Raw genomic sequence first — 144179 nt, forward strand, 5'->3', positions numbered from 1 at the left:
TCAGGGAACAGGGGAATCTCAGCAGATGACGGCGAGGTGAAGGGGGCCAGATAAATCTGAGAGACCTCGAACCAGGAAACATGGCGTCCCCTAATCTGGGAACAGAGGAACCTCAGGGGACAACCACGAAGGGAATAGGGGACGAGATTAATCTGTGGGGCCCCGGACCAGGAAACATGGCGCCCTCTAATCTGGGAACAGAGGAACCTCAGGAGACAACCGCGAGGTGAAGCAGGGGCCAAACTCATCTGAGGGATCCTGACCAGGAAACATGGCACCCAATAATCAGGGAACAGAGGAACCTCAGCAGATGACGGAAACATGGTGCCCCCTAATCTAAGAAGAGAGGAACCTCAGCAGATGACTGTGAGGGGAAGGGGGCCAGATTAATCTGAGGGACCCCAGATCAGGAAACATGGCGCCCAATAATCAGGGAACAGGGGAACCTCAGCAGATGACGGCGAGATGAAGGGGGCCACATAAATCTGAGGGACCCCGGACCAGGAAACATGGTGCCCCCTAATCTGGGTACAAAGGAACCTCAGCAGTTGACCGCGAGGTGAAGGGGGCCAGATAAATCTGAGGGACCCCAGGCCAGGAAACATGGCACCCCCTAATCTGGGAACAGAGGAACCTCAGGAGACAACCGTGAGGTGAAGCAAGGGCCAAACTCATATGAGGGACCCCTGACTAGGAAACATGGCACCCAATAAATCAGGGAACAGAGGAACCTCAGCAGATGACGGAAACAAGGCTCCCAATAATCAGAGAACAGAGGGACCTCAGCAGATGACGGCAAGGTGAAGTGGGCCAGATAAATCTGGGGGTCCCGGACCAGGAAACATGGTGCCCTCTAATCGGGGAACATGCGGGGAAACAGGGGCGAAGAGCGGGCCAAAACTCATCTGAGAGACCCCTAACCAGGAAACATGGCACCGAATAATCGGGAAACAGAGGAACCTCAGCAGATGACGAAAACATGGTGCCCCCTTTTCTGGCAACAGAGGAACCTCAGCAGATGACCGCGAGGTGAAAGGGACCAGATAACTCTGAGGGACCCCGGACCAGGAAACATGGTGCCTGATACTCGGGGAACAGAAGAACCTCAGCAGTCAACACTGAGGAAACGGGCAAAGTGGGTGCCAAACTCATTTGAGGGACCTCTGACCAGGAAACATGACGCCCCCTAATCAGGAAACTCAGGAACCTCTGTAGATGACCGTGAGGAAACAGGCTCCTTGTCCTGGCTCCTCTGTCCTCCTGTTTTCAAACTCCTTTGTGATCTTCCTCCTCTAGACTCCTCTGTATTCCACCATCTACATTCCTATGTTCTCCTCCTCCAGGATCTTCAGTCCTTCACTTCCTGTTTACAAGCTCTTCTGTCCTTCTCCTCCTCCAGCATCCTCTGTCCTCCTCCTTCCAGGCTCCTCTATTACCCTCCTCTTTTTTTTTAGGCTCCTTTCTTCTCCTCCTCATTCTTCATCCTTCCAGATTCCTCTGTCCTCCTCCAATACTTTCCAAGATCCTCTGTCCTTTTCCTTCTCCAGGCTCCTCTATCCTCCTCTTCCTGCAAGCTTCCTTGTCCTCCTCCTGTTGCCAAACTACTCTGTCATCCTCCTCCTCCAGGAAACTCTGTCTTACTGATTCCAGGTTCTTCTGTCCTCCTCCTTCTCTGCCAGGCTTCTCTGTCCTCCTCCTCTTTCAGGCTTCTCAGTCCTTCTCCTCCAAGGTCATCAGTCCTACTTCTCCAAGCTCCCATGTCATCCTCATCCCAAGCTCCTCTGTTTTCCTCTTCCTTTTCCCAGACTCCTTTTCCTCCTTCTCACCCTTTAGGCTGCTGTTTCCTCATCCTTCCAGACTCCTCAGTCTTTTTCCTTCTCCTCTAGGCTCCTTTGTCTTCCTCCTCCAGACTCCTCTCTCTGCTTCCTTCAAGCTAATCTGTTCTCCTTTTTCCAGGTTCCATTCTCCTCCAGGCTCCTCTGTCCTCCACCTCCAGGCTCCTCCGTCCTTCACCTCCAGGCTCCTCCGTCCTTCACCTCCAGGCTCCTCTGTCCTTCACCTCCAGGCTCCTCCGTCCTTCACCTCCAGGCTCCTCTGTCCTTCACCTCCAGGCTCCTCTGTCCTTCACCTCCAGGCTCCTCTGTCCTCCACCTCCAGGCTCCTCTTTCCAGGCTCTTCAGTCCTCCTCATTCCAGACAGCCCTGTCCTCCCTCCTCTTTCCATGAGCTCTGTCCTCCTCCTTCCAGATCTCTCAATTACAGACTCCTTCAGCTTCTGCTGACTCCTCTGTAGCCTTCTTAAGGTGAAAGCGGAAAGTCTGGATCAATGTGTTATCAGTCATTTAGGACAGCCTGGTCCCTGCCGCTCCACAGCTGTTATCAGTAATTTAGGACAGCCTGGTCCCTGCCGCTCCACAGCTGTTATCAGTAATTTAGGACAGCCTGGTCCCTGCTGCTCCACCAGCTGTTATCAGTAATTTAGGACAGCCTGGTCCCTGCTGCTCCACAGCTGTTATCAGTAATTTAGAGGAGCCTGGTCCCTGCCGCTCCACAGCTGTTATCAGTAATTTAGGACAGCCTGGTCCCTGCTGCTCCACAGCTGTTATCAGTAATTTAGGGGAGCCTGGTCCCTGCCGCTCCACAGCTGTTATCAGTAATTTAGGACAGCCTGGTCCCTGCTGCTCCACAGCTGTTATCAGTAATTTAGGACAGCCTGGTCCCTGCCGCTCCACAGCTGTTATCAGTAATTTAGGACAGCCTGGTCCCTGCTGCTCCACCAGCTGTTATCAGTAATTTAGGGGAGCCTGGTCCCTGCTGCTCCACAGCTGCTATCAGTAATTTAGGACAGCCTGGTCCCTGCTGCTCCACCAGCTGTTATCAGTAATTTAGGCGAGCCTGGTCCCTGCCGCTCCACAGCTGTTATCAGTAATTTAGGGGAGCCTGGTCCCTGCCGCTCCACAGTTGTTATCAGTAATTTAGGACAGCCTGGTCCCTGCCGCTCCACCAGCTGTTATCAGTAATTTAGGGGAGCCTGGTCCCTGCTGCTCCACCAGCTGTTATCAGTAATTTAGGACAGCCTGGTCCCTGCTGCTCCACCAGCTGTTATCAGTAATTTAGGACAGCCTGGTCCCTGCCGCTCCACCAGCTGTTATCAGTAATTTAGGACAGCCTGGTCCCTGCCGCTCCACAGCTGTTATCAGTAATTTAGGGGAGCCTGGTCCCTGCTGCTCCACCAGCTGTTATCAGTAATTTAGGACAGCCTGGTCCCTGCTGCTCCACAGCTGTTATCAGTAATTTAGGGGAGCCTGGTCCCTGCTGGTCCACAGTTGTTATCAGTAATTTAGGACAGCCTGGTCCCTGCTGCTCTACAGCTGTTATCAGTAATTTAGGGGAGCCTGGTCCCTGCTGCTCCACCAGCTGTTATCAGTAATTTAGGACAGCCTGGTCCCTGCTGCTCCACAGCTGTTATCAGTAATTTAGGACAGCCTGGTCCCTGCTGCTCCACCAGCTGCTATCAGTAATTTAGGGGAGCCTGGTCCCTGCTGCTCCACCAGCTGTTATCAGTAATTTAGGACAGCCTGGTCCCTGCCGCTCCACCAGCTGTTATCAGTAATTTAGGGGAGCCTGGTCCCTGCTGCTCCACCAGCTGTTATCAGTAATTTAGGGGAGCCTGGTCCCTGCTGCTCCACAGCTGTTATCAGTAATTTAGGACAGCCTGGTCCCTGCTGCTCCACCAGCTGTTATCAGTAATTTAGGGGAGCCTGGTCCCTGCTGCTCCACCAGCTGTTATCAGTAATTTAGGGGAGCCTGGGCCCTGCTGCTCCACCAGCTGTTATCAGTAATTTAGGACAGCCTGGTCCCTGCTGCTCCACCAGCTGTTATCAGTATTTTAGGACAGCCTGGTCCCTGCTGCTCCACCAGCTGTTATCAGTAATTTAGGGGAGCCTGGTCCCTGCTGCTCCACAGCTGTTATCAGTAATTTAGGGGAGCCTGGTCCCTGCTGCTCAACAGCTGTTATCAGTAATTTAGGGGAGCCTGGTCCCTGCTGCTCCACCAGCTGTTATCAGTAATTTAGGGGAGCCTGGTCCCTGCTGCTCCACCAGCTGTTATCAGTAATTTAGGGGAGCCTGGTCCCTGCTGCTCCACCAGCTGTTATCAGTAATTTAGGGGAGCCTGGTCCCTGCTGCTCCACCAGCTGTTATCAGTAATTTAGGGGAGCCTGGTCCCTGCTGCTCCACCAGCTGTTATCAGTAATTTAGGACAGCCTGGTCCCTGCTGCTCCACAGCTGTTATCAGTAATTTAGGGGAGCCTGGTCCCTGCTGCTCCACCAGCTGTTATCAGTAATTTAGGACAGCCTGGTCCCTGCTGCTCCACCAGCTGTTATCAGTAATTTAGGGGAGCCTGGTCCCTGCTGCTCCACCAGCTGTTATCAGTAATTTAGGGGAGCCTGGTCCCTGCTGCTCCACCAGCTGTTATCAGTAATTTAGGACAGCCTGGTCCCTGCTGCTCCACCAGCTGTTATCAGTGATTTAGGACAGCCTGGTCCCTGCTGCTCCACCAGCTGTTATCAGTAATTTAGGGGAGCCTGGTCCCTGCTGCTCCACAGCTGTTATCAGTAATTTAGGGGAGCCTGGTCCCTGCTGCTCCACAGCTGTTATCAGTAATTTAGGGGAGCCTGGTCCCTGCTGCTCCACAGCTGTTATCAGTAATTTAGGGGAGCCTGGTCCCTGCTGCTCCACCAGCTGTTATCAGTAATTTAGGACAGCCTGGTCCCTGCTGCTCCACCAGCTTTTATCAGTGATTTAGGGGAGCCTGGTTCCTGCTGCTCCACCAGCGGTTATCAGTAATTTAGGACAGCCTGGTCCCTGCTGCTCCACCAGCTGTTATCAGTAATTTAGGGGAGCCTGGTCCCTGCTGCTCCACAGCTGCTATCAGTAATTTAGGGGAGCCTGGTCCCTGCTGCTCCACAGCTGTTACCAGTAATTTAGGACAGCCTGGTCCCTGCTGCTCCACAGCTGTTATCAGTAATTTAGGACAGCCTGGTCCCTGCTGCTCCACAGCTGTTATCAGTAATTTAGGGGAGCCTGGTCCCTGCTGCTCCACCAGCTGTTATCAGTAATTTAGGACAGCCTGGTCCCTGCTGCTCCACAGCTGTTACCAGTAATTTAGGACAGCCTGGTCCCTGCTGCTCCACCAGCTGTTATCAGTAATTTAGGGTAGCCTGGTCCCTGCTGCTCCACCAGCTGTTATCAGTAATTTAGGACAGCCTGGTCCCTGCTGCTCCACAGCTGTTATCAGTAATTTAGGGGATCCTGGTCCCTGCTGCTCCACAGCTGTTATCAGTAATTTAGGGGAGCCTGGTCCCTGCTGCTCCACAGCTGTTATCAGTAATTTAGGGGAGCCTGGTCCCTGCTGCTCCACAGCTGTTATCAGTAATTTAGGGGAGCCTGGTCCCTGCTGCTCCACAGCTGTTATCAGTAATTTAGGACAGCCTGGTCCATGCCGCTCCACAGCTGTTATCAGTAATTTAGGGGAGCCTGGTCCCTGCTGCTCCACAGCTGCTATCAGTAATTTAGGGGAGCCTGGTCCCTGCTGCTCCACAGCTGTTATCAGTAATTTAGGACAGCCTGGTCCCTGCTGCTCCACAGCTGTTATCAGTAATTTAGGACAGCCTGGTCCCTGCTGCTCCACAGCTGTTATCAGTAATTTAGGGAAGCCTGGTCCCTGCTGCTCCCCAGCTGTTATCAGTAATTTAGGGGAGCCTGGTCCCTGCTGCTCCACAGCTGTTATCAGTAATTTAGGACAGCCTGGTCCCTGCTGCTCCACAGCTGTTATCAGTAATTTAGGACAGCCTGGTCCCTGCTGCTCCACAGCTGTTATCAGTAATTTAGGACAGCCTGGTCCCTGCTGCTCCACCAGCTGTTATCAGTAATTTAGGACAGCCTGGTCCCTGCTGCTCCACCAGCTGCTATCAGTAATTTAGGGGAGCCTGGTCCCTGCTGCTCCACAGCTGTTATCAGTAATTTAGGGGAGCCTGGTCCCTGCTGCTCCACAGCTGTTATCAGTAATTTAGGGGAGCCTGGTCCCTGCTGCTCCACAGCTGTTATCAGTAATTTAGGGGAGCCTGGTCCCTGCTGCTCCACAGCTGTTATCAGTAATTTAGGACAGCCTGGTCCATGCCGCTCCACAGCTGTTATCAGTAATTTAGGGGAGCCTGGTCCCTGCTGCTCCACAGCTGCTATCAGTAATTTAGGGGAGCCTGGTCCCTGCTGCTCCACAGCTGTTATCAGTAATTTAGGACAGCCTGGTCCCTGCTGCTCCACAGCTGTTATCAGTAATTTAGGACAGCCTGGTCCCTGCTGCTCCACAGCTGTTATCAGTAATTTAGGGAAGCCTGGTCCCTGCTGCTCCCCAGCTGTTATCAGTAATTTAGGGGAGCCTGGTCCCTGCTGCTCCACAGCTGTTATCAGTAATTTAGGACAGCCTGGTCCCTGCTGCTCCACAGCTGTTATCAGTAATTTAGGACAGCCTGGTCCCTGCTGCTCCACAGCTGTTATCAGTAATTTAGGACAGCCTGGTCCCTGCTGCTCCACCAGCTGTTATCAGTAATTTAGGACAGCCTGGTCCCTGCTGCTCCACCAGCTGCTATCAGTAATTTAGGGGAGCCTGGTCCCTGCTGCTCCACAGCTGTTATCAGTAATTTAGGACAGCCTGGTCCCTGCTGCTCCACAGCTGTTATCAGTAATTTAGGACAGCCTGGTCCCTGCTGCTCCACAGCTGTTATCAGTAATTTAGGGGAGCCTGGTCCCTGCTGCTCCACCAGCTGTTACCAGTAATTTAGGACAGCCTGGTCCCTGCTGCTCCACCAGCTGTTATCAGTAATTTAGGACAGCCTGGTCCCTGCTGCTCCACAGCTGTTATCAGTAATTTAGGGGAGCCTGGTCCCTGCTGCTCCACAGCTGTTATCAGTAATTTAGGGGAGCCTGGTCCCTGCTGCTCCACCAGCTGTTATCAGTAATTTAGGGGAGCCTGGTCCCTGCTGCTCCACAGCTGTTATCAGTAATTTAGGGGAGCCTGGTCCCTGCTGCTCCACAGCTGTTATCAGTAATTTAGGGGAGCCTGGTGCCTGCCGCTCCACAGCTGTTATCAGTAATTTAGGGGAGCCTGGTCCCTGCTGCTCCACAGCTGTTATCAGTAATTTAGGGGAGCCTGGTCCCTGCTGCTCCACCAGCTGTTATCAGTAATATAGGGGAGCCTGGTCCCTGCTGCTCCACCAGCTGTTATCAGTAATTTAGGGGAGCCTGGTCCCTGCTGCTCCACCAGCTGTTATCAGTAATTTAGGGGAGCCTGGTCCCTGCTGCTCCACCAGCTGTTATCAGTAATTTAGGACAGCCTGGTTCCTGCTGCTCCACAGCTGTTATCAGTAATTTAGGACAGCCTGGTCCCTGCTGCTCCACAGCTGTTATCAGTAATTTAGGGGAGCCTGGTCCCTGCTGGTCCACCAGCTGTTATCAGTAATTTAGGACAGCCTGGTCCCTGCTGCTCCACAGCTGTTATCAGTAATTTAGGGGAGCCTGGTCCCTGCCGCTCCACAGCTGTTATCAGTAATTTAGGGGAGCCTGGTCCCTGCCGCTCCACAGCTGTTATCAGTAATTTAGGACAGCCTGGTCCCTGCCGCTCCACAGCTGTTATCAGTAATTTAGGGGAGCCTGGTCCCTGCCGCTCCACAGCTGTTATCAGTAATTTAGGACAGCCTGGTCCCTGCCGCTCCACAGCTGTTATCAGTAATTTAGGGGAGCCTGGTCCCTGCTGCTCCACAGCTGTTATCAGTAATTTAGGGGAGCCTGGTCCCTGCCGCTCCACAGCTGTTATCAGTAATTTAGGGGAGCCTGGTCCCTGCTGCTCCACAGCTGTTATCAGTAATTTAGGGGAGCCTGGTCCCTGCTACTCCACAGCTGTTATCAGTAATTTAGGATAGCCTGGCCCCTGCCGCTCCACAGCTGTTATCAGTAATTTAGGACAGCCTGGTCCCTGCTGCTCCACCAGCTGTTATCAGTAATTTAGGACAGCCTGGTCCCTGCTGCTCCACAGCTGTTATCAGTAATTTAGGGGAGCCTGGTCCCTGCTGCTCCACCAGCTGTTATCAGTAATTTAGGGGAGCCTGGTCCCTGCTGCTCCACAGCTGTTATCAGTAATTTAGGGGAGCCTGGTCCCTGCCGCTCCACAGCTGTTATCAGTAATTTAGGACAGCCTGGTCCCTGCTGCTCCTCCAGTTGTTATCAGTAATTTAGGACAGCCTGGTCCCTGCCGCTCCACAGCTGTTATCAGTAATTTAGGGGAGCCTGGTCCCTGCTGCTCCACAGCTGTTATCAGTAATTTAGGGGAGCCTGGTCCCTGCTACTCCACCAGCTGTTATCAGTAATTTAGGGGAGCCTGGTCCCTGCTGCTCCACCAGCTGTTATCAGTAATTTAGGGGAGCCTGGTCCCTGCTGCTCCACAGCTGTTATCAGTAATTTAGGGGAGCCTGGTCCCTGCCGCTCCACAGCTGTTATCAGTAATTTAGGACAGCCTGGTCCCTGCTGCTCCACAGCTGTTATCAGTAATTTAGGACAGCCTGGTCCCTGCTGCTCCACCAGTTGTTATCAGTAATTTAGGACAGCCTGGTCCCTGCCGCTCCACAGCTGTTATCAGTAATTTAGGGGAGCCTGGTCCCTGCTGCTCCACAGCTGTTATCAGTAATTTAGGGGAGCCTGGTCCCTGCTGCTCCACCAGCTGTTATCAGTAATTTAGGGGAGCCTGGTCCCTGCTGCTCCACAGCTGTTATCAGTAATTTAGGGGAGCCTGGTCCCTGCCGCTCCACAGCTGTTATCAGTAATTTAGGACAGCCTGGTCCCTGCTGCTCCACCGCTGTTATCAGTAATTTAGGACAGCCTGGTCCCTGCTGCTCCACCAGTTGTTATCAGTAATTTAGGACAGCCTGGTCCATGCTGCTCCACCAGCTGTTATCAGTAATTTAGGGGAGCCTGGTCCCTGCTGCTCCACAGCTGTTATCAGTAATTTAGGGAAGCCTGGTCTCTGCTGCTCCACCAGCTGTTATCAGTAATTTAGGGGAGCCTGGTCCCTGCCGCTCCACAGCTGTTATCAGTAATTTAGGAGAGCCTGGTCCCTGCTGCTCCACCAGCTGTTATCAGTAATTTAGGGCAGCCTGGTCCCTGCTGCTCCACCAGCTGTTATCAGTAATTTAGGGGAGCCTGGTCCCTGCTGCTCCACAGCTGTTATCAGTAATTTAGGACAGCCTAATCCCTGCCGCTCCACAGCTGTTATCAGTAATTTAGGACAGCCTGGTCTCTGCTGCTCCAGCAGCTGTTATCAGTAATTTAGGGGAGCCTGGTCCCTGCCGCTCCACAGCTGTTATCAGTAATTTAGGGGAGCCTGGCCCCTGCCGCTCCACAGCTGTTATCAGTAATTTAGGGGAGCCTGGTCCCTGCCGCTCCACAGCTGTTATCAGTAATTTAGGGGAGCCTGGTCCCTGCTGCTCCACAGCTGTTATCAGTAATTTAGGGGAGCCTGGTCCCTGCCGCTCCACAGCTGTTATCAGTAATTTAGGGGAGCCTGGTCCCTGCTGCTCCACAGCTGTTATCAGTAATTTAGGGGAGCCTGGTCCCTGCTGCTCCACCAGTTGTTATCAGTAATTTAGGGGAGCCTGGCCCCTGCCGCTCCACAGCTGTTATCAGTAATTTAGGGGAGCCTGGTCCCTGCCGCTCCACAGCTGTTATCAGTAATTTAGGGGAGCCTGGTCCCTGCCGCTCCACAGCTGTTATCAGTAATTTAGGACAGCCTGGTCCCTGCTGCTCCACAGCTGTTATCAGTAATTTAGGGGAGCCTGATCCCTGCTGCTCCACAGCTGTTATCAGAAATTTAGGGGAGCCTGGTCCCTGCCACTCCACAGCTGTTATCAGTAATTTAGGGGAGCCTGGTCCCTGCTGCTCCACAGCTGTTATCAGTAATTTAGAACAGCCTGGTCCCTGCCGCTCCACAGCTGTTATCAGTAATTTAGGACAGCCTGGTCCCTGCCACTCCACAGCTGTTATCAGTAATTTAGGGGAGCCTGGTCCCTGCCGCTCCACAGCTGTTATCAGTAATTTAGGACAGCCTGGTCCCTGCTGCTCCACAGCTGTTATCAGTAATTTAGGGGAGCCTGGTCCCTGCTGCTCCACAGCTGTTATCAGTAATTTAGGGGAGCCTGGTCCCTGCCGCTCCACAGCTGTTATCAGTAATTTAGGGGAGCCTGGTCCCTGCTGCTCCACAGCTGTTATCAGTAATTTAGGGGAGGCTGGTCCCTGCTGCTCCACAGCTGTTATCAGTAATTTAGGGGAGCCTGGTCCCTGCTGCTCCACCAGCTGTTATCAGTGATTTAGGACAGCCTGGTCCCTGCTGCTCCACAGCTGTTATCAGTAATTTAGGGGAGCCTGGTCCCTGCTGCTCCACAGCTGTTATCAGTAATTTAGGGGAGCCTGGTCCCTGCTGCTCCACCAGCTGTTATCAGTAATTTAGGACAGCCTGGTCCCTGCCGCTCCACAGCTGTTATCAGTAATTTAGGGGAGCCTGGTCCCTGCCGCTCCACAGCTGTTATCAGTAATTTAGGACAGCCTGGTCCCTGCTGCTCCACCAGCTGTTATCAGTAATTTAGGACAGCCTGGTCCCTGCCGCTCCACAGCTGTTATCAGTAATTTAGGGGAGCCTGGTCCCTGCCGCTCCACAGCTGTTATCAGTAATTTAGGACAGCCTGGTCCCTGCCGCTCCACAGCTGTTATCAGTAATTTAGGGGAGCCTGGTCCCTGCCGCTCCACAGCTGTTATCAGTAATTTAGGGGAGCCTGGTCCCTGCTGCTCCACAGCTGTTATCAGTAATTTAGGGGAGGCTGGTCCCTGCTGCTCCACAGCTGTTATCAGTAATTTAGGGGAGCCTGGTCCCTGCTACTCCACAGCTGTTATCAGTAATTTAGGGGAGCCTGGTCCCTGCTGCTCCCCAGCTGTTATCAGTAATTTAGGACAGCCTGGTCCCTGCTGCTCCACAGCTGTTATCAGTAATTTAGGACAGCCTGGTCCCTGTTGCTCCACCAGCTGTTATCAGTAATTTAGGGGAGCCTGGTCCCTGCTGCTCCACCAGCTGCTATCAGTAATTTAGGGGAGCCTGGTCCCTGCCGCTCCACAGCTGTTATCAGTAATTTAGGACAGCCTGGTCCCTGCTACTCCACAGCTGTTATCAGTAATTTAGGACAGCCTGGTCCCTGCTGCTCCACAGCTGTTATCAGTAATTTAGGACAGCCTGGTCCCTGCTGCTCCACAGCTGTTATCAGTAATTTAGGACAGCCTGGTCCCTGCTGCTCCACAGCTGTTATCAGTAATTTAGGGGAGCCTGGTCCCTGCTGCTCCACAGCTGTTATCAGTAATTTAGGACAGCCTGGTCTCTGCTGCTCCACAGCTGTTATCAGTAATTTAGGACAGCCTGGTCCCTGCTGCTCCACAGCTGTTATCAGTAATTTAGGACAGCCTGGTCCCTGCCGCTCCACAGCTGTTATCAGTAATTTAGGGGAGCCTGGTCCCTGCTGCTCCACAGCTGTTATCAGTAATTTAGGACAGCCTGGTCTCTGCTGCTCCACAGCTGTTATCAGTAATTTAGGACAGCCTGGTCCCTGCTGCTCCACCAGCTGTTATCAGTAATTTAGGGGAGCCTGGTCCCTGCTGCTCCACAGCTGTTATCAGTAATTTAGGGGAGCCTGGTCCCTGCCGCTCCACAGCTGTTATCAGTAATTTAGTTGAGCCTGGTCCCTGCCGCTCCACAGCTGGGAATCTCTGCCTAGGACCTAGGACTTCATCTGTGAAAACCCCCAATCTCCGTCTGTTACTGATACCGAGCCTCAGATACAGCTCCAACTACAAAGAATCCTTTCCGTGGGACTATGGACTTAGCGCTGGCCGGCTCAGCGCAGAATCTTGGACCTGTCTTGATACAAGATGCTCTGCGTCCTTGGAGGATACAATCCATTCCATGGCAGATTCTTTACTGTAACAGCAGTAGGACTGGATTTGTCCTGTTAGGAATCCTGAGACTTGTAGTTCTACCCCTGCTGTACCCAGCGGCTCCTGCAGATCTACCTCCCCCGTCTGCCGCTCATCCTCGGTTCTTCCATCTCGTTAACTAATCAGGGACAGGAAGAAAATCGTTTCATCCGGGGATGAGAAGAGCGAGGTCCGAGAGCGCGGATGAAAGGAGCCTTCAAATCAGCGCCGAAAACCGCGGCTTTGATGGGGACCGTTAACGAGCGGTGGAGGCAGCGGATCGGGGGAGCGACAAAAGTGATGGGCAGCAGGCGGAGGACGCGGGATTAATTTACATAGAAAAGAAACCGCCGAGCGCAGCGAAACAACCCGCCATCAGTGCGCCCCCTCACAACTTTACTCGCAGTCGCCCCTCGGTGCTTTGCTCGCAGTCTCCCCTCAGTGGTTTGCTTACAGTCGCCCCCTCTGAGCTTTACTCGCAGTCGCCCCTCGGTGCTTTGCTCGCAGTCGTGCCATCAGAGCATTGCTCGCAGTCGCCCTCCATGGTAGTTTGCTCACAGTCGCCCCTCGGTGCTTTGCTCGCAGTCGTCCCATCAGAGCATTGCTTGCAGTCGCCCTCCATGGTACTTTGCTCACAGTCGCCCCTCGGTGCATTGCTCGCAGTCGTGCCATCAGAGCATTGCTTGCAGTCGCCCTCCATGGTACTTTGCTCACAGTCGCCCCTCGGTGCTTTGCTCGCAGTCGTCCCATCAGAGCATTGCTTGCAGTCGCCCTCCATGGTACTTTGCTCACAGTCGCCCCTCGGTGCTTTGCTCGCAGTCGTCCCATCAGAGCATTGCTTGCAGTCGCCCTCCATGGTACTTTGCTCACAGTCGCCCCTCGGTGCTTTGCTCGCAGTCGTCCCATCAGAGCATTGCTTACAGTCGCCCTCCATGGTACTTTGCTCACAGTCGCCCCTCGGTGCTTTGCTCGCAGTCGTCCCATCAGAGCATTGCTTGCAGTCGCCCTCCATGGTACTTTGCTCACAGTCGCCCCTCGGTGCTTTGCTCGCAGTCGTCCCATCAGAGCATTGCTTACAGTCGCCCTCCATGGTACTTTGCTCACAGTCGCCCCTCGGTGCTTTACTCGCAGTCGTCCCATCAGAGCATTGCTTGCAGTCGCCCTCCATGGTACTTTGCTCACAGTCGCCCCTCGGTGCTTTGCTCGCAGTCGTCCATCAGAGCATTGCTTGCAGTCGCCCTCCATGGTACTTTGCTCACAGTCGCCCCTCGGTGCTTTGCTCGCAGTCGTCCCATCAGAGCATTGCTTGCAGTCGCCCTCCATGGTACTTTGCTCACAGTCGCCCCTCGGTGCTTTGCTCGCAGTCGTCCCATCAGAACATTGCTTGCAGTCGCCCTCCATGGTACTTTGCTCACAGTCGCCCCTCGGTGCTTTGCTCGCAGTCGTCCCATCAGAGCATTGCTTACAGTCGCCCTCCATGGTACTTTGCTCACAGTCGCCCCTCGGTGCTTTGCTCGCAGTCGTCCCATCAGAGCATTGCTTGCAGTCGCCCTCCATGGTACTTTGCTCACAGTCGCCCCTCGGTGCTTTGCTCGCAGTCGTCCCATCAGAGCATTGCTTACAGTCGCCCTCCATGGTACTTTGCTCACAGTCGCCCCTCGGTGCTTTGCTCGCAGTCGTCCCATCAGAGCATTGCTTGCAGTCGCCCTCCATGGTACTTTGCTCGCAGTCGTCCCATCAGAGCATTGCTTACAGTCGCCCTCCATGGTACTTTGCTCACAGTCGCCCCTCGGTGCTTTGCTCGCAGTCGTCCCATCAGAGCATTGCTTGCAGTCGCCCTCCATGGTACTTTGCTCACAGTCGCCCCTCGGTGCTTTGCTCGCAGTCGTCCCATCAGAGCATTGCTTGCAGTCGCCCTCCATGGTACTTTGCTCACAGTCGCCCCTCGGTGCTTTGCTCGCAGTCGTCCCATCAGAGCATTGCTTGCAGTCGCCCTCCATGGTACTTTGCTCACAGTCGCCCCTCGGTGCTTTGCTCGCAGTCGTCCCATCAGAGCATTGCTTGCAGTCGCCCTCCATGGTACTTTGCTCACAGTCGCCCCTCGGTGCTTTGCTCGCAGTCGTCCCATCAGAGCATTGCTTGCAGTCGCCCTCCATGGTACTTTGCTCACAGTCGCCCCTCGGTGCTTTGCTCGCAGTCGTCCCATCAGAGCATTGCTTACAGTCGCCCTCCATGGTACTTTGCTCACAGTCGCCCCTCGGTGCTTTGCTCGCAGTCGTCCCATCAGAGCATTGCTTGCAGTCGCCCTCCATGGTACTTTGCTCACAGTCGCCCCTCGGTGCTTTGCTCGCAGTCGTCCCATCAGAGCATTGCTTACAGTCGCCCTCCATGGTACTTTGCTCACAGTCGCCCCTCGGTGCTTTACTCGCAGTCGTCCCATCAGAGCATTGCTTGCAGTCGCCCTCCATGGTACTTTGCTCACAGTCGCCCCTCGGTGCTTTGCTCGCAGTCGTCCATCAGAGCATTGCTTGCAGTCGCCCTCCATGGTACTTTGCTCACAGTCGCCCCTCGGTGCTTTGCTCGCAGTCGTCCCATCAGAGCATTGCTTGCAGTCGCCCTCCATGGTACTTTGCTCACAGTCGCCCCTCGGTGCTTTGCTCGCAGTCGTCCCATCAGAACATTGCTTGCAGTCGCCCTCCATGGTACTTTGCTCACAGTCGCCCCTCGGTGCTTTGCTCGCAGTCGTCCCATCAGAGCATTGCTTACAGTCGCCCTCCATGGTACTTTGCTCACAGTCGCCCCTCGGTGCTTTGCTCGCAGTCGTCCCATCAGAGCATTGCTTGCAGTCGCCCTCCATGGTACTTTGCTCACAGTCGCCCCTCGGTGCTTTGCTCGCAGTCGTCCCATCAGAGCATTGCTTGCAGTCGCCCTCCATGGTACTTTGCTCACAGTCGCCCCTCGGTGCTTTGCTCGCAGTCGTCCCATCAGAGCATTGCTTACAGTCGCCCTCCATGGTACTTTGCTCACAGTCGCCCCTCGGTGCTTTGCTCGCAGTCGTCCCATCAGAGCATTGCTTGCAGTCGCCCTCCATGGTACTTTGCTCGCAGTCGTCCCATCAGAGCATTGCTTACAGTCGCCCTCCATGGTACTTTGCTCACAGTCGCCCCTCGGTGCTTTGCTCGCAGTCGTCCCATCAGAGCATTGCTTGCAGTCGCCCTCCATGGTACTTTGCTCACAGTCGCCCCTCGGTGCTTTGCTCGCAGTCGTCCCATCAGAGCATTGCTTGCAGTCGCCCTCCATGGTACTTTGCTCACAGTCGCCCCTCGGTGCTTTGCTCGCAGTCGTCCCATCAGAGCATTGCTTGCAGTCGCCCTCCATGGTACTTTGCTCACAGTCGCCCCTCGGTGCTTTGCTCGCAGTCGTCCCATCAGAGCATTGCTTGCAGTCGCCCTCCATGGTTCTTTGCTCACAGTCGCCCCTTGGAGCTTTGCTCGCAGTCGTCCCATCAGAGCATTGCTTGCAGTCGCCCTCCATGGTACTTTGCTCACAGTCGCCCCTCGGTACTTTGCTCGCAGTCGTCCCATCAGAGCATTGCTTGCAGTCGCCCTCCATGGTACTTTGCTCACAGTCGTCCCTCGGTGCTTTGCTCGCAGTCGTCCCATCAGAGCATTGCTTGCAGTCGCCCTCCATGGTACTTTGCTCACAGTCGCCCCTCGGTGCTTTGCTCGCAGTCGTCCCATCAGAGCATTGCTTGCAGTCGCCCTCCATGGTACTTTGCTCACAGTCGCCCCTTGGAGCTTTGCTCGCAGTCGTCCCATCAGAGCATTGCTTGCAGTCGCCCTCCATGGTACTTTACTCACAGTCGCCCCTCGGTGCTTTGCTCGCAGTCGTCCCATCAGAGCATTGCTTACAGTCGCCCTCCATGGTACTTTGCTCACAGTCGCCCCTCGGTACTTTGCTCGCAGTCGTCCCATCAGAGCATTGCTTGCAGTCGCCCTCCATGGTACTTTGCTCACAGTCGCCCCTCGGTACTTTGCTCGCAGTCGTCCCATCAGAGCATTGCTTACAGTCGCCCTCCATGGTACTTTGCTCACAGTCGCCCCTCGGTACTTTGCTCGCAGTCGTGCCATCAGAGCATTGCTTGCAGTCGCCCTCCATGGTACTTTGCTCACAGTCGCCCCTCGGTACTTTGCTCGCAGTCGTCCCATCAGAGCATTGCTTACAGTCGCCCTCCATGGTACTTTGCTCACAGTCGCCCCTCGGTACTTTGCTCGCAGTCGTGCCATCAGAGCATTGCTTGCAGTCGCCCTCCATGGTACTTTGCTCACAGTCGCCCCTCGGTGCTTTGCTCGCAGTCGTCCCATCAGAGCATTGCTTGCAGTCGCCCTCCATGGTACTTTGCTCACAGTCGCCCCTCGGTACTTTGCTCGCAGTCGTCCCATCAGAGCATTGCTTGCAGTCGCCCTCCATGGTACTTTGCTCACAGTCGCCCCTCGGTACTTTGCTCGCAGTCGTCCCATCAGAGCATTGCTTGCAGTCGCCCTCCATGGTACTTTGCTCACAGTCGCCCCTCGGTACTTTGCTCGCAGTCGTCCCATCAGAGCATTGCTTGCAGTCGCCCTCCATGGTACTTTGCTCACAGTCGCCCCTCGGTGCTTTGCTCGCAGTCGTCCCATCAGAGCATTGCTTGCAGTCGCCCTCCATGGTACTTTGCTCACAGTCGCCCCTCGGTGCTTTGCTCGCAGTCGTCCCATCAGAGCATTGCTTGCAGTCGCCCTCCATGGTACTTTGCTCACAGTCGCCCCTCGGTGCTTTGCTCGCAGTCGTCCCATCAGAGCATTGCTTGCAGTCGCCCTCCATGGTACTTTGCTCACAGTCGCCCCTCGGTGCTTTGCTCGCAGTCGTCCCATCAGAGCATTGCTTGCAGTCGCCCTCCATGGTACTTTGCTCACAGTCGCCCCTCGGTGCTTTGCTCGCAGTCGTCCCATCAGAGCATTGCTTGCAGTCGCCCTCCATGGTACTTTGCTCACAGTCGCCCCTCGGTACTTTGCTCGCAGTCGTCCCATCAGAGCATTGCTTACAGTCGCCCTCCATGGTACTTTGCTCACAGTCGCCCCTCGGTGCTTTGCTCGCAGTCGTCCCATCAGAGCATTGCTTGCAGTCGCCCTCCATGGTACTTTGCTCACAGTCGCCCCTCGGTGCTTTGCTCGCAGTCGTCCCATCAGAGCATTGCTTGCAGTCGCCCTCCATGGTACTTTGCTCACAGTCGCCCCTCGGTGCTTTGCTCGCAGTCGTCCCATCAGAGCATTGCTTGCAGTCGCCCTCCATGGTACTTTGCTCACAGTCGCCCCTTGGAGCTTTGCTCGCAGTCGTCCCATCAGAGCATTGCTTACAGTCGCCCTCCATGGTACTTTGCTCACAGTCGCCCCTCGGTGCTTTGCTCGCAGTCGTCCCATCAGAGCATTGCTTGCAGTCGCCCTCCATGGTACTTTGCTCACAGTCGCCCCTTGGAGCTTTGCTCGCATTCACCCCTCGGAGCTTTTGTACCACCGCATGGGCTCAACTGCGACCGCCGAGCCGCTCGGATCCGTGCTCGTCGGTGGATGGATCGAGCTCCTCACGGACCCGGGGGTCACGTCGCTCTGCAAGGGGGTTGGCGCTACACGCAGGGACTTGACGGGGAGTTCCACGGCCGGGGCCGCGGTGGTTTGATTTGGGATGTAAGTTTGTGACGCCACCCACGGGTTGTGGTGAATGGATGGACACCACCGCTGCCGTCAACTAGGCCTCCCGGGGACGGTGTTGCGCAGCTTGGTGTTGACCCCTCCGTGGGTAGGGGAGTGATGGTCCTGGGGGCCCGAGGGAGGTGCTGAGGCGAGGGGAGATATGCGTGCGAGATGTTGGTGCGGTGCGGCGTGGTGCGCGGCCCGGAGGCACTGGTGTACTCACTATGACACAACACACTGGAGTCTCTGGTAAACCAAACTGGATGATGATCGGGGCCCGCAGGCGGCTGCAGCTTCTCCCGGTACAGGTTGGTGGTTTCCGCCTTTCTCCTGCACCTCTTTAGTGTAGACATTATGACTCCTATGCCTAGACACCGGTAGTCCGCTCCCCGGCTTGTATATGCCGTAGGAGCCGTTTGCCCGCAGACGCTGGACCTTTGGGTCTCTATGCCTTGGCGGTGGCTTTACCCTATATGGTTGGGCTGTTGTCTTATAACGGGTCTTGTGTGGGATAGGTCCTAAAGTCCAGTCCTCAATCAGTTGATTTGACTCGGCCCTGTCGGTTCTGGGCTTCGTACTGGGTCTGAGTACCCCTCCTGGTGCTCCGGTTTCCAATCGGTTCCCTGGTTTGGTACCGGCGGGCCACCGCCCGACCCCGGTCCCTACGGTTCCACTGGCTGTAATCCCAGCTCCTGCAGGCGGCCACCACCGTCTGCCTCCTTGCCAAAGGTGACTGGGCTCCAACCCAGCCACCGGAGTACTGTCGGCAGGCCTGAGCACAGGTCTGCCCTCGAACTCGACCTCTCTCCTTCACTGTCAAGACTAGACTACTACACACTGCACTTGTGTCATTCTCCCGCCTCCAGGCCTGTGAACTCCTCGGTGGGCGGAGCCAACCGCCTGGCTCCACCCCCCTGGTGTGGACATCAAACCCGGAGGGTGGTGACAAGGCTTTTAAGTTTGGCTGCTGTCACCTTTATAGGGAGGGGGTGTGTGTGCATGGGACTACCTGGGACGACCCGACTAGTCCAGGGCATCACACTTTACTCACAGTCATCCCCTCGGAGCTTTACTCTTGCAGTCGCCTCCTTGGTCCTTTGCTCACAGTCGTCCCCTCGATGCTTGTCTGGCAGTCGCCCCCTCTGAGCTTTGCTCACAGTCACCCCTTTGGGCATTTCTCGCAGTTGCCACCTTGGGGCATTGCTCACAGTTGCCCCCTAGGCGCTTTACTTGCAATTGCCCCGTCAGGGCATTGCTCGCAGTCACCCCCTCTGGGCATTGCTCACAGTAGCTCCCTCGGCGTTTTGCTCGCAGACGCCCGCTCGGGGCAATGCTCACAATCGCCCCTCTGTGGTTTGCTCACAGTTGTCCCTTGGTGCTTTGATCGCAGTCGCCCTCCCCCCCCTGGAGCAATGCTCACAATCGCCCCTCTGTGGTTTGCTCACAGTTGTCCCTTGGTGCTTTGATCGCAGTCGCCCCCTCGGATCCTTGCTCAAAGTCAACCCCTCGATGCTTTGTTCACAGTCGCCCCCTCAGAGCTTTGCTTGTAGTCGCCGCCTCGAAGCTTTGCTCGCAGTCACCCCCCGGAGCTATGCTCGCAGTTGCCCCCCCCCGGAGCTATGCTCGCAGTCGCCCCCCCCCCGGAGCTATGCTCGCAGTTGCCCCCCCCGGAGCTATGCTCGCAGTCGCCCCCCCCCCCCCCGGAGCTATGCTCGCAGTCGCCCCCCCCCCCGGAGCTATGCTCGCAGTCACCCCCGGAGCTATGCTCGCAGTCACCCCCGGAGCTATGCTCGCAGTCGCCCCCCCCGTAGCTATGCTCGCAGTCGCCCCCCCCTGGAGCTATGCTCGCAGTCGCCCCCCCCTGGAGCTATGCTCGCAGTCGCCCCCCCCAGAGCTATGCTCGCAGTCGCCCCCCCGGAGCTATGCTCGCAGTCGCCCCCTCGGAGCTATGCTCGCAGTCGCCCCCTCGGAGTTTTGCTCGCAGTCGCCCCCTGTGGCTGGATATAGATTATTCGGCTCTTGCTCTCCGCTGATGCTACAGACATCGGATATTACATATATGTCTGCACAGATCAAGGCTTTGTGGCAGAGGCGCGAGCACAGAGCGGTTTCCGCTGATTACATTACACCGCTCCCGCCACCGCCGCTCCACATTATACAACACATGGAAATGACAAGTAATATATTCCATTACCAAAGGAAAGATAGTGCGATGAAAGAGGCGCCGCAGCGCCCGGCCCGCAGAGACCCTCGCCGTCTGACAACGGCTGCCACGAGGCCGGAGGTAATACATGTGCAGACCCCAGGACCCTCGACAAGAAAGACCCCAACCAGGACTTCTCAGCAATGTGTCCACGGGGGGCACCGGACCCCAGAGCCCAGGAAGACCAAAGACTCCGAAACGTCCGATAGAGGACAATGGGCCTGAAGGACAACGGAGAAGACGGGGGAAACCGGACGACGGAGAAGACGGGGGGAAACCGGACAACGGAGAAGACGGGGGGAAACCGGACAACGGAGAAGACGGGGGGAAAACGGACAACGGAGAAGACGGGGGGAAAACGGACAACGGAGAAGACGGGGGGAAAACGGACAACGGAGAAGACGGGGGGAAAACGGACAACGGAGAAGACGGGGGGAAAACGGACAACGGAGAAGACGGGGGGAAAACGGACAACGGAGAAGACGGGGGGGGGAAACCGGACAACGGAGAAGACGGGGGGAAACCGGACAACGGAGAAGACGGGGGAAACCGGACAACGGAGAAGACGGGGGGAAACCGGACAACGGAGAAGACGGGGGGAAACCGGACAACGGAGAAGACGGGGGGAAACCGGACAACGGAGAAGACGGGGGGAAACCGGACAACGGAGAAGACGGGGGGAAACCGGACAACGGAGAAGACGGGGGGGGGGAACCGGACAACGGAGAAGACGAGGGGGGGGGGAAACTGGACAACAGAGAAGACGGGGGGAAACCGGACAACGGAGAAGACGGGGGAAACCGGACAACGGAGAAGACGGGGAGGAAACCGGACAACGGAGAAGATGGGGGGGGGGAACGGACAACGGAGAAGACGGGGTGGGAACGGACAACGGAGAAGACGGGGGGAAACCAGACAACGGAGAAGACGGGGGGAAACCGGACAACGGAGAAGACGGGGGAAACCGGACAACAGAGAAGACTGGGTGGGAACGGACAACGGAGAAGACGGGGGGGAAACCGGACAACGGAGAAGACGGGGGGGGGGGGAAACCGGACAACGGAGAAGACGGGGAGGAAACAGGACAATGGAGAAGACGGGGGGGGGAACGGACAACGGAGAAGACGGGATGGGAACGGACAACGGAGAAGACGGGATGGGAACGGACAACGGAGAAGACGGGGGGAAACCAGACAACGGAGAAGACGGGGGGGAAACCAGACAACGGAGAAGACGGGGGGGGACAACGGAGAAGACGGGGGGGACAACGGAGAAGACGGGGGGTACGAACAACGGAGAAGACGGGGGGTACGGACAACGGAGAAGACGGGGGGTACGGACAACGGAGAAGACGGGGGAACGGACAACGGAGAAGACGGGGGGAAACCGGACAATGGAGAAGACGGGGGGTAACCGGACAATGGAGAAGACGGGGGGTAAACCGGACAACGGAGAAGACGGGGGTAAACCGGACAACGGAGAAGACGGGGGGGAAACCGGACAACGGAGAAGACGGGGGGGAACCAGACAACGGAGAAGACGGGGGGAAACCGGACAACGGAGAAGATGGGGGGGAAACCCGGACAACGGAGAAGATGGGGGGGAACAGACAACGGAGAAGACGGGGGGAATGGACAACGGAGTAGACGGGGTGGGAACGGACAACGGAGAAGACGGGGGGGGGAACCAGACAACGGAGAAGACGGGGGGGAAACCAGACAACGGAGAAGACGGGGGGAAACCGGACAACGGAGAAGACGGGGGGAAACCAGACAACGGAGAAGACGGGGGGAAACCGGACAACGGAGAAGACGGGGGGGGGGGACAACGGAGAAGACGGGGGGGGGGGGACAACGGAGAAGACGGGGGGGAACGGACAACGGAGAAGACGGGGGGAACGGACAACGGAGAAGACGGGGGGGAAACCGAACAACGGAGAAGACGGGGGGTGGAGGGAAACCGGACGACAGAGAAGACGGGGAGAAACCGGACGACGGAGAAGACGGGGGGAAACCGGACGACGGAGAAGACGGGGGGAAAGCGGACAACAGAGAAGACGGGGGGAAAGCGGACAACGGAGAAGACGGGGGGGAAAGCGGACAACGGAGAAGACGGGGGGAAAGCGGACAACGGAGAAGACGGGGGGAAAGCGGACAACGGAGAAGACGGGGGGAAAGCGGACAACGGAGAAGACGGGGGGAAAGCGGACAACGGAGAAGACGGGGGGAAAGCGGACAACGGAGAAGACGGGGGGAAAGCGGACAACGGAGAAGACGGGGGGAAAGCGGACAACGGAGAAGACGGGGGGAAAGCGGACAACGGAGAAGACGGGGGAAACCGGACAACGGAGAAGACGGGGGGGGGGGGGGAAACGGACAACGGAGAAGACGAGGGGGGAAACCAGACAACGGAGAAGACGGGGGAAAACTCTGTGCACATAAGATTACAGGAAACAGGACTTTCCCCCTATTACCCAGATTCCTGTGCTTACAACAGCATAGCCTCACACTACCCAGAATCCTGTGCTTACAGCAGCATAGCCCCATATTACCCAGAATCCTGTGCTTACAGCAGCATAGCCTCACACTACCCAGAATCCTGTGCTTACAGCAGTATAGCCTCACATTACCCAGAATCCTGTGCTTACAGCAGCATAGCCTCACACTACCCAGAATCCTGTGCTTACAGCAGTATAGCCTCACATTACCCAGAATCCTGAGCCTACAGCAGTATAGCCTCACACTACCCAGAATCCTGTGCCTACAGCAGCATAGCCTCACACTACCCAGAATCCTGTGCTTACAGCAGCATAGACTCACATTACCCAGAATCCTGTGCTTACAGCAGCATAGCCTCACATTACCCAGAATCCTGTGCTTACAGCAGCATAGCCTCACATTACCCAGAATCCTGTGCTTACAGCAGCATAGCCCCATATTACCCAGAATCCTGTGCTTACAGCAGTATAGCCTCACATTACCCAGAATCCTGTGCCTACAGCAGCATAGCCTCACACTACCCAGAATCCTGTGCTTACAGCAGCATAGACTCACATTACCCAGAATCCTGTGCTTACAGCAGCATAGCCTCACATTACCCAGAATCCTGTGCTTTCAGCAGCATAGTCTCACATTACCCAGAATCCAGTGCTTACAGCAGCATAGGCTGACCAGTGTTGCAAATGTAGTGCCCCACGGGGTAGGTGTTTTAACCTACTCATTGCCGGGCCGGGGGTGCAGGTTCTTCTGTGCCATCACGGAGTGGCCTGGCCCGGTTCCATTACCCCGAGGCGTACAGGAAGGAGGATTGGAGGGTGGCAGGGAGGATGGAGGTAGTAGTTGGAGGTTAAGAAAGTCTTTTAAGGTTATCGTGACGCCACCTGTGGTCCGTGGCCAGGGATGGGCTGCTGTTGCAGGGTCTCTCACCAGGGCAGATGTCAGGTGCAGCCGGGATAGAGTCGCTCCCCACAGGCGGAGCAGGATTACCCCGGGGAGGATGATGGAGGTGGACGTGGGTGGTGGTAGTCCCCGTTGGTTCTGCAGTGTGATGGTGAAGTGTGATGGTTGCGCCTACTTCATACCCCATGTGGTGCCCGCCCCCAGTGGTTGTCCTAGTGACTGGGGAAGTCCCATGCTTTGTGATGGCTGGCTCCCCTGTCTGCCCTAGTCCAACCCCCTGTGGGAAGGTACCTTACTGTTGTATGTGTGTGTTTTGTAAAGGAACTGGCAGGTTAACCCCCTCCTGACCCGGGATGGATATCACCCCTGAAAAGTGGTGTAATACCCTGTGGCACCTGTAGCCCAGGGGTGCCACATTCCCCGGTGGCAAATGGCAGCACTCCCGGGCTGCAACATTTTACAAAGATTACCGCATTTTTGTTATACATTTAAACCCAAACATGATGTCTTCCCTTTCTGGGAGGCACAGCAAATAAACATCTCAAACATGTCAACTGTTTCTGACCCGGGATAGATATTACCCCTGAAAAGTGGTGCAATACCCTGTGGCACCTGAATCCCGGGGGCGCCACACATATATCCCCCCTCCTGTATCAGCAGCGTTTATCGCTCAGTTTAGTCCTCACACCGCGGAGGCGTCAGTCCGTGTTCAGACTGTGGAGTGATCCGCACTTCATCAGAGGCCGGGTTCTCTTAGTAGATAAACCTCTTTAGCTTCAGCCGCCAGCACTCAAAGCCCGGTGCGCCGGCGTCCCGCTCCGGAGGGCAGAGGCCGCGACTGCTGCTCTTACACACAAGTCTTTGTTCCTCTTCCAAATCAGCGGGGGAACTTTTTCCTCCGGTTCCTTAAGCGGCCGCCCGGCAGGAGAGATCACTTTCTCCATCGTTAACCTTCGCCGTCCCCGCGCATTATATCTGCGCATTGTATTCTCCTCGGCGGGCAACTCGGTGCAGGTGGATGGCGGCACAGCACGAGCGACTGAAGGCAGAGGACGGTGGCACAGCACGAGCGACTGAAGGCAGAGGACGGCGGCACAGCACGAGCGACTGAAGGCAGAAGACGGCGGCACAGCACGAGCGACTGAAGGCAGAAGACGCCGCCGCTTTCATCTCTTCTTCTGAATAGAGGAGATTGCCAAATGTTAAGGCAGAGATGGGGAGCGGCGGAGGTGGGGGGGGGCGGAAGAGCGGGAAAAGACGGCGGGGGGGGGGCGGCAGAACGGGGGGGCCAGCGGTGCAGCAGAGAGGGACAGTAGAAGGCAGAGAGGGACGGCAGGAGGCGGAGCGGTGGGGAGGCACGAAGAGCGCGGAGCGGCAGGAAGGAAGGCTCCTCCATATATACTGAGCCTTGATGCTGCCGGAGGACGGGGCCGGTAAATAAACTAACACATGCGCCCCACTGATCGCAGACGCAGAGGACGGATCTGTCGGCTGCTCCAGCTTTGTTCATTTGCCTTCAAAGAGCCGCGCTGCGAGGTTCTGAGATAGAGACCGGCGGGAGGGACCGAGAGAGACGGAGACCATTAACACTGGAACTACTGGACTCGTGACACCTATATAGAAATACATGGTGCAAAGTAGTCAAAATGACTGCCTCAGTAGTTCTAGTGTTAACCCCAGACACGTCTGCAGAGCAACACCAAGGGAGGAGAGATGCTCTGCAGAGGGGTCCAGGGTAATGATCTGCAAGATATATCACTGTCAGTAACTGGAGGAGCGATGCTCTGCAGAGGGGTCCAGGGTGATGATCTGCAGAATATATCACTGTCAGATAGAGGAGCGATGCTCTGCAGAGGGTCCAAGGTGATGATTTGCAGAATATATCACTATGTATGTGTCAGGAGGTGGAGGAGCGATGCTCTGCAGAGAGGTCAGAGGTGTAATATTCTGCAGGATATATCACTATGTATCTGTCAGGAGGTGGAGGAGCGATGCTCTGCAGAGAGGTCAGTGGTGTAATAATCTGCAGGATATATCACTATGTATCTGTCAGGAGGTGGAGGAGCGATGCTCTGCAGAGAGGTCAGGGGTGTAATACTCTGCAGGATATATCACTATGTATGTGTCAGGAGGTGGAGGAGCTATGCTCTGCAGAGAGGTCAGTGGTGTAATAATCTGCAGGATACATCACTATGTATCTCTCAGGAGGTGGAGGAGCGATGCTCTGCAGAGAGGTCAGTGGTGTAATAATCTGCAGGATATATCACTATGTATCTGTCAGGAGGTGGAGGAGCGATGCTCTGCAGAGAGGTCAGAGGTGTAATAATCTGCAAGATATATCACTATGTATCTGTCAGGAGGTGGAGGAGCGATGCTCTGCAGAGAGGTCAGTGGTGTAATACTCTGCAGGATATATCACTATGTGTCTGTCAGGAGGTGGAGGAGCGATGCTCTGCAGAGAGGTCAGAGGTGTAATACTCTGCAGGATATATCACTATGTATCTGTCAGGAGGTGGAGGAGCGATGCTCTGCAGAGAGGTCAGTGGTGTAATGCTCTGCAGGATATATCACTATGTATGTGTCAGGAGGTGGAGGAGCAATGCTCTGCAGAGAGGTCAGTGGTGTAATAATCTGCAGGATATATCACTATGTATCTGTCAGGAGGTGGAGGAGCGATGCTCTGCAGAGAGGTCAGTGGTGTAATACTCTGCAGGATATATCACTATGTATGTGTCAGGAGGTGGAGGAGCGATGCTCTGCAGAGAGGTCAGTGGTGTAATAATCTGCAGGATATATCACTATGTATGTGTCAGGAGGTGGAGGAGCGATGCTCTGCAGAAAGGTCAGTTGTGTAATAGTCTGCAGGATATATCACTATGTATGTGTCAGGAGGTAGAGGAGCGATGCTCTGCAGAGAGGTCAGTTGTGTAATAGTCTGCAGGATATATCACTATGTATGTGTCAGGAGGTAGAGGAGCGATGCTCTGCAGAGAGGTCAGTGGTGTAATAATCTGCAGGATATATCACTATATGTGTCAGGAGGTGGAGGAGCGATGCTCTGCAGAGAGGTCAGTGGTGTAATACTCTGCAGGATATGTCACTATGTATGTGTCAGGAGGTGGAGGAGCGATGCTCTGCAGAGAGGTCAGTGGTGTAATACTCTGCAGGATATATCACTATGTATCTGTCAGGAGGTGGAGGAGCGATGCTCTGCAGAGAGGTCAGTGGTGTAATACTCTGCAGGATATATCACTATGTATGTGTCAGGAGGTGGAGGAGCGATGCTCTGCAGAGAGGTCAGTGGTGTAATAGTCTGCAGGATATATCACTATGTATGTGTCAGGAGGTGGAGGAGCGATAGTCTGCAGAGAGGTCAGTGGTGTAATAGTCTGCAGGATATATCACTATGTATGTGTCAGGAGGTGGAGGAGCGATAGTCTGCAGAGAGGTCAGTGGTGTAATAATCTGCAGGATAGATCACTATGTATGTGTCAGGAGGTGGAGGAGTGATGCTCTGCAGAGAGGTCAGTGGTGTAATAATCTGCAGGATATATCACTATGTATGTGTCAGGAGGTGGAGGAGCGATGCTCTGCAGGGAGGTCAGTGGTGTAATACTCTGCAGGATATATCACTATGTATGTGTCAGGAGGTGGAGGAGCGATGCTCTGCAGAGAGGTCAATGGTGTAATAATCTGCAGGATATATCACTATGTATGTGTCAGGAGGTGGAGGAGCGATGCTCTGCAGAGAGGTCAGTGGTGTAATAATCTGCAGGATATATCACTATGTATGTGTCAGGAGGTGGAGGAGTGATGCTCTGCAGAGAGGTCAGTGGTGTAATAATCTGCAGGATATATCACTATGTATGTGTCAGGAGGTGGAGGAGCGATGCTCTGCAGAGAGGTCAGTGGTGTGATAATCCGCAGGATATATCACTATGTATGTTTCAGGAGGTGGAGGAGCGATGCTCTGCAGAGAGGTCAGTGGTATAATACTCTGCAGGATATATCACTATGTATCTGTCAGGAGGTGGAGGAGCGATGCTCTGCAGAGAGGTCAGTGGTGTAATAATCTGCAGATACATCACTATGTATTTGTCAGGAGGTGGGGGAGCGATGCTCTGCAGAGAGGTCAGTGGTGTAATACTCTGCAGGATATATCACTATGTATGTGTCAGGAGGTGGAGGAGCGATGCTCTGCAGAGAGGTCAGTGGTGTAATACTCTGCAGGATATATCACTATGTATCTATCAGGAGGTGGAGGAGCGATGCTCTGCAGAGAGGTCAGTGGTGTAATAATCTGCAGGATATATCACTATGTGTCTGTCAGGAGGTGGAGGAGCGATGCTCTGCAGAGAGGTCAGTGGTGTAATACTCTGCAGAATATATCACTATGTATTTGACAGGAGGTGGAGGAGCGATGCTCTGCAGAGAGGCCAGTGGTGTAATAATCTGCAGGATATATCACTATGTGTCTGTCAGGAGGTGGAGGAGCGATGCTCTGCAGAGAGGTCAGTGGTGTAATAATCTGCAGGATATATCACTATGTGTCTGTCAGGAGGTGGAGGAGCGATGCTCTGCAGAGAGGTCAGAGGTGTAATACTCTGCAGGATATATCACTATGTATCTGTCAGGAGGTGGAGGAGCGATGCTCTGCAGAGAGGTCAGTGGTGTAATGCTCTGCAGGATATATCACTATGTATGTGTCAGGAGGTGGAGGAGCAATGCTCTGCAGAGAGGTCAGTGGTGTAATGATCTGCAGGATATATCACTATGTATCTGTCAGGAGGTGGAGGAGCGATGCTCTGCAGAGAGGTCAGTGGTGTAATACTCTGCAGGATATATCACTATGTATGTGTCAGGAGGTGGAGGAGCGATGCTCTGCAGAGAGGTCAGTGGTGTAATAATCTGCAGGATATATCACTATGTATGTGTCAGGAGGTGGAGGAGCGATGCTCTGCAGAGAGGTCAGTTGTGTAATAGTCTGCAGGATATATCACTATGTATGTGTCAGGAGGTAGAGGAGCGATGCTCTGCAGAGAGGTCAGTGGTGTAATAATCTGCAGGATATATCACTATATGTGTCAGGAGGTGGAGGAGCGATGCTCTGCAGAGAGGTCAGTGGTGTAATACTCTGCAGGATATGTCACTATGTATGTGTCAGGAGGTGGAGGAGCGATGCTCTGCAGAGAGGTCAGTGGTGTAATACTCTGCAGGATATATCACTATGTATCTGTCAGGAGGTGGAGGAGCGATGCTCTGCAGAGAGGTCAGTGGTGTAATACTCTGCAGGATATATCACTATGTATGTGTCAGGAGGTGGAGGAGCGATGCTCTGCAGAGAGGTCAGTGGTGTAATAATCTGCAGGATAAATCACTATGTATGTGTCAGGAGGTGGAGGAGCGATGCTCTGCAGAGAGGTCAGTGGTGTAATAATCTGCAGGATATGTCACTATGTATGTGTCAGGAGGTGGAGGAGCGATACTCTGCGGAGAGGTCAGTTGTGTAATAATCTGCAGGATATGTCACTATGTATGTGTCAGGAGGTGGAGGAGCGATGCTCTGCAGAGAGGTCAGTGGTGTAATAATCTGCAGGATATGTCACTATGTATGTGTCAGGAGGTGGAGGAGCGATGCTCTGCAGAGAGGTCAGTGGTGTAATACTCTGCAGGATATATCACTATGTATGTGTCAGGAGGTGGAGGAGCGATGCTCTGCAGAGAGGTCAGTGGTGTAATAATCTGCAGGATAAATCACTATGTATGTGTCAGGAGGTGGAGGAGCGATGCTCTGCAGAGAGGTCAGTGGTGTAATAATCTGCAGGATATGTCACTATGTATGTGTCAGGAGGTGGAGGAGCGATACTCTGCGGAGAGGTCAGTTGTGTAATAATCTGCAGGATATGTCACTATGTATGTGTCAGGAGGTGGAGGAGCGATGCTCTGCAGAGAGGTCAGTGGTGTAATACTCTGCAGGATATATCACTATGTATCTGTCAGGAGGTGGAGGAGCGATGCTCTGCAGAGAGGTCAGTGGTGTAATACTCTGCAGGATATATCACTATGTATCTGTCAGGAGGTGGAGGAGCGATGCTCTGCAGAGAGGTCAGTGGTGTAATAATCTGCAGGATAAATCACTATGTATGTGTCAGGAGGTGGAGGAGCGATGCTCTGCAGAGAGGTCAGTGGTGTAATAATCTGCAGGATATGTCACTATGTATGTGTCAGGAGGTGGAGGAGCGATACTCTGTGGAGAGGTCAGTTGTGTAATAATCTGCAGGATATGTCACTATGTATGTGTCAGGAGGTGGAGGAGCGATGCTCTGCAGAGAGGTCAGTGGTGTAATAATCTGCAGGATATATCACTATGTATGTGTCAGGAGGTGGAGGAGCGATAGTCTGCAGAGAGGTCAGTGGTGTAATAGTCTGCAGGATATATCACTATGTATGTGTCAGGAGGTGGAGGAGCGATGCTCTGCAGAGAGGTCAGTGGTGTAATAATCTGCAGGATATATCACTATGTATCTGTCAGGAGGTGGAGGAGCGATGCTCTGCAGAGAGGTCAGGGGTGTAATAATCTGCAGGATATATCACTATGTATGTGTCAGGAGGTGGAGGAGCGATGCTCTGCAGAGAGGTCAGTTGTGTAATAATCTGCAGGATATATCACTATGTATGTGTCAGGAGGTGGAGGAGCAATGCTCTGCAGAGAGGTCAGGGGTGTAATAATCTGCAGGATCTATCACTATGTATGTGTCAGGAGGTGGAGGAGCGATAGTCTGCAGAGAGGTCAGTGGTGTAATAATCTGCAGGATAGATCACTATGTATGTGTCAGGAGGTAGAGGAGCGATAGTCTGCAGAGAGGTCAGGGGTGTAATAATCTGCAGGATCTATCACTATGTATGTGTCAGGAGGTGGAGGAGCGATAGTCTGCAGAGAGGTCAGTGGTGTAATAATCTGCAGGATAGATCACTATGTATGTGTCAGGAGGTGGAGGAGTGATGCTCTGCAGAGAGGTCAGTGGTGTAATAATCTGCAGGATATATCACTATGTATGTGTCAGGAGGTGGAGGAGCGATGCTCTGCAGAGAGGTCAGTGGTGTAATAATCTGCAGGATATATCAGTATCTGTCAGGAGGTGGAGGAGCGATGCTCTGCAGGGAGGTCAGTGGTGTAATACTCTGCAGGATATATCACTATGTATGTGTCAGGAGGTGGAGGAGCGATGCTCTGCAGAGAGGTCAATGGTGTAATAATCTGCAGGATATATCACTATGTATGTGTCAGGAGGTGGAGGAGCGATGCTCTGCAGAGAGGTCAGTGGTGTAATAATCTGCAGGATATATCACTATGTATGTGTCAGGAGGTGGAGGAGTGATGCTCTGCAGAGAGGTCAGTGGTGTAATAATCTGCAGGATATATCACTATGTATGTGTCAGGAGGTGGAGGAGCGATGCTCTGCAGAGAGGTCAGTGGTATAATACTCTGCAGGATATATCACTATGTATCTGTCAGGAGGTGGAGGAGCGATGCTCTGCAGAGAGGTCAGTGGTGTAATAATCTGCAGATACATCACTATGTATTTGTCAGGAGGTGGGGGAGCGATGCTCTGCAGAGAGGTCAGTGGTGTAATACTCTGCAGGATATATCACTATGTATGTGTCAGGAGGTGGAGGAGCGATGCTCTGCAGAGAGGTCAGTGGTGTAATACTCTGCAGGATATATCACTATGTATCTATCAGGAGGTGGAGGAGCGATGCTCTGCAGAGAGGTCAGTGGTGTAATAATCTGCAGGATATATCACTATGTGTCTGTCAGGAGGTGGAGGAGCGATGCTCTGCAGAGAGGTCAGTGGTGTAATACTCTGCAGAATATATCACTATGTATTTGACAGGAGGTGGAGGAGCGATGCTCTGCAGAGAGGTCAGTGGTGTAATAATCTGCAGATACATCACTATGTATTTGTCAGGAGGTGGGGGAGCGATGCTCTGCAGAGAGGTCAGTGGTGTAATACTCTGCAGGATATATCACTATGTGTCTGTCAGGAGGTGGAGGAGCGATGCTCTGCAGAGAGGTCAGTGGTGTAATAATCTGCAGGATATATCACTATGTATGTGTCAGGAGGTGGAGGAGCGATGCTCTGCAGAGAGGTCAGTGGTGTAATAATCTGCAGGATATATCACTATGTATCTGTCAGGAGGTGGAGGAGCGATGCTCTGCAGAGAGGTCAATGGTGTAATAATCTGCAGATACATCACTATGTATTTGTCAGGAGGTGGGGGAGCGATGCTCTGCAGAGAGGTCAGTGGTGTAATACTCTGCAGGATATATCACTATGTATCTGTCAGGAGGTGGAGGAGCGATGCTCTGCAGAGAGGTCAGTGGTGTAATAATCTGCAGGATATATCACTATGTGTCTGTCAGGAGGTGGAGTAGCGATGCTCTGCAGAGAGGTCAGTGGTGTAATACTCTGCAGGATATATCACTATGTATCTGTCAGGAGGTGGAGGAGCGATGCTCTGCAGAGAGGTCAGTGATGTAATAATCTGCAGGATATATCACTATGTATCTGTCAGGAGGTGGAGGAGCGATGCTCTGCAGAGAGGTCAGTGGTGTAATACTCTGCAGGTTATGTCACTATGTATGTGTCAGGAGGTGGAGGAGCGATGCTCTGCAGAGAGGTCAGTGGTGTAATAATCTGCAGGATATATCACTATGTATGTGTCAGGAGGTGGAGGAGCGATGCTCTGCAGAGAGGTCAGTGGTGTAATATTCTGCAGGATATATCACTATGTATGTGTCAGGAGGTGGAGGAGCGATAGTCTGCAGAGAGGTCAGTGGTGTAATACTCTGCAGGATATATCACTATGTATGTGTCAGAAGGTGGAGGAGCGATGCTCTGCAGAGAGGTCAGTGGTGTAATAATCTGCAGGATATATCACTATGTATGTGTCAGGAGGTGGAGGAGCGATAGTCTGCAGAGAGGTCAGTGGTGTAATAATCTGCAGGATATATCACTATGTATGTGTCAGGAGGTGGAGGAGCGATGCTCTGCAGAGAGGTCAGTGGTGTAATATTCTGCAGGATATATCACTATGTATGTGTCAGGAGGTGGAGGAGCGATGCTCTGCAGAGAGGTCAGTGGTGTAATAATCTGCAGGATATATCACTATGTATGTGTCAGGAGGTGGAGGAGCGATGCTCTGCAGAGAGGTCAGTGGTGTAATAATCTGCAGGATGTATCACTATGTATCTGTCAGGAGGTGGAGGAACGATGCTCTGCAGAGAGGTCAGAGGTGTAATAATCTGCAGGATATATCACTATGTATGTGTCAGGAGGTGGAGGAGCGATGCTCTGCAGAAAGGTCAGTGGTGTAATAATCTGCAGGATATATCACTATGTATGTGTCAGGAGGTGGAGGAGCAATGCTCTGCAGAGAGGTCAGTGGTGTAATAATCTGCAGGATATATCACTATGTATCTGTCAGGAGGTGGAGGAGCGATGCTCTGCAGAGAGGTCAGTGGTGTAATAATCTGCAGGATATATCTCTATGTATGTGTCAGGAGGTGGAGGAGCGATGCTCTGCAGAAAGGTCAGTGGTGTAATAATCTGCAGGATATATCACTATGTATGTGTCAGGAGGTGGAGGAGTGATGCTCTGCAGAGAGGTCAGTGGTGTAATACTCTGCAGGTTATGTCACTATGTATGTGTCAGGAGGTGGAGGAGCGATGCTCTGCAGAGAGGTCAGTGGTGTAATAATCTGCAGGATATATCACTATGTATGTGTCAGGAGGTGGAGGAGCGATGCTCTGCAGAGAGGTCAGGGGTGTAATACTCTGCAGGATATATCACTATGTATCTGTCAGGAGGTGGAGGAGCGATGCTCTGCAGAGAGGTCAGTGGTGTAATAATCTGCAGGATATATCACTATGTATCTGTCAGGAGGTGGAGGAGCGATGCTCTGCAGAGAGGTCAGTTGTGTAATAATCTGCAGGATATATCTCTGTATGTGTCAAGAGGTGGAGGAGCGATGCTCTGCAGAGAGGTCAGTGGTGTAATACTCTGCAGGATATATCACTATGTATCTGTCAGGAGGTGGAGGAGCGATGCTCTGCAGAGAGGTCAGAGGTGTAATAATCTGCAGGATATATCACTATGTATGTGTCAGGAGGTGGAGGAGCGATGCTCTGCAGAGAGGTCAGTTGTGTAATAATCTGCAGGATATATCACTATGTATCTGTCAGCAGGTGGAGGAGCGATGCTCTGCAGAGAGGTCAGTGGTGTAATAATCTGCAGGATATATCACTATATATCTGTCAGGAGGTGGAGGAGCGATGCTCTGCAGAGAGGTCAGTGGTGTAATAATCTGCAGGATATATCACTATGTATGTGTCAGGAGGTGGAGGAGCGATGCTCTGCAGAGAGGTCAGTGGTGTAATACTCTGCAGGTTATGTCACTATGTATGTGTCAGGAGGTGGAGGAGCGATGCTCTGCAGAGAGGTCAGTGGTGTAATAATCTGCAGGATATATCACTATGTATGTGTCAGGTGGAGGAGCGATGCTCTGCAGAGAGGTCAGGGGTGTAATAGTCTGCAGGATATATCACTATGGATCTGTCAGGAGGTGGAGGAGCGATGCTCTGCAGAGAGGTCAGGGGTGTAATAGTCTGCAGGATATATCACTATGTATGTGTCAGGAGGTGGAGGAGCGATGCTCTGCAGAGAGGTCAGGGGTGTAATAGTCTGCAGGATATATCACTATGTATGTGTCAGGAGGTGGAGGAGCGATGCTCTGCAGAGAGGTCAGGGGTGTAATAGTCTGCAGGATATATCACTATGTATGTGTCAGGAGGTGGAGGAGCGATGCTCTGCAGAGAGGTCAGTGGTGTAATACTCTGCAGGATATATCACTATGTATCTGTCAGGAGGTGGAGGAGCGATGCTCTGCAGAGAGGTCAGTGGTGTAATAATCTGCAGGATATATCACTATGTATGTGTCAGGAGGTGGAGGAGCGATAGTCTGCAGAGGTCAGTGGTGTAATAATCTGCAGGATATATCACTATGGATCTGTCAGGAGGTGGAGGAGCGATAGTCTGCAGAGAGGTCAGTGGTGTAATAATCTGCAGGATATATCACTATGTATGTGTCAGGAGGTGGAGGAGCGATAGTCTGCAGAGGTCAGTGGTGTAATAATCTGCAGGATATATCACTATGGATCTGTCAGGAGGTGGAGGAGCGATAGTCTGCACACATTTCTGAGGCATCCATTTTTATTGTAGACACATGACATAAGGCAGTAGACAGGAGCTCCAGCCGGCCCTGCTCGGGGGTCTCTGTATGTGCTCCTGCTGTAACAGCAGAGTAGTGAGTGCAGCTCTGGAGGTAACTGGAGGATTATACAAGATGTAACAGCAGAGTAGTGAGTGCAGCTCTGGAGGTGACTGGAGGATAAGACACAATGTAACAACTGAGTAGTGAGTGCAGCTCTGGAGGATAAGACCTGATGTAACAGCAGAGTAGTGAGTGCAGCTCTGGAGGTGACTGGAGGATAAGACACGATGTAACAGCAGAGTAGTGAGTGCAGCTCTGGAGGTGACTGGAGGATAAGACACAATGTAACAACTGAGTAGTGAGTGCAGCTCTGGAGGATAAGACCTGATGTAACAGCAGAGTAGTGAGTGCAGCTCTGGAGGTGACTGGAGGATAAGACACGATGTAACAGCAGAGTAGTGAGTGCAGCTCTGGTTGTGACTGGAGGATAAGACACGATGTAACAACTGAGTAGTGAGTGCAGCTCTGGAGGATAAGACCTGATGTAACAGCAGAGTAGTGAGTGCAGCTCTGGAGGTGACTGGAGGATAAGACACGATGTAACAGCAGTGAGTGCAGCTTTTGAGGTGACTGGAGGATTAGACACAATGTAACAGCTGAATAGTGAGTGCAGCTCTGGAGGATAAGACCTGATGTAACAGCAGAGTAGTGAGTGCAGCTGTGGAGGTGACTGGAGGATAAGACACGATGTAACAGCAGTGAGTGCAGCTTTGGAGGTGACTGGAGGATTAGACACAATGTAACAGCTGAATAGTGAGTGCAGCTCTGGAGGATAAGACCTGATGTAACAGCAGAGTAGTGAGTGCAGCTCTGGAGGTGACTGGAGGATAAGACACGATGTAACAGCAGAGTAGTGAGTGCAGCTCTGGAGGTGACTGGAGGATTAGACACGATGTAACAGCAGAGTAGTGAGTGCAGCTCTGGAGGTGACTGGAGGATTAGACACGATGTAACAGCAGAGTAGTGAGTGCAGCTCTGGAGGTGACTGGAGGATTAGACACGATGTAACAGCAGAGTAGTGAGTGCAGCTCTGGAGGTGACAGGAGGATTAGACACGATGAAACAGCAGAGTAGTGAGTGCAGCTCTGGAGGATAAGACATGATGTAACAGCAGAGTAGTGAGTGCAGCTCTGGAGGTGACTGGAGGATTAGACACAATGTAACAAACTGAGTAGTGAGTGCAGCTCTGGAGGATAAGACCTGATGTAACAGCAGAGTAGTGAGTGCAGCTCTGCAGGTGACTGGAGGATAAGACACGATGTAACAGCAGTGAGTGCAGCTTTGGAGGTGACTGGAGGATTAGACACAATGTAACAGCTGAATAGTGAGTGCAGCTCTGGAGGATAAGACATGATGTAACAGCAGAGTAGTGAGTGCAGCTCTGGAGGATAAGACATGATGTAACAGCAGAGTAGTGAGTGCAGCTCTGGAGGTGACTGGAGGATAAGACATGATGTAACAGCAGAGTAGTGAGTGCAGCTCTGGAGGATAAGACCTGATGTAACAGCAGAGTAGTGAGTGCAGCTGTGGAGCATAAGACATGATGTAACAGCAGAGTAGTGCGTGCAGCTCTGGAGGTGACTGGAGGATAAGACATGATGTAACAGCAGAGTAGTGAGTGCAGCTCTGGAGGATAAGACCTGATGTAACAGCAGAGTAGTGAGTGCAGCTCTGGAGGATAAGACATGATGTAACAGCAGAGTAGTGAGTGCAGCTCTGGAGGTGACTGGAGGATAAGACATGATGTAACAGCAGAGTAGTGAGTGCAGCTCTGGAGGTGACTGGAGGATAAGACACAATGTAACAGCAGAATAGTGACTGCAGCTGTGGAGGATAAGACCTAATGTAACAGCAGAGTAGTGAGTGCAGCTCTGGAGGTGACTGGAGGATAAGACCTGATGTAACAGCAGAGTAGTGAGTGCAGCTCTGGAGGTGACTGGAGGATAAGACCTGATGTAACAGCAGAGTAGTGAGTGCAGCTCTGGAGGATAAGACATGATGATACAGCAGAGTAGTGAGTGCAGCTCTGGAGGTGACTGGAGGATAAGACCTGATGTAACAGCAGAGTAGTGAGTGCAGCTCTGGAGGATAAGACATGATGATACAGCAGAGTAGTGAGTGCAGCTCTGGAGGTGACTGGAGGATAAGACATGATGATACAGCAGAGTAGTGAGTGCAGCTCTGGAGGTGAGCAGTGTACATGCTGTAGCTCCGGCCGGTTACCCCTGCACTGATAGTATACTGCTCCTTGTTGTCCTCCGGTCGGTGCAGTTGCCCCCTTCTTTGTCTCTGGGGGTCCCGGGTGACCACACACAGGAGGTAGATGATGACATGTGACATATTGAGGGTCCTGATAAACATCCATTATCCTTGTCTCCGTATTGTCCGGACCACCCTGAGGTGATTCCCCCCCCCCCCCCATTGTAACTCCAGTGACAGACCCTCAGGCCTGGACCCTAGTTGCCCCCGAGCAGCAGCCGGGCCGGTGTCAGGGTGAACGGTGGGGATTTTTGGCTGGTACCGCTGTGCGTCCGTGATGGGAGCTGGGCCCCCGCTGGCAGTGAACTGGTTAATGTGATCAGTGGATTGGGTGCGGACCCTCGGGTGCGGACCCCCGGGCTCTGTATTACCCGGCTTTCCCCTCTTCTGTGATGTTCTCCCAGGGGCAGATCACCTCCTGGATGGAGTCCTTACAGGGGCTGTCCTCCTCCTCCGGGTCCAGGGGGTAGATCCGGCACTCCGCCGGGAGGTCCACCTTGATCTGGAAGAAGCTGCAACCGGGGACAGAGGGGAAATCAGTGCGGGGGGCTCCACTGGGCGTCACATCCCCCCATACCATATACTTCTACATTCTCCCTCACCCTTGTGTCCTATGATGGATTCATGCAGCGACACGACGAGAGCTGGGAGCTCGATGGTTAATGTAGAGGCGGCCGCTGTGAGCATGCTCCGTACAGGACGTGGGCAACTCTCCGATGGGCACAGAGAATAAAGATGGACACTGATGGCGCGAAAGAGACAGAGAAGTGATACCATGCAGAGAGCAGGAGGGACTGATCACCAAGGGGGACCGATCACCAAGGGGGACCGACCACCAGAAAGGGCCAACTAACGGGAGGAACCAACCACCTGGGGGGGGCTGATCACCAAGGGGGACCGACCAAAAGGAGGAACCAACCACCAGAAAGGGCCAACCACCAAGGGGGACCTATCACCAAGGGGGGCTGATCACCAAGGGGGACCGACCAACAGGAGGAATCAACCACTAGAAAGGGCCAACCAACAGGAGGAAATAACCACAAAGGGGGACCTATCACCAAGGGGGGCTGATCACCAAGGGGGACCGACCACCAGAAAGGGCCAACTAACGGGAGGAACCAACCACCAGGGGGGACTGATCACCAAGGGGGACCGATCACCAGAAAGGGCCAACTAACGGGAGGAACCAACCACCAGGGGGGACTGATCACCAAGGGGGACCGACCAACAGGAGGAACCAACCACCAGAAAGGGCCAACCACCAAGGGGGACCTATCACCAAGGGGACCGACCAACAGGAGGAATCAACCACTAGAAAGGGCCAACCAACAGGAGGAAATAACCACAAAGGGGGACCTATCACCAAGGGGGGCTGATCACTAAGGGGGACCGATCACCAAGGGGGACCGACCACCAGAAAGGGCCAACTAACGGGAGGAACCAACCACCTGGGGGGGGGCTGATAACCAAGGGGGACCGACCAAAAGGAGGAACCAACCACCAGAAAGGGCCAACCACCAAGGGGGACCTATCACCAAGGGGGGCTGATCACCAAGGGGGACCGACCAACAGGAGGAACCAACCACCAGAAAGGGCCAACCACCAAGGGGGACCTATCACCAAGGGGACCGACCAACAGGAGGAATCAACCACTAGAAAGGGCCAACCAACAGGAGGAAATAACCACAAAGGGGGACCTATCATCAAGGGGGGCTGATCACTAAGGGGGACCGATCACCAAGGGGGACCGACCACCAGAAAGGGCCAACTAACGGGAGGAACCAACCACCAGGGGGGACTGATCACCAAGGGGGACCGACCAACAGGAGGAACCAACCACCAGAAAGGGCCAACCACTAAGGGGGATCTATCACCAAGGGGGGCTGATGACCAAGGGGGACCGACCAACAGGAGGAATCAACCACTAGAAAGGGCCAACCAACAGGAGGAAATAACCACCAAGGGGGGCCGATCACCAAGGGGGGCCGATCACCAAGAGGGGCTGATCACTAAGGGGGACCAACCAACAGGAGGAACCAACCACCAGGAGGAACCAACCAACAGGAGGGTTTGACCATCAGGAGGAACCAACCACCAGGAGTGTCTGACCATCAAGGAGGGGCCAAGCACCAGTAGAGACCAACCACCAAGGAGGACCGATCACCAAGGGGGAACCAACCACCAAGGGGGACCAACCACCAAGGGGGACCAACCATAATGAGGGGCCAACCAACAAGAGGAACCAACCTGAGGATCCGACCACCAAGGAGGGGCCAACAACCAGAAGACACCAACTACCAAGGGGTACCAACCACCAAGGGGGACCAACTATCAGGAGGGGCCAACCACCTTGAGGGTCTGACCACCGGGGGGGGGATATTGACCACCAGGAGAATCTGACCACCAAGGAGGACCAACCACCAAGGAGGATCAATCACCAAGGAGGGACCAACCACCAAGGGGGACCAAGGACCAGGAGGGGCAATCCAGCAGGAGGGACCAAGCATCAAGAGGATCCGACCACCAAGGAGGGGCCAACCACCAGAAGGGGACAGACTACCAAGAGGGGGAAGACTACCAGGAGGATCCAACCACCAGGAGGATACAACCACCAAGCAGGGGCCAACCACCAAGGAGGGGCCAACCACCAAGGAGGGGCCAAACACCAGGAGGGAACCAATTACCAGGAGGGTCCGACCTCCAAGGAGGGTTCAACCACCAAAGAGGATCAACCACCAAGAGGGACCAACAGCAAAGAAGGGACAACCGCCAAGGAGGGGCCAACCGCCAAGAAGGGCCAAACAACAGGGGGTCCAACTGTCAAGGAAGGAATTTTGGGTGAAGACTGCTAATGGAGTCTTCGTTTAGGATCCAGAGACGGTGCCCCATTAATGCTGTATACCAGTGCCGATATATTAATGTATGTATCAGACAGTGAATACACAGACACCCTTTCTGCTTGAGTCAGCGTCATCAACTAACTGTATCGAAAGAAACCTAATTATTACAGAAGGCACCTTCGGCCTTGAAAATGATACATAGAGTTTATGGGAGTGTCACTCCCTTATTTCTCCCAGCATATTGTACAATACATCTGTTCATTAAAACATTCTTTCTGTGTGGACACTACTGATAAGAGAATATAGCTTCACATTTTGGCTTCATTATCTTTGGTTAACTCCTTCATGACTTTACAACTTTGAATTATACTATAGGTCTGTGCAATGGCTACATAGACAGACAGATAATTTTGCATCTACATCCACATTTTGATTATTTACATACACAGATATTCTTATTACGTTTAAACAAACATACTACAGCTCAGGTGACCTCCACAGTAAAATATACAAATTAGGTTTTGTTTTTTTTGTTTTTATGGTTGTTTTTGTTTTCTATTATTTTTGCATACAGACTGCCAATATTGATTACTTTCCTTTTCTTTTGTAGATACAGAATATCTATGAACCCTGTTGTAAGGTTTCAAAATTTCCCAGTAGAATATAAGTTATATTTATTGGTTGGTTAATCATATTGTTTACTGTTATAAATCTATATATTTTGCCAAAGTAGTATATAAAAAGGGAGGAAGTAGATATCTATTACATTTTTCCAGCAGCAGATATATTGGATAGGCTTTAAAGCAGGCTTTAAAGTTGGCCTTTCTTTTGCAACAGTTATGTCATGTTTATTGGATTATTATGAATGTAGGAATATATGTCTGTTATAGGAATGATCTAATCTATATTTCTTTTAGTCTTTGTTTTTATAGATGGAATCAGATGGTGGTCGATTCTGCACTGGATATGCCACAGTTCACACAACATGAGGTAATCCTAAATTTAGGCCACTCCCTCCCCTCCTATCGGTACAGGAGGAAGTGACGTAAGTGCCTCTCTAGATGGGTGGAGCAGAGGTAGGTAAGATAGTCAAAATGTATGTAGGATGTAGATATTTCCTGTTGTCAAATAAGCTAGGTACGCCGAAAAGAAAGTCTAGATCTGAGCTGATGGAATCGGATGGAGATCCCTGCACAGGTGCAGTTGACCAAGAAGCAGTGAACGGGCCTAGAGTTGAGGAGTCCTTTAACATGCATAGAGACCATGCCTCGGTGACACCGGTCACGTCAGTGACTTCTGTCACTCCTTGTGTTCTTAAATCCCTACAGGAACAAGCGAATCAACAAGGAGTGGAGTGCGAGACGCAGGGAGCCGGCTGACTGAGGAAGGTCTGTGGATGAAGGGCGGTAAGCTTTCTCTTCCATGAGATCTCTTCTTAATGATGGCCCAAGTAACATGGACTAACATCTGTGAAAGTTGGATATCAGTGTGCGCTTTGGTGACGCCAGGGTTCAGTACCCAAGTGGGCAAACTCACCCGGTCTTGTGAAGCACGTTTTTAAAACAATGAGGGAAAACTGTAAAGAGTCTGTAGAAACACCCTGCACCTGCTCTACCCATTCTTAGAGACTGCAAACTGATTATAGATGTTTATCATGAGCACGTTGTATGCAAGTCTGTGCGTGTTGTGTAGATTTCTTTCCAGGTCTGGTCAGAGGCTTTCCAGTGCAGAAAACGACGTCATTGCTGAAAATCCACATAATGCAAGTGATATGTAAAAAAAAACCCAAACTAATAAGTTGTAAATCAATGCGTGTTGTATTTCTCTTTAGTGTGTGTTGTGTTTCTCTTTAGTGTGTGTTGTGTTTCTCTTTAGTGTGTGTTGTGTTTCTCTTTAGTGTGTGTTGTGTTTCTCTTTAGTGCGTGTTGTATTTCTCTTTAGTGTGTGTTGTGTTTCTCTTTAGTGTGTGTTGTGTTTCTCTTTAGTGTGTGTTGTGTTTCTCTTTAGTGTGTGTTGTGTTTCTCTTTAGTGTGTGTTGTGTTTCTCTTTAGTGCGTGTTGTGTTTCTCTTTAGTGTGTGTTGTGTTTCTCTTTAGTGTGTGTTGTGTTTCTCTTTAGTGTGTGTTGTGTTTCTCTTTAGTGCGTGTTGTGTTTCTCTTAAGTAATAAACAGGTTCCAATGTAAAATGGGTTTTTTTGTCTAGCATAAACCACGTATAATTGTCATATGATTGACTAATTAGAGAAATAAACAAGTGTATTTTCTAATTCCAGATCCTAAATCAGAGTTAGTAGTATATGGTTTTCGGTCAGGAGACTGATTAATCCTAAAAGGACACACATTTCAATAAAACTCAACGGCAGACAACATGGATTCACGCCCCGCATTGCAGAAGGGTCGATCCACCGGAGCTGCACTGAGCGTCCTGCTCATATTTATCCTTTACAAAAAACCTGTACAGTCCCAAACCATTATTGCCAAAACAGTTAGAAGAGAGGACTTAGAGAACCTTGAGACATGGGAAAGTCCAACTACAAAAGGTGAGGACTCGCCTAGGAGTCCTTGGTCTCAAACCAGTGAAGAAATCCCATTCCCCTCTCCACCCATGCCTCAACGTTCAGTCAGGCAGGATTTCCCAACAGATCTTTCTACCTCTCTTCCTAAGGGAACACAGTACCCTTAGTATTTGGAAATGGCAGAAGTAAGTCAAGGGGGGACTGTTGAGGGTACCAATTGAGTAACCTAAAATACTTAATTCAGCCATTTCATAGACCCAAAAATGTGGTTTGGTTAATGTAATCTAACCATTTACAAATGTTTTTGTCTCCCAGTAACTCATATGAATATATTCAGTGATTTTCCTTAATATAAAATGCTAGCTATAGATTCTCTCATCTCGGGAAACGTTTTGGAAGAGCCTATCCCATCAGGCTGATGTCTCTCCGGCCTAGTCTGCTGAGCACTGGCAGTGACACTCGAGTTGACGTCACATCTCAGAAACCAAATAGACCCGACACAACCGAAGCAGAGAGCGGCCGCTATTCTACCCATTATCCCAGAAGGTTTTTCCAAGTCTGTGCCACAAACTGTTCACATGAAGCCTCATCATGTTTTGTTGCTTTTTATTATCAAGAGCAGATTATCCAGGTTCACAAAGTGGCCCTAAGTGGACTAGCACTGACCAAGTATCTTTCTTTTGTTTTATATCCGGAAAGAAGAACCATGGACAATTTCCAAATGTCCTTTTGGTTTTTTTTGTTTTTTAATTATGTGCTAATTTTTAAATAAGGTCTAGATTCAATCTTTCTTAATTAGGATAATGTGCCCTAATGAGAGTAATTCTAATAGCCCCTATAAATCATAGTTATGTTTAATGAATAAAATAAGTATTTAAGGGGGGAGCTAAAGCCTATAGTGTTAAATTAAACAACAATCCCATAGAAAGCCCACATATATAGATATGGATATAATTAAAGTCCCAAATAATAAAACATATCTAAATGGCAAAAATTTTTAAATTTAAGGTTAATAATATTCACAGATATTTTATTAAGGGGGGACTGTGGAGGTCACCTGAGCTGTAGTATGTTTGTTTAAACGTAATAAGAATATCTGTGTATATAACTAAATCAAAATGTGGATGTAGATGCAAAATTATCTGTCTGTCTGTGTAGCAATTGCACAGATCTATGGTATAATTCAAAGTTGTAAAGTCATGAAGGAGTTAACCAAAGATAATGAAGCCAAAATGTGAAGCTGTATTCTCTTATCAGTAGTGTCCACACAGAATGTTTTAATGAACAGATGTATTGTATAATATGCTGGGAGAAATAAGGGAGTGACACTCCCATAAACTCTATGTATCATTTTCAAGGCCGAAGGTGCCTTCTGTAATAATTAAGTTTCTTTCAATACAGTTAGTTGATGACGCTGACTCAAGCAGAAAGGGTGTCTGTGTATTCACTGTCTGATACATACATTAATATATCGGCACTGGTATACAGCATTAATGGGGCACCGTCTCTGGATCCTAAACGAAGACTCCATTAGCAGTCTTCACCCAAAATTCCTTCCTTGACACAACCACAAATAGAGACCGACCCCAGGGAGCACAAACCACCAGAAGGGGTCAACCGCCATGAGGAGCCAACCATCAGGAGGAGCCAACCATCAGGACGAGCCAACCACTAGGAGGGAACCACCAGCAGGAAGGGCCAAACACCAGCAGGTCCGACCACAAGAAGAGACCGACCACCAGAGGGCACAAACTACCCGGAGGAGCCAACCATCAGGGGGCACAAACCACTTGGAGGGATCGACCACCAAGGGAGACCAACCGCCAGGGATGTCCGACCACCAAAAGAGGGCAACCAGGGGGGACCGACCACCAGAAAGGTCTGACCACCTGTAGGTACAGATGACCATGGGGACTTGCAGGAACTCGCCATGCACGGCAGCAGGAATATGTGGCGCCCTTATCACGGGACCACAAATCAGAAGCAGACAGCAGTGGCACATGCACCATGATGCATGACATAGGAGCTGTGGGGCAGTGAGGCGCTAAGACCCCGCCCATTTGTCACTTACTTGGTGACTTTCCGCGAGGTCTGCTGCAGCTGCTGCTCCAGCTCGTTCAGAGGCTGCACTTTGCCGTGATTCACCGCCGGGCACTTCGGGGAGAGGGTGGCGAAGACGGGCGAGTTGGAGCAGCCTCGCTTCAGGAGCTTGCTAAACGACAAGGCCACCTTGGATTTCGGAGCCGCCATCTTCACCTCCGCCGGGACGGACAGGTGGTTCCCACTGGACTCCGATCCAAATGACACCTCTGTGTTGTCGGTGGGGGAGGGGAAGTGGCTGTCGGACTCGCTGGCCCCGTTGGGCTCCCACTTCCGCTCCACGCCCGGCGTGCTTTCTATCGCTACACTGATCGGAGACGGGCAGGCGGTGCAGTTTGGCAGCGCGATGTGTCCGGGGGATGGGGTGGAGATCTCTAGTCGGGGCTGGCAGGACGGGGGCGGGCTGGAGGGGGAGGAGGGGGCGCAGGTACCGGTGTAGATGGTCAGGTGAGGAATCGGAGCGGTGTAATGGCACAGCTGTGGGAGAGATCAGAGGGAGGTTACAAGCAGGACGACCACGTATGGCACGTGTGCGGCGAGGACGGGGGGAAGCGGGCGCCAGGAGAAGACCAGGAACACCAAGGAACTACAGCCAAAGCCTAAAAGCCTAGGGTGCAGCACCGAAACCAGCCTGCAGGTGGCAGAAGAGCCCTCCATACAGAGGAAACATCACCACCCAGTGGCCGAGACGTGGTACTGCAAGTAACAGGAGGAGGAAAAAGGAGGCAGTACCCAACCCCAGCCTGCAGGTGGCAGAAGAGCCCTCCATACAGAGGAAACATCACCACCCAGTGGCCGAGACGTGGTACTCCAACTAACAGGAGGCCAAAAAGGAGGCAGCACCCAACCCCAGCCTGCAGGTGGCAGAAGAGCCCTCCGTACAGAGGAAACATCACCACCCAGTGGCCGAGACCTGGTACTACAACTAACAGGAGGAAGAAAAAGGAGGCAGTACCCAACCCCAGCCTGCAGGTGGCAGAAGAGCCCTCCATACAGAGGAAACATCACCACCCAGTGGCCGAGACGTGGTACTGCAACTAACAGGAGGCCAAAACGGAGGCAGTACCCAACCCCAGCCTGCAGGTGGCAGAAGAGCCCTCCATACAGAGGAAACATCACCACCCAGTGGCCGAGACCTGGTACTGCAACTAACAGGAGGCCAAAAAGGAGGCAGTACCCAACCCCAGCCTGCAGGTGGCAGAAGAGTCCTCCATACAGAGGAAACATCACCACCCAGTGGCCGAGACGTGGTACTGCAACTAACAGGAGGCCAAAAAGGAGGCAGTACCCAACCCCAGCCTGCAGGTGGCAGACGAGCCCTCCATACAGAGGAAACATCACCACCCAGTGGCCAAGACCTGGTACTGCAACTAACAGGAGGCCAAAAAGGAGGCAGTACCCAACCCCAGCCTGCAGGTGGCAGAAGAGCCCTCCGTACAGAGGAAACATCACCACCCAGAGGCCGAGACGTGGTACTCCAACTAACAGGAGGCCAAAAAGGAGGCAGCACCCAACCCCAGCCTGCAGGTGGCAGAAGAGCCCTCCATACAGAGGAAACATCACCACCCAGAGGCCGAGACGTGGTACTCCAACTAACAGGAGGCCAAAAAGGAGGCAGTACCCAACCCCAGCCTGCAGGTGGCAGAAGAGCCCTCCATACAGAGGAAACATCACCACCCAGAGGCCGAGACGTGGTACTCCAACTAACAGGAGGCCAAAAAGGAGGCAGCACCCAACCCCAGCCTGCAGGTGGCAGAAGAGCCCTCCGTACAGAGGAAACATCACCACCCAGTGGCCGAGACCTGGTACTACAACTAACAGGAGGAAGAAAAAGGAGGCAGTACCCAACCCCAGCCTGCAGGTGGCAGAAGAGCCCTCCATACAGAGGAAACATCACCACCCAGTGGCCGAGACGTGGTACTGCAACTAACAGGAGGCCAAAACGGAGGCAGTACCCAACCCCAGCCTGCAGGTGGCAGAAGAGCCCTCCATACAGAGGAAACATCACCACCCAGTGGCCGAGACCTGGTACTGCAACTAACAGGAGGCCAAAAAGGAGGCAGTACCCAACCCCAGCCTGCAGGTGGCAGAAGAGTCCTCCATACAGAGGAAACATCACCACCCAGTGGCCGAGACGTGGTACTGCAACTAACAGGAGGCCAAAAAGGAGGCAGTACCCAACCCCAGCCTGCAGGTGGCAGACGAGCCCTCCATACAGAGGAAACATCACCACCCAGTGGCCAAGACCTGGTACTGCAACTAACAGGAGGCCAAAAAGGAGGCAGTACCCAACCCCAGCCTGCAGGTGGCAGAAGAGCCCTCCGTACAGAGGAAACATCACCACCCAGAGGCCGAGACGTGGTACTCCAACTAACAGGAGGCCAAAAAGGAGGCAGCACCCAACCCCAGCCTGCAGGTGGCAGAAGAGCCCTCCGTACAGAGGAAACATCACCACCCAGTGGCCGAGACCTGGTACTACAACTAACAGGAGGAAGAAAAAGGAGGCAGTACCCAACCCCAGCCTGCAGGTGGCAGAAGAGCCCTCCATACAGAGGAAACATCACCACCCAGTGGCCGAGACGTGGTACTGCAACTAACAGGAGGCCAAAAAGGAGGCAGTACCCAACCCCAGCCTGCAGGTGGCAGAAGAGCCCTCCATACAGAGGAAACATCACCACCCAGTGACCGAGACCTGGTACTGCAACTAACAGGAGGCCAAAAAGGAGGCAGTACCCAACCCCAGCCTGCAGGTGGCAGAAGAGCCCTCCATACAGAGGAAACATCACCACCCAGTGGCCGAGACGTGGTACTGCAACTAACAGGAGGCCAAAAAGGAGGCAGCACCCAACCTCAGCCTGCAGGTGGCAGACGAGCCCTCCATACAGAGGAAACATCACCACCCAGTGGCCAAGACCTGGTACTGCAACTAACAGGAGGCCAAAAAGGAGGCAGTACCCAACCCCAGCCTGCAGGTGGCAGAAGAGCCCTCCGTACAGAGGAAACATCACCACCCAGAGGCCGAGACGTGGTACTCTAACTAACAGGAGGCCAAAAAGGAGGCAGCACCCAACCCCAGCCTGCAGGTGGCAGAAGAGCCCTCCGTACAGAGGAAACATCACCACCCAGTGGCCGAGACCTGGTACTACAACTAACAGGAGGAAGAAAAAGGAGGCAGTACCCAACCCCAGCCTGCAGGTGGCAAAAGAGCCCTCCATACAGAGGAAACATCACCACCCAGTGGCCGAGACGTGGTACTGCAACTAACAGGAGGCCAAAACGGAGGCAGTACCCAACCCCAGCCTGCAGGTGGCAGAAGAGCCCTCCATACAGAGGAAACATCACCACCCAGTGGCCGAGACCTGGTACTACAACTAACAGGAGGCCAAAAAGGAGGCAGTACCCAACCCCAGCCTGCAGGTGGCAGAAGAGTTCTCCATACAGAGGAAACATCACCACCCAGTGGCCGAGACCTGGTACTGCAACTAACAGGAGGCCAAAAAGGAGGCAGTACCCAACCCCAGCCTGCAGGTGGCAGAAGAGCCCTCCATACAGAGGGAACATCACCGCCCAGTGGCCATAATGTGGTACTGCAACTAACAGGAGGCCAAAAAGGAGGCAGTACCCAACCCCAGCCTGCAGGTGGCAGAAGAGTCCTCCATACAGAGGAAACATCACCACCCAGTGGCCGAGACGTGGTACTGCAACTAACAGGAGGCCAAAAAGGAGGCAGCACCCAACCCCAGCCTGCAGGTGGCAGACGAGCCCTCCATACAGAGGAAACATCACCACCCAGTGGCCAAGACCTGGTACTGCAACTAACAGGAGGCCAAAAAGGAGGCAGTACCCAACCCCAGCCTGCAGGTGGCAGAAGAGCCCTCCGTACAGAGGAAACATCACCACCCAGAGGCCGAGACCTGGTACTCCAACTAACAGGAGGCCAAAAAGGAGGCAGCACCCAACCCCAGCCTGCAGGTGGCAGAAGAGCCCTCCGTACAGAGGAAACATCACCACCCAGAGGCCGAGACCTGGTACTGCAACTAACAGGAGGCCAAAAAGGAGGCAGTACCCAACCCCAGCCTGCAGGTGGCAGAAGAGCCCTCCATACAGAGGAAACATCACCACCCAGTGGCCGAGACGTGGTACTGCAACTAACAGGAGGCCAAAAAGGAGGCAGTACCCAACCCCAGCCTGCAGGTGGCAGAAGAGCCCTCCATACAGAGGAAACATCACCACCCAGTTACCGAGACCTGGTACTGCAACTAACAGGAGGCCAAAAAGGAGGCAGTACCCAACCCCAGCCTGCAGGTGGCAGAAGAGCCCTCCATACAGAGGAAACATCACCACCCAGTGGCCGAGACCTGGTACTGCAACTAACAGGAGGAAGAAAAAGGAGGCAGTACCCAACCCCAGCCTGCAGGTGGCAGAAGAGCCCTCCATACAGAGGAAACATCACCACCCAGTGGCCGAGACCTGGTACTGCAACTAACAGGAGGCCAAAAAGGAGGCAGTACCCAACCCCAGCCTGCAGGTGGCAGAAGAGCCCTCCATACAGAGGAAACATCACCACCCAGTGGCCAAGACGTGGTACTGCAACTAACAGGAGGCCAAAAAGGAGGCAGTACCCAACCCCAGCCTGCAGGTGGCAGAAGAGCCCTCCATACAGAGGAAACATCACCACCCAGTGGCCGAGACTTGGTACTGCAACTAACAGGAGGAAGAAAAAGGAGGCAGTACCCAACCCCAGCCTGCAGGTGGCAGAAGAGCCCTCCGTACAGAGGAAACATCACCACCCAGTGGCCGAGACTTGGTACTGCAGCTAACAGGAGGCCAAAAATAAAGCAGTACCCAACCCCAGCCTGCAGGTGGCAGAAGAGCCCTCCATACAGAGGAAACATCACCACCCAGTGGCCGAGACCTGGTACTGCAACTAACAGGAGGAAGAAAAAGGAGGCAGTACCCAACCCCAGCCTGCAGGTGGCAGAAGAGCCCTCCGTACAGAGGAAACATCACCACCCAGTGGCCGAGACCTGGTACTGCAACTAACAGGAGGAAGAAAAAGGAGGCAGTACCCAACCCCAGCCTGCAGGTGGCAGAAGAGCCCTCCATACAGAGGAAACATCACCACCCAGTGGCCGAGACGTGGTACTGCAACTAACAGGAAGAAAAAGGAGGCAGTACCCAACCCCAGCCTGCAGGTGGCAGAAGAGCCCTCCGTACAGAGGAAACATCACCACCCAGTGGCCGAGACCTGGTACTGCAACTAACAGGAGGAAGAAAAAGGAGGCAGTACCTAACCCCAGCCTGCAGGTGGCAGAAGAGCCCTCCATACAGAGGAAACATCACCACCCAGTGGCCATAACGTGGTACTTCAACTAACAGGAGGCCTATGGCTTCCGTGTCTCATAGCATGCTGGGAGTTGTAGTTCCCGCTGCAGGAGGCAGCTCCTTGATTTCTCCTGGAGCTCGGGGGAGGGGGCGACGATGATGGATGAAATGGAGACGAGGATGAGATGTAACATTTATTGAGATGACAGAAATGGACTGAGACAGACAGGTGGGGGGTCCGGGGGTCCGGACAATGGAGCCGACCGTCCAGAACCAGGGTCCTCATCACACACCACGCAGGGGTCCGCAGCCTCATCACACACCACGCTGGACATCACATACTCCACATCTCTGCCTGCTGTCAGTGACTGAAATCCTCCCACACTGACACACGGTAACACAGGGGTGTGCTGAGGGTGTGACCCCTCAGATATCAGGACCCTCTCCAGAAGCCCCGGAATCACTCCATCATCCGCACTACTCCCAGCCGCCACTACACGGAGCAGTGGGGACATCTAGTGGCTGAGGAGGGAACAGACGCTCAGCAAGTATGATCCATAGGGGCCGATGCAGTCAGTTGCCCGGGGCATTAATGAGCAGGATACACTCAGGGGTTCCGTACACTCAGGAACCCAGAGCACTCAGGGGCCCGGTATACTAAGCAACCTTCTACACTAAGGATCCCGGTACACTCAGGGGCCCGGTATACTATGGAACCTGCTACACTCAGGGGCCCGGTACACTCAGGGGCCCGGTACACTCAGGGGCCCGGTATACTCAGGGGCCAGAGGCATTAATGAGCCCTCTACACTCATGGGCCTAGTACACTTGGGGCCCGATACACTAAGAAACCCGGAGCACTCATGGTCCCGGCACACTAAAGAGCCTGGTACACTCAGGGGCCCAGGAACACTCAGGGGCCCCGGGCTAGCTGGGTTTGGCCGGCTGCTGCTGTGGCTGGTTCCTGCGGTCCAGTTTGCTCATGACCTGTGTGATGTCCACGGTGGTGGCAGCTTCTCGGGCCTTGGCCTCCTCCTCCAGCTGCCGCAGGATCACCGGGCTGGGACTCGACCTCCGATGTCGCCTCATGAAAGGGAAGTTACTGCTGTAGAGCAAAAGAGGACAACGGTCAGCCGGAGGCACCGAGCCTCACCCACCGACAGCCGGAGGCACCGAGCCTCACCCACCGACAGCCGGAGGCACCGAGCCTCACCCTCCGACAGCCGGAGGCTCCGAGCCTCACCCACCGACAGCCGTAGGCACCGAGCCTCACCCACCGACAGCCGGAAGCACCGAGCCTCATCCTCCAACAGCCGGAGGCACCGAGCCTCACCCACCGCCAGCCGGAGGCTCCGAGCCTCACCCACCGACAGCCGGAGGCTCCGAGCCTCACCCACCGACAGCCGGAGGCTCCGAGCCTCACCCACCGACAGCCGGAAGCACCGAGCCTCACCCACCGACAGCCGGAGGCACCGAGCCTCACCCTCCGACAGCCGGAGGCACCGAGCCTCACCCACCGACAGCCGGAGGCACAGAGCCTCACCCACCGACAGCCGGAGGCACCGAGCCTCACCCACCGACAGCCGGAGGCACCGAGCCTCACCCACCGACAGCCGGAGGCACCGAGCCTCACCCACCGACAGCCGGAGGCACCGACAGCCGGAGGCACCGAGCCTCAGCCAACGACAGCCCGTTATCTCCGCCCCCCGTCAGCCCATCCCCCGTTATCTCCGCCCCCCGTCTTACCCTCTCCCATTATCTCCGCCCCCGTCTTACCCTCTCCCGTTATCTCCGCCCCCCGTCTTACCCTCTCCCGTTATCTCCGCCCCCCGTCTTACCCTCTCCCGTTATCTCCGCCCCCCGTCTTACCCTCTCCCGTTATCTCCGCCCCCCGTCTTACCCTCTCCCGTTATCTCCGCCCCCCGTCTTACCCTCTCCCGTTATCTCCGCCCCCGTCTTACCCTCCCCCGTTATCTCCGCCCCCCGTCTTACCCTCCCCCGTTATCTCTGCCCCCCCGTCTTCCCCTCCCCCGTTATCTCCGCCCCCCGTCTTCCCCTCCCCCGTTATCTCTGCCCCCCGTCTTCCCCTCCCTTGTTATCTCCGCCCCCCGTCTTCCCCTCCCCCGTTATCTCCGCCCCCCCGTCTTCCCCTCCCCTGTTATCTCCGCCCCCCGTCTTCCCCTCCCCCGTTATCTCCGCCCCCTGTCTTCCCCTCTGCGCTGCACTCGCCTTTTCTTGGTCTCCAGTGGGATGACAGCTTTGCTCAGAATCTCTTTGTAAATGGGCGACTTCAGGTACCTGGCGTAGGAATCCTACTAAGAGAAAGAAGGACATGGCAGCACCAAGCAATGGGCGGGGGGCAGAGCGTTGGCGGTGCGGGGGGGCAGAGCGTTGGTGGTGCGGGGGGGGGCAGAGCGTGGGTGGCGCGGGGGGGGGCAGAGCGTGGGTGGCGCGGGGGGAAGAGCGTGGGTGGCGCGGGGGGGGGGAAGAGCGTGGGGGGGGGAAGAGCGTGGGTGGCGTGGGGGGGGCAGAGCGTGGGTGGCGCGGGGGGGGGCAGAGCGTGGGTGGCGCAGGGGGGGGCAGAGCGTGGGTGGCGCGGGGGGGGGGCAGAGCGTGGGTGGCGCGGGGGGGGCAGAGCATGGGTGGCGCGGGGGGGGCAGAGCGTGGGTAGCGTAATGAGAGGAGCGGCAGCCACGCACCTTTTTCATCAGCATGTAGATGTGTGTCTGAGCGGCGTCCAGCACGTAGCGGTGCGGGTGCTTCAGCCCCTTCACGGTGATGTCCATCGTCTTCCCGTCAATATTGATCCAGCGCCGGGCGCCGGGGGCGAGGAACAGCCTGCAGAGGAGACCACGGTCAGCAGTGAGAGCAGCGCGCAGGGATCCTCATCCGGGGGTCGAGAGGTCAGTGAATGTCAGGAGGCCTCAGCTGGAGGTTGGCGGGTGTCAGGAGGTCAGTGGGTGTCAGGAGGCCTCAGCTGGAGGTTGGTGGGTGTCAGGAGGTCAGTGGATGTCAGGAGGCCTCAGCTGGAGGTTGGCGGGTGTCAGGAGGTCAGTGGATGTAAGGAGGCCTCAGCTGGAGGTTGGCGGGTGTCAGGAGGTCAGTGGGTGTCAGGAGGCCTCAGCTGGAGGTTGGCGGGTGTCAGGAGGTCAATGGAGGTCAGGAGGCCTCAGCAGGAGGTTGGCGGGTGTCAGGAGGTCAGTGGATGTCAGGAGGCCTCAGCAGGAGGTTGGCGGGTGTCAGGAGGTCAGTGGGCGTCAGGAGGCCTCAGCAGGAGGTTGGCGGGTGTCAGGAGGTCAGTGGGTGTCAGGAGGCCTCAGCTGGAGGTTGGCGGGTGTCAGGAGGTCAATGGAGGTCAAGAGGCCTCAGCTGGAGGTTGGCGGGTGTCAGGAGGTCAGTGGATGTCAGGAGGCCTCAGCTGGAGGTTGGCGGGTGTCAGGAGGTCAGTGGATGTCAGGAGGCCTCAGCTGGAGGTTGGCGGGTGTCAGGAGGTCAGTGGGTGTCAGGAGGCCTCAGCTGGAGGTTGGCGGGTGTCAGGAGGTCAGTGGATGTCAGGAGGCCTCAGCAGGAGGTTGGCGGGTGTCAGGAGGTCAGTGGGTGTCAGGAGGCCTCAGCTGGAGGTTGGCGGGTGTCAGGAGGTCAGTGGGTGTCAGGAGGCCTCAGCTGGAGGTTGGCGGGTGTCAGGAGGTCAATGGAGGTCAGGAGGCCTCAGCTGGAGGTTGGCGGGTGTCAGGAGGTCAGTGGATGTCAGGAGGCCTCAGCTGGAGGTTGGCGGGTGTCAGGAGGTCAGTGGATGTCAGGAGGCCTCAGCTGGAGGTTGGCGGGTGTCAGGAGGTCAGTGGGTGTCAGGAGGCCTCAGCTGGAGGTTGGCGGGTGTCAGGAGGTCAATGGAGGTCAGGAGGCCTCAGCTGGAGGTTGGCGGGTGTCAGGAGGTCAGAGGATGTCAGGAGGCCTCAGCAGGAGGTTGACGGGTGTCAGGAGGTCAGTGGATGTCAGGAGGCCTCAGCAGGAGGTTGGCGGGTGTCAGGAGGTCAGTGGATGTCAGGAGGCCTCAGCTGGAGGTTGGCGGGTGTCAGGAGGTCAGTGGGTGTCAGGAGGCCTCAGCTGGAGGTTGGCGGGTGTCAGGAGGTCAGTGGCTGTCAGGAGGCCTCAGCAGGAGGTTGGCGGGTGTCAGGAGGTCAGTGGATGTCAGGAGGCCTCAGCAGGAGGTTGGCAGGTGTCAGGAGGCCTCAGCTGGAGGTTGGCAGGTGTCAGGAGGGCGGGGGGTGTCAGGAGAGTAGAGAGTAAGGAGGTGGTCAGGAAGCCTCAGCCGGGAGCCGGTGGGTGTCAGGGGGACCCTCTGTCTCGTACATCTGACATGTGGGCACAGACCCTAACATTACTCACTTGTAAATCTCCTCCGCTTTCTCCTTCACCTTGGACTGGTCCCCGTATTTCAGGTCCTCGCAGGCCTCCCAGAAGCTCATGTTCTCCCCTGAGCAAGAAAGAGGAGATGAGAGCTGGCACTGTCACCTCAGGGAGGAGGCAGGAGGCCAGAGGAGGCTGGAGGGAGGACAGAGGAAGATGGAGGAGGATGGAGGAGGACGGAAGAGGCTGGAAGAGAACAGAGGAGGCTGGAAGAGAACAGAGGAGGCTGGAAGAGGAAAAAGGAGGCAAGAGAAGGACTGGAGGAGGACTGACCAGTACAAAAGGAGGACAGAGGAGCCTTCAAGAGGAGAAAGGAAGGTCGAGGAGGCTGGAAGAACAGAGCAGAGGAGGAAGACTGAGAAGGCTAGAGGAGGAAGACAGAGGAGGCTGGAAGAGTATAAAGGAAGATCAAGGAGACTGGAGGAGGAGGACAGAGATGGCTGGAGGAGAAGGACAGAGGAGGAGAGAGGAGGCTGGAGGACTAGGTAGGACAAAGAAGGATGGCAGAGGTTGGAAGAGGAGAAAGGAAGACCGAGGAGGACAGGAGAGGCTGTAGGACAGGAGAGGCAGGGATAGGCTGGGGGAGGCTAGAGGATAGGAGAGGCTGGGGGAGGCTAGAGGACAGGAGAGGCTGGGGGAGGCTAGAGGACAGGAGAGGCTAGGAGAGGCTGGAGGACAGGAGAGGCTGGAAGACAGGAGAGGCTGGAGGACAGGAGAGGCTGGAGGACAGGAGAGGCTGGAGGACAGGAGAGGCTGGAGGACAGGAGAGCCTGGAAGACAGGAGAGCCTGAAAGACAGGAGAGGCTGGAAGACAGGAGAGGCTGGAAGACAGGAGAGGCTGGAGGACAGGATAGGCTGGAAGACAGGAGAGGCTGGAAGACAGGAGAGGCTGGAGGACAGGAGAGGCTGGAAGACAGGAGAGGCTGGAGGACAGGAGAGGCTGGAAGACAGGAGAGGCTGGAAGACAGGAGAGGCTGGAAGACAGGAGAGGCTGGAGGACAGGAGAGGCTGGAGGACAGGAAAGGCTGGGGGAGGCTAGAGGACAGGAGAGGCTGGAAGACAGGAGAGGCTGGAGGACAGGAGAGGCTGGAAGACAGGAGAGGCTGGAGGACAGGAGAGGCTGGAGGACAGGAGAGGCTGGAAGACAGGAGAGGCTGGGGGACAGGAGAGGCTGGGGGACAGGAGAGGCTGGAGGACAGGAGAGGCTGGAGGACAGGAGAGGCTGGAGGACAGGAAAGGCTGCAGGACAGGAAAGGCTGGAGGAGGCTGGAGGACAGGAGAGGCTGGAGGACAGGAGAAGCTGGAAGAGGCTGGAGGACAGGAGAGGCTGAGAGAGGCTGAAGGACAGAAGAGGCTGGAGAACAGGAGAGGCTGGAGAACAGGGGAGGCTGGGTCAGGCTGGGGGACAGGAGAGGCTGGAAGACAGGAGAGGCTGGGAGAGGCTGGAGGACAGGAGAGGCTAGAGGACAGGAGAGGCTAGAGGACAGGAGAGGCTGGAGGAGGCCAGACGTGCATTATCGGAGGTGTGTGAGATTACCGCTGAACTCCTTCTTCAGGAATAGCTGGAAGCTTTGTCTTCCCTTCGGATCCCGGATCAGTTCACTGAAATTAAAGGTCCAGCGCTCGACCCGCAGCTTCGTGGGGGTCTCCACTCTGCAACAAGAGGAGGACATAAAGGTGTCCGCTGCTACTAAGCTCTGCACCCGCGGATCTGTCCCCGCCCGCAGATCTGACACCACCGCGCCCTCTACACCTACATTCACCAGGATACACTCCACAACTAGCGCAAATAGACTCTCAAGACGGTGCATTACATGATCTGTATCACAGCTGCTGACTGGCTGAGAGGGTTCATGTGATCCTCCAGGTGACTGCACAGACCCTGCAGGTGCTGTGTGACCTCCCCCATTGGAGGCTGCATCACCTTGTAGTACTGAGCCCCGAATCAAAGACCCGAGGTGTCACTTACAGCTTGGCATTCAGGTCCCAGAACATGGGGTCATCTGTGATCCAGGGGTTACTGGGGAGGCAGCCGGACATGATGGGGTCGTGAGAGTAAAACTGCTCGCAGTACTTCAGTATCCTGCAAAGAGGAAGTGGGAGGTAAGGAAGGGGAAGCAGTAGGTGAGGAAGCAGGAGGTAAGGAAGAGGAAGCAGGAGGTGAGGAAGCAAAAGAGGAAGCGGGAGGTGAGGAAGAGGAAGTGGGAGGTAAGGAAGCGGAAGCAGGAGGTGAGGAAGCAGGAGGTAAGGAAGCGGAGGTGAGGAAGAGGAAGGTGAGGAAGCGGAAGAAGAGGAAGCAGGTGAGGAAGTAAAAAAGGAAGCAGGAGGTGAGGAAGAGGAAGCGGGAGGTGAGGAAGCGGGAGGTGAGGAAGAGGAAGTGGGAGGTGAGGAAATGGGAGAAGAGGAAGCGGGAGGTGAGGAAGCGGAAGAGGAAGCGGGGGAAGAGGAAGTGGGAGGTGAGGAAGTGGGAGGTAAGGAAGTGGGAGGTTGCTTACCCCGCCATAGACACCGAGGACTTGACCGTGGATCTCATCAGTGACTGCTGATAGTACATGATCTACAAAATAGAAATAGCGCCCTGAGGACCTGGTGGTACCTTAACGCTTGCCCCTGCTTACTGCCCCATGCCGTCCTGTGCCCACATCTCTGATTTTGCACCCCTGTGCTTTGCTATGCCCTTGGTTCCAAGCTGCTATTTGCCCTGCGCTCCAGTCGTCTTCCCTGAGCGCCCGTCGTTTGCTCTGTGCTTCAGTGGTTTGCCATGTGTCCCTGCCCTCCGGTATTATACAATCTGAGCTCTAAAGGCACAGATTATTTTTCCTTTGATTGTGAATCTTTTTATAATCAGTTGTACAAAGTTTAATTACTCTCCAGGTACAGGCGGTGCTATGGGGGTAACCAGACAGGGCGAGGGCACTGGGGTGATTTTCGACTCTGGGTACAAGGCGCACCACGAAGGTAAGCACATAAATTAAGTTCCACATTTGTCAAGCAATTAGAGGGACAGCAGCATTTATCCAGAATGAAGTTATAGAACAATAATGTTGCAGGTCTGCAGCCGCAGATTGCAGAGGTGCACTGCTCCATAGCGCCTATGCCTCTGCCACTTTACGTCAATGTGGCTGCTAATACCTTTGATGCAATTTACTGCAATCCTTTAGCTTTTGATGTTAGTACAAAGTATAACTAATAACACAGGTGCATCCATGGTGCTGCACGATGCGGAGAGACAAATGACTCTGCAATCCTCCATCTACCGTGACGCTCTTCCACAGCGACCCTCTTTCCACCACATTCCTCCTTCCGCTACAACCCTCTTCCCATCATGGCCCTTCTTTCTCCACGACCTTCCTTCCATCACAACTTTTTCTCCTCAAACCTTCCTACTCGACCCGCCTTTCACTACGACCCTCCTTCCAAGAAGACTCTCTTCCTCCATAACATTCCTTCCTTTACTCTGAAGCATATCTGTTAACTGAAATAGGAAAATCTTGTCCTATATGTTTATATATTTATTTATTTATTTAGTATTTTCAGGTCATGTGAAGTATAGATGACCACTAACTGTATCATGGTCAGAGATAAAGTCATAAGAATGATCTAATGTATATTTTTTAGTTTTTGTTTTCATAGATGGAATAAGATGCTGGTCGATTCTACACTGAATATGCTACGGTTTACACAACATGAGGTAATCAAAATTTGAACCACTCCCTCCCCTCCTATCGGTACAGGAGGAAGTAACGTATTAATGTCCTCTCTAGATGGGTACGGCAGGAGTGGGTAAGATGGTTAGAGGTGTTTGTAGATCTTTCCTGTTGTCAAATGAGCTAGGTATGCTGAAGAGAAAGTCTAGATCTGAGCTAATGGAATCGGGTGGAGATCCCCGCACAGGTGCAGCTGACCAAGGAGCAGTGAACGGGCCTAGAGTTGAGTCCTTTACCAATGCAGACCAGTACTATACCTCGGTGGCACCTGTCACGTCAGTGACTTCTGTCACTCCTTGTGTTCTTAAATCCCTACAGGAACAAGTGAATCAACAAGGAATGGAATGTGAGACGCAGGGAGCCAGCTGACTGAAGAAGGTCTGTGGATAAAGGGTGGTAAGCTTTCTCTGCCATGAGAGCTCTTCTCAATGATGGCCCAGGTAACATTTGTTAAAGACAATTGTCAGTGTGTGCTTTGGTGACACCAGGGTTCAGGACTCAGGTGGACAGACTCACCCAGTCTTGTAAGACATGTGCCTAAAACAATGTGAGACAAAATTGTAAAGAATCCGCAGTAACACCCTGCACCTGCTCTACCCATTTTTAGAGACTGCAAACTGATTATAGATGTATATCATGAGCACGTTGTATGCAAGTCTGTGCGTGTTGTGTAGATTTCTCTCCAGGTTTGGTCAGAGGCATTCCAGTGCAGAAAATGACATTATTGCTGAGAAGCACAGGATGGTGGTATGTAAAAAAAATGGGTTTACAAAAAAGGTGTATATTTTATAGAAGAGTGAAAACTGGCAAATCGTGTACAAAATGTATGTTTTGTTTTCTTTTTGTAATAAACAGGTTTTTGTGTAAGATATTTTTTGGTTTAGCACAGGCATGTATATTTTTAGATAATTGACTAAATAGTGTGATAATCAGGTGTATTTTCCAATTCCAGATTTTAAATCAGAGCTAGTAGTATATGGTTTTTGGTCAGGAGACTGATTGATCCTAAAGGACAAGCGAGAAAGAGTCACGAGTCAACACTAGATGAGCCGATCCAAGCCTTGCATTGCAGAAGGGTCGACCAACCAGACCTGCACTGAGCGTCCTGCTCATATTTATCCTTTTCAAAAAGACCTGTACAGTCTCAGACCATCATTGCCAAAACAGTTAGAAGAGACAACTTAGAGAACCTTGAGACATGGGAAAGTCCAACTACAAAAGGTGAGGACTCGCCTAGGAATCCTTGGTCTCAAACCGGTGAAGAAAACCCCTTTCCCCTTTCCGCCCATGCCTCAACGTTCAGTTAGGCAGGTTTTCTCAACAGATTTTTTAGAATTCAGAAATGGCAGAAATAAGTCTTTAGGGAGACTGTTGAGGATAAGAATTGAGTAACCAGAAATATTTAATTCAGCCATTTCATAGACTCAAATATATAGTTTAGTTAATGTAACCTAACACACATATTTATGAATGCTTTTGTTTCTTACTAACACGTATATTTTTATATATATATATATATATATATATATATATATATATATATATATATATCATATTTAGTGATTTTCCTTAGTACAGTATATACCAGCATATGTAACTTGAAGATGGCTGCCACATCCTGTCTACACCCAAGATGATGAACAAAGGAGAATTCCTAAAGTTTTGACTGACCAATCCAGCAGAGATTATGCAAATTCCTATACGTCCTGAGTCCAGCCGGCGATACTTGTTTGGACTATACTTTGTCTACACCCCTTACTTCTCCTGAACTGTATAAAGTTTCAAACAATAAAGAGAGCCAGTAGCTCTAGCGTCTGTCATGGAGAAGGTTCATAATAACCGATTTAAGTCTGTTATTTCTTTCTCCTGTGCACACATGACAATATAATTTGGAACAGCAGTCAGATCCCGAGAGACCGCTTGAGTCTCCTCATCCTCAACACCTCCACAACCCTCCTTCTGCCTCATGAAACTCCCTCCTCCAAAATGCCCCGAAAAGAACCCCAAATCATGACCCTACCACCTCCATAGTGCCACCTTTTCCATTACACTCCCTCCTCCACAAAACTCCCTTCTACAAGAACCTCCCTCTTCCACAATGCCCCAAACCATGACCCTCCTTCCACAACTCTTTTCCTCCACGATCTTCCTTTCTCCTCAATCCTCTCTCCACCATGACCCTCCTTCCTCAATGAACCTCCTTCCACCACGACCCTCCTTGACCATGACTCTAGTTGACTCAACCTCTGTCCTGTGTCCTTGTGTGTACCACATTGAGCATGGAGAAAAGAAAGAAGACCAAAGAACTGTCTGAGGACTTGAGACTCCACATTGTGAGGAAGCATGAGCAATCTCAAGGCTACAAGTCCATCTCCACTCCAAAGACCTGAAAGTTCCTGTGTCTACGGTGCGCAGTGTCATCAAGAAGTGTAAAGCCCATGGCACTGTGGCTAACCTCACTAGATGTGGAAGGAAAAGAAAAATTGACGAGAGATTTCAACGCAAGATGGTGCGGATGGTGGATAAAGAACCTCGACTAACATCCAAACAAGTTCAAGCTGCCCTGCAGTCCGAGGGTACAACAGTGTCAACCCGTACTATCCGTCGGCGTCTGAATGAAAAGGGACTGTATGGTAGGATACCCAGGAAGACCCCACTTCTTACCCTGAGACATAAAAAAGCCAGGCTGGAGTTTGCCAAAACTTACCTGAGAAAGCCTAAAACGTTTTGAAAGAATGTTCTCTGGTCAGATGAGACAAAAGTAGAGCTTTTTGGGAAAAGCCATCAACATAGCGCTTACAGGAAAAAGAAAAGAGGCATACAAAGAACAGAACACGGTCCCTACAGTCAAACATGGCGGAGGTACCCTGATGTTTTGGGGTTGCTTTGCTGCCTCTGGCACTGGACTGCTTGACCGTGTGCATGGCATTATGAAGTCTGAAGACTACCAACAAATTTTGCAGCATAGTGTAGGGCCCAGTGTGAGAAAGCTGGGTCATCCTCAGTGGTCATGGGTCTTCCAGCAGGACAATGACCCAAAACACACTTCAAAAAGCATTAGAAAATCGTTTGATAGAAAGCACTGGAGACTACTAAAGTGGCCAGCAATGAGTCCAGACCTGAACCCCATAGAAAACCTGTGGAGAGATCTCAGAATGGCAGTTTGGAGAAGGCTCCCTTCACATCTCAGGGACCTGGAGCAGTTTACAAAGAATGGTCTAAAATTCCAGCAGAGCATTGTAAGAAGCTCATTGATGGAACCGGAAGCGGTTGTGCGCAGTTATTTTGGCTAAAGGTTGTGCAACCAAGTATTAGGCTAAGGGTGCCAATACTTTTGTCTGGCCCATTTTTGGAGTTTTGTGTGAAATGATCAATGATTTGATTTGTGTTTCATTCTTTTTTATGTTTTTTCATTGCAAGCAAAATAAATGAAGATAATAATAGCAAAGAATTTGTGATTGCAATCATTTTCAAGAAGAAACTGAGTATTATCTGACAGAACTGCAGGGGTGCCAATACTTTTGGCCAGCACTATACATGTGACCTGGGGCTGTGGTGTGGATCATACATGTGATTTGGGGCTGTGGCATGGGGCATACGTGTGATTTGGGGCCGTGGGTGATTGTGGTCTTCCTTTCGTGGTTCCATCCACCTTTCTTGCTCAGGTTTCATCTCCTGCTTTCTCCTCCTCTTTCGGAATGGCATGTTGTGCTTGGAGACATCTGAAGACGCGTCGTGCTCCCTGATAGAGGCGTCTGTACAGACTGCAGTGTGGAGCCTGCCCTGTGGCTCCGGAGCCTTTTATGACATTAGCCTCATGCTGCTCAGATCTGTCAGTAATCCGGCTTTGTGTGACTCAGGAGGTACCAGTGCGCCATATATTGGGTCCCAGAGAAAGGAGCAGGCTCAGGTGCTGAGCTGACACCATACCCGGAGGTACTGGCTGTGTTACACAGCCGGCATCTGCACTAACAGCAGCTCTAGTTGCTGCATGCCCTGTCAGACCTTGCCTGCACTTGGTCCCTTCAGCCCCCTGAGCTGTGCTGGGGGGCTGCTGAAGGTCTCCATGGCTGCCACGCCTGTACACAGGGGTTCACTTACTTTCCTTGCAGCTGTTATCCCGTGAGATGAGGCTTATCAGATGGTGGACCATCGGTGGTGGACAGGGAGGCGTTACTGATATAGTGTATACCCCCCCGATGCCCGTAAGTAGACATGTAGCAGTGCGCCGCACGTTCCCCACAACACCCAGAAGGCCGCGGTACTTACTTCTCTCCTGTAGAACTCCACCGTCGTCTTCTGCAGGAAGGAAACACGGAGAGATTATTACAGAAGAAAGCCGCGTGACCAGACCCCACCGCCCTGCAGAGGATCCCACCGCCCCGCAACCCCGCAGAGGATCCCACCGCCCCGCAACTCTGCAGAGGATCCCACCGCCCCGCAACCCCGCAGAGGATCCCACCGCCCTGCAACTCTGCAGAGGATCCCACCGCCCCGCAACCCCGCGGAGGATCCCACTGCCCCGCAAACACTCAGAGGATCCCACCGCCACTTTTGCCCCATACTTTGTGTTGGACATAGTTCACACGCTCAGTATTTAACGAGAATCAAATATGTCCCCACAATGTGAGCACCGGAAAAATCCGCAGGAAGGAGGAGAAGGTGGATTCCTCTCAGATCTCACACAAGAAGACGATGAGACCCGAGCAGAAAGCCACAGCGGAAAAAGGCCCGGACCCCCAGTAACTACAATACACAGACTATAGACGAAGTGTGAGCCTGAGGGGTCAGCGGGGACACAGCCAACACCTGCAGAAAGGGCATGCGCACACATGTGGTCTCAGCAGAATAGCAAGTGCACCTCTGGAGGTGACTGGAGAAGGCAGATTACTGCAGGGAGGTGATACGTTGGACATATGGCGTCTCTCGCGGGGGTCTCGGTGCAGCCCTGAGGACCCCACCACTAAGATTTGGTTTACAGCCAGATATTAGCCAGTCATGACCACTGACGCACTCATCGCTTAAAAGTGCTGCTATTAAGGAATCTGACTGCAATGGCCTCCCCTCCAGGGCTGCGCTCCACGCCTCCCCTCCGGGGCTGCGCTCCGCGCCTCCCCTCCGGGGCTGCGCTCCGCGCCTCCCCTCCGGGGCTGCGCTCCGCGCCTCCCCTCCGGGGCTGCGCTCCTCGCCTCCCCTCCGGGGCTGCGCTCCGCGCCTCCCCTCCGGGGCTGAGCCACCGACATCCCCTCCCGAGCTGCAGTCCACGCCTCCCCTCCGGAGCTGCGCTCCACGCCTCTCCTCCGGGGCTGCGCTCCACGCCTCCCCTCCGGGGCTGCGCTCCACGCCTCCCCTCCGGGGCTGCGCTCCACGCCTCCCCTCCGGGGCTGAGCCACCGACATCCCCTCCCGAGCTGCACTCCACGCCTCCCCTCCGGAGCTGCGCTCGCCATGTTGTGAGAGGGTTTAGCGGTATTGATAGCGATGGCGCCGGCTGCGGATTTTATCCTGTGACCGGCAGTCTTCGCCGACTCTCAGCAGATACCAGAGACACAGATTCTATAGAGAGAAGAGACAAGAGGGAGGAGACAAGAGAGAAGAGACTAAGTCAGCAGTGCAACTACAGACGACCTCCATAAGGAACAATGACCCCCCTAACACACCAATAACTACCCCACACCGATGACTTCCCCCTTGTACAAGGCAGTGGTCATCAGACACCCCTTATCCACAGTACATGCTACGCCTGGCCTCACCTGGTTACCTTGAGAACATTGGGGTCTGTGGCCCGGTCTATCCCGTAATCAAGGACGTCCAGCATCCCCGGCTGTAAGAGAATGGAGGCAAAAAGTGTAAAGGGGGTATATATAACACACCAACACCGCACCAAACCTGCAGACACAGCACACCAACACCGCACCAAACCTGCAGACACAGCACAGTTACCTATCATTACTGGGCGAGGAGACTATTTGACAGGTGAGTACAATATATTGCTCTCTGTTATCAGCCATTATTGGAGGCGGCCCTCTATAATCTTTAAACATGCCTCTATTGCACCCATCCTCAAAAAGTGCTCCCAGGACCGATCCTCTGTGTCAAACTATCGCCCCATATCCCTTCTCCCCTATGCCTCAAAACTACTGAAACAGCATGTCCATCTTGAGCTGTCCTCTTACCTCTCCTCCTGCTCCCTCTTTGACCGGCTACAATCTGGCTTCTGACCACATCACTCTACTGAAACTGCCCTAACCAAAGTCACTAATGACCTACTAACCGCCAAAGCCAAGCGACACTACTCTGTCCTCCTCCTCCTGGACCTGTCCTCTACATTACTCTGTCCTCCTCCTCCTGGACCTGTCCTCTGCCTTCGACACAGTAGACCATTCCCTCCTACTACAGGTTCTCTCATCTCTGGGCATCACAGACTTGGCCCTATCTTGGATCTCCTCATACCTAACCGACCGAACTTTCAGCGTCTCCCATTCTCACACCACCTCCTCATCTCGCCCCCTATCTGTCAGTGCCCCTCAAGGCTCAGTTCTTGGACCCCTGCTGTTCTCCATCTACACCTTCGGCCTGGGACAGCTCATAGAGTCCCACGGCTTCCAGTATCATCTCTATGCCGATGACACAGATCTACCTCTCTGGACCTGACATCACCTCCCTACTAACAATGTCTGTCTGCTATTTCATCCTTCTTCTCCGCACGATTCCTAAAACTGAACATGGACAAAACAGAGTTCATTGTCTTTCCTCCTCACCCAACCCCCCCACCTGACCTATCCATCAATGTCAATGGCTGCTCACTTTCCCCAGTGCCACGCGCACGCTGTCTGGGAGTAGTGCTAGACTCTGATCTCTCTTTCAAGCCACACATTCACGCCCTCTTCACCTCCTGCCGCCTCCAACTCAAAAATATTTCCCGGATCCGTACATTCCTTTCCCAAGAAGCTGCAAAAACCCTAGTACATGCCCTTATTATCTCCCGCCTAGATTATTGCAACCTCCTGCTCTGTGACCTCCCTTCTAACAGTTTTGCACCCCTACAATCTATTCTAAACTATGCTGCCCGGCTAATCCACCTGTCCCCTCGCTACTCCCCGACCTCTCCTCTCTGCCAATCCCTTCACTGGCTTCCCATTGCCCAACGACTCCAGTTCAAAACCCTAACCATGACCTACAAAGCCATCCACCTGTCTCCTCCCAACATCTGTGACCTAGTCTCCCGGTACGTACCTACACGTAACCTTCGATCCTCACAAGATCTCCTTCTCTACTCCCCTCTCATCTCCTCTTCCCACCATCGCATCCAGGATTTCTCCCGTGCCTCCCCCATACTCTGGAATGCTCTGCCACAACACATCAGACTCTCGCCTACCTTGACAAGCTTCAAAAGGAACCTGAAGACCCACCTCTTCCAACAAGCCTACAACCTGCCGTAACCCTCAGTCTGATACAGCGCCGCACAATCAGCTCTACCCTATCCTATTGTGTCCTCATCCATCCTTTGTAGACTGTGAGCCCTCGCGGGCAGGGTCCTCTCTCCTCCTGTAGACTGTTAGCCCTCGCGGGCAGCGTCCTCTCTCCTCCTGTAGACTGTGAGCCCTCGCGGGCAGCGTCCTCTCTCCTCCTGTAGACTGTTAGCCCTCGCGGGCAGCGTCCTCTCTCCTCCTGTAGACTGTGAGCCCTCGTGGGCAGGGTCCTCTCTCCTCCTGTACCAGTCTATGCTTTGTATGGTTTATGATTATTGTACTTGTCCCTATTATGTACACCCCTTTCACATGTAAAGTGCCATGGAATAAATGGTGCTATAATAATAATTAACAATAATAATAATAATCTATTACATCATCAGTAGAGGAGCATTCTGGGACGGGGGGCTGTCAGACCCCAGTGATCGGACATTGCTGTGCAGTGCCGCGTTATCTATAATGGTTGGTAGCTATCACAGTCTGGACTCACCGGGGGGCGATGTACCAGCCAGTACGCCTTCTCCTGACAGTCCAGAACCACCCGATCCGACTTCTTCCGTTCCTTTCCCGCCCTAAGACAAGAAATTATAGTGATGAAGCAGGAGGCCCTGGATGAGCAGAGGGTGATGAGGGGGCTGTCTGATCTCAGGGCCGGAGGGAGGTGATGGGAGGGGGGGATGTCTGATCTCGGGGCCGGCGGGGGGAGATGAGGGGCTGTCTGATCTCAGGGCCGGTGGGAGGTGATGGGGGGGCTGTCTGATCTCGGGGCCGGCGGGGGGAGATGGGGGGCTGTCTGATCTCAGGGCCGCTGGGAGGTGATGGGGGGGCTGTCTGATCTCGGGGCCAGCGGGGGGAGATGGGGAGGCTGTCTGATCTCGGGGCCAGGGAGGGGTGATGGGGGCTGTCTGATCTCGGGGCCGCTGGGAGGTGATGGGGGGGCTGTCTGATCTCGGGGCCAGCGGGGGGAGATGGGGGGGCTGTCTGATCTCGGGGCCAGCGGGGGGAGATGGGGGGCTGTCTGATCTCAGGGCCGGTGGGAGGTGATGGGAGGGCTGTCTGATCTCGGGGCCAGCGGGGGGAGATGGGGGCTGTCTGATCTCGGGGCCGGCGGGGGGTGATGGGGGGCACACACTTGTACTGCTCCTTCGCCTGCATGATGATGAAGTCCCATTTGTGGTTAATCTTCTTGTTCAGATTACTGTAATTCTCCTGGAACGGAAAAAAGAAAAAAGAAAAAAAATTTAAGGATCAAAAGAAAACAGTGACGGGAGCGCGGCGGATTATGTGCGGACACGGCGGGATTATCCAGAGAAATGCTGATCTGAGGGTGTTGGGGCGCAGCGTCGTGTCAGATTATGTGCGGACACGGCAGGATTATCCAGGGAAATACTGATCTGAGGGCGCAGCGTCGTACCGGATTATGTGCAGACACGGCGGGATTAGCCAAGAAAGAATTGATCTGGGGGTTTCAGGGCACAGCGGATTATGTGCAGACACGGCTGGATTATCCAGGGAAGTGCTGATCTGGGGGTGTCGGGGCGCAGACAGCCCAGTTATGCAGGGTGTGGGGGGCGCAGCGGCTCCTCACCTTCTCGTATTCCTCCAGGATGCCTTTCTTACGGATATTCTTCTTTGCCAGATAAATCGCTAATAATGAAAAATATATTATTGTATGTGCGGTAAATCTGACTCCTCCCCCTTATTTACATACATGCATATATTAGAGATAATGAATGCGCACCATAATCAGTGTCCTCCGCCGGCCACTGCTGCGTCGGCCAAAAGTACGGGGTCTGCGGAGGGAAGAGGAGAAGGTGACATTGACCGAACCCCAATACCAGCCCCAGAGGTGACAGAGCACACCCCAATATCAGCCCCAGAGGTGACAGAACGCACCCCAATACTAGCCCCAGAGGTGACAGAACGCACCCCAATACCAGCCCCAGAGGTGACAGAGCACACCCCAATACTAGCCCCAGAGGTGACAGAACGCACCCCAATACCAGCCCCAGAGGTGACAGAGCACACCCCAATACTAGCCCCAGAGGTGACCGACCGAACCCCAATACCAGCCCCAGAGGTGACAGAGTACACCCCAATACCAGCCCCAGAGGTGACAGAACGCACCCCAATACTAGCCCCAGAGGTGACCCACCGAACTCCAATCCCAGCCCCAGAGGTGACAGAGTACACCTCAATACCAGCCCCAGATGTGACAGAGCGCACCCCAATACTAGCCCCAGAGGTGGCCGACCGAACCCCAATACCAGCCCCAGAGGTGATAGAGCGCACCCCAATACTAGCCCCAGAGGTGACCCACCAAACCCCAATACCAGCCCCAGAGGTGACCGACTGAACCCCAATACCAGCCCCAGAGGTGACAGAGTACACCCCAATACCAGCCCCAGAGGTGACAGAACGCACCCCAATACTAGCCCCAGAGGTGACCCACCGAACTCCAATACCAGCCCCAGAGGTGACAGAGTACACCTCAATACCAGCCCCAGATGTGACAGAGCGCACCCCAATACTAGCCCCAGAGGTGACCCAACGAACCCCAATACCAGCCCCAGAGGTGACAGAGCGCACCCCAATACTAGCCCCAGAGGTGACCCACCAAACCCCAATACCAGCCCCAGAGGTGACCGACTGAACCCCAATACCAGCCCCAAAGGTGACCAACCGAACCCTAATACCAGCCCCAGAGGTGACCCACCGAACCCCAATATCAGCCCCAGAGGTGGCCGACCGAACCCCAATACCAGCCCCAGAGGTGACCCACCGAACCCCAATACCAGCCCCAGAGGTGACAGAGCGCATCCCAATACCAGCCCCAGAGGTGACAGAGCGCATCCCAATACCAGCCCTAGAGGTGACAAACAACACTATAGAGCGGCCCCTAATATCTGTACAGAGACCCTCACACCCCCTGTACAGAGACCCTCACACCCCCTGTACATAGACCCCCACACCCCCTGTACAGAGACCCTCACACCCCCTGTACAGAGACCCCCACACCCCCTGTACAGAGACCCTCACACCCCCTGTACAGAGACCCCCACACCCCCTGATATCTGTACAGAGACCCTCACACCCCCTGTACAGAAACCCTCACACCCCCTGTACAGAGACCCTCACACCCCCTGTACAGAGACCCCCACACCCCCTGTACAGAGACCCCCACACCCCCTGTACAGAGACCCCCACACCCCCTGTACAGAGACCCCCACACCCCCTGTACAGAGACCCTCACACCCCCTGTACAGAGACCCCCACACCCCCTGTACAGAGACCCCCACACCCCCTGTACAGAGACCCTCACACCCCCTGTACAGAGACCCTCACACCCCCTGTACAGAGACCCTCACACCCCCTGTACAGAGACCCCCACACCCCCTGTACAGAGACCCTCACACCCCCTGTACAGAGACCCTCACACCCCCTGTACAGAGACCCCCACACCCCCTGTACAGAGACCCTCACACCCCCTGTACAGAGACCCTCACACCCCCTGTACAGAGACCCCCACACCCCCTGTACAGAGACCCCCACACCCCCTGTACAGAGACCCTCACACCCCCTGTACAGAGACCCTCACACCCCCTGTACAGAGACCCCCACACCCCCTGTACAGAGACCCTCACACCCCCTGTACAGAGACCCTCACACCCCCTGTACAGAGACCCTCACACCCCCTGTACAGAGACCCTCACACCCCCTGTACAGAGACCCTCACACCCCCTGTACAGAGACCCTCACACCCCCTGTACAGAGACCCTCACACCCCGGTGACCATTGCCGGGGCCTGTGTTTCCGCCCGGTAACTGGCTTCATTACTTATAATAACAGCTCGGACTTCATCTTTGAGTCTAGCCAATCAGATCAGAGATTTCATTGACCTTAGCCACCAATCAGAGCTCAGCTTTCCTTTTACCTCAGTGAGGGATGAGTGTGGAGATCGGCCATCGTGTCTCAGCCTCCTACAATGACACTGGTGATGGCGGATTCCTCGGCATGGCGCGTGTGTACAGGTGAGGTGAGGTGAGGTGAGAGGTATGGTGAGGTGAGGTATGGTGAGGTGAGGTATGGTGAGGTGAGGTATGGTGAGGTGAGGTATGGTGAGGTGATGTAAGGTGAGGTGAGGTATGATGTGGTGAGAGGTATGGTGAGGTGAGAGGTATGGTGAGGTAAGGTATAATGAGGTGAGGTATGGTGAGGTATGGTGAGGTGAGGTATGGTGAGGTGATGTAAGGTGAGGTGAGGTATGATGTGGTGAGAGGTATGGTGAGGTGAGAGGTATGGTGAGGTGAGGTATGGTGAGGTGAGAGGTATGGTGAGGTGAGAGGTATGGTGAGGTGAGGTATGGTGAGGTGAGAGGTATGGTGAGGTGAGAGGTATGGTGAGGTGAGGTATGGTGAGGTGAGGTATGGTGAGGTGAGGTATGGTGAGGTGAGGTATGGTGAGGTGAGGTATGGTGAGGTGAGGTATGGTGAGGTGAGAGGTATGGTGAGGTGAGAGGTATGGTGAGGTGAGGTATGGTGAGGTGAGAGGTATGGTGAGGTGAGGTATGGTGAGGTGAGGTATGGTGAGGTGAGAGGTATGGTGAGGTGAGAGGTATGGTGAGGTGAGGTATGGTGAGGTGATGTATGGTGAGGTGAAGTATGGTGAGGTATGGTGAGGTGAGGTATGGTGAGGTGAGGTATGGTGAGGTGAGGTATGGTGAGGTGAGAGGTATGGTGAGGTGAGAGGTATGGTGAGGTGAGGTATGGTGAGGTGAAGTATGGTGAGGTGATGTATGGTGAGGTGATGTATGGTGAGGTGATGTATGGTGAGGTGAGGTATGGTGAGGTGAAGTATGGTGAGGTGAGGTATGGTGAGGTGATGTATGGTGAGGTGAAGTATGGTGAGGTGATGTATGGTGAGGTGATGTATGGTGAGGTGAGGTATAATGAGGTGAGGTATGATGAGGTGAGGTATGGTGAGGTGAGGTATGGTGAGGTGAGGTATGGTGAGGTGAGAGGTATGGTGAGGTGAGGTATGGTGAGGTGAGAGGTATGGTGAGGTGAGAGGTATGGTGAGGTGAGGTATGGTGAGGTGAGGTATGGTGAGGTGAGGTATGGTGAGGTGAGGTATGGTGAGGTATGGTGAGGTGAGAGGTATGGTGAGGTGAGAGGTATGGTGAGGTGAGGTATGGTGAGGTGAGGTATGGTGAGGTGAGAGGTATGGTGAGGTGAGAGGTATGGTGAGGTGAAGTATGGTGAGGTGATGTATGGTGAGGTGATGTATGGTGAGGTGAGGTATGGTGAGGTGATGTATGGTGAGGTGAGGTATGGTGAGGTGAAGTATGGTGAGGTGATGTATGGTGAGGTGATGTATGGTGAGGTGAGGTATAATGAGGTGAGGTATGATGAGGTGAGGTATGGTGAGGTGAGGTATGGTGAGGTATGGTGAGGTGAGGTATGGTGAGGTGATGTATGGTGAGGTGAGGTATGGTGAGGTGAAGTATGGTGAGGTGATGTATGGTGAGGTGATGTATGGTGAGGTGAGGTATGGTGAGGTATGGTGAGGTGATGTATGGTGAGGTGATGTATGGTGAGGTGAGGTATAATGTGGTGAGGTATGATGAGGTGAGGTATGGTGAGGTATGGTGAGGTGAGGTATGGTGAGGTGAGGTGAGGTATGGTGAGGTGAGGTATGGTGAGGTGAAGTATGGTGAGGTGAAGTATGGTGAGGTGAGGCATGGTGAGGTGAAGTATGGTGAGGTGAAGTATGGTGAGGTGAGGTATGGTGAGGTGAGAGGTATGGTGAGGTAAGGTATAATGAGGTGAGGTATGGTGAGGTATGGTGAGGTGAGGTATGGTGAGGTGAGGTATGGTGAGGTATGGTGAGGTGAGGTATGGTGAGGTGAGGTGATGTATGGTTAGGTGAGGTATGGTGAGGTGAGGTGATGTATGGTTAGGTGAGGTATGGTGAGGTGAGGTATGGTGAGGTGAGGTATGGTGAGGTGAGGTATGGTGAGGTGAGGTATGGTGAGGTGAAGTGTGCTGTGGGAGCACAAGGCTCTGCCCCGGCCACAGTGACAGAACGAGGAGAAGAGACGGGAACCGGAGAAAGGGCCCTCCAGGAAAGGTACTGTAGTGTGAGGCAGGCTATGGTGGGACTAGTAAGAACATACACAACACAACGCAAGTGGCAAGCCCGCGCGACACAAGGGGGCAAGCCCGCGCGACACAAGGGGGCAAGCCCGCGCGACACAAGGGGGCAAGCCCGCGCGACACGCTCACACGATACAAGCTCACATGACACCAAGAGGCAAGCCCATGAGGTGCAAGCCCACACACCGAGCCAGGACCGTGTCTTTCATGAAGTGTGTCGGGGCGTCCGGAGTCAACACCTCATCCACACTACAGGTACAGCAGGTCAGCGGCCATTATACTGTACAACCCACAAGAGGGAACATTCCCATACTGTGTAAGACTAATGTACACTCCAAATCACTGCTGCCCCCCACACAATCCATACGGTAATACACACCCCTCCTGTATCCCGCCCCCATATTACACCTATATCCCACCCCATATTAGACTCCTGGCACCTGGAACCTGTAGAGGCTGCTGTCCGGCTTCAGAATGAGGTTGTTGGGCTCCTGTAAGGGGTAGACGTGGCCACTCTTCACCATCAGGTTCCCAAGGTGCTGCCCCTCTGTGGAGAAGACAGCGAGAGGTCAGAGGCACAGCGGACCCCACCTCAAATATGGATGATGACCTGGAATCACTGGGAGAGTGACAGAGGAGCTTATTAATGGGATGTGCTGGTGCTGCTCTGCCGGCGTCAGTCCTCCTCGCTCTGACGGCGTCAGTCCTCCCCGCTCTGACGGCGTCAGTCCTCCCCGCTCTGACGGCGTCAGTCCTCCCCGCTCTGACGGCGTCAGTCCTCCCCGCTCTGACGGCGTCAGTCCTCCCCGCTCTGATGGCGTCAGTCCTCCCCGCTCTGACGGCATCAGTCCTCCCCGCTCTGACGGCGTCAGTCCTCCCCGCTCTGACGGCGTCAGTCCTCCCCGCTCTGACGGCGTCAGTCCTCCCCGCTCTGCCAGGGTCAGTCCTCCCCGCTCTGCCGGCGCCATTCCTACCCGCTCTGCCGGTGTCAGTCCTCCCCGCTCTGCCAGTGTCAGTCCTCCCCGCTCTGCCAGTGTCAGTCCTCCCCGCTCTGCCAGTGTCAGTCCTCCCCGCTCTGCCAGTGTCAGTCCTCCCCGCTCTGCCAGTGTCAGTCCTCCCCGCTCTGCCAGTGTCAGTCCTCCCCGCTCTGCCAGTGTCAGTCCTCCCCGCTCTGCCGGCGCCATTCCTACCCGCTCTGCCGGTGTCAGTCCTCCCCGCTCTGACGGCGTCAGTCCTCCCCGCTCTGATGGCGTCAGTCCTCCCCGCTCTGATGGCGTCAGTCCTCCCCGCTCTGCCAGCGTCAGTCCTCCCCGCTCTGCCGGCGCCATTCCTACCCGCTCTGCCAGTGTCAGTCCTCCCCGCTCTGCCAGTGTCAGTCCTACCCGCTCTGCCGGTGTCAGTCCTCCCCGCTCTGACGGCGTCAGTCCTCCCCGCTCTGACGGCGTCAGTCCTCCCCGCTCTGACGGCGTCAGTCCTCCCCGCTCTGACGGCGTCAGTCCTCCCCGCTCTGACGGCGTCAGTCCTCCCCGCTCTGACGGCGTCAGTCCTCCCCGCTCTGACGGCGTCAGTCCTCCCCGCTCTGACGGCGTCAGTCCTCCCCGCTCTGACGGCGTCAGTCCTCCCCGCTCTGACGGCGTCAGTCCTCCCCGCTCTGACGGCGCCAGTCCTCCCCGCTCTGACGGCGCCAGTCCTCCCCGCTCTGACGGCGCCAGTCCTCCCCGCTCTGACGGCGCCAGTCCTCCCCGCTCTGACGGCGTCAGTCCTCCCCGCTCTGACGGCGTCAGTCTACCCTGCACTGCTGCCATTCCTCTCATTCACCAGGAGGCTCAGGATGAGCACAGATCAATAAAAGGACATTTCTCTGTATTTGCACATTTCCGTGTCTTGCAAAGCCCAATTCTCCTGTTATAGCTGAAGTGCAGTGTTTGGTCCTGTGGGGGGCGCCGCCTAGCTGGACCCTTACCGATTGCCACCATCTTTCCACCTACCTTCATCCGTAATCTGCAGCCTCTGGATAATCCACTCCAGGATATCGTGTCCTGCAGACAAACACAACAAGGTCACCTCCAACTGCGGGGACGGAGCAGCGGACACAGTGCGACAAAGCCATGCTGCGCATTCGGCACTGGACACAGCGCAGGCGCGCTATTAAACATCCGCCATATATATAATACTACAGAGGCGGGGCACAGTGGCGGATACCTGTGATGGCGTGCGGGATGGTGGTGATCATCAGCCTCTGTGTGTGCATCTTAATGCCGGTCTCCACGTCCTGCATCTCCAGGAGCAGCGCCTCAATCTACAACATAAGAAGACAAAAGGATTACCGCCGGCCAATGCTAAACAGACAATGGGGCGGGGCTGACAACCTCTCCCACAGGTATGCAGGCTGGTTGTGTTCCCCTGGGACCCCTGTTAACCCTGCAGGCGCGGAGTAGATGGTGGGGGGATGACGCTGCGGCCCTGATGTATAATTTATGCCCCTCGCTCCCCCCTCATATCACCTGCATCTCACAAGTGCGGGAGCGGCAGCGCAACCAGTGCGGGGGCGAAATCCTGGAAAAGGGCACGACATCTGCAATTCTAATGTGAGGAGACGAACGGCGAGAACCTGAACCCGCCGTGTGACACTCACAGAAGCTGCGTGCCAGAATTAACGAACAACCTCGTTAGTGAAGATCCCAGCGAGATTACACAGTGCCTTATGAAAGTATTCACCCCCCATTGGCATTTTTTGTGTTTTGCTCCCTCAAAACCTGGAATTTCACTGCTTTTTTGAGAGTTTCCATCAGTTCATGTACAGAACATGACGACAATTGGGAACAGAAACAACAAATAGGACAAAATATCTGAACACTTCAGTGTGCATAAGTATTCACCCCCTCCTAAAGTCAGTACTCTGTGGAGCCTCCTTTTGCGGTAATTACAGCTGCCAGTCGCTTTGGATAAGTCTCTGAGATTTCAACGTCTTGCCTCTGGGATTTTTGCCCATTCCTCAAGGGGTAACTGCTCCAGCTCCTTCCAGTTAGATGAACGTTAGATGATGGTCTGGTGACCATCAATCTTCACGTCTGACCACAGATTCTCCATTCCTCTGGTAACCATCAATCTTCACGTCTGACCACAGATTCTCCATTCCTCTGGTGACCATCAATCTTCACGTCTGACCACAGATTCTCCATTCCTCTGGTGACCATCAATCTTCACGTCTGACCACAGATTCTCCACTCCTCTGGTGACCATCAATCTTCACGTCTGACCACAGATTCTCCATTCCTCTGGTGACCATCAATTTTCACATCTGACCACAGATTCTCCATTCTTCTGGTGACCATCAATTTTCACATCTGACTACAGATTCTCCATTCCTCTGGTGACCATCGATCTTCACGTCTGACCACAGATTCTCCATTCCTCTGGTGACCATCAATCTTCACGTCTGACCACAGATTCTCCATTCCTCTGGTGACCATCAATCTTCACGTCTGACCACAGATTCTCCATTCCTCTGGTGACCATCAATCTTCACATCTGACCACAGATTCTCCATTCCTCTGGTGACCATCAATCTTCACATCTGACCACAGATTCTCCATTCCTCTGGTGACCATCAATCTTCACATCTGACCACAGATTCTCCATTCCTCTGGTGACCATCAATCTTCACATCTGACCACAGATTCTCCATTCCTCTGGTGACCATCAATCTTCACGTATGACCACAGATTCTCCATTCCTCTGGTGACCATCAATCTTCACATCTGACCACAGATTCTCCATTCCTCTGGTGACCATCAATTTTCACATCTGACCACAGATTCTCCATTCCTCTGGTGACCATCAATTTTCACGTCTGACCACAGATGCTCCATTGGATGATGGTCTGGGCTGTGACTTGGCCACTCCAATACATTCACACATCTCCCCTTATAACCCTCCAGTGTTGCTTTACCAGTAGCTTTGGGTCATTGTCTTGATGGAAGGTGTAAAGTCCGTCCCCGCCTCAAATCACTGACAAACAGGTTTTGCCCAAGAATATCCCTGTATTTCCCACCATCTATCTTCCCCTCGACTTAGACCAATTTTCCCTTTTACTGCTGCTGAAAAACACTTCCAACATGATGCTGCCTCCACCATGCTTCAGTGTGGGGATGGTGTTCTTGGGGTGATGAGCTGTGCTGGATTGGCACCAGACATAGCGTTTACCTTGGTGTCGAAGAAGTTCAATTTTCGTCCCCTTTTTCCATACATTTGGGAAGTCTCCCACAGGTCTTTTTGTAAAATCAAAACAAGCCTTCCAATATTTGGTTCTAAGTAAAGGCTTTTTCTGGCCATTCTTCCATTAAGGCCGGCTCTATGGAGTCTACGGCTTATTGTGGTCATATGGACAGATACTCCAGTCTCTGCTTGGGAACTCTGCAGCTCCTGCAGGGTTCCTCTGGGTCTCTGTGCTGCCTCCTTTCTCTCCTTGCTCAGGTTTAGAGTTTTGGTGGGTGGCCCTCTCTTGGCAGGTTTGTTGTGGCAACGTGTTCTTTCCATTTGATAAAGAATTTGATGGTGCTCTGGGGTATCATCACAGATTGGGATGTTTTTTTTAGTACCCAACCCTGACTTGTATTTCTCACCACTTTGTCTCTGACTTGTTTGCAGACCTCCTTGGCCTTCATGGTGTCGTTTGCAGACCTCCTTGGCCTTCATGGTGACGTTTGCAGACCACCTTGGCCTTCATGGTGTCGTTTGCAGACCTCCTTGGCCTTCATGGTGTCGTTTGCAGACCTCCTTGGCCTTCATGGTGTCGTTTGCAGACCTCCTTGGCCTTCATGGTGTCGTTTGCAGACCTCCTTGGCCTTCATGGTGTCGTTTGCAGACCTCCTTGGCCTTCATGGTGTCATTTGCAGACCTCCTTGGCCTTCATGGTGTCGTTTGCAGACCTCTTTGGCCTTCATGGTGTCATTTGGAGACCTCTGTGGTCTTCATGATGTCATTTGGAGACCTCTGTGGTCTTCATGGTGTCGTTTGGAGACCTCTGTGGTCTTCATGGTGTTGTTTGTTAATGGTGCCTCTTGCTTAATGGTGATGCAGCCTCTGTGGCCTTTCAGATAAGGCATCTATACACTGACAGATTCCACACTTAAGCCCTGTGCGCATGCTGCTTTTTTGTGTGCAGTTTGTGGCACAAAACTGCATGCATTTCCTACCCCAGCAAAATCCATCTCCAGAGATCAGCGGTGACATCACTGAGAACACCTCCTATCCATCACCAGAGATCAGCGGTGATATCACTGAGAACACCTCATATCCATCACCAGAGATCAGAGGTGACATCACTGAGAACACCTCCTATCCATCACCAGAGATCAGCAGTGACATCACTGAGAACACCTCATATCCATCACCAGAGATCAACGGTGACATCACTGAGAACACCTCCTATCCATCACCAGAGATCAGCAGTGACATCACTGAGAACACCTCATATCCATCACCAGAGATCAGAGGTGACATCACTGAGAACACCTCCTATCCATCACCAGAGATCAGCAGTGACATCACTGAGAACACCTCCTATCCATCACCAGAGATCAGAGGTGACATCACTGAGAACACCGCCTATCCATCACCAGAGATCAGCAGTGACATCACTGAGAACACCTCCTATCCATCACCAGAGATCAGCAGTGACATCACTGAGAACACCTCCTATCCATCACCAGAGATCAGCAGTGACATCACTGAGAACACCTCCTATCCATCACCAGAGATCAGCAGTGACATCACTGAGAACACCTCCTATCCATCACCAGAGATCAGAGGTGACATCACTGAGAACACCTCCTATCCATCACCAGAGATCAGCAGTGACATCACTGAGAACTCCTCCTATCCGTCACCAGAGATCAGCGGTGACATCACTGAGAACACCTCCTATCCATCACCAGAGATCAGCAGTGACATCACTGAGAACACCTCCTATCCATCACCAGAGATCAGAGGTGACATCACTGAGAACACCTCCTATCCATCACCAGAGATCAGCAGTGACATCACTGAGAACTCCTCCTATCCGTCACCAGAGATCAGCGGTGACATCACTGAGAACACCTCCTATCCATCACCAGAGATCAGCAGTGACATCACTGAGAACACCTCCTATCCATCACCAGAGATCAGCAGTGACATCACTGAGAACACCTCCTATCCATCACCAGAGATCAGCGGTGACATCACTGAGAACACCTCCTATCCATCACCAGAGATCAGCAGTGACATCACTGAGGACACCGCCTATCCATCCCCAGAGATCAGCAGTGACATCACTGAGAACACCGCCTATCCATCACCAGAGATCAGCGGTGACATCACTGAGAACACCTCCTATCCATCACCAGAGATCAGCGGTGACATCACTGAGAACACCGCCTATCCATCACCAGAGATCAGCGGTGACATCACTGAGAACACCTCCTATCCATTACCAGAGATCAGCAGTGACATCACTGAGAACACCTCCTATCCATCACCAGAGATCAGCAGTGACATCACTGAGAACACCGCCTATTCATCACCAGAGATCAGCGGTGACATCACTGAGAACACCTCCTATCCATCACCAGAGATCAGCAGTGACATCACTGAGAACACCGCCTATCCATCACCAGAGATCAGCAGTGACATCACTGAGAACACCGCCTATCCATCACCAGAGATCAGCAGTGACATCACTGAGAACACCTCCTATCCATCACCAGAGATCAGCGGTGACATCACTGAGAACACCTCCTATCCATCACCAGAGATCAGCGGTGACATCACTGAGAACACCTCCTATCCATCACCAGAGATCAGCGGTGACATCACTGAGAACACCTCCTATCCATCACCAGAGATCAGCGGTGACATCACTGAGAACACCTCCTATCCATCACCAGAGATCAGCAGGGACATCACTGAGAACACCGCCTATCCATCACCAGAGATCAGCAGTGACATCACTGAGAACACCTCCTATCCATCACTAAAGATCAGCAGTGACATCACTGAGAACACCTCCTATCCATCACCAGAGATCAGCAGTGACATCACTGAGAACACCTCCTATCCATCACCAGAGATCAGCGGTGACATCACTGAGAACACCTCCTATCCATCACCAGAGATCAGCGGTGACATCACTGAGAACACCTCCTATCCATCACCAGAGATCAGCAGTGACATCACTGAGAACACCTCCTATCCATCACCAGAGATCAGCAGTGACATCACTGAGAACACCGCCTATCCATCACCAGAGATCAGCAGTGACATCACTAAGAACACCGCCTATCCATCACCAGAGATCAGCAGTGACATCACTGAGAACACCTCCTATCCATCACCAGAGATCAGCGGTGACATCACTGAGAACACCGCCTATCCATAACCAGAGATCAGCGGTGACATCACTGAGAACACCGCCTATCCATCACCAGAGATCAGCAGTGACATCACTGAGAACACCTCCTATCCATCACCAGAGATCAGCGGTGACATCACTGAGAACACCTCCTATCCATCACCAGAGATCAGCGGTGACATCACTGAGAACACCTCCTATCCATCACCAGAGATCAGCGGTGACATCACTGAGAACACCTCCTATCCATCACCAGAGATCAGCGGTGACATCACTGAGAACACCTCCTATCCATCACCAGAGATCATCAGTGACATCACTGAGAACACCGCCTATCCATCACCAGAGATCAGCAGTGACATCACTGAGAACACCGCCTATCCATCACCAGAGATCAGCAGTGACATCACTGAGAACACCTCCTATCCATCACCAGAGATCAGCGGTGACATCACTGAGAACACCGCCTATCCATCACCAGAGATCAGCGGTGACATCACTGAGAACACCTCCTATCCATCACCAGATATCAGCGGTGACATCACTGAGAACACCTCCTATCCATCACCAGAGATCAGCGGTGACATCACTGAGAACACCGCCTATCCATCACCAGAGATCAGCGGTGACATCACTGAGAACACCTCCTATCCATCACCAGAGATCAGCAGTGACATCACTGAGAACACCTCCTATCCATCACCAGAGATCAGCGGTGACATCACTGAGAACACCGCCTATCCATCACCAGAGATCAGCGGTGACATCACTGAGAACACCGCCTATCCATCACCAGAGATCAGCAGTGACATCACTGAGAACACCGCCTATCCATCACCAGAGATCAGCAGTGACATCACTAAGAACACCGCCTATCCATCACCAGAGATCAGCAGTGACATCACTGAGAACACCTCCTATCCATCACCAGAGATCAGCGGTGACATCACTGAGAACACCGCCTATCCATAACCAGAGATCAGCGGTGACATCACTGAGAACACCTCCTATCCATCACCAGAGATCAGCAGTCACATCACTGAGAACACCACCTATCCATCACCAGAGATCAGCGGTGACATCACTGAGAACACCTCCTATCCATCACCAGAGATCAGCGGTGACATCACTGAGAACATCTCCTATCCATCACCAGAGATCAGCAGTGACATCACTGAGAACACCTCCTATCCATCACCAGAGATCAGCTGTGACATCACTGAGAACACCTCCTATCCATCACCAGAGATCAGCAGTGACATCACTGAGAACACCGCCTTATCCATCACCAGAGATCAGCAGTGACATCACTGAGAACACCTCCTATCCATCACCAGAGATCAGCTGTGACATCACTGAGAACACCTCCTATCCATCACCAGAGATCAGCGGTGACATCACTGAGAACACCTCCTATCCATCACCAGAGATCAGCGGTGACATCACTGAGAACACCTCCTATCCATCACCAGAGATCAGCGGTGACATCACTGAGAACACCTCCTATCCATCACCAGAGATCAGCAGTGACATCACTGAGAACACCGCCTATCCATCACCAGAGATCAGCGGTGACATCACTGAGAACACCTCCTATCTATCACCAGAGATCAGCGGTGACATCACTGAGAACACCTCCTATCCATCACCAGAGATCAGCGGTGACATCACTGAGAACACCTCCTATCCATCACCAGAGATCAGCGGTGACATCACTGAGAACACCTCCTATCCATCACCAGAGATCAGCGGTGACATCACTGAGAACACCTCCTATCCATCACCAGAGATCAGCGGTGACATCACTGAGAACACCTCCTATCCATCACCAGAGATCAGCGGTGACATCACTGAGAACACCTCCTATCCATCACCAGAGATCAGCAGTGACATCACTGAGAACACCTCCTATCCATCACCAGAGATCAGCGGTGACATCACTGAGAACACCTCCTATCCATCACCAGAGATCAGCGGTGACATCACTGAGAACACCTCCTATCCATCACCAGAGATCAGCAGTGACATCACTGAGAACACCTCCTATCCATCACCAGAGATCAGCAGTGACATCACTGAGAACACCTCATATCCATCACCAGAGATCAGCGGTGACATCACTGAGAACACCTCCTATCCATCACCAGAGATCAGCGGTGACATCACTGAGAACACCTCCTATCCATCACCAGAGATCAGCAGTGACATCACTGAGAACACCTCCTATCCATCACCAGAGATCAGCAGTGACATCACTGAGAACACCTCCTATCCATCACCAGAGATCAGTGGTGACATCACTGAGAACACCTCCTATCCATCACCAGAGATCAGCGGTGACATCACTGAGAACACCTTCTATCCATCACCAGAGATCAGCAGTGACATCACTGAGAACACCTCCTATCCATCACCAGAGATCAGCAGTGACATCATTGAGAACACCTCCTATCCATCACCAGAGATCAGCAGTGACATCACTGAGAACACCTCCTATCCATCACCAGAGATCAGCGGTGACATCACTGAGAACACCTCCTATCCATCACCAGAGATCAGCAGTGACATCACTGAGAACACCTCCTATCCATCACCAGAGATCAGCGGTGACATCACTGAGAACACCTCCTATCCATCACCAGAGATCAGCAGTGACATCACTGAGAACACCTCCTATCCATCACCAGAGATCAGCGGTGACATCACTGAGAACACCGCCTATCCATCACCAGAGATCAGCAGTGACATCACTGAGAACACCTCCTATCCATTACCAGAGATCAGTGGTGACATCACTGAGAACACCTCCTATCCATCACCAGAGATCAGCAGTCACATCACTGAGAACACCGCCTATCCATCACCAGAGATCAGCGGTGACATCACTGAGAACACCTTCTATCCATCACCAGAGATCAGCAGTGACATCACTGAGAACACCTCCTATCCATCACCAGAGATCAGCAGTGACATCACTGAGAACACCTCCTATCCATCACCAGAGATCAGCAGTGACATCACTGAGAACACCTTCTATCCATCACCAGAGATCAGCGGTGACATCACTGAGAACACCTTCTATCCATCACCAGAGATCAGCGGTGACATCACTGAGCCCACCTCCTATCCATCACCAGAGATCAGCAGTGACATCACTGAGAACACCTCCTATCCATCACCAGAGATCAGCAGTGACATCACTGAGAACACCTCCTATCCATCACCAGAAATCAGCAGTGACATCACTGAGAACACCTCCTATCCATCACCAGAGATCAGCAGTGACATCACTGAGAACACCTCCTATCCATCACCAGAGATCATCAGTGACATCACTGAGAACACCGCCTATCCATCACCAGAGATCAGCGGTGACATCACTGAGAACACCTCCTATCCATCACCAGAGATCAGCGGTGACATCACTGAGAACACCTCCTATCCATCACCAGAGATCAGCGGTGACATCACTGAGAACACCTCCTATCCATCACCAGAGATCATCAGTGACATCACTGAGAACACCTCCTATCCATCACCAGAGATCATCAGTGACATCACTGAGAACACCTCCTATCCATCACCAGAGATCAGCAGTGACATCACTGAGAACACCGCCTTATCCATCACCAGAGATCAGCAGTGACATCACTGAGAACAGCTCCTATCCATCACCAGAGATCAGCGGTGACATCACTGAGAACGCCGCCTATCCATCACCAGAGATCAGCGGTGACATCACTGAGAACACCTCCTATCCATCACCAGAGATCAGCAGTGACATCACTGAGAACACCTCCTATCCATCACCAGAGATCAGAGGTGACATCACTGAGAACACCTCCTATCCATCACCAGAGATCAGCAGTGACATCACTGAGAACTCCTCCTATCCGTCACCAGAGATCAGCGGTGACATCACTGAGAACACCTCCTATCCATCACCAGAGATCAGCGGTGACATCACTGAGAACACCTCCTATCCATCACCAGAGATCAGCGGTGGCATCACTGAGAACACCTCCTATCCATCACCAGAGATCAGCAGTGACATCACTGAGAACACCTCCTATCCATCACCAGAGATCAGAAGTGACATCACTGAGAACACCGCCTATCTATCACCAGAGATCAGCAGTGACATCACTGAGAACACCTCCTATCCATCACCAGAGATCAGCAGTGACATCACTGAGAACACCTCCTATCCATCACCAGAGATCAGAAGTGACATCACTGAGAACACCGCCTATCTATCACCAGAGATCAGCAGTGACATCACTGAGAACACCTCCTATCCATCACCAGAGACCAGCAGTGACATCACTGAGAACACCGCCTATCCATCACCAGAGATCAGCAGTGACATCACTGAGAACACCTCCTATCCATCACCAGAGATCAGCAGTGACATCACTGAGAACACCTCCTATCCATCACCAGAGATCAGCGGTGACATCACTGAGAACACCTCCTATCCATCACCAGAGATCAGCAGTGACATCACTGAGAACACCTCCTATCCATCACCAGAGATCAGAAGTGACATCACTGAGAACACCGCCTATCTATCACCAGAGATCAGCAGTGACATCACTGAGAACACCTCCTATCCATCACCAGAGATCAGCGGTGACATCACTGAGAACACCTCCTATCCATCACCAGAGATCAGCAGTGACATCACTGAGAACACCGCCTATCCATCACCAGAGATCAGCAGTGACATCACTGAGAACACCTCCTATCCATCACCAGAGATCAGCGGTGACATCACTGAGAACACCGCCTATCCATCACCAGAGATCAGAGGTGACATCACTGAGAACACCTCCTATCCATCACCAGAGATCAGCGGTGACATCACTGAGAACACCTCCTATCCATCACCAGAGATCAGCAGTGACATCACTGAGAACACCGCCTATCTATCACCAGAGATCAGCGGTGACATCACTGAGAACACCTCCTATCCATCACCAGAGATCAGCGGTGACATCACTGAGAACACCTCCTATCCATCACCAGAGATCAGCGGTGACATCACTGAGAACACCGCCTATCCATCACCAGAGATCAGCAGTGACATCACTGAGAACACCTCCTATCCATCACCAGAGATCAGCAGTGACATCACTGAGAACACCTCCTATACATCACCAGAGATCAGCGGTGACATCACTGAGAACGCCTCCTATCCATCACCAGAGATCAGCGGTGACATCACTGAGAACACCGCCTATCCATCACCAGAGATCAGCGGTGACATCACTGAGAACACCGCCTATCCATCACCAGAGATCAGCAGTGACATCACTGAGAACACCTCCTATCCATCACCAGAGATCAGCAGTGACATCACTGAGAACACCGCCTATCCATCACCAGAGATCAGCGGTGACATCACTGACAGTGCTGCTTATCCTTTGCATGCAGATCTGTGGATTCAGGTCAGGCTGCTTCTTGTGTAACCTCCGCTCTCTCTCGGGGTCTCCGCTCCCCACATTCTCTGCAGGTGAAATCATTTCTGGGTTTGAGGTTCGGGAAGCGGAAGAAATGTCTCCAGACAGAACACGAGGCGGCTGAAATATACATGAGGCATTCAGAAGACACAGAGCGTGGAGCCTCGTCCCCGCCAAGTCCTGGCTGCAACCGAAAACACAACGCCGCCCGATCCAACACAGTGATGACAGTCACTACAGTGCCTAGAAAAAGTCTTCACACCCCATGAACTTCTCCACACTTACACATTACACCCACAAACTTCAAAACGTATTTTATTGGGATTTTCTGTGACACCAAAACTGAGTACAAGAAGCTGTAACGGAAATGGTTCCTGGATATCTGATGATTGTACACATATAAATCTTGTGAGGTGCGTTAGAATTCAGCCCCTGGGGTCAGCACCTTGTAGGACCACCTCTGTTCCTCTTTTGGGTTGTCTCCAGTTTTGCACATCTAGAGGTGACATTTTCCTCTTATGTCAGTGAGGTCGGGTGGCGACGTCTGGGATCGGTGAGGTCGGGTGGCGACGTCTGGGATCGGTGAGGTCGGGTGGCGACGTCTGGGATCGGTGAGGTCGGGTGGCGACGTCTGGGATCGGTGAGGTCGGGTGGCGACGTCTGGGATCGGTGAGGTCGGGTGGCGACGTCTGGGATCGGTGAGGTCGGGTGGCGACGTCTGGGATCGGTGAGGTCGGGTGGCGACGTCTGGGATCGGTGAGGTCGGGTGGCGACGTCTGGGATCGGTGAGGTCGGGTGGCGACGTCTGGGATCGGTGAGGTCGGGTGGCGACGTCTGGGATCGGTGAGGTCGGGTGGCGACGTCTGGGATCGGTGAGGTCGGGTGGCGACGTCTGGGATCGGTGAGGTCGGGGTGGCGACGTCTGGGATCGGTGAGGTCGGGTGGCGACGTCTGGGATCGGTGAGGTCGGGTGGCGACGTCTGGGATCGGTGAGGTCGGGTGGCGACGTCTGGGATCGGTGAGGTCGGGTGGCGACGTCTGGGATCGGTGAGGTCGGGGTGGCGACGTCTGGGATCGGTGAGGTCGGGTGGCGACGTCTGGGATCGGTGAGGTCGGGTGGCGACGTCTGGGATCGGTGAGGTCGGGTGGCGACGTCTGGGATCTCGGTGGATTTGGGTCTGGACTGTGACTCGGTCGCTCACACACAGGAACATGCTCTTTCATTATCTATGATCATTATAGATCTGCAGGATGTTGGGGGTCGTTGTCCTGCTACAAGGTGACCCCACACCCTGGTCTCACGTCTTCTGCAGTAATAGGTTTTCTCCAGGATTGTCCTGTATTTAGCTCCATCCATCTTCACTTATGAGCAGATTCCCTGCCCCTGCTGGAGACAAGACTCCTCACAGCAGAATGCGGCCTCCACCATGTGTCACAGTGGGGAGGGTGTTCACAGGGGCATGTGCAGGGTTCGTTTCCAGTGCACAGTTTTTTGTATTTAGCCCAGTTCTCCCTTATTCTCCTCTGACCGGAGCCCCTTTCTTCACTGCTCGTTTTTGCCCCTGAGCTATGACCTTTGCTCTTCCTGTGGATAGACTCTCCTCCTGAGCTGCGATCTCTGCTCGTCCTGTGGACAGATTCTCCCCCTGAGCTGTGATCTCTGCTCGTCCTGTGGACAGATTCTCCCCCTGAGCTGTGACCTCTGCTCGTCCTGTGGACAGATTCTCCTCCTGAGCTGTGATCTCTGCTCGTCCTGTGGACAGATTCTCCCCCTGAGCTGTGATCTCTGCTCGTCCTGTGGACAGATTCTCCCCCTGAGCTGTGATCTCTGCTCTTCCTGTGGACAGATTCTCCCCCTGAGCTGTGATCTCTGCTCGTCCTGTGGACAGATTCTCCCCCAGAGCTGTGATCTCTGCTCGTCCTGTGGACAGATTCTCCCCCTCAGCTGTGATCTCTGCTCGTCCCGTGGACAGATTCTCCTCCTGAGCTGTGACCTCTGCTCGTCCCGTGGACAGATTCTCCCCCTGAGCTGTGACCTCTGATCGTCCTGTGGACAGATTCTCCTCCTGAGCTGTGATCTCTGCTCGTCATGTGGACAGATTCTCCCCCTGAACTGTGATCTCTGCTCGTCCTGTGGACAGATTCTCCCCCTGAGCTGTGAGCTCTGCTCATCCTGTGGACAGATTCTCCTCCTGAGCTGTGATCTCGGCTCGTCCTGTGGACAGATTCTCCCCCTGTGCTGTGATCTCTGCTCGTCCTGTGGACAGATTCTCCCCCTGAGCTGTGATCTCTGCTTGTCCTGTGGACAGATTCTCCTCCTGAGCTGTGATCTCTGCTCGTCCTGTGGACAGATTCTCCCCCTGAGCTGTGATCTCTGCTCATCCTGTGGACAGATTCTCCTCCTGAGCTGTGACCTCTGCTCGTCCTGTGGACAGATTCTCCTCCTGAGCTGTGATTTCGGCTCGTCCTGTGGACAGATTCTCCCCCTGAGCTGTGATCTCTGCTCGTCCTGTGGACAGATTCTCCCCCTGAGCTGTGATCTCTGCTCGTCCTGTGGACAGATTTTCCTCCTGAGCTGTGATCTCGGCTCGTCCTGTGGACAGATTCTCCCCCTGAGCTGTGAGCTCTGCTAGTCCCGTGGACAGATTCTCCCCCTGAGCTGTGACCTCTGCTAGTCCCGTGGACAGATTCTCCTCCTGAGCTGTGACCTCTGCTAGTCCCGTGGACAGATTCTCCCCCTGAGCTGTGATCTCTGCTAGTCCCGTGGACAGATTCTCCTCCTGAGCTGTGACCTCTGATCGTCCTGTGGACAGATTCTCCTCCTGAGCTGTGATTTCGGCTCGTCCTGTGGACAGATTCTCCCCCTGAGCTGTGATCTCTGCTCGTCCTGTGGACAGATTCTCCCCCGGAGATGTGATCTCTGCTCGTCCTGTGGACAGATTCTCCCCCTGAGCTGTGACCTCTGCTCGTCCTGTGGACAGATTCTCCTCCTGAGCTGTGATCTCTGCTCGTCCTGTGGACAGATTCTCCCCCTGAGCTGTGATCTCTGCTCGTCCTGTGGACAGATTCTCCTCCTGAGCTGTGATCTCTGCTCGTCCTGTGGACAGATTCTCCTCCTGAGCTGTGATCTCTGCTCGTCCTGTGGACAGATTCTCCACCCTGTGCTGTGATCTCTGCTCGTCCTGTAGACAGATTCTCCACCCTGTGCTGTGATCTCTGCTCGTCCTGTAGACAGATTCTCCCACTGAGCTGTGATCTCTGCTCGTCCTGTAGACAGATTCTCCACCCTGTGCTGTGATCTCTGCTCGTCCTGTAGACAGATTCTCCCCTGTGCTGTGATCTCTGCTCGTCCTGTAGACAGATTCTCCCCCTGAGCTGTGATTTCTGCTCGTCCTGTGGACAGATTCTCCCCTGAGCTGTGATCTCTGCTTGTCCTGAGGACAGATTCTCCTCCTGAGCTGTGATCTCTGCTCGTCCTGTGGACAGATTCTCCTCCTGAGCTGTGATCCCTGCTCGTCATGTGGACAGATTCTCCTCCTGAGCTGTGATCTCTGCTCGTCCTGTGGACAGATTCTCCTCCTGAGCTGTGATCTCTGCTCGTCTTGTGGACAGATTCTCCCCCTGAGCTGTGACCTCTGCTCATCCTGTGGACAGATTCTCCTCCTGAGCTGTGATCTCTGCTCGTCCTGTGGACAGATTCTCCCCCTGAGCTGTGATCTCTGCTCGTCCTGTGGACAGATTCTCCTCCTGAGCTGTGATCTCTGCTCGTCCTGTGGACAGATTCTCCTCCTGAGCTGTGATCTCTGCTCGTCCTGTGGACAGATTCTCCTCCTGAGCTGTGATCTCTGCTCGTCCTGTGGACAGATTCTCCTCCTGAGCTGTGATCTCTGCTCGTCCTGTGGACAGATTCTCCTCCTGAGCTGTGATCTCTGCTCGTCCCGTGGACAGATTCTCCCCCTGAGCTGTGACCTCTGCTCGTCCTGTGGACAGATTCTCCTCCTGAGCTGTGATCTCTGCTCATCCTGTGGACAGATTCTCCTCCTGAGCTGTGACCTCTGCTCGTCCTGTGGACAGATTCTCCTCCTGAGCTGTGATTTCTGCTTGTCCTGTGGACAGATTCTCCCCCTGAGCTGTGATCTCTGCTCGTCCTGTGGACAGAGTCTCCTCCTGAGCTGTGATCTCTGCTCGTCCTGTGGACAGATTCTCCTCCTGAACTGTGATTTCTGCTTGTCCTGTGGACAGATTCTCCCCCTGAGCTGTGATTTCTGCTTGTCTTGTGGACAGATTCTTCTCCTGAGCTGTGATTTCTGCTTGTCCTGTGGACAGATTCTCCTCCTGAGCTGTGATCTCTGCTCGTCCCGTGGACAGATTCTCCCCCTGAGCTGTGACCTCTGCTCGTCCTGTGGACAGATTCTCCTCCTGAGCTGTGATTTCTGCTTGTCCTGTGGACAGATTCTCCCCCTGAGCTGTGACCTCTGCTCGTCCTGTGGACAGATTCTCCTCCTGAGCTGTGACCTCTGCTCGTCCTGTGGACAGATTCTCCTCCTGAGCTGTGATTTCTGCTTGTCCTGTGGACAGATTCTCCCCCTGAGCTGTGATCTCTGCTCGTCCTGTGGACAGAGTCTCCTCCTGAGCTGTGATCTCTGCTCGTCCTGTGGACAGATTCTCCTCCTGAGCTGTGATCTCTGCTCGTCCTGTGGACAGATTCTCCCCCTGAGCTGTGATCTCTGCTCGTCCTGTGGACAGATTCTCCCCCTGAGCTGTGATCTGTGCTCGTCCTGTGGACAGATTCTCCCCCTGAGCTGTGATCTCTGCTCGTCCTGTGGACAGATTCTCCTCCTGAGCTGTGACCTCTGCTCGTCCCGTGGACAGATTCTCCCCCTGAGCTGTGACCTCTGCTCGTCCTGTGGACAGATTCTCCTCCTGAGCTGTGATCTCTGCTCGTCATGTGGACAGATTCTCCCCCTGAGCTGTGAGCTCTGCTCATCCTGTGGACAGATTCTCCCCCTGAGCTGTGAGCTCTGCTCGTCCTGTGGACAGATTCTCCTCCTGAGCTGTGATCTCTGCTCGTCCTGTGGACAGATTCTCCTCCTGAGCTGTGATCTCTGCTCGTCCTGTGGACAGATTCTCCTCCTGAGCTGTGACCTCTGCTCGTCCCGTGGACAGATTCTCCCCCTGAGCTGTGACCTCTGCTCGTCCTGTGGACAGATTCTCCTCCTGAGCTGTGATCCCTGCTCGTCCTGTGGACAGATTCTCCCCCTGAGCTGTGATCTCTGCTCGTCCTGTGGACAGATTCTCCTCCTGAGCTGTGATCTCTGCTCGTCCTGTGGACAGATTCTCCCCCTGAGCTGTGATCTCTGCTCGTCCTGTGGACAGATTCTCCCTGAGCTGTGATCTCTGCTAGTCCTGTGGACAGATTCTCCCCCTGAGCTGTGACCTCTGCTCGTCCCGTGGACAGATTCTCCTCCTGAGCTGTGATCTCTGCTCGTCCTGTGGACAGATTCTCCCCCTGAGCTGTGACCTCTGCTCGTCCTGTGGACAGATTCTCCTCCTGAGCTGTGACCTCTGCTCGTCCTGTGGACAGATTCTCCTCCTGAGCTGTGATTTCTGCTTGTCCTGTGGACAGATTCTCCTCCTGAGCTGTGATTTCTGCTTGTCCTGTGGACAGATTCTCCTCCTGAGCTGTGATCTCTGCGGCTCTTTCAGTGACCAGGGACCTCTCGGCTCTTCTCTCATTAGTGGTCTCCTTGGGATGTCAGTTTCGGTGGACGGTCATGTCTCGATAGTTGCAGTTGTACCATACTCCTTTCATTTTTGGATGATGGATCGAGCAGTGCTCTTTGAGATGTTCAGAGTTTGAGCTATTTTCTATAACCTTTCCCTGTTTCCTCCTCTTTATTACTGACCTGTCTGGTGTGTTTCTTGGTTTTCATGATGCTGTTTTATCCCTGACCAGTCCAGTGGGTTCCTTGGTGTTCAAGATGCTGTTTGATCCCTGACCTGTCTGGTGTCTTCCTTGGTTTTTAAGATTCTGCTTGATTCCTGATGTCTGGTGGGTTCCTTGGTTTTCAAGATGCTGCTTGATCCCTGATGTCTGGTGGGTTCCTTGGTTTTCAGGATGCTGCTTAACTCCTGACCTGTCTGGTGGGTTCTTTGGTTCTCCTGATGTTGGTTGATCCCTGATCTTCTCACACACACGTCTGAGGTCTTCACAGAGTAGCTGTTGTTATACTGAGGGGAGAGCACCCAGGAGGAGGCCATGTACTGATTATGTGACTGCTGGGGGTGAGTGTCACTCAGGATTTTTATTTTTTATTTTTTTTTTAGGAGATCAGACTACAAGGGGCTGAATACTAATGCACCTCACAATTTTCAGATTTCTATGTATAAAATCATTAGAAAACCAGGACTCCTTTCCTCCGCACCTCACAGATACTTGTGCTCATTGTCCGTGTCGGACAAAATCCTAATAACAGACATTAACGTTTGTGGCTGTAAAGTGAAAAAGATGTGGGAAAGTTCACGGGGTGTGAATACTTTTATGTCTCTGGTGAGGGGCTGATATCAGTGTAGAGACATGATGTGCAGTGTGATGGCGGGGGTATTATCCCGATACTATGGGATCGCAGTCCGCAGCGCTGCCTTATAAGGACCAGCAGGGAGCGAGCGGCGGCCTCTGCTCAGTGTCTGCCGTCAGCGCATCCAGGAATCCGGGCCGAGACAGGATCCGAAGACAGCACCCGAGGCTGGAGCCCTGCAGGGCTGGGGGTGTAGAGCGCACTCCGCCGGCTCAGTGCATGCGGTGGCCAGGAGAGGGCAGCGCGGTGGCCAGGAGAGGGCAGCGCGGTGGCCAGGAGAGGGCAGCGCGGTGGCCAGGAGAGGGCAGCGCGGTGGCCAGGAGAGGGCAGCGCGGTGGCCAGGAGAAGGCAGCGCGGTGAGTAGGAGAAGGCAGCGCGGTGGCCAGGAGAAGGCAGCGCGGTGGCCAGGAGAGGGCAGCGCGGTGGCCAGGAGAAGGCAGCGCGGTGGCCAGGAGAGGGCAGCGCGGTGGCCAGGAGAGGGCAGCGCGGTGGCCAGGAGAGGGCAGCGCGGTGGCCAGGAGAAGGCAGCGCGGTGAGTAGGAGAGGGCAGCGCGGTGGCCAGGAGAGGGCAGCGCGGTGGCCAGGAGAGGGCAGCGCGGTGGCCAGGAGAGGGCAGCGCGGTGGCCAGGAGAGGGCAGCGTGGTGGCCAGGAGAGGGCAGCGCGGTGGCCAGGAGAGGGCAGCGCGGTGAGTAGGAGAGGGCAGCGCGGTGAGTAGGAGAGGGCAGCGCGGTGGCCAGGAGAGGGCAGCGCGGTGAGTAGGAGAGGGCAGCGCGGTGGCCAGGAGAGGGCAGCGCGGTGGCCAGGAGAGGGCAGCGCGGTGGCCAGGAGAAGGCAGCGCGGTGAGTAGGAGAGGGCAGCGCGGTGGCCAGGAGAGGGCAGTGAGGTGGGCAGGAGAGGGCAGCGCGGTGGCCAGGAGAGGGCAGCGCGGTGGCCAGGAGAGGGCAGCGTGGTGGCCAGGAGAGGGCAGCGCGGTGGCCAGGAGAAGGCAGCGCGGTGAGTAGGAGAGGGCAGCGCGGTGGCCAGGAGAGGGCAGCGCGGTGAGTAGGAGAGGGCAGCGCGGTGAGTAGGAGAGGGCAGCGCGGTGGCCAGGAGAGGGCAGCGCGGTGAGTAAGAGAGGGCAGCGCGGTGAGTAAGAGAGGGCAGCGCGGTGGCCAGGAGAGGGCAGCGCGGTGGCCAGGAGAGGGCAGCGCGGTGGCCAGGAGAGGGCAGCGCGGTGGCCAGGAGAGGGCAGCGCGGTGGCCAGGAGAGGGCAGCGCGGTGGCCAGGAGAGGGCAGCGCGGTGGCCAGGAGAGGGCAGCGCGGTGGCCAGGAGAGGGCAGCGCGGTGGCCAGGAGAGGGCAGCGCAGTGGCCAGGAGAGGGCAGCGCGGTGGCCAGGAGAGGGCAGCGCGGTGAGTAGGAGAGGGCAGCGCGGTGGCCAGGAGAGTGCAGCGCGGTGGCCAGGAGAGGGCAGTGAGGTGGGCAGGAGAGGGCAGCGCAGTGGCCAGGAGAGGGCAGCGCGGTGGCCAGGAGAGGGCAGCGTGGTGGCCAGGAGAGGGCAGCGCGGTGGCCAGGAGAAGGCAGCGCGGTGAGTAGGAGAGGGCAGCGCGGTGGCCAGGAGAGGGCAGCGCGGTGAGTAGGAGAGGGCAGCGCGGTGAGTAGGAGAGGGCAGCGTGGTGGCCAGGAGAGGGCAGCGCGGTGAGTAAGAGAGGGCAGCGCGGTGAGTAAGAGAGGGCAGCGCGGTGAGTAAGAGAGGGCAGCGCGGTGGCCAGGAGAGGGCAGCGCGGTGGCCAGGAGAGGGCAGCGCGGTGGCCAGGAGAGGGCAGCGCGGTGGCCAGGAGAGGGCAGCGCGGTGGCCAGGAGAGGGCAGCGCGGTGGCCAGGAGAGGGCAGCGCGGTGGCCAGGAGAGGGCAGCGCGGTGGCCAGGAGAGGGCAGCGCGGTGGCCAGGAGAGGGCAGCGCGGTGAGTAGGAGAGGGCAGCGCGGTGGCCAGGAGAAGGCAGCGCGGTGGCCAGGAGAGGGCAGCGTGGTGGCCAGGAGAGGGCAGCGCGGTGAGTAGGAGAGGGCAGCGCGGTGGCCAGGAGAAGGCAGCGCGGTGGCCAGGAGAGGGCAGCGTGGTGGCCAGGAGAGGGCAGCGCGGTGGCCAGGAGAGTGCAGCGCGGTGGCCAGGAGAGGGCAGTGCGGTGGGCAGGAGAGGGCAGCGCGGTGGCCAGGAGAGGGCAGCGCGGTGGCCAGGAGAGGGCAGCGCGGTGGCCAGGAGAGGGCAGCGCGGTGGCCAGGAGAGGGCAGCGCGGTGAGTAGGAGAGGGCAGCGCGGTGAGTAGGAGAGGGCAGCGCGGTGACCAGGAGAAGGCAGCGCGGTGGCCAGGAGAGGGCAGCGCGGTGGCCAGGAGAGGGCAGCGCGGTGAGTAGGAGAGGGCAGCGCGGTGAGTAGGAGAGGGCAGCGCGGTGAGTAGGAGAGGGCAGCGTGGTGGCCAGGAGAGGGCAGCGCGGTGGCCAGGAGAGTGCAGCGCGGTGGCCAGGAGAGGGCAGGGCGGTGAGTAGGAGAGTGCAGCGCGGTGGCCAGGAGAGGGCAGCGCGGTGGCCAGGAGAGGGCAGCGCGGTGAGTAGGAGAAGGCAGCGCGGTGGCCAGGAGAGGGCAGCGCGGTGGCCAGGAGAGGGCAGCGCGGTGGCCAGGAGAGGGCAGCGCGGTGGCCAGGAGAGGGCAGCGCGGTGGCCAGGAGAGGGCAGCGCGGTGGCAAGGAGAGGGCAGCGCGGTGGCCAGGAGAGGGCAGCGCGGTGAGTAGGAGAGGGCAGCGCGGTGAGTAGGAGAGGGCAGCGTGGTGGCCAGGAGAGGGCAGCGTGGTGGCCAGGAGAGGGCAGCGCGGTGGCCAGGAGAGGGCAGCGCGGTGGCCAGGAGAGGGCAGCGCGGTGGCCAGGAGAGGGCAGCGCGGTGGCCAGGAGAGGGCAGCGCGGTGGCCAGGAGAGGGCAGCGCGGTGGCCAGGAGAGGGCAGCGCGGTGGCCAGGAGAGGGCAGGGCGGTGAGTAGGAGAGTGCAGCGCGGTGGCCAGGAGAGGGCAGCGCGGTGGCCAGGAGAGGGCAGCGCGGTGAGTAGGAGAAGGCAGCGCGGTGGCCAGGAGAGGGCAGCGCGGTGGCCAGGAGAGGGCAGCGCGGTGGCCAGGAGAGGGCAGCGCGGTGGCCAGGAGAGGGCAGCGCGGTGGCCAGGAGAGGGCAGCGCGGTGGCCAGGAGAGGGCAGCGCGGTGAGTAGGAGAGGGCAGCGCGGTGGCCAGGAGAGGGCAGCGCGGTGAGTAGGAGAAGGCAGCGCGGTGGCCAGGAGAGGGCAGCGCGGTGGCCAGGAGAGGGCAGCGCGGTGGCCAGGAGAGGGCAGCGCGGTGGCCAGGAGAGGGCAGCGCGGTGGCCAGGAGAGGGCAGCGCGGTGGCCAGGAGAGGGCAGCGCGGTGAGTAGGAGAGGGCAGCGCGGTGAGTAGGAGAGGGCAGCGCGGTGAGTAGGAGAGGGCAGCGCGGTGAGTAGGAGAGGGCAGCGCGGTGACCAGGAGAAGGCAGCGCGGTGGCCAGGAGAGGGCAGCGCGGTGTGTAGGAGAGGGCAGCGCGGTGACCAGGAGAAGGCAGCGCGGTGGCCAGGAGAGGGCAGCGCGGTGAGTAGGAGAGGGCAGCGTGGTGGCCAGGAGAGGGCAGCGCGGTGGCCAGGAGAGGGCAGCGCGGTGAGTAGGAGAGGGCAGCGCGGTGAGTAGGAGAGGGCAGCGCGGTGAGTAGGAGAGGGCAGCGTGGTGGCCAGGAGAAGGCAGCGCGGTGGCCAGGAGAGGGCAGCGCGGTGGCCAGGAGAGGGCAGCGCGGTGGCCGGGAGAAGGCAGCGGATCCTTACAGAACATCAGATAAGATCCCTGTATGTCAGAGATCCCTATAATCCTCAGGGCTGGATTAACCCTTTGCAGTGGCTCCACCTTTGACCTCGGTGCCATAGTGGCCAGCTGGACATGTCACAGGGAATAACTATAACCCTCATCAGCTGATAATCTGCGGACGTGAGAAGGATCACACAGATTATCGCCCTAGAAGCAGCTATTTCCAGGCAGTGACATCATCAGCCGCACAACCATGACATCACACAGCACACACCACAACACAAGACGCAGGTGCAGCAGTGCTCAGTGATACATGGCTGGATACAAACACCACAATGGCTCCTGGTCCAGAGCAAGAGGACAAGCCCCGGCTCTGCACACACACAGCTCTGCTCACACTGCTCTGCACACACACAGCTCTGCTCACACTGCTCTGCACACACACAGCTCTGCTCACACTGCTCTGCACACACACAGCTCTGCTCACACTGCTCTGCACACACACAGCTCTGGACACACACAGCTCTGCTCACACGGCTCTGCACACACACAGCTCTGCTCACACTGCTCTGCACACACACAGCTCTGCTCACACTGCTCTGCACACACACAGCTCTGCTCACACTGCTCTGCACATACCGCTCTGCACACACACAGCTCTGCTCACACTGCTCTGCACACACACAGCTCTGCTCACACTGCTCTGCACACACACAGCTCTGCTCACACTGCTCTGCACACGCACTCTGCTCACACTGCTCTGCACACACACAGCTCTGCTCACACTGCTCTGCACACACACAGCTCTGCTCACACTGCTCTGCACACACTGCTCTGCACACACACAGCTCTGGACACACTGCTCTGCACACACACAGCTCTGCTCACACGGCTCTGCACACACACAGCTCTGCTCACACTGCTCTGCACACACACAGCTCTGCTCACACTGCTCTGCACACACACAGCTCTGGACACACTGCTCTGCACACACACAGCTCTGCTCACACGGCTCTGCACACACACAGCTCTGCTCACACGGCTCTGCACACACACAGCTCTGCTCACACGGCTCTGCACACACACAGCTCTGCTCACACTGCTCTGCACACACACAGCTCTGCTCACACTGCTCTGCACACACACAGCTCTGGACACACACAGCTCTGCTCACACTGCTCTGCACACACACAGCTCTGGACACACACAGCTCTGCACACACACAGCTCTGCTCACACTGCTCTGCACATACCGCTCTGCACACACACAGCTCTGCTCACACTGCTCTGCACACACACAGCTCTGCTCACACTGCTCTGCACACACACAGCTCTGCTCACACTGCTCTGCACACACACAGCTCTGGACACACACAGCTCTGCTCACACGGCTCTGCACACACACAGCTCTGCTCACACTGCTCTGCACACACACAGCTCTGCTCACACTGCTCTGCACACACACAGCTCTGCTCACACTGCTCTGCACACACACAGCTCTGCTCACACTGCTCTGCACACACACAGCTCTGCTCACACTGCTCTGCACACACACAGCTCTGCTCTACACACACACAGCTCTGCACACACTGCTCTGCACACACTGCTCTGCACACACAGCTCTGCTCTGCTCACACTGCTCTGCACACACAGCTCTGCTCTGCTCACACTGCTCTGCACACACACAGCTCTGCTCACACTGCTCTGCACACACACAGCTCTGCACACACACAGCTCTGCACATACCGCTCTGCACACACACAGCTCTGCTCTACACACACACAGCTCTGCTCTGCACACACTGCTCTGCACACACAGCTCTGCTCTGCACACACTGCTCTGCACACACAGCTCTGCTCTGCACACACAGCTCTGCTCTGCACACACTGCTCTGCACACACAGCTCTGCACACACTGCTCTGCACACACAGCTCTGCACACACAGCTCTGCACACACACAGCTCTGCTCTGCACACACTGCTCTGCACACACTGCTCTGCTCTGCACACACGGCTCTGCACACACGGCTCTGCACACACTGCTCGGCTCTGCACACACGGCTCTGCACACACTGCTCTGCTCTGCACACACGGCTCTGCACACACTGCTCTGCTCTGCACACACGGCTCTGCACACACACAGCTCTGCTCTGCACACACTGCTCTGCTCTGCACACACCGCTCTGCTCTGCACACACCGCTCTGCTCTGCTCTGCACACACCGCTCTGCACACACGGCTCTGCACACACGGCTCTGCACACACACAGCTCTGCTCTGCACACACTGCTCTGCTCTGCACACACGGCTCTGCACACACCGCTCTGCTCTGCACACACCGCTCTGCTCTGCTCTGCACACACACAGCTCTGCTCTGCACACACACAGCTCTGCTCTGCACACACACCGCTCTGCACACACACAGCTCTGCTCTGCACACACGGCTCTGCACAGTACCTTCTTGAGGAATGCCATCCTCGGCCTGTAGTGCTGGCCTTGGTCTAGGTGCTTGACAGTCATGTTTGCAGCTGATCAGACACAGACACCAGCAGCAGCAGGAGACACAGGTTGTGTAGCCTCCACAGGCTCCTCCCCCTCACAGCTGTCACTCAAAATCTGCAGCCAATCAGCAAGCTACCTGTGATTAGAAGCTCAGGAGCAGCAATACCGATCACAACCACAAGAGGGAGCGCCGCCTGCACAGAAATCTGCTGGAGTCTGATGTAAAGCAGTGAAGTGCTGCCGGAATACTGCCTGATGTGCCAGGAATAATAGTGCTACTACAGCTGCAGCTCAAGACACCAGAATATCATCACTAACTGAATTTATTTCACTAATTCAATACAAAAAGGGAAATGCATCTATTATATAGAGTCATTACACACAGAGGGATCTATTTCACATGTTTATAAATTATATAGAGTCATTACACACAGAGGGATCTATTTCACGTGTTTATTATATAGAGTCATTACACACAGAGGGATCTATTTCACATGTTTATAAATTATATAGAGTCATTACACACAGAGGGATCTATTTCACGTATTTATTACATAGAGTCATTACACACAGAGGGATCTATATCACGTGTTTATTATATATTATATAGAGTCATTACACACAGAGGGATCTATTTCACGTGTTTATTATATATTATATAGAGTCATTACACACAGAGGGATCTATTTCACATGTTTATATATTATATAGAGTCATTACACGCAGAGGGATCTATATCACGTGTTTATTATATATTATATAGAGTCATTACACACAGAGGGATCTATTTCACGTGTTTATTATATATTATATAGAGTCATTACACACAGAGGGATCTATTTCACGTGTTTATTATATATTATATAGAGTCATTACACACAGAGGGATCTATATCACGTGTTATTATATATTATATAGAGTCATTACACACAGAGGGATCTATTTCACATGTCTATTATATATTATATAGAGTCATTACACACAGAGGGATCTATTTCACGTGTTAATTATATATTATATAGAGTCATTACACACAGAGGGATCTATTTCACCTGTATTATATATCATATAGAGTCATTACACACAGAGGGATCTATTTCACGTGTTTATTATATATTATATAGAGTCATTACACACAGAGGGATCTATATCACGTGTTATTATATATTATATAGAGTCATTACACACAGAGGGATCTATTTCACATGTTTATTATATATTATATAGAGTCATTACACACAGAGGGATCTATTTCACGTGTTTATTATATATTATATAGAGTCATTACACACAGAGGGATCTATTTCACGTGTTTATTATATATTATATAGTCATTACACACAGAGGGATCTATTTCACATGTTTATTATATATTATATAGAGTCATTACACACAGAGGGATCTATTTCACCTGTATTATATATCATATAGAGTCATTACACACAGAGGGATCTATTTCACATGTTTATTATTTATTATATAGAGTCATTACACACAGAGGGATCTATTTCACCTGTATTATATATCATATAGAGTCATTACACACAGAGGGATCTATTTCACATGTTTATTATATATTATATAGAGTCATTACACACAGAGGGATCTATTTCACGTGTTTATTATATATTATAGTCATTACACACAGAGGGATCTATTTCACATGTTTATTATATATTATATAGAGTCATTACACACAGAGGGATCTATTTCACGTGTTTATTATATATTATATAGAGTCATTACACACAGAGGGATCTATTTCACCTGTATTATATATCATATAGAGTCATTACACACAGAGGGATCTATTTCACATGTTTATTATTTATTATATAGAGTCATTACACACAGAGGGATCTATTTCACCTGTATTATATATCATATAGAGTCATTACACACAGAGGGATCTATTTCACATGTTTATTATATATTATATAGAGTCATTACACACAGAGGGATCTATTTCACGTGTTTATTATATATTATAGTCATTACACACAGAGGGATCTATTTCACATGTTTATTATATATTATATAGAGTCATTACACACAGAGGGATCTATTTCACGTGTTTATTATATATTATATAGAGTCATTACACACAGAGGGATCTATTTCACGTGTTTATTATATATTATATAGAGTCATTACACACAGAGGGATCTATATCACGTTTATTATATATTATATAGAGTCATTACACACAGAGGGATCTATTTCACGTGTTTATTATGTATTATATAGAGTCATTACACACAGAGGGATCTATATCACGTGTGTATTATATATTATATAGAGTCATTACACACAGAGGGATCTATTTCACCTGTATTATATATCATATAGAGTCATTACACACAGAGGGATCTATATCACGTGTTTATTATATATTATATATAGTCATTACACACAGAGGGATCTATTTCACGTGTTTATTATATATTATAGAGTCATTACACACAGAGGGATCTATTTCACATGTTTATTATATATTATATAGAGTCATTACACACAGAGGGATCTATTTCACGTGTTTGTTATATATTATAGAGTCATTACACACAGAGGGATCTATTTCACATGTTTATTATATATTATATAGAGTCATTACACACAGAGGAATCTATTTCACGTGTTTATTATACATTATATAGAGCCATTACACACAGAGGGATCTATTTCACGTGTTTATTATATATTATAGAGTCATTACACACAGAGGGATCTATTTCACATGTTTATTATATATTATATAGAGTCATTACACACAGAGGGATCTATTTCACGTGTTTATTATATATTATATAGAGTCATTACACACAGAGGGATCTATTTCACATGTTTATTATACATTATATAGAGCCATTACACACAGAGGGATCTATTTCACGTGTTTATTATATATTATAGAGTCATTACACACAGAGGGATCTATTTCACATGTTTATTATATATTATATAGAGTCATTACACACAGAGGGATCTATTTCACGTGTTTATTATATATTATATAGAGTCATTACACACAGAGGGATCTATTTCACATGTTTATTATATATTATATAAAGTCATTACACACAGAGGAATCTATTTCACGTGTTTATTATACATTATATAGAGCCATTACACACAGAGGGATCTATTTCACGTGTTTATTATATATTATAGAGTCATTACACACAGAGGGATCTATTTCACATGTTTATTATATATTATATAGAGCCATTACACACAGAGGGATCTATTTCACGTGTTTATTATATATTATATAGAGTCATTACACACAGAGGGATCTATTTCACATGTTTATTATATATTATATAGAGCCATTACACACAGAGGGATCTATTTCACGTGTTTATTATATATTATATAGAGTCATTACACACAGAGGGATCTATTTCACATGTTTATATATTATATAGAGTCATTACACACAGACGGATCTATTTCTATATATTATATAGAGTCATTACACACAGAGGGATCTATTTCACGTGTTTATTATATATTATATAGAGCCATTACACACAGAGGGATCTATTTCACGTGTTTATTATATATTATAGAGTCATTACACACAGAGGGATCTATTTCACATGTTTATTATATATTATATAGAGTCATTACACGCAGAGGAATCTATATCACATGTTTATTATACATTATATAGAGCCATTACACACAGAGGGATCTATTTCACGTGTTTATTATATATTATATAGAGTCATTACACACAGAGGGATCTATTTCACATGTTTATTATATATTATATAGAGCCATTACACACAGAGGGATCTATTTCACGTGTTTATTATATATTATATAGAGTCATTACACACAGAGGGATCTATTTCACATGTTTATATATTATATAGAGTCATTACACACAGACGGATCTATTTCTATATATTATATAGAGTCATTACACACAGAGGGATCTATTTCACGTGTTTATTATATATTATATAGAGCCATTACACACAGAGGGATCTATTTCACGTGTTTATTATATATTATAGAGTCATTACACACAGAGGGATCTATTTCACATGTTTATTATATATTATATAGAGTCATTACACGCAGAGGAATCTATATCACATGTTTATTATACATTATATAGAGCCATTACACACAGAGGGATCTATATCACATGTTTATTATACATTATATAGAGTCATTACACACAGAGGAATCTATTTCACATGTTTATTATACATTATATAGAGCCATTACACACAGAGGGATCTATTTCACGTGTTTATTATATATTATAGAGTCATTACACACAGAGGGATCTACTTCACATGTTTATTATATATTATATAGAGTCATTACACACAGAGGGATCTATTTCACGTGTTTATTATATATTATATAGAGTCATTACACACAGAGGGATCTATTTCACGTGTTTATTATCTATTATATAGTGCCATTACACACAGAGGGATCTATTTCACATGTTTATATATTATATAGAGTCATTACACGCAGAGGGATCTATTTCACATGTTTATAAATTATATAGAGTCATTACACACAGAGGGATCTATTTCACATGTTATTATATATACAGATCAGTGCTCTCCTCTCCTGAAATACTCTGTGCTGCTGGGACCTGCTCCTTCCTCTATGTATCTCTGTGTCCTCCTATAAGATCATTGCTCTCCTCTCCTGAAATACTCTGTGCTGCTGGGACCTGCTCCTTCCTCTATGTATCTCTGTGTCCTCCTATAAGATCAGTGCTCTCCTCTCCTGAAATACTCTGTGCTGCTGGGTCCTGCTCCTTCCTCTGTATCACTGTGTCCTCCTATAAGATCAGTGCTCTCCTCTCCTGAAATACTCTGTGCTGCTGGGTCCTGCTCCTTCCTCTATGTATCTCTGTGTCCTCCTATAAGATCAGTGCTCTCCTCTCCTGAAATACTCTGTGCTGCTGGGACCTGCTCCTTCCTCTATGTATCTCTGTGTCCTCCTATAAGATCAGTGCTCTCCTCTCCTGAAATACTCTGTGCTGCTGGGACCTGCTCCTTCCTCTATGTATTTCTGTGTCCTCCTATAAGATCAGTGCTCTCCTCTCCTGAAATACTCTGTGCTGCTGGATCCTGCTCCTTCCTCTATGTATTTCTGTGTCCTCCTATAAGATCAGTGCTCTCCTCTCCTGAAATACTCTGTGCTGCTGGGACCTGCTCCTTCCTCTATGTATTTCTGTGTCCTCCTATAATATCAGTGCTCTCCTCTCCTGAAATACTCTGTGCTGCTGGGACCTGCTCCTTCCTCTATGTATTTCTGTGTCCTCCTATAAGATCAGTGCTCTCCTCTCCTGAAATACTCTGTGCTGCTAGGACCTGCTCCTTCCTCTATGTATTTCTGTGTCCTCCTATAAGATCAGTGCTCTCCTCTCCTGAAATACTCTGTGCTGCTGGGTCCTGCTCCTTCCTCTGTATCTCTGTGAATCCTCCTATAAGATCAGTTTTCTCCTCTCCTGAAATACTCTGTGCTGCTGGGACCTGCTCCTTCCTCTATGTATCTCTGTGTCCTCCTATAAGATCAGTGCTCCCTTCTCCTGAAATACTCTGTGCTGCTGGGTCCTGCTCCTTCCTCTGTATCTCTGTGTCCTCCTATAAGATCAGCACTCTCCTCTCCTGAAATACTCTGTGCTGCTGGGTCCTGCTCCTTCCTCTATGTATCTCTGTGACCTCCTATAAGATCAGTGCTCTCCTCTCCTGAAATACTCTGTGCTGCTGGGACCTGCTCCTTCCTCTATGTATCTCTGTGTCCTCCTATAAGATCAGTGCTCTCCTCTCCTGAAATACTCTGTGCTGCTGCGTCCTGCTCCTTCCTCTGTATCTCTGTGTCCTCCTATAAGATCAGTGTTCTCCTCTCCTGAAATACTCTGTGCTGCTGGGTCCTGCTCCTTCCTCTATGTATCTCTGTGTCCTCCTATAAGATCAGTGCTCTCCTCTCCTGAAATACTCTGTGCTGCTGCGTCCTGCTCCTTCCTCTGTATCTCTGTGTCCTCCTATAAGATCAGTGTTCTCCTCTCCTGAAATACTCTGTGCTGCTGGGTCCTGCTCCTTCCTCTGTATCTCTGTGTCCTCCTATAAGATCAGTGCTCTCCTCACCTGAAATACTCTGTGCTGCTGGGTCCTGCTCCTTCCTCTGTATCTCTGTGACCTCCTATAAGATCAGCGCTCTCCTCTCCTGAAATACTCTGTGCTGCTGGGACCTGCTCCTTCCTCTGTATCTCTGTGACCTCCTATAAGATCAGTGCTCTCCTCTCCTGAAATACTCTGTGCTGCTGGGACCCGCTCCTTTCTCTGTATCTCTGTGACCTCCTATAAGATCAGTGCTCTCCTCTCCTGAAATACTCTGTGCTGCTGGGACCTGCTCCTTCCTCTGTATCTCTGTGACCTCCTATAAGATCAGTGCTCTCCTCTCCTGAAATACTCTGTGCTGCTGGGACCTGCTCCTTCCTCTATGTATCTCTGTGTCCTCCTATAAGATCAGTGCTCTCCTCTCCTGAAATACTCTGTGCTGCTGCGTCCTGCTCCTTCCTCTGTATCTCTGTGTCCTCCTATAAGATCAGTGTTCTCCTCTCCTGAAATACTCTGTGCTGCTGGGTCCTGCTCCTTCCTCTATGTATCTCTGTGTCCTCCTATAAGATCAGTGCTCTCCTCTCCTGAAATACTCTGTGCTGCTGCGTCCTGCTCCTTCCTCTGTATCTCTGTGTCCTCCTATAAGATCAGTGTTCTCCTCTCCTGAAATACTCTGTGCTGCTGGGTCCTGCTCCTTCCTCTGTATCTCTGTGTCCTCCTATAAGATCAGTGCTCTCCTCACCTGAAATACTCTGTGCTGCTGGGTCCTGCTCCTTCCTCTGTATCTCTGTGACCTCCTATAAGATCAGCGCTCTCCTCTCCTGAAATACTCTGTGCTGCTGGGACCTGCTCCTTCCTCTGTATCTCTGTGACCTCCTATAAGATCAGTGCTCTCCTCTCCTGAAATACTCTGTGCTGCTGGGACCCGCTCCTTCCTCTGTATCTCTGTGACCTCCTATAAGATCAGTGCTCTCCTCTCCTGAAATACTCTGTGCTGCTGGGACCTGCTCCTTCCTCTGTATCTCTGTGACCTCCTATAAGATCAGTGCTCTCCTCTCCTGAAATACTCTGTGCTGCTGGGACCTGCTCCTTCCTCTATGTATCTCTGTGTCCTCCTATAAGATCAGTGCTCTCCTCTCCTGAAATACTCTGTGCTGCTGCGTCCTGCTCCTTCCTCTGTATCTCTGTGTCCTCCTATAAGATCAGTGTTCTCCTCTCCTGAAATACTCTGTGCTGCGGGGACCTGCTCCTTCCTCTATGTATCTCTGTGTCCTCCTATAAGATCAGTGTTCTCCTCTCCTGAAATACTCTGTGCTGCTGGGTCCTGCTCCTTCCTCTATGTATCTCTGTGTCCTCCTATAAGATCAGTGCTCTCCTCTCCTGAAATACTCTGTGCTGCTGCGTCCTGCTCCTTCCTCTGTATCTCTGTGTCCTCCTATAAGATCAGTGTTCTCCTCTCCTGAAATACTCTGTGCTGCTGGGTCCTGCTCCTTCCTCTGTATCTCTGTGTCCTCCTATAAGATCAGTGCTCTCCTCACCTGAAATACTCTGTGCTGCTGGGTCCTGCTCCTTCCTCTGTATCTCTGTGACCTCCTATAAGATAAGCGCTCTCCTCTCCTGAAATACTCTGTGCTGCTGGGACCTGCTCCTTCCTCTGTATCTCTGTGACCTCCTATAAGATCAGTGCTCTCCTCTCCTGAAATACTCTGTGCTGCTGGGTCCTGCTCCTTCCTCTATGTATCTCTGAGACCTCCTATAGGATCAGTGCTCTCCTCTCCTGAAATACTCTGTGCTGCTGGGTCCTGCTCCTTCCTCTATGTATCTCTGTGTCCTCCTATAAGATCAGTGCTGTCCACTCCTGAAATACTCTGTGCTGCTGGGACCTGCTCCTTCCTCTATGTATCTCTGTGACCTCCTATAAGATCAGTGCTCTCCTCTCCTGAAATACTCTGTGCTGCTGGGTCCTGGTCCTTCCTTTGTGTACCTCTGTGTCCTCCTATAAGATCAGCACTCTCCTCTCCTGAAATACTCTCTGCTGCTGGGTCCTGCTCCTTCCTCTGTATCTCTGTGTCCTCCTATAAGATCAGCGCTCTCCTCTCCTGAAATACTCTGTGCTGCTGGGACCTGCTCCTTCCTCTGTATCTCTGTGTCCTCCTATAAGATCAGTGCTCTCCTCTCCTGAAATCCTCTGTGCTGCTGGGACCCGCTCCTTCCTCTATGTATTTCTGTGTCCTCCTATAAGATCAGTGCTCTCCTCTCCTGAAATACTCTGTGCTGCTGGGTCCTGCTTCTTCCTCTATGTATCTCTGTGACCTCCTATAAGATCAGTGCTCTCCTCTCCTGAAATACTCTGTGCTGCTGGGTCCTGCTCCTTCCTCTATGTATCTCTGTGTCCTCCTATAAGATCAGTGCTATCCTCTCCTGAAATACTCTGTGCTGCTGGGACCTGCTCCTTCCTCTATGTATCTCTGTGTCCTCCTATAAGATCAGTGCTCTCCTCTCCTGAAATACTCTGTGCTGCTGGGACCTGCTCCTTCCTCTATGTATTTCTGTGTCCTCCTATAAGATCAGTGCTCTCCTCTCCTGAAATACTCTGTGCTGCTGGGACCTGCTCCTTCCTCTATGTATCTCTATGAACTCCTATAAGATCAGTGTTCTCCTCTCCTGAAATCCTCTGTGCTGCTGGGTCCTGCTGCTTCCTCTGTATCTCTGTGTCCTCCTATAAGATCAGTGCTCTCCTCTCCTGAAATACTCTGTGCTGCTGGGTCCTGCTCCTTCCTCTGTATCTCTGTGACCTCCTATAAGATCAGCGCTCTCCTCTCCTGAAATACTCTGTGCTGCTGGGACCTGCTCCTTCCTCTATGTATCTCTGTGTCCTCCTATAAGATCAGTGCTCTCCTCTCCTGAAATACTCTGTGCTGCTGGGACCTGCTCCTTCCTCTATGTATTTCTGTGACCTCCTATAAGATCAGTGCTCTCCTCTCCTGAAATACTCTGTGCTGCTGGGACCTGCTCCTTTCTCTGTATCTCTGTGTCCTCCTATAAGATCAGTGCTCTCCTCTCCTGAAATACTCTGTGCTGCTGGGACCCGCTCCTTCCTCTATGTATCTCTGTGTCCTCCTATAAGATCAGTGCTCTCCTCTCCTGAAATACTCTGTGCTGCTGGGTCCTGCTCCTTCCTCAATGTATCTCTGTGACCTCCTATAAGATCAGCGCTCTCTTCTCCTGAAATACTCTGTGCTGCTGGGACCTGCTCCTTCCTCTATGTATCTGTGACCTCCTATAAGATCAGCGCTCTCCTCTCCTGAAATACTCTGTGCTGCTGGGACCTGCTCCTTCCTCTATGTATTTCTGTGACCTCCTATAAGATCAGTGCTCTCCTCTCCTGAAATCCTCTGTGCTGCTGGGACCCGCTCCTTCCTCTATGTATTTCTGTGTCCTCCTATAAGATCAGTGCTCTCCTCTCCTGAAATACTCTGTGCTGCTGGGACCTGCTCCTTCCTCTATGTATCTCTGTGTCCTCCTATAAGATCAGTGCTCTCCTGAAATACTCTGTGCTGCTGGGACCTGCTCCTTCCTCTGTATCTCTGTGACCTCCTATAAGATCAGTGCTCTCCTCTCCTGAAATACTCTGTGCTGCTGGGTCCTGCTCCTTCCTCTATGTATCTCTGAGACCTCCTATAGGATCAGTGCTCTCCTCTCCTGAAATACTCTGTGCTGCTGGGTCCTGCTCCTTCCTCTATGTATCTCTGTGTCCTCCTATAAGATCAGTGCTGTCCACTCCTGAAATACTCTGTGCTGCTGGGACCTGCTCCTTCCTCTATGTATCTCTGTGACCTCCTATAAGATCAGTGCTCTCCTCTCCTGAAATACTCTGTGCTGCTGGGTCCTGCTCCTTCCTTTGTGTACCTCTGTGTCCTCCTATAAGATCAGCACTCTCCTCTCCTGAAATACTCTCTGCTGCTGGGTCCTGCTCCTTCCTCTGTATCTCTGTGTCCTCCTATAAGATCAGCGCTCTCCTCTCCTGAAATACTCTGTGCTGCTGGGACCTGCTCCTTCCTCTGTATCTCTGTGTCCTCCTATAAGATCAGTGCTCTCCTCTCCTGAAATACTCTGTGCTGCTGGGTCCTGCTTCTTCCTCTATGTATCTCTGTGACCTCCTATAAGATCAGTGCTCTCCTCTCCTGAAATACTCTGTGCTGCTGGGTCCTGCTCCTTCCTCTATGTATCTCTGTGTCCTCCTATAAGATCAGTGCTATCCTCTCCTGAAATACTCTGTGCTGCTGGGACCTGCTCCTTCCTCTATGTATCTCTGTGTCCTCCTATAAGATCAGTGCTCTCCTCTCCTGAAATACTCTGTGCTGCTGGGACCTGCTCCTTCCTCTATGTATTTCTGTGTCCTCCTATAAGATCAGTGCTCTCCTCTCCTGAAATACTCTGTGCTGCTGGGACCTGCTCCTTCCTCTATGTATCTCTATGAACTCCTATAAGATCAGTGTTCTCCTCTCCTGAAATCCTCTGTGCTGCTGGGTCCTGCTGCTTCCTCTGTATCTCTGTGTCCTCCTATAAGATCAGTGCTCTCCTCTCCTGAAATACTCTGTGCTGCTGGGACCTGCTCCTTCCTCTATGTATTTCTGTGACCTCCTATAAGATCAGTGCTCTCCTCTCCTGAAATACTCTGTGCTGCTGGGACCTGCTCCTTTCTCTGTATCTCTGTGTCCTCCTATAAGATCAGTGCTCTCCTCTCCTGAAATACTCTGTGCTGCTGGGACCCGCTCCTTCCTCTATGTATCTCTGTGTCCTCCTATAAGATCAGTGCTCTCCTCTCCTGAAATACTCTGTGCTGCTGGGTCCTGCTCCTTCCTCAATGTATCTCTGTGACCTCCTATAAGATCAGCGCTCTCTTCTCCTGAAATACTCTGTGCTGCTGGGACCTGCTCCTTCCTCTATGTATCTGTGACCTCCTATAAGATCAGCGCTCTCCTCTCCTGAAATACTCTGTGCTGCTGGGACCTGCTCCTTCCTCTATGTATTTCTGTGACCTCCTATAAGATCAGTGCTCTCCTCTCCTGAAATCCTCTGTGCTGCTGGGACCCGCTCCTTCCTCTATGTATTTCTGTGTCCTCCTATAAGATCAGTGCTCTCCTCTCCTGAAATACTCTGTGCTGCTGGGACCTGCTCCTTCCTCTATGTATCTCTGTGTCCTCCTATAAGATCAGTGCTCTCCTCTCCTGAAACACTCTGTGCTGCTGGGACCTGCTCCTTCCTCTATGTATTTCTGTGTCCTCCTATAAGATCAGTGCTCTCCTCTCCTGAAATACTCTGTGCTGCTGGGACCTGCTCCTTCCTCTATGTCTTTCTGTGACCTCCTATAAGATCAGTGCTCTCCTCTCCTGAAATACTCTGTGCTGCTGGGACCTGCTCCTTTCTCTGTGTCCTCCTATAAGATCAGTGCTCTCCTCTCCTGAAATACTCTGTGCTGCTGGGTCCTGCTCCTTCCTCTATATATCTCTGTGTCCTCCTATAAGATCAGTGCTCTCCTCTCCTGAAATACTCTGTGCTGCTGGGACCCGCTCCTTCCTCTATGTATCTCTGTGTCCTCCTATAAGATCAGTGCTCTCCTCTCCTGAAATACTCTGTGCTGCTGGGACCTGCTCCTTCCTCAATGTATCTCTGTGACCTCCTATAAGATCAGCGCTCTCTTCTCCTGAAATACTCTGTGCTGCTGGGACCTGCTCCTTCCTCTATGTATCTGTGACCTCCTATAAGATCAGCGCTCTCCTCTCCTGAAATACTCTGTGCTGCTGGGTCCTGCTCCTTCCTCTATGTATCTCTGTGTCCTCCTATAAGATCAGTGCTCTCCTCTCCTGAAATACTCTGTGCTGCTGGGTCCTGCTCCTTCCTCTGTATCTCTGTGTCCTCCTATAAGATCAGCGCTCTCCTCTCCTGAAATACTCTGTGCTGCTGGGTCCTGCTCCTTCCTCTGTATCTCTGTGTCCTCCTATAAGATCAGCGCTCTCCTCTCCTGAAATACTCTGTGCTGCTGGGTCCTGCTCCTTCCTCTATGTATCTCTGTGACCTCCTATAAGATCAGTGCTCTCCTCTCCTGAAATACTCTGTGCTGCTGGGTCCTGCTCCTTCCTCTATGTATCTCTGTGTCCTCCTATAAGATCAGTGCTCTCCTCTCCTGAAATACTCTGTGCTGCTGGGTCCCGCTCCTTCCTCTATGTATCTCTGTGTCCTCCTATAGGATCAGTGCTCTCCTCTCCTGAAATACTCTGTGCTGCTGGGACCTGCTCCTTCCTCTATGTATCTCTGTGTCCTCCTATAAGATCAGTGCTCTCCTCTCCTGAAATACTCTGTGCTGCTGGGACCTGCTCCTTCCTCTGTATCTCTGTGACCTCCTATAAGATCAGTGCTCTCCTCTCCTGAAATACTCTGTGCTGCTGGGTCCTGCTCCTTCCTCTATGTATCTCTGTGTCCTCCTATAAGATCAGCGCTCTCCTCTCCTGAAATACTCTGTGCTGCTGGGACCCGCTCCTTCCTCTATGTATCTCTGTGTCCTCCTATAAGATCAGTGCTCTCCTCTCCTGAAATACTCTGTGCTGCTGGGACCTGCTCCTTCCTCAATGTATCTCTGTGACCTCCTATAAGATCAGCGCTCTCTTCTCCTGAAATACTCTGTGCTGCTGGGACCTGTTCCTTCCTCTATGTATCTGTGACCTCCTATAAGATCAGCGCTCTCCTCTCCTGAAATACTCTGTGCTGCTGGGTCCTGCTCCTTCCTCTATGTATCTCTGTGTCCTCCTATAAGATCAGTGCTCTCCTCTCCTGAAATACTCTGTGCTGCTGGGACCTGCTCCTTCCTCAATGTATCTCTGTGACCTCCTATAAGATCAGCGCTCTCTTCTCCTGAAATACTCTGTGCTGCTGGGACCTGCTCCTTCCTCTATGTATCTGTGACCTCCTATAAGATCAGCGCTCTCCTCTCCTGAAATACTCTGTGCTGCTGGGTCCTGCTCCTTCCTCTATGTATCTCTGTGTCCTCCTATAAGATCAGTGCTCTCCTCTCCTGAAATACTCTGTGCTGCTGGGTCCTGCTCCTTCCTCTATGTATCTCTGTGTCCTCCTATAAGATCAGTGCTCTCCTCTCCTGAAATACTCTGTGCTGCTGGGACCTGCTCCTTCCTCTATGTATCTCTGTGTCCTCCTATAAGATCAGTGCTCTCCTCTCCTGAAATACTCTGTGCTGCTGGGACCTGCTCCTTCCTCTATGTATCTGTGACCTCCTATAAGATCAGCGCTCTCCTCTCCTGAAATACTCTGTGCTGCTGGGTCCTGCTCCTTCCTCTATGTATCTCTGTGTCCTCCTATAAGATCAGTGCTCTCCTCTCCTGAAATACTCTGTGCTGCTGGGACCTGCTTCTTCCTCTATGTATCTCTGTGTCCTATAAGATCAGTGCTCTCCTCTCCTGAAATACTCTGTGCTGCTGGGACCTGCTCCTTCCTCTATGTATCTCTGTGTCCTCCTATAGGATCAGTGCTCTCCTCTCCTGAAATACTCTGTGCTGCTGGGTCCTGCTCCTTCCTCTATGTATCTCTGTGTCCTCCTATAGGATCAGTGCTCTCCTCTCCTGAAATACTCTGTGCTGCTGGGACCCGCTCCTTCCTCTATGTATCTCTGTGTCCTCCTATAAGATCAGTGCTCTTCTCTCCTGAAATACTCTGTGCTGCTGGGACCTGCTCCTTCCTCTATGTATCTCTGTGTCCTCCTATAAGATCAGTGCTCTCCTCTCCTGAAATACTCTGTGCTGCTGGGTCCTGCTCCTTCCTCTATGTATCTCTATGTCCTCCTATAAGATCAGCGCTCTCCTCTCCTGAAATACTCTGTGCTGCTGGGTCCTGCTCCTTCCTCTATGTATCTCTGTGTCCTCCTATAAGATCAGTGCTCTCCTCTCCTGAAATACTCTGTGCTGCTGGGTCCTGCTCCTTCCTCTATGTATCTCTGTGTCCTCCTATAAGATCAGTGCTCTCCTCTCCTGAAATACTCTGTGCTGCTGGGTCCTGCTCCTTCCTCTATGTATCTCTGTGTCCTCCTATAAGATCAGTGCTCTCCTCTCCTGAAATACTCTGTGCTGATGGGTCCTGCTCCTTCCTCTATGTATCTCTGTGTCCTCCTATAAGATCAGTGCTCTCCTCTCCTGAAATCCTCTGTGCTGCTGGGTCCTGCTCCTTCCTCTGTATCTCTGTGACCTCCTATAAGATCAGTGCTCTCCTCTCCTGAAATACTCTGTGCTGCTAGGACCTGCTCCTTCCTCTATGTATCTCTGTGACCTCCTATAAGATCAGTGCTCTCCTCTCCTGAAATACTCTGTGCTGCTGGGACCTGCTCCTTCCTCTATGTATCTCTGTGTCCTCCTATAAGATCAGTGCTCTCCGCTCCTGAAATACTCTGTGCTGCTGGGACCTGCTCCTTCCTCTATGTATCCCTGTGACCTCCTATAAGATCAGTGCTCTCCTCTCCTGAAATACTCTGTGCTGCTGGGACCTGCTCCTTCCTCTATGTATCTCTGTGTCCTCCTATAAGATCAGCGCTCTCTTCTCCTGAAATACTCTGTGCTGCTGGGACCTGCTCCTTCCTCTATGTATCTCTGTGTCCTCCTATAAGATCAGTGCTCTCCTCTCCTGAAATACTCTGTGCTGCTGGGTCCTGCTCCTTCCTCTGTATCTCTGTGTCCTCCTATAAGATCAGCGCTCTCCTCTCCTGAAATACTCTGTGCTGCTGGGTCCTGCTCCTTCCTCAATGTATCTCTGTGACCTCCTATAAGATCAGCGCTCTCTTCTCCTGAAATACTCTGTGCTGCTGGGACCTGCTCCTTCATCTGTATCTCTGTGACCTCCTATAAGATCAGTGCTATCCACTCCTGAAATACTCTGTGCTGCTGGGTTCTGCTCCTTCCTCTATGTATCTCTGTGTCCTCCTATAAGATCAGTGTTCTCCTCTCCTGAAATACTCTGTGCTGCTGGGACCTGCTCCTTCCTCTATGTATCTCTGTGTCCTCCTATAAGATCAGCGCTCTCCTCTCCTGAAATACTCTGTGCTGTTGGGACCTGCTCCTTCCTCTATGTATCTCTGTGTCCTCCTATAAGATCAGTGCTCTCCTCTCCTGAAATACTCTGTGCTGCTGGGTCCTGCTCCTTCCTCTATGTATCTCTGTGATCTATAAGATCAGCGCTCTCCTCTCCTGAAATACTCTGTGCTGCTGGGACCTGCTTCTTCCTCTATGTATCTCTGTGACCTCCTATAAGATCAGTGCTCTCCTCTCCTGAAATACTCTGTGCTGCTGGGTCCTGCTCCTTCCTCTATGTATCTCTGTGTCCTCCTATAAGATCAGTGCTCTCCTCTCCTGAAATACTCTGTGCTGCTGGGACCTGCTCCTTCCTCTATGTATCTTTGTGATCTCCTATAAGATCAGTGCTCTCCTCTCCTGAAATACTCTGTGCTGCTGGGTCCTGCTCCTTCCTCTGTATCTCTGTGTCCTCCTATAAGATCAGTGCTCTCCTCTCCTGAAATACTCTGTGCTGCTGGGACCTGCTTCTTCCTCTATGTATCTCTGTATCCTCCTATAAGATCAGCGCTCTCCTCTCCTGAAATACTCTGTGCTGCTGGGTCCTGCTCCTTCCTCTATGTATCTCTGTGACCTCCTATAAGATCAGCGCTCTCCTCTCCTGAAATACTCTGTGCTGCTGGGACCTGCTCCTTCCTCTATGTATCTCTGTGATCTCCTATAAGATCAGCGCTCTCCTCTCCTGAAATACTCTGTGCTGCTGGGTCCTGCTCCTTCCTCTATGTATCTCTGTGTCCTCCTATAAGATCAGTGCTCTCCTCTTCTGAAATACTCTGTGCTGCTGGGACCTGCTCCTTCCTCTGTATCTCTGTGTCCTCCTATAAGATCAGTGCTCTCCTCTCCTGAAATACTCTGTGCTGCTGGGACCCGCTCCTTCCTCTATGTATCTCTGTGTCCTCCTATAAGATCAGTGCTCTTCTCTCCTGAAATACTCTGTGCTGCTGGGTCCTGCTCCTTCCTCTATGTATCTGTGACCTCCTATAAGATCAGCGCTCTCCTCTCCTGAAATACTCTGTGCTGCTGGGACCTGCTCCTTCCTCTATGTATCTCTGTGTCCTCCTATAAGATCAGTGCTCTCCTCTCCTGAAATACTCTGTGCTGCTGGGACCTGCTCCTTCCTCTATGTATCTCTGTGATCTCCTATAAGATCAGTGCTCTCCTCTCCTGAAATACTCTGTGCTGCTAGGACCTGCTCCTTCCTCTATGTATCTCTGTGTCCTCCTATAAGATCAGTGCTCTCCTCTCCTGAAATACTCTGTGCTGCTAGGACCTGCTCCTTCCTCTATGTATCTCTGTGTCCTCCTATAAGATCAGCGCTCTCCTCTCCTGAAATACTCTGTGCTGCTGGGACCTGCTCCTTCCTCTGTATCTCTGTGTCCTCCTATAAGATCAGTGCTCTCCTCTCCTGAAATACTCTGTGCTGCTGGGACCTGCTCCTTCCTCTATGTATCTCTGTGATCTCCTATAAGATCAGTGCTCTCCTCTCCTGAAATACTCTGTGCTGCTGGGTCCTGCTCCTTCCTCTGTATTTCTGTGTCCTCCTATAAGATCAGTGCTCTCCTCTCCTGAAATACTCTGTGCTGCTGGGACCTGCTCCTTCCTCTGTATCTCTGTGTCCTCCTATAAGATCAGTGCTCTCCTCTCCTGAAATACTCTGTGCTGCTGGGACCTGCTCCTTCCTCTATGTATCTCTGTGACCTCCTATAAGATCAGCGCTCTCCTCTCCTGAAATACTCTGTGCTGCTGGGACCTGCTCCTTCCTCTATGTATCTATCACGCTCCCCGGGTCCCGGCGGCGTCTGTCACTCACCGCTCCGGTTTCTGGTCCTTCTGCTCGCGGTTGCTCCTCTCTCTCTTCCTCCTCTGCGTCCTCCGTGCCTCCTGCCCGCCGGTCCCGGCGTCCCCCTGCGACCCAGGACACTCTGTCTGGTCCCCCTGCATCTCCTGCACTGCTTCCTGCTCTGGTCTCCGGCACACGAGCCTCGCGCATGCGCATTAGGGCGCGCGGTCACTCACCTCTTCTTAAAGGGCCAGCATCCCGGAAACAGGATATGGCCAATTACAGGTACAGGGTATATTAGGACTTCCTTTCCATGTGGGCGGGGCCTGATCATCGTGCTCCCATAGCTAGGTGTTCAGGTCCCTTTGTGCCTTGCCTTTGTTTAACCCTGTCTCTTCCGCAGAGTCCGCCTGCCACCCTAACCCGGTCCTGACGTCTGATTCCCCAGGAAGTCCCCCGGTGACTGTCTGCTGAGGATCCCACCATCTACCATCAGCCAGATCCCATCACCGATCCCCGACTTCACCTGGGAAACATCAGCCTGCGCGTCTCGTTGGACCCGGACCCCGTCTGCTGTTCTTTCCCGGTACCTGTAGCCGGTCCCTGTCATCCGTCCTGCCTACGGTGCCCGTTGGACTCAGAGACATTCCTGTTCGGATCCTTGAAGGACTCCCATCCCGTACCCCTAGTGTTCCGGCTACCGTGCATCTAGGCCCTCTGTTGGGGTGACCGGACAGTCCGTGTATAGGGGTTAGCTCCGGGTTTCCTCACTGGAGGAGTCCGGTGCTCGGTCCCGTGAATCCACCCCCAGGACGTTACAGATTGATCAGGCCATGGATTCCGCCGGAGCACTAGCGTCCCAGCTGGCCGGATTACAGCAAGAGCTGCTGCGACCACGCGAGACCCAATCCCGCATGCTGGCCTTCATGTCATCAGTGGACACCCGCCTGAATACTCCTCAAGGAACAGCCACATCCCTGTGGACTCAGACCACGGCAGCGGCTTCCGTAGGAGCTTCCTCTGTGACCTCGAGGCTTCGCTTAGCTTCTCCGCCCCGGTATGCCGAGCACCCCAACACCTGCAGAGGTTTCTCAATCATGCTCGCTGCACTTCAAGTTGCTTCCGCCTGGACCAAGCAAAGGTGGCCTTTCTGAGGTCCCATCCGGAGGGTGAAGCATTGGATAAATCCCTTGTGGGAGAAGGAGGATCCTGTGGATTCCTGGAGGCCTTCCGTAACACCTTTGATGAACCAGGACGCACCTCCACGTCCGCCTCTTCGCTTCTCCGGCTACGCCAAGGGACTTTAACGGTTGGCCAGTACGCCATCCGGTTCCGTATGCTTGCCTCTGAGCTAGGGTGGAACAACGAGGCACTGACCGCAACCTTCTGGGAGGGGCTCTCCGGTCGTATCAAGGATGAGTTGGCCGGTCGTGATGTTCCTCCTACCTTGGATGCCCTGGTCTCTCTTGCAACTCCTACTGATCTCCACTTCCAGCAACGGTCCAAGGAGGTGTCCCGGGAGAGGCGACCGACACGGCACACCTCCACTCCGCAGAAGTCCACCGCCCCTCAGTCGGTGCCGTCCGGCACCTCTACTCACGAACCTATGCAAATAGATCGACTGACACAAACCGAGCAATGCCGAGCAGAACGGCTCGCCAAGGGCCTGTGCTACCACCGTGGAAGCGGTACCCACCAGCTTCACTCCTGCCCCGAGAAGCCGGGAAACTCCAAATCCTAGGGATGGAAGGAGAGGCCACCCTAGGGACCGGAACCCTCTCAGACCCAGTTACATGGACCGTCCAAGTGACGACGGAGGAGACCCGGTTCACGGCAGAGGCGTATCTTGATTCAGGGGCAGCGGGCAACTTCATCCAACAGGCTACGGTGGACAACCAGACCTGTCATCCCGCTTGCAAGACCCCTTGTGATTGCTTCTGTGGATGGGAAACCCCTGACTCCGTGTTGTTTATCAGCAAACCCGTGGAACTCCGTACTGGTCCTCTGCAGACCGAAAAGATCGCTCTATATGTCCTCCCGAAACTGGCTCACTCGCCCCTGCTGGGCCTACCCTGGTTACGAGTACATGAACCGGTCCTCAGCTCTATATGTCCTCCCGAAACTGGCTCACTCGCCCCTGCTGGGCCTACCCTGGTTACGAGTACATGAACCGGTCCTCAGCTCTATATGTCCTCCCGAAACTCTCTCACTCGCCCCTGCTGGGCCTACCCTGGTTACGAGTACTTGAACCGGTCCTCAGCTCTATATGTCCTCCCGAAACTGGCTCACTCGCTCCTGCTGGGCCTACCCTGGTTATGAGTACATGAACCTGTCCTCAGCTCTATATGTCCTCCCGAAACTGTCTCACTCGCTCCTGCTGGGCCTACCCTGGTTACGAGTACATGAACCGGTCCTCAGCTCTATATGTCCTCCCGAAACTGTCTCACTCGCTCCTGCTGGGCCTACCCTGGTTACGAATACATGAACCGGTCCTCAGCTCTATATGTCCTCCCGAAACTAGCTCACTCGCTCCTGCTGGGCCTACCCTGGTTACGAGTACATGAACCGGTCCTCAGCTCTATATGTCCTCCCGAAACTAGCTCACTCGCCCCTGCTGGGCCTACCCTGGTTACGAGTACATGAACCGGTCCTCAGCTCTATATGTCCTCCCGAAACTGGCTCACTCGCTCCTGCTGGGCCTACCCTGGTTACGAGTACATGAACCGGTCCTCAGCTCTATATGTCCTCCCGAAACTAGCTCACTCGCCTCTGCTGGGCCTACCCTGGTTACGAGTACATGAACCGGTCCTCAGCTCTATATGTCCTCCCGAAACTGGCTCACTCGCTCCTGCTGGGCCTACCCTGGTTACGAGTACATGAACCGGTCCTCAGCTCTATATGTCCTCCCGAAACTGGCTCACTCGCCCCTGCTGGGCCTACCCTGGTTACGAGTACATGAACCGGTCCTCAGCTCTATATGTCCTCCCGAAACTGGCTCACTCGCTCCTGATGGGCCTACCCTGGTTACGAGTACATGAACCGGTCCTCAGCTTTATATGTCCTCCCGAAACTGGCTCACTCGCCCCTGCTGGGCCTACCCTGGTTACGAGTACATGAACCGGTCCTCAGCTCTATATGTCCTCCCGAAACTGGCTCACTCGCCCCTGCTGGGCCTACCCTGGTTACAAGTACATGAACCGGTCCTCAGCTCTATATGTCCTCCCGAAACTGTCTCACTCGCTCCTGCTGGGCCTACCCTGGTTACGAGTACTTGAACCGGTCCTCAGCTCTATATGTCCTCCCGAAACTGGCTCACTCGCTCCTGCTGGGCCTACCCTGGTTACGAGTACATGAACCTGTCCTCAGCTCTATATGTCCTCCCGAAACAGTCTCACTCGCCCCTGCTGGGCCTACCCTGGTTACGAGTACATGAACCGGTCCTCAGCTCTATATGTCCTCCCGAAACTGTCTCACTCGCTCCTGCTGGGCCTACCCTGGTTACGAATACATGAACCGGTCCTCAGCTCTATATGTCCTCCCGAAACTGTCTCACTCGCTCCTGCTGGGCCTACCCTGGTTACGAGTACATGAACCGGTCCTCAGCTCTATATGTCCTCCCGAAACTGTCTCACTCGCTCCTGCTGGGCCTACCCTGGTTACGAATACATGAACCGGTCCTCAGCTCTATATGTCCTCCCGAAACTGTCTCACTCGCTCCTGCTGGGCCTACCCTGGTTACGAGTACATGAACCGGTCCTCAGCTCTATATGTCCTCCCGAAACTGGCTCACTCGCTCCTGCTGGGCCTACCCTGGTTACGAGTACATGAACCGGTCCTCAGCTCTATATGTCCTCCCGAAACTGGCTCACTCGCCCCTGCTGGTCCTACCCTGGTTACGAGTACATGAACCGGTCCCCAGCTCTATATGTCCTCCCGAAACTGTCTCACTCGCTCCTGCTGGGCCTACCCTGGTTACGAGTACATGAATCGGTCCTCAGCTCTATATGTCCTCCCGAAACTGTCTCACTCGCTCCTGCTGGGCCTACCCTGGTTACGAGTACATGAACCGGTCCTCAGCTCTATATGTCCTCCCGAAACTGTCTCACTCGCTCCTGCTGGGCCTACCCTGGTTACGAGTACATGAACCGGTCCTCAGCTCTATATGTCCTCCCGAAACTGGCTCACTCGCCCCTGCTGGTCCTACCCTGGTTACGAGTACATGAACCGGTCCCCAGCTCTATATGTCCTCCCAAAACTGTCTCACTCGCTCCTGCTGGGCCTACCCTGGTTACGAGTACATGAACCTGTCCTCAGCTCTATATGTCCTCCCGAAACTGTCTCACTCGCTCCTGCTGGGCCTACCCTGGTTACGAGTACATAAACCGGTCCTCAGCTCTATATGTCCTCCCGAAACTGTCTCACTCGCTCCTGCTGGGCCTACCCTGGTTACGAGTACATGAACCGGTCCTCAGCTCTATATGTCCTCCCGAAACTGGCTCACTCGCTCCTGCTGGGCCTACCCTGGTTACGAGTACATGAACCGGTCCTCAGCTCTATATGTCCTCCCGAAACTGGCTCACTCGCCCCTGCTGGTCCTACCCTGGTTACGAGTACATGAACCGGTCCCCAGCTCTATATGTCCTCCCGAAACTGTCTCACTTGCTCCTGCTGGGCCTACCCTGGTTACGAGTACATGAACCTGTCCTCAGCTCTATATGTCCTCCCGAAACTGGCTCACTCGCCCCTGCTGGGCCTACCCTGGTTACGAGTACATGAACCTGTCCTCAGCTCTATATGTCCTCCCGAAACTGGCTCACTCGCTCCTGCTGGGCCTACCCTGGCTACGAGTACATGAACCGGTCCTCAGCTCTATATGTCCTCCCGAAACTGTCTCACTCGCTCCTGCTGGGCCTACCCTGGTTACGAGTACATGAACCGATCCTCAGCTCTATATGTCCTCCCGAAACTGTCTCACTCGCTCCTGCTGGGCCTACCCTGGTTACGAGTACATGAACCGGTCCTCAGCTCTATATGTCCTCCCGAAACTGTCTCACTCGCTCCAGCTGGGCCTACCCTGGTTACGAGTACATGAACCTGTCCTCAGCTCTATATGTCCTCCCGAAACTGGCTCACTCGCCCCTGCTGGGCCTACCCTGGTTACGAGTACATGAACCTGTCCTCAGCTCTATATGTCCTCCCGAAACTGTCTCACTCGCCCCTGCTGGGCCTACCCTGGTTACGAGTACATGAACCGGTCCTCAGCTCTATATGTCCTCCCGAAACTGTCTCACTCGCTCCTGCTGGGCCTGCCCTGGTTACGAGTACATGAACCTGTCCTCAGCTCTATATGTCCTCCCGAAACTGGCTCACTCGCCCCTGCTGGTCCTACCCTGGTTACGAGTACATGAACCTGTCCTCAGCTCTATATGTCCTCCCGAAACTGGCTCACTCGCTCCTGCTGGGCCTACCCTGGTTACGAGTACATGAACCAGTCCTCAGCTCTATATGTCCTCCCGAAACTGGCTCACTCGCCCCTGCTGGTCCTACCCTGGTTACGAGTACATGAACCTGTCATCAGCTCTATATGTCCTCCCGAAACTGGCTCACTCGCTCCTGCTGGGCCTACCCTGGTTACGAGTACATGAACCAGTCCTCAGCTCTATATGTCCTCCCGAAACTGGCTCACTCGCCCCTGCTGGTCCTACCCTGGTTACGAGTACATGAACCTGTCCTCAGCTCTATATGTCCTCCCGAAACTGGCTCACTCGCTCCTGCTGGACCTACCCTGGTTACGAGTACATGAACCTGTCCTCAGCTCTATATGTCCTCCCGAAACTGTCTCACTCGCTCCTGCTGGGCCTACCCTGGTTACGAGTACATGAACCGGTCCTCAGCTCTATATGTCCTCCCGAAACTGTCTCACTTGCCCCTGCTGGGCCTACCCTGGTTACGAGTACATGAACCGGTCCTCAGCTCTATATGTCCTCCCGAAACTGGCTCACTCGCCCCTGCTCGGCCTACCCTGGTTACGAATACATGAACCGGTCCTCAGCTCTATATGTCCTCCCGAAACTCTCTCACTCGCTCCTGCTGGGCCTACCCTGGTTACGAGTACATGAACCTGTCCTCAGCTCTATATGTCCTCCCGAAACTGGCTCACTCGCTCCTGCTGGGCCTACCCTGGTTAAGAGTACATGAACCGGTCCTCAGCTCTATATGTCCTCCCGAAACTGTCTCACTCGCCCCTGCTGGGCCTACCCTGGTTACGAGTACATGAACCTGTCCTCAGCACTATATGTCCTCCCGAAACTGGCTCACTCGCTCCTGCTGGGCCTACCCTGGTTACGAGTACATGAACCGGTCCTCAGCTCTATATGTCCTCCCGAAACAGGCTCACTCGCTCCTGCTGGGCCTACCCTGGTAACGAGTACATGAACCTGTCCTCAGCACTATATGTCCTCCCGAAACTGTCTCACTCGCTCCTGCTGGGCCTACCCTGGTTACGAGTACATGAACCGGTCCTCAGCTCTATATGTCCTCCCGAAACTGTCTCACTCGCTCCTGCTGGGCCTACCCTGGTTACGAGAACATGAACCGGTCCTCAGCTCTATATGTCCTCCCGAAACTGTCTCACTCGCTCCTGCTGGGCCTACCCTGGTTACGAGTACATGAACCGGTCCTCAGCTCTATATGTCCTCCCGAAACTGGCTCACTCGCCCCTGCTGGGCCTACCCTGGTTACGAGTACATGAACCGGTCCTCAGCTCTATATGTCCTCCCGAAACTGGCTCACTCGCTCCTGCTGGGCCTACCCTGGTTACGAGTACATGAACCGGTCCTCAGCTCTATATGTCCTCCCGAAACTGGCTCACTCGCCCCTGCTCGGCCTACCCTGGTTACGAATACATGAACCGGTCCTCAGCTCTATATGTCCTCCCGAAACTCTCTCACTCGCTCCTGCTGGGCCTACCCTGGTTACGAGTACATGAACCTGTCCTCAGCTCTATATGTCCTCCCGAAACTGGCTCACTCGCTCCTGCTGGGCCTACCCTGGTTAAGAGTACATGAACCGGTCCTCAGCTCTATATGTCCTCCCGAAACTGTCTCACTCGCCCCTGCTGGGCCTACCCTGGTTACGAGTACATGAACCTGTCCTCAGCACTATATGTCCTCCCGAAACTGGCTCACTCGCTCCTGCTGGGCCTACCCTGGTTACGAGTACATGAACCGGTCCTCAGCTCTATATGTCCTCCCGAAACAGGCTCACTCGCTCCTGCTGGGCCTACCCTGGTAACGAGTACATGAACCTGTCCTCAGCACTATATGTCCTCCCGAAACTGTCTCACTCGCTCCTGCTGGGCCTACCCTGGTTACGAGTACATGAACCGGTCCTCAGCTCTATATGTCCTCCCGAAACTGTCTCACTCGCTCCTGCTGGGCCTACCCTGGTTACGAGAACATGAACCGGTCCTCAGCTCTATATGTCCTCCCGAAACTGTCTCACTCGCTCCTGCTGGGCCTACCCTGGTTACGAGTACATGAACCGGTCCTCAGCTCTATATGTCCTCCCGAAACTGGCTCACTCGCCCCTGCTGGGCCTACCCTGGTTACGAGTACATGAACCGGTCCTCAGCTCTATATGTCCTCCCGAAACTGGCTCACTCGCTCCTGCTGGGCCTACCCTGGTTACGAGTACATGAACCGGTCCTCAGCTCTATATGTCCTCCCGAAACTGGCTCACTCGCTCCTGCTGCGCCTACCCTGGTTACGAGTACATGAACCTGTCCTCAGCTCTATATGTCCTCCCGAAACTGGCTCACTCGCCCCTGCTGGGCCTACCCTGGTTACGAGTACATGAACCGGTCCTCAGCTCTATATGTCCTCCCGAAACTGGCTCACTCGCACCTGCTGGGCCTACCCTGGTTACAAGTACATGAACCGGTCCTCAGCTCTATATGTCCTCCCGAAACTGTCTCACTCGCTCCTGCTGGGCCTACCCTGGTTACGAGTACTTGAACCGGTCCTCAGCTCTATATGTCCTCCCGAAACTGGCTCACTCGCTCCTGCTGGGCCTACCCTGGTTACGAGTACATGAACCTGTCCTCAGCTCTATATGTCCTCCCGAAACAGTCTCACTCGCCCCTGCTGGGCCTACCCTGGTTACGAGTACATGAACCGGTCCTCAGCTCTATATGTCCTCCCGAAACTGTCTCACTCGCTCCTGCTGGGCCTACCCTGGTTACGAATACATGAACCGGTCCTCAGCTCTATATGTCCTCCCGAAACTGTCTCACTCGCTCCTGCTGGGCCTACCCTGGTTACGAGTACATGAACCGGTCCTCAGCTCTATATGTCCTCCCGAAACTGTCTCACTCGCTCCTGCTGGGCCTACCCTGGTTACGAATACATGAACCGGTCCTCAGCTCTATATGTCCTCCCGAAACTGTCTCACTCGCTCCTGCTGGGCCTACCCTGGTTACGAGTACATGAACCGGTCCTCAGCTCTATATGTCCTCCCGAAACTGGCTCACTCGCTCCTGCTGGGCCTACCCTGGTTACGAGTACATGAACCGGTCCTCAGCTCTATATGTCCTCCCGAAACTGGCTCACTCGCCCCTGCTGGTCCTACCCTGGTTACGAGTACATGAACCGGTCCCCAGCTCTATATGTCCTCCCGAAACTGTCTCACTCGCTCCTGCTGGGCCTACCCTGGTTACGAGTACATGAACCGGTCCTCAGCTCTATATGTCCTCCCGAAACTGTCTCACTCGCTCCTGCTGGGCCTACCCTGGTTACGAGTACATGAACCGGTCCTCAGCTCTATATGTCCTCCCGAAACTGTCTCACTCGCCCCTGCTGGGCCTACCCTGGTTACGAGTACATGAACCTGTCCTCAGCACTATATGTCCTCCCGAAACTGGCTCACTCGCTCCTGCTGGGCCTACCCTGGTTACGAGTACATGAACCGGTCCTCAGCTCTATATGTCCTCCCGAAACAGGCTCACTCGCTCCTGCTGGGCCTACCCTGGTAACGAGTACATGAACCTGTCCTCAGCACTATATGTCCTCCCGAAACTGTCTCACTCGCTCCTGCTGGGCCTACCCTGGTTACGAGTACATGAACCGGTCCTCAGCTCTATATGTCCTCCCGAAACTGTCTCACTCGCTCCTGCTGGGCCTACCCTGGTTACGAGAACATGAACCGGTCCTCAGCTCTATATGTCCTCCCGAAACTGTCTCACTCGCTCCTGCTGGGCCTACCCTGGTTACGAGTACATGAACCGGTCCTCAGCTCTATATGTCCTCCCGAAACTGGCTCACTCGCCCCTGCTGGGCCTACCCTGGTTACGAGTACATGAACCGGTCCTCAGCTCTATATGTCCTCCCGAAACTGGCTCACTCGCTCCTGCTGGGCCTACCCTGGTTACGAGTACATGAACCGGTCCTCAGCTCTATATGTCCTCCCGAAACTGGCTCACTCGCTCCTGCTGCGCCTACCCTGGTTACGAGTACATGAACCTGTCCTCAGCTCTATATGTCCTCCCGAAACTGGCTCACTCGCCCCTGCTGGGCCTACCCTGGTTACGAGTACATGAACCGGTCCTCAGCTCTATATGTCCTCCCGAAACTGGCTCACTCGCACCTGCTGGGCCTACCCTGGTTACAAGTACATGAACCGGTCCTCAGCTCTATATGTCCTCCCGAAACTGTCTCACTCGCTCCTGCTGGGCCTACCCTGGTTACGAGTACTTGAACCGGTCCTCAGCTCTATATGTCCTCCCGAAACTGGCTCACTCGCTCCTGCTGGGCCTACCCTGGTTACGAGTACATGAACCTGTCCTCAGCTCTATATGTCCTCCCGAAACAGTCTCACTCGCCCCTGCTGGGCCTACCCTGGTTACGAGTACATGAACCGGTCCTCAGCTCTATATGTCCTCCCGAAACTGTCTCACTCGCTCCTGCTGGGCCTACCCTGGTTACGAATACATGAACCGGTCCTCAGCTCTATATGTCCTCCCGAAACTGTCTCACTCGCTCCTGCTGGGCCTACCCTGGTTACGAGTACATGAACCGGTCCTCAGCTCTATATGTCCTCCCGAAACTGTCTCACTCGCTCCTGCTGGGCCTACCCTGGTTACGAATACATGAACCGGTCCTCAGCTCTATATGTCCTCCCGAAACTGTCTCACTCGCTCCTGCTGGGCCTACCCTGGTTACGAGTACATGAACCGGTCCTCAGCTCTATATGTCCTCCCGAAACTGGCTCACTCGCTCCTGCTGGGCCTACCCTGGTTACGAGTACATGAACCGGTCCTCAGCTCTATATGTCCTCCCGAAACTGGCTCACTCGCCCCTGCTGGTCCTACCCTGGTTACGAGTACATGAACCGGTCCCCAGCTCTATATGCCCTCCCGAAACTGTCTCACTCGCTCCTGCTGGGCCTACCCTGGTTACGAGTACATGAACCTGTCCTCAGCTCTATATGTCCTCCCGAAACTGGCTCACTCGCCCCTGCTGGGCCTACCCTGGTTACGAGTACATGAACCTGTCCTCAGCTCTATATGTCCTCCCGAAACTGGCTCACTCGCTCCTGCTGGGCCTACCCTGGCTACGAGTACATGAACCGGTCCTCAGCTCTATATGTCCTCCCGAAACTGTCTCACTCGCTCCTGCTGGGCCTACCCTGGTTACGAGTACATGAACCGATCCTCAGCTCTATATGTCCTCCCGAAACTGTCTCACTCGCTCCTGCTGGGCCTACCCTGGTTACGAGTACATGAACCGGTCCTCAGCTCTATATGTCCTCCCGAAACTGTCTCACTCGCTCCTGCTGGGCCTACCCTGGTTACGAGTACATGAACCTGTCCTCAGCTCTATATGTCCTCCCGAAACTGGCTCACTCGCCCCTGCTGGGCCTACCCTGGTTACGAGTACATGAACCTGTCCTCAGCTCTATATGTCCTCCCGAAACTGTCTCACTCGCCCCTGCTGGGCCTACCCTGGTTACGAGTACATGAACCGGTCCTCAGCTCTATATGTCCTCCCGAAACTGTCTCACTCGCTCCTGCAGGGCCTACCCTGGTTACGAGTACATGAACCTGTCCTCAGCTCTATATGTCCTCCCGAAACAGGCTCACTCGCCCCTGCTGGTCCTACCCTGGTTACGAGTACATGAACCTGTCCTCAGCTCTATATGTCCTCCCGAAACTGGCTCACTCGCTCCTGCTGGGCCTACCCTGGTTACGAGTACATGAACCAGTCCTCAGCTCTATATGTCCTCCCGAAACTGGCTCACTCGCCCCTGCTGGTCCTACCCTGGTTACGAGTACATGAACCTGTCATCAGCTCTATATGTCCTCCCGAAACTGGCTCACTCGCTCCTGCTGGGCCTACCCTGGTTACGAGTACATGAACCAGTCCTCAGCTCTATATGTCCTCCCGAAACTGGCTCACTCGCCCCTGCTGGTCCTACCCTGGTTACGAGTACATGAACCTGTCCTCAGCTCTATATGTCCTCCCGAAACTGGCTCACTCGCTCCTGCTGGACCTACCCTGGTTACGAGTACATGAACCTGTCCTCAGCTCTATATGTCCTCCCGAAACTGTCTCACTCGCTCCTGCTGGGCCTACCCTGGTTACGAGTACATGAACCGGTCCTCAGCTCTATATGTCCTCCCGAAACTGTCTCACTTGCCCCTGCTGGGCCTACCCTGGTTACGAGTACATGAACCGGTCCTCAGCTCTATATGTCCTCCCGAAACTGGCTCACTCGCCCCTGCTCGGCCTACCCTGGTTACGAATACATGAACCGGTCCTCAGCTCTATATGTCCTCCCGAAACTCTCTCACTCGCTCCTGCTGGGCCTACCCTGGTTACGAGTACATGAACCTGTCCTCAGCTCTATATGTCCTCCCGAAACTGGCTCACTCGCTCCTGCTGGGCCTACCCTGGTTAAGAGTACATGAACCGGTCCTCAGCTCTATATGTCCTCCCGAAACTGTCTCACTCGCCCCTGCTGGGCCTACCCTGGTTACGAGTACATGAACCTGTCCTCAGCACTATATGTCCTCCCGAAACTGGCTCACTCGCTCCTGCTGGGCCTACCCTGGTTACGAGTACATGAACCGGTCCTCAGCTCTATATGTCCTCCCGAAACAGGCTCACTCGCTCCTGCTGGGCCTACCCTGGTAACGAGTACATGAACCTGTCCTCAGCACTATATGTCCTCCCGAAACTGTCTCACTCGCTCCTGCTGGGCCTACCCTGGTTACGAGTACATGAACCGGTTCTCAGCTCTATATGTCCTCCCGAAACTGTCTCACTCGCTCCTGCTGGGCCTACCCTGGTTACGAGAACATGAACCGGTCCTCAGCTCTATATGTCCTCCCGAAACTGTCTCACTCGCTCCTGCTGGGCCTACCCTGGTTACGAGTACATGAACCGGTCCTCAGCTCTATATGTCCTCCCGAAACTGGCTCACTCGCCCCTGCTGGGCCTACCCTGGTTACGAGTACATGAACCGGTCCTCAGCTCTATATGTCCTCCCGAAACTGGCTCACTCGCTCCTGCTGGGCCTACCCTGGTTACGAGTACATGAACCGGTCCTCAGCTCTATATGTCCTCCCGAAACTGGCTCACTCGCTCCTGCTGCGCCTACCCTGGTTACGAGTACATGAACCTGTCCTCAGCTCTATATGTCCTCCCGAAACTGGCTCACTCGCCCCTGCTGGGCCTACCCTGGTTACGAGTACATGAACCTGTCCTCAGCTCTATATGTCCTCCCGAAACTGGCTCACTCGCCCCTGCTGGGCCTACCCTGGTTACGAGTACATGAACCGGTCCTCAGCTCTATATGTCCTCCCGAAACTGGCTCACTCGCCCCTGCTGGGCCTACCCTGGTTACAAGTACATGAACCGGTCCTCAGCTCTATATGTCCTCCCGAAACTGTCTCACTCGCTCCTGCTGGGCCTACCCTGGTTACGAGTACTTGAACCGGTCCTAAGCTCTATATGTCCTCCCGAAACTGGCTCACTCGCTCCTGCTGGGCCTACCCTGGTTACGAGTACATGAACCTGTCCTCAGCTCTATATGTCCTCCCGAAACAGTCTCACTCGCCCCTGCTGGGCCTACCCTGGTTACGAGTACATGAACCGGTCCTCAGCTCTATATGTCCTCCCGAAACTGTCTCACTCGCTCCTGCTGGGCCTACCCTGGTTACGAATACATGAACCGGTCCTCAGCTCTATATGTCCTCCCGAAACTGTCTCACTCGCTCCTGCTGGGCCTACCCTGGTTACGAGTACATGAACCGGTCCTCAGCTCTATATGTCCTCCCGAAACTGTCTCACTCGCTCCTGCTGGGCCTACCCTGGTTACGAATACATGAACCGGTCCTCAGCTCTATATGTCCTCCCGAAACTGTCTCACTCGCTCCTGCTGGGCCTACCCTGGTTACGAGTACATGAACCGGTCCTCAGCTCTATATGTCCTCCCGAAACTGGCTCACTCGCTCCTGCTGGGCCTACCCTGGTTACGAGTACATGAACCGGTCCTCAGCTCTATATGTCCTCCCGAAACTGGCTCACTCGCCCCTGCTGGTCCTACCCTGGTTACGAGTACATGAACCGGTCCCCAGCTCTATATGTCCTCCCGAAACTGTCTCACTCGCTCCTGCTGGGCCTACCCTGGTTACGAGTACATGAACCGGTCCTCAGCTCTATATGTCCTCCCGAAACTGTCTCACTCGCTCCTGCTGGGCCTACCCTGGTTACGAGTACATGAACCGGTCCTCAGCTCTATATGTCCTCCCGAAACTGTCTCACTCGCTCCTGCTGGGCCTACCCTGGTTACGAATACATGAACCGGTCCTCAGCTCTATATGTCCTCCCGAAACTGTCTCACTCGCTCCTGCTGGGCCTACCCTGGTTACGAGTACATGAACCGGTCCTCAGCTCTATATGTCCTCCCGAAACTGTCTCACTCGCTCCTGCTGGGCCTACCCTGGTTACGAGTACATGAACCATTCCTCAGCTCTATATGTCCTCCCGAAACTGGCTCACTCGCTCCTGCTGGGCCTACCCTGGTTACGAGTACATGAACCATTCCTCAGCTCTATATGTCCTCCCGAAACTGGCTCACTCGCTCCTGCTGGGCCTACCCTGGTTACGAGTACATGAACCGGTCCTCAGCTCTATATGTCCTCCCGAAACTGTCTCACTCGCTCCTGCTGGGCCTACCCTGGTTACGAGTACATGAACCATTCCTCAGCTCTATATGTCCTCCCGAAACTGGCTCACTCGCTCCTGCTGGGCCTACCCTGGTTACGAGTACATGAACCGGTCCTCAGCTCTATATGTCCTCCCGAAACTGGCTCACTCGCCCCTGCTGGTCCTACCCTGGTTACGAGTACATGAACCGGTCCCCAGCTCTATATGTCCTCCCGAAACTGGCTCACTCGCCCCTGCTGGGCCTACCCTGGTTACGAGTACATGAAGCTGTCCTCAGCTCTATATGTCCTCCCGAAACTGGCTCACTCGCTCCTGCTGGGCCTACCCTGGCTACGAGTACATGAACCGGTCCTCAGCTCTATATGTCCTCCCGAAACTGTCTCACTCGCTCCTGCTGGGCCTACCCTGGTTACGAGTACATGAACCGATCCTCAGCTCTATATGTCCTCCCGAAACTGTCTCACTCGCTCCTGCTGGGCCTACCCTGGTTACGAGTACATGAACCGGTCCTCAGCTCTATATGTCCTCCCGAAACTGTCTCACTCGCTCCTGCTGGGCCTACCCTGGTTACGAGTACATGAACCTGTCCTCAGCTCTATATGTCCTCCCGAAACTGGCTCACTCGCCCCTGCTGTGCCTACCCTGGTTACGAGTACATGAACCTGTCCTCAGCTCTATATGTCCTCCCGAAACTGTCTCACTCGCCCCTGCTGGGCCTACCCTGGTTACGAGTACATGAACCGGTCCTCAGCTCTATATGTCCTCCCGAAACTGTCTCACTCGCTCCTGCTGGGCCTACCCTGGTTACGAGTACATGAACCTGTCCTCAGCTCTATATGTCCTCCCGAAACTGGCTCACTCGCCCCTGCTGGTCCTACCCTGGTTACGAGTACATGAACCTGTCCTCAGCCCTATATGTCCTCCCGAAACTGGCTCACTCGCTCCTGCTGGGCCTACCCTGGTTACGAGTACATGAACCAGTCCTCAGCTCTATATGTCCTCCCGAAACTGGCTCACTCGCCCCTGCTGGTCCTACCCTGGTTACGAGTACATGAACCTGTCATCAGCTCTATATGTCCTTCCGAAACTGGCTCACTCGCTCCTGCTGGGCCTACCCTGGTTACGAGTACATGAACCAGTCCTCAGCTCTATATGTCCTCCCGAAACTGGCTCACTCGCCCCTGCTGGTCCTACCCTGGTTACGAGTACATGAACCTGTCCTCAGCTCTATATGTCCTCCCGAAACTGTCTCACTCGCTCCTGCTGGGCCTACTCTGGTTACGAGTACATGAACCGGTCCTCAGCTCTATATGTCCTCCCGAAACTGTCTCACTTGCCCCTGCTGGGCCTACCCTGGTTACGAGTACATGAACCGGTCCTCAGCTCTATATGTCCTCCCGAAACTGGCTCACTCGCCCCTGCTCGGCCTACCCTGGTTACGAATACATGAACCGGTCCTCAGCTCTATATGTCCTCCCGAAACTCTCTCACTCGCTCCTGCTGGGCCTACCCTGGTTACGAGTACATGAACCTGTCCTCAGCTCTATATGTCCTCCCGAAACTGGCTCACTCGCTCCTGCTGGGCCTACCCTGGTTACAAGTACATGAACCTGTCCTCAGCTCTATATGTCCTCCCGAAACTGGCTCACTCGCTCCTGCTGGGCCTACCCTGGTTAAGAGTACATGAACCGGTCCTCAGCTCTATATGTCCTCCCGAAACTGTCTCACTCGCCCCTGCTGGGCCTACCCTGGTTACGAGTACATGAACCTGTCCTCAGCACTATATGTCCTCCCGAAACTGGCTCACTCGCTCCTGCTGGGCCTACCCTGGTTACGAGTACATGAACCGGTCCTCAGCTCTATATGTCCTCCCGAAACAGGCTCACTCGCTCCTGCTGGGCCTACCCTGGTAACGAGTACATGAACCTGTCCTCAGCACTATATGTCCTCCCGAAACTGTCTCACTCGCTCCTGCTGGGCCTACCCTGGTTACGAGTACATGAACCGGTCCTCAGCTCTATATGTCCTCCCGAAACTGTCTCACTCGCTCCTGCTGGGCCTACCCTGGTTACGAGAACATGAACCGGTCCTCAGCTCTATATGTCCTCCCGAAACTGTCTCACTCGCTCCTGCTGGGCCTACCCTGGTTACGAGTACATGAACCGGTCCTCAGCTCTATATGTCCTCCCGAAACTGGCTCACTCGCCCCTGCTGGGCCTACCCTGGTTACGAGTACATGAACCGGTCCTCAGCTCTATATGTCCTCCCGAAACTGGCTCACTCGCTCCTGCTGGGCCTACCCTGGTTACGAGTACATGAACCGGTCCTCAGCTCTATATGTCCTCCCGAAACTGGCTCACTCGCTCCTGCTGCGCCTACCCTGGTTACGAGTACATGAACCTGTCCTCAGCTCTATATGTCCTCCCGAAACTGGCTCACTCGCCCCTGCTGGGCCTACCCTGGTTACGAGTACATGAACCGGTCCTCAGCTCTATATGTCCTCCCGAAACTGTCTCACTCGCCCCTGCTGGGCCTACCCTGGTTACGAGTACATGAACCGGTCCTCAGCTCTATATGTCCTCCCGAAACTGTCTCACTCGCCCCTGCTGGGCCTACCCTGGTTACGAGTACATGAACCGGTCCTCAGCTCTATATGTCCTCCCGAAACTGTCTCACTCGCCCCTGCTGGGCCTACCGTGGTTACGAGTACATGAACCGGTCCTCAGCTCTATATGTCCTCCCGAAACTGGCTCACACGCTCCTGCTGGGCCTACCCTGGATACGAGTACATGAACCTGTCCTCAGCTCTATATGTCCTCCCGAAACTGGCTCACTCACTCCTGCTGGGCCTACCCTGGTTACGAGTACATGAACCGATCCTCAGCTCTATATGTCCTCCCGAAACTGTCTCACTCGCCCCTGCTGGGCCTACCCTGGTTACGAGTACATGAACCGGTCCTCAGCTCTATATGTCCTCCCGAAACTGGCTCACTTGCTCCTGCTGGGCCTACCCTGGTTACGAGTACTTGAACCAGTCCTCAGCTCTATATGTCCTCCCGAAACTGGCTCACTCGCTCCTGCTGGTCCTACCCTGGTTACGAGTACATGAACCGGTCCTCAGCTCTATATGTCCTCCCGAAACTGTCTCACTCGCTCCTGCTGGGCCTACCCTGGTTACGAGTACTTGAACCAGTCCTCAGCTCTATATGTCCTCCCGAAACTGGCTCACTCGCCCCTGCTGGGCCTACCCTGGTTACGAGTACATGAACCGGTCCTCAGCTCTATATGTCCTCCCGAAACTGTCTCACTCGCTCCTGCTGGGCCTACCCTGGTTACGAGTACATGAACCGGTCCTCAGCTCTATATGTCCTCCCGAAACTGTCTCACTCGCTCCTGCTGGGCCTACCCTGGTTACGAGTACATGAGCCGGTCCTCAGCTCTATATGTCCTCCCGAAACTGGCTAACTCGCTCCTGCTGGGCCTACCCTGGTTACGAGTACATGAACCTGTCCTCAGCTCTATATGTCCTCCCGAAACTGTCTCACTCGCTCCTGCTGGGCCTACCCTGGTTACGAGTACATGAACCGGTCCTCAGCTCTATATGTCCTCCCGAAACTGTCTCACTCGCTCCTGCTGGGCCTACCCTGGTTACGAGTACATGAACCGGTCCTCAGCTCTACATGTCCTCCCGAAACTGTCTCACTCGCTCCTGCTGGGCCTACCCTGGTTACGAGTACATGAACACGTCCTCAGCTCTATATGTCCTCCCGAAACTGGCTCACTCGCTCCTGCTGGGCCTACCCTGGTTACGAGTACATGAACCGGTCCTCAGCTCTATATGTCCTCCCGAAACTGGCTCACTCGCTCCTGCTGGGCCTACCCTGGCTACGAGTACATGAACCGGTCCTCAGCTCTATATGTCCTCCCGAAACTGTCTCACTCGCTCCTGCTGGGCCTACCCTGGTTACGAGTACATGAACCGATCCTCAGCTCTATATGTCCTCCCGAAACTGTCTCACTCGCTCCTGCTGGGCCTACCCTGGTTACGAGTACATGAACCTGTCCTCAGCTCTATATGTCCTCCCGAAACTAGCTCACTCGCTCCTGCTGGGCCTACCCTGGTTACGAGTACATGAACCTGTCCTCAGCTCTATATGTCCTCCCGAAACTGGCTCACTCGCCCCTGCTGGGCCTACCCTGGTTACGAGTACATGAACCGGTCCTCAGCTCTATATGTCCTCCCGAAACTGGCTCACTCGCTCCTGCTGGGCCTACCCTGGTTACGAGTATATGAACCGGTCCTCAGCTCTATATGTCCTCCCGAAACTGTCTCACTCACTCCTGCTGGGCCTACCCTGGTTACGAGTACTTGAACCGGTCCTCAGCTCTATATGTCCTCCCGAAACTGGCTCACTCGCTCCTGCTGGGCCTACCCTGGTTACGAGTACATGAACCTGTCCTCAGCTCTATATGTCCTCCCGAAACTGTCTCACTCGCTCCTGCTGGGCCTACCCTGGTTACGAATACATGAACCTGTCCTCAGCTCTATAAGTCCTCCCGAAACTGGCTCACTCGCCCCTGCTGGGCCTACCCTGGTTACGAGTACATGAACCGGTCCTCAGCTCTATATGTCCTCCCGAAACTGTCTCACTCGCTCCTGCTGGGCCTACCCTGGTTACGAATACATGAACCGGTCCTCAGCTCTATATGTCCTCCCGAAACTGTCTCACTCGCTCCTGCTGGGCCTACCCTGGTTACGAGTACATGAACCGGTCCTCAGCTCTATATGTCCTCCCGAAACTGGCTGACTCGCTCCTGCTGGGCCTACCCTGGTTACGAGTACATGAACCGGTCCTCAGCTCTATATGTCCTCCCGAAACTGGCTCACTCGCCCCTGCTGGGCCTACCCTGGTTACGAGTACATGAACCGGTCCTCAGCTCTATATGTCCTCCCGAAACTGGCTCACTCGCCCCTGCTGGTCCTACCCTGGTTACGAGTACATGAACCGGTCCCCAGCTCTATATGTCCTCCCAAAACTGTCTCACTCGCTCCTGCTGGGCCTACCCTGGTTACGAGTACATGAACCTGTCCTCAGCTCTATATGTCCTCCCGAAACTGTCTCACTCGCTCCTGCTGGGCCTACCCTGGTTACGAGTACATGAACCTGTCCTCAGCTCTATATGTCCTCCCGAAACTGGCTCACTCGCTCCTGCTGGGCCTACCCTGGTTACGAGTACATGAACCGGTCCTCAGCTCTATATGTCCTCCCGAAACTGGCTCACTCGCTCCTGCTGGGCCTACCCTGGCTACGAGTACATGAACCGGTCCTCAGCTCTATATGTCCTCCCGAAACTGTCTCACTCGCTCCTGCTGGGCCTACCCTGGTTACGAGTACATGAACCGATCCTCAGCTCTATATGTCCTCCCGAAACTGTCTCACTCGCTCCTGCTGGGCCTACCCTGGTTACGAGTACATGAACCGGTCCTCAGCTCTATATGTCCTCCCGAAACTGGCTCACTCGCTCCTGCTGGGCCTACCCTGGTTACGAGTACATGAACCTGTCCTCAGCTCTATATGTCCTCCCGAAACTGTCTCACTCGCTCCTGCTGGGCCTACCCTGGTTACGAGTACATGAACCTGTCCTCAGCTCTATATGTCCTCCCGAAACTGGCTCACTCGCTCCTGCTGGGCCTACCCTGGTTACGAGAACATGAACCTGTCCTCAGCTCTACATGTCCTCCCGAAACTGGCTCACTCGCCCCTGCTGGGCCTACCCTGGTTACGAGTACATGAACCTGTCCTCAGCTCTATATGTCCTCTCGAAACTGGCACACCCGACCCTGCTGGGCCTACCCTGGTTACGAGTACATGAACCGGTCCTCAGCTCTATATGTCCTCCAAAACTATCTCACTCGCCCCTGCTGGGCCTACCCTGGTTACGAGTACATGAACCGGTCCTCAGCTCTATATGTCCTCCCGAAACTGGCTCACTCGCCCCTGCTGGGCCTACCCTGGTTACGAGTACATGAACCTGTCCTCAGCTCTATATGTCCTCCCGAAACTGTCTCACTCGCCCCTGCTGGGCCTACCCTGGTTACGAGTACATGAACCTGTCCTCAGCTCTATATGTCCTCCCGAAACTGGCTCACTCGCTCCTGCTGGGCCTACCCTGGTTACGAGTACATGAACCTGTCCTCAGCTCTATATGTCCTCCCGAAATTGGCTCACTCGCCCCTGCTGGGCCTACCCTGGTTACGAGTACATGAACCGGTCCTCAGCTCTATATGTCCTCCCGAAACTGTCTCACTCGCTCCTGCTGGGCCTACCCTGGTTACGAGTACATGAACCGGTCCTCAGCTCTATATGTCCTCCCGAAACTGGCTCACTCGCTCCTGCTGGGCCTACCCTGGTTACGAGTACATGAACCGATCCTCAGCTCTATATGTCCTCCCGAAACTGTCTCACTCGCTCCTGCTGGGCCTACCCTGGTTACGAGTACATGAACCTGTCCTCAGCTCTATATGTCCTCCCGAAACTGTCTCACTCGCTCCTGCTGGGCCTACCCTGGTTACGAGTACATGAACCTGTCCTCAGCTCTATATGTCCTCTCGAAACTGGCACACCCGACCCTGCTGGGCCTACCCTGGTTACGAGTACATGAACCGGTCCTCAGCTCTATATGTCCTCCAAAACTGTCTCACTCGCCCCTCCTGGGCCTACCCTGGTTACGAGTACATGAACCGGTCCTCAGCTCTATATGTCCTCCCAAAACTGGCTCACTCGCCCCTGCTGGGCCTACCCTGGTTACGAGTACATGAACCTGTCCTCAGCTCTATATGTCCTCCCGAAACTGTCTCACTCGCCCCTGCTGGGCCTACCCTGGTTACGAGTACATGAACCTGTCCTCAGCTCTATATGTCCTCCCGAAATTGGCTCACTCGCTCCTGCTGGGCCTACCCTGGTTACGAGTACATGAACCTGTCCTCAGCTCTATATGTCCTCCCGAAACTGGCTCACTCGCCCCTGCTGGGCCTACCCTGGTTACGAGTACATGAACCGGTCCTCAGCTCTATATGTCCTCCCGAAACTGTCTCACTCGCTCCTGCTGGGCCTACCCTGGTTACGAGTACATGAACCGGTCCTCAGCTCTATATGTCCTCCCGAAACTGTCTCACTCGCCCCTGCTGGGCCTACCCTGGTTACGAGTACATGAACCGGTCCTCAGCTCTATATGTCCTCCCGAAACTGGCTCACTCGCCCCTGCTCGGCCTACCCTGGTTACGAATACATGAACCGGTCCTCAGCTCTATATGTCCTCCCGAAACTCTCTCACTCGCTCCTGCTGGGCCTACCCTGGTTACGAGTACATGAACCTGTCCTCAGCTCTATATGTCCTCCCGAAACTGGCTCACTCGCTCCTGCTGGGCCTACCCTGGTTAAGAGTACATGAACCGGTCCTCAGCTCTATATGTCCTCCCGAAACTGTCTCACTCGCCCCTGCTGGGCCTACCCTGGTTACGAGTACATGAACCTGTCCTCAGCACTATATGTCCTCCCGAAACTGGCTCACTCGCTCCTGCTGGGCCTACCCTGGTTACGAGTACATGAACCGGTCCTCAGCTCTATATGTCCTCCCGAAACTAGCTCACTCGCTCCTGCTGGTCCTACCCTGGTTACGAGTACATGAACCTGTCATCAGCTCTATATGTCCTCCCGAAACTGTCTCACTCGCTCCTGCTGGGCCTACCCTGGTTACGAGTACATGAACCTGTCATCAGCTCTATATGTCCTCCCGAAACTGTCTCACTCGCTCCTGCTGGGCCTACCCTGGTAACGAGTACATGAACCTGTCCTCAGCACTATATGTCCTCCCGAAACTGTCTCACTCGCTCCTGCTGGGCCTACCCTGGATACGAGTACATGAACCGGTCCTCAGCTCTATATGTCCTCCCGAAACTGGCTCACTCGCCCCTGCTGGGCCTACCCTGGTTACGAGTACATGAACCGGTCCTCAGCTCTATATGTCCTCCCGAAACTGGCTCACTTGCTCCTGCTGGGCCTACCCTGGTTACGAGTACATGAACCGGTCCTCAGCTCTATATGTCCTCCCGAAACTGGCTCACTCGCTCCTGCTGGGCCTACCCTGGTTACGAGTACATGAACCTGTCCTCAGCTCTATATGTCCTCCCGAAACTGGCTCACTCGCTCCTGCTGGGCCTACCCTGGTTACGAATACATGAACCGGTCCTCAGCTCTATATGTCCTCCCGAAACTCTCTCACTCGCTCCTGCTGGGCCTACCCTGGTTACGAGTACATGAACCGGTCCTCAGCTCTATATGTCCTCCCGAAACTGGCTCACTCGCCCCTGCTGGGCCTACCCTGGTTACGAGTACATGAACCGGTCCTCAGCTCTATATGTCCTCCCGAAACTGTCTCACTCGCCCCTGCTGGGCCTACCGTAGTTACGAGTACATGAACCGGTCCTCAGCTCTATATGTCCTCCCGAAACTGGCTCACACGCTCCTGCTGGGCCTACCCTGGTTACGAGTACTTGAACCAGTCCTCAGCTCTATATGTCCTCCCGAAACTGGCTCACTCGCTCCTGCTGGGCCTACCCTGGTTACGAGTACATGAACCGGTCCTCAGCTCTATATGTCCTCCCGAAACTGGCTCACTCGCCCCTGCTGGGCCTACCCTGGTTACGAGTACATGAACCGGTCCTCAGCTCTATATGTCCTCCCGAAACTGGCTCACTCGCCCCTGCTGGGCCTACCCTGGTTACGAGTACATGAACCGGTCCTCAGCTCTATATGTCCTCCCGAAACTGTCTCACTCGCCCCTGCTGGGCCTACCGTAGTTACGAGTACATGAACCGGTCCTCAGCTCTATATGTCCTCCCGAAACTGGCTCACACGCTCCTGCTGGGCCTACCCTGGTTACGAGTACTTGAACCAGTCCTCAGCTCTATATGTCCTCCCGAAACTGGCTCACTCGCTCCTGCTGGGCCTACCCTGGTTACGAGTACATGAACCGGTCCTCAGCTCTATATGTCCTCCCGAAACTGGCTCACTCGCCCCTGCTGGGCCTACCCTGGTTACGAGTACATGAACCGGTCCTCAGCTCTATATGTCCTCCCGAAACTGTCTCACTCGCTCCTGCTGGGCCTACCCTGGTTATGAGTACATGAACCGGTCCTCAGCTCTATATGTCCTCCCGAAACTGTCTCACTCGCTCCTGCTGGGCCTACCCTGGTTACGAGTACATGAACCTGTCCTCAGCTCTATATGTCCTCCCGAAACTGGCTCACTCGCTCCTGCTGGGCCTACCCTGGTTACGAGTATATGAACCGGTCCTCAGCTCTATATGTCCTCCCGAAACTGTCTCACTCACTCCTGCTGGGCCTACCCTGGTTACGAGTACATGAACCTGTCCTCAGCTCTATATGTCCTCCCGAAACTGGCTCACTCGCTCCTGCTGGGCCTACCCTGGTTACGAGTACATGAACCGGTCCTCAGCTCTATATGTCCTCCCGAAACTGTCTCACTCGCTCCTGCTGGGCCTACCCTGGTTACGAGTACATGAACCTGTCCTCAGCTCTATATGTCCTCCCGAAACTGGCTCACTCGCCCCTGCTGGGCCTACCCTGGTTACGAGTACATGAACCGGTCCTCAGCTCTATATGTCCTCCCGAAACTGGCTCACTGGCTCCTGCTGGGCCTACCCTGGTTACGAGTATATGAACCGGTCCTCAGCTCTATATGTCCTCCCGAAACTGTCTCACTCACTCCTGCTGGGCCTACCCTGGTTACGAGTACATGAACCTGTCCTCAGCTCTATATGTCCTCCCGAAACTGGCTCACTCGCTCCTGCTGGGCCTACCCTGGTTACGAGTACATGAACCGGTCCTCAGCTCTATATGTCCTCCCGAAACTGGCTCACTCGCCCCTGCTGGGCCTACCCTGGTTACGAGTACATGAACCTGTCCTCAGCTCTATATGTCCTCCCGAAACTGTCTCACTCGCTCCTGCTGGGCCTACCCTGGTTACGAGTACATGAACCGATCCTCAGCGCTATATGTCCTCCCGAAACTGTCTCACTCGCTCCTGCTGGGCCTACCCTGGTTACGAGTACATGAACCGGTCCTCAGCTCTATATGTCCTCCCGAAACTGGCTCACTCGCTCCTGCTGGGCCTACCCTGGTTACGAGTACATGAACCGGTCCTCAGCTCTATATGTCCTCCCGAAACTGTCTCACTCGCTCCTGCTGGGCCTACCCTGGTTACGAGAACATGAACCGGTCCTCAGCTCTATATGTCCTCCCGAAACTGGCTCACTCGCTCCTGCTGGGCCTACCCTGGTTACGAGTACATGAACCGATCCTCAGCTCTATATGTCCTCCGCAAACTGTCTCACTCGCTCCTGCTGGGCCTACCCTGGTTACGAGTACATGAACCGGTCCTCAGCTCTATATGTCCTCCCGAAACTGTCTCACTCGCCCCTGCTGGGCCTACCCTGGTTACGAGTACATGAACCGGTCCTCAGCTCTATATGTCCTCCCGAAACTGTCTCACTCGCCCCTGCTGGGCCTACCCTGGTTACGAGTACATGAACCGGTCCTCAGCTCTATATGTCCTCCCGAAACTGGCTCACTCGCCCCTGCTCGGCCTACCCTGGTTACGAATACATGAACCGGTCCTCAGCTCTATATGTCCTCCCGAAACTGGCTCACTCGCCCCTGCTGGGCCTACCCTGGTTACGAGTACATGAACCGGTCCTCAGCTCTATATGTCCTCCCGAAACTCTCTCACTCGCTCCTGCTGGGCCTACCCTGGTTACGAGTACATGAACCTGTCCTCAGCTCTATATGTCCTCCCGAAACTGGCTCACTCGCTCCTGCTGGGCCTACCCTGGTTAAGAGTACATGAACCGGTCCTCAGCTCTATATGTCCTCCCGAAACTGGCTCACTCGCTCCTGCTGGGCCTACCCTGGTAACGAGTACATGAACCTGTCCTCAGCACTATATGTCCTCCCGAAACTGTCTCACTCGCTCCTGCTGGGCCTACCCTGGATACGAGTACATGAACCTGTCCTCAGCTCTATATGTCCTCCCGAAACTGTCTCACTCGCTCCTGCTGGGCCTACCCTGGTTACGAGTACATGAACCGGTCCTCAGCTCTATATGTCCTCCCGAAACTGGCTCACTCGCCCCTGCTGGGCCTACCCTGGTTACGAGTACATGAACCGGTCCTCAGCTCTATATGTCCTCCCGAAACTGGCTCACTTGCTCCTGCTGGGCCTACCCTGGTTACGAGTACATGAACCGGTCCTCAGCTCTATATGTCCTCCCGAAACTGGCTCACTCGCCCCTGCTGGGCCTACCCTGGTTACGAGTACATGAACCGGTCCTCAGCTCTATATGTCCTCCCGAAACTGGCTCACTCGCCCCTGCTGGGCCTACCCTGGTTACGAGTACATGAACCGGTCCTCAGCTCTATATGTCCTCCCGAAACTGTCTCACTCGCCCCTGCTGGGCCTACCGTGGTTACGAGTACATGAACCGGTCCTCAGCTCTATATGTCCTCCCGAAACTGGCTCACACGCTCCTGCTGGGCCTACCCTGGTTACGAGTACTTGAACCAGTCCTCAGCTCTATATGTCCTCCCGAAACTGTCTCACTCGCTCCTGCTGGGCCTACCCTGGTTACGAGTACATGAACCTGTCCTCAGCTCTATATGTCCTCCCGAAACTAGCTCACTCGCTCCTGCTGGGCCTACCCTGGTTACGAGTACATGAACCTGTCCTCAGCTCTATATGTCCTCCCGAAACTGGCTCACTCGCCCCTGCTGGGCCTACCCTGGTTACGAGTACATGAACCGGTCCTCAGCTCTATATGTCCTCCCGAAACTGTCTCACTCACTCCTGCTGGGCCTACCCTGGTTACGAGTATATGAACCGGTCCTCAGCTCTATATGTCCTCCCGAAACTGTCTCACTCACTCCTGCTGGGCCTACCCTGGTTACGAGTACTTGAACCGGTCCTCAGCTCTATATGTCCTCCCGAAACTGGCTCACTCGCTCCTGCTGGGCCTACCCTGGTTACGAGTACATGAACCTGTCCTCAGCTCTATATGTCCTCCCGAAACTGTCTCACTCGCTCCTGCTGGGCCTACCCTGGTTACGAGTACATGAACCGGTCCTCAGCTCTATATGTCCTCCCGAAACTGTCTCACTCGCTCCTGCTGGGCCTACCCTGGTTACGAATACATGAACCGGTCCTCAGCTCTATATGTCCTCCCGAAACTGTCTCACTCGCTCCTGCTGGGCCTACCCTGGTTACGAGTACATGAACCGGTCCTCAGCTCTATATGTCCTCCCGAAACTGGCTCACTCGCTCCTGCTGGGCCTACCCTGGTTACGAGTACATGAACCGGTCCTCAGCTCTATATGTCCTCCCGAAACTGGCTCACTCGCCCCTGCTGGGCCTACCCTGGTTACGAGTACATGAACCGGTCCTCAGCTCTATATGTCCTCCCGAAACTGGCTCACTCGCCCCTGCTGGTCCTACCCTGGTTACGAGTACATGAACCGGTCCCCAGCTCTATATGTCCTCCCAAAACTGTCTCACTCGCTCCTGCTGGGCCTACCCTGGTTACGAGTACATGAACCTGTCCTCAGCTCTATATGTCCTCCCGAAACTGGCTCACTCGCTCCTGCTGGGCCTACCCTGGTTACGAGTACATGAACCGGTCCTCAGCTCTATATGTCCTCCCGAAACTGGCTCACTCGCTCCTGCTGGGCCTACCCTGGCTACGAGTACATGAACCGGTCCTCAGCTCTATATGTCCTCCCGAAACTGTCTCACTCGCTCCTGCTGGGCCTACCCTGGTTACGAGTACATGAACCGATCCTCAGCTCTATATGTCCTCCCGAAACTGTCTCACTCGCTCCTGCTGGGCCTACCCTGGTTACGAGTACATGAACCGGTCCTCAGCTCTATATGTCCTCCCGAAACTGGCTCACTCGCTCCTGCTGGGCCTACCCTGGTTACGAGTACATGAACCGATCCTCAGCTCTATATGTCCTCCCGAAACTGTCTCACTCGCTCCTGCTGGGCCTACCCTGGTTACGAGTACATGAACCTGTCCTCAGCTCTATATGTCCTCCCGAAACTGGCTCACTCGCTCCTGCTGGGCCTACCCTGGTTACGAGAACATGAACCTGTCCTCAGCTCTACATGTCCTCCCGAAACTGGCTCACTCGCCCCTGCTGGGCCTACCCTGGTTACGAGTACATGAACCTGTCCTCAGCTCTATATGTCCTCTCGAAACTGGCACACCCGACCCTGCTGGGCCTACCCTGGTTACGAGTACATGAACCGGTCCTCAGCTCTATATGTCCTCCAAAACTATCTCACTCGCCCCTGCTGGGCCTACCCTGGTTACGAGTACATGAACCGGTCCTCAGCTCTATATGTCCTCCCGAAACTGGCTCACTCGCCCCTGCTGGGCCTACCCTGGTTACGAGTACATGAACCTGTCCTCAGCTCTATATGTCCTCCCGAAACTGTCTCACTCGCCCCTGCTGGGCCTACCCTGGTTACGAGTACATGAACCTGTCCTCAGCTCTATATGTCCTCCCGAAACTGGCTCACTCGCTCCTGCTGGGCCTACCCTGGTTACGAGTACATGAACCTGTCCTCAGCTCTATATGTCCTCCCGAAACTGGCTCACTCGCCCCTGCTGGGCCTACCCTGGTTACGAGTACATGAACCGGTCCTCAGCTCTATATGTCCTCCCGAAACTGTCTCACTCGCTCCTGCTGGGCCTACCCTGGTTACGAGTACATGAACCGGTCCTCAGCTCTATATGTCCTCCCGAAACTGGCTCACTCGCTCCTGCTGGGCCTACCCTGGTTACGAGTACATGAACCGATCCTCAGCTCTATATGTCCTCCCGAAACTGTCTCACTCGCTCCTGCTGGGCCTACCCTGGTTACGAGTACATGAACCTGTCCTCAGCTCTATATGTCCTCCCGAAACTGGCTCACTCGCTCCTGCTGGGCCTACCCTGGTTACGAGAACATGAACCTGTCCTCAGCTCTATATGTCCTCCCGAAACTGGCTCACTCGCCCCTGCTGGGCCTACCCTGGTTACGAGTACATGAACCTGTCCTCAGCTCTATATGTCCTCTCGAAACTGGCACACCCGACCCTGCTGGGCCTACCCTGGTTACGAGTACATGAACCGGTCCTCAGCTCTATATGTCCTCCAAAACTGTCTCACTCGCCCCTGCTGGGCCTACCCTGGTTACGAGTACATGAACCGGTCCTCAGCTCTATATGTCCTCCCAAAACTGGCTCACTCGCCCCTGCTGGGCCTACCCTGGTTACGAGTACATGAACCTGTCCTCAGCTCTATATGTCCTCCCGAAACTGTCTCACTCGCCCCTGCTGGGCCTACCCTGGTTACGAGTACATGAACCTGTCCTCAGCTCTATATGTCCTCCCGAAATTGGCTCACTCGCTCCTGCTGGGCCTACCCTGGTTACGAGTACATGAACCTGTCCTCAGCTCTATATGTCCTCCCGAAACTGGCTCACTCGCTCCTGCTGGGCCTACCCTGGTTACGAGTACATGAACCGGTCCTCAGCTCTATATGTCCTCCCGAAACTGTCTCACTCGCTCCTGCTGGGCCTACCCTGGTTACGAGTACATGAACCGGTCCTCAGCTCTATATGTCCTCCCGAAACTGTCTCACTCGCCCCTGCTGGGCCTACCCTGGTTACGAGTACATGAACCGGTCCTCAGCTCTATATGTCCTCCCGAAACTGGCTCACTCGCCCCTGCTCGGCCTACCCTGGTTACGAATACATGAACCGGTCCTCAGCTCTATATGTCCTCCCGAAACTCTCTCACTCGCTCCTGCTGGGCCTACCCTGGTTACGAGTACATGAACCTGTCCTCAGCTCTATATGTCCTCCCGAAACTGGCTCACTCGCTCCTGCTGGGCCTACCCTGGTTAAGAGTACATGAACCGGTCCTCAGCTCTATATGTCCTCCCGAAACTGTCTCACTCGCCCCTGCTGGGCCTACCCTGGTTACGAGTACATGAACCTGTCCTCAGCACTATATGTCCTCCCGAAACTGGCTCACTCGCTCCTGCTGGGCCTACCCTGGTTACGAGTACATGAACCGGTCCTCAGCTCTATATGTCCTCCCGAAACTAGCTCACTCGCTCCTGCTGGTCCTACCCTGGTTACGAGTACATGAACCTGTCATCAGCTCTATATGTCCTCCCGAAACTGTCTCACTCGCTCCTGCTGGGCCTACCCTGGTAACGAGTACATGAACCTGTCCTCAGCACTATATGTCCTCCCGAAACTGTCTCACTCGCTCCTGCTGGGCCTACCCTGGATACGAGTACATGAACCGGTCCTCAGCTCTATATGTCCTCCCGAAACTGGCTCACTCGCCCCTGCTGGGCCTACCCTGGTTACGAGTACATGAACCGGTCCTCAGCTCTATATGTCCTCCCGAAACTGGCTCACTTGCTCCTGCTGGGCCTACCCTGGTTACGAGTACATGAACCGGTCCTCAGCTCTATATGTCCTCCCGAAACTGGCTCACTCGCTCCTGCTGGGCCTACCCTGGTTACGAGTACATGAACCTGTCCTCAGCTCTATAT

General features: G+C 53.6%; 1 protein-coding gene across 1 annotated transcript; it reads right to left on the reverse strand.

Moving 5' to 3' along the window:
* Positions 1-34645: 34645 nt before the first annotated feature.
* RGS9 (regulator of G protein signaling 9) lies at positions 34646-97327 on the reverse strand. Its single transcript, XM_075351508.1, has 19 exons — positions 97209-97327; positions 73706-73802; positions 73492-73542; positions 71944-72050; positions 67090-67141; positions 66937-66995; positions 66481-66557; positions 65839-65920; positions 63638-63700; positions 62147-62176; positions 56666-56727; positions 56140-56253; positions 55708-55823; positions 54150-54237; positions 52463-52601; positions 51993-52075; positions 50751-50868; positions 44410-44915; positions 34646-37495 (listed from the first exon to the last, which is right to left on the reverse strand). The coding sequence occupies exons 1-19, from the start codon at positions 97269-97271 to the stop codon at positions 37351-37353; spliced, it is 2052 nt and encodes a 683-aa protein (XP_075207623.1). The 5' UTR covers positions 97272-97327; the 3' UTR covers positions 34646-37350.
* Positions 97328-144179: the final 46852 nt, after the last annotated feature.

The sequence above is a fragment of the Anomaloglossus baeobatrachus genome, chromosome 5, assembly GCF_048569485.1.
Source record: "Anomaloglossus baeobatrachus isolate aAnoBae1 chromosome 5, aAnoBae1.hap1, whole genome shotgun sequence".
Lineage (NCBI taxonomy): Eukaryota > Metazoa > Chordata > Amphibia > Anura > Aromobatidae > Anomaloglossus > Anomaloglossus baeobatrachus.

What these genes read in the sequence shown, in the direction of transcription:
- RGS9 (XM_075351508.1), bottom strand. Translation starts at nt 97,271, where the DNA reads ATGACTGTCAAGCACCTAGACCAAGGCCAGCACTACAGGCCGAGGATG. An exon ending in GCTGCAGATTACGGATGAAG is followed by an intron (nt 72,051 to 73,491) that starts GTAGGTGGAAAG and finishes TCTTCTCCACAG; the next exon opens with AGGGGCAGCACCTTGGGAAC. An exon ending in CAGGCGAAGGAGCAGTACAA is followed by an intron (nt 65,921 to 66,480) that starts GTGTGTGCCCCC and finishes TTCTTGTCTTAG; the next exon opens with GGCGGGAAAGGAACGGAAGA.